Source organism: Lithobates pipiens, unplaced genomic scaffold, assembly GCF_037356315.1.
Source record: "Lithobates pipiens isolate NorthernLeopardFrog02 unplaced genomic scaffold, aLitPip1_a1.2 Scaffold_18, whole genome shotgun sequence".
Classification (NCBI taxonomy): domain Eukaryota; kingdom Metazoa; phylum Chordata; class Amphibia; order Anura; family Ranidae; genus Lithobates; species Lithobates pipiens.
Window position 1 is genome coordinate 622,852,310 of NW_027507758.1, and position 112,396 is coordinate 622,964,705.

The 112,396-nt window shown below is 45.5% G+C and overlaps 3 protein-coding genes across 4 annotated transcripts; 2 read left to right on the plus strand and 1 right to left on the minus strand.

Annotated features, from left to right (window-relative positions):
* Window positions 1–941: 941 nt before the first annotated feature.
* LOC143986859 (uncharacterized) lies at window positions 942–83,736 on the minus strand. Its single transcript, XM_077485266.1, has 16 exons — window positions 83,655–83,736; window positions 81,623–81,736; window positions 81,413–81,536; window positions 81,199–81,296; window positions 80,914–81,117; window positions 80,642–80,783; window positions 78,405–79,397; window positions 23,904–24,081; window positions 6,697–6,817; window positions 5,285–5,413; window positions 5,030–5,164; window positions 4,886–4,943; window positions 4,672–4,769; window positions 4,386–4,592; window positions 3,126–3,255; window positions 942–1,898 (listed from the first exon to the last, which is right to left on the minus strand). Exons 3-16 carry the CDS (start codon window positions 81,495–81,497, stop codon window positions 1,315–1,317), a joined length of 3,162 nt encoding a protein of 1,053 aa, XP_077341392.1. The 5' UTR covers window positions 81,498–81,536; window positions 81,623–81,736; window positions 83,655–83,736; the 3' UTR covers window positions 942–1,314.
* LOC143989473 (uncharacterized) lies at window positions 37,027–47,180 on the plus strand. 2 transcript variants are annotated; one of them, XM_077489612.1, is made up of 7 exons: window positions 37,027–37,105; window positions 39,384–39,507; window positions 39,624–39,721; window positions 39,803–39,979; window positions 40,060–40,266; window positions 44,986–45,127; window positions 45,947–47,180. In XM_077489612.1, exons 2-7 carry the CDS (start codon window positions 39,423–39,425, stop codon window positions 46,771–46,773), a joined length of 1,536 nt encoding a protein of 511 aa, XP_077345738.1. In that variant the 5' UTR covers window positions 37,027–37,105; window positions 39,384–39,422; the 3' UTR covers window positions 46,774–47,180. The 2 variants fall into 2 exon arrangements, with proteins under 2 accessions (XP_077345738.1, XP_077345737.1); XM_077489611.1 differs by lacking the exon at window positions 37,027–37,105 and adding an exon at window positions 37,124–38,589.
* An 11,426-nt stretch (window positions 83,737–95,162) lies between the features above and the next one.
* LOC143989452 (uncharacterized) lies at window positions 95,163–106,875 on the plus strand. The gene is made up of 10 exons (XM_077489579.1): window positions 95,163–95,211; window positions 101,851–101,979; window positions 102,107–102,241; window positions 102,328–102,451; window positions 102,568–102,665; window positions 102,742–102,948; window positions 103,028–103,225; window positions 104,073–104,108; window positions 104,878–104,995; window positions 105,750–106,875. The coding sequence occupies exons 2-10, from the start codon at window positions 101,884–101,886 to the stop codon at window positions 106,592–106,594; spliced, it is 1,857 nt and encodes a 618-aa protein (XP_077345705.1). The 5' UTR covers window positions 95,163–95,211; window positions 101,851–101,883; the 3' UTR covers window positions 106,595–106,875.
* Window positions 106,876–112,396: the final 5,521 nt, after the last annotated feature.

Genomic DNA, 112,396 nt, shown 5'->3' on the forward strand with positions numbered 1-112,396 from the left:
GGGTCCAGGGCCTCTCTCCATTGGGTATGACGTGGAGTCTTACTCTGAGCACACACGGGACAGGCAGCTGCGAAGCACGTAGACTAGGCCACCAGGATTGTTAGGAAATGGCCCAGAAGAGTTGATTCTGCCCAGGGTGGCCAGTAGTCTTGGGAGAATGGTAAGTCTGGAGCACAACAGTATGGAGACTCTCTGGGACAAAGCAGCAGACACAGGGTCTTCTATTCTACATCACACACACACACACACTTACCAGCCAGCCTGCAAAAACACAAAACAAATTGTCCTGTCTAACAATTCACACTATAAACAGAGGTTCTAGATGCACACATTTGTAAATATGTGTGTAAGCCGCAGTGCCCACGCTAAGCCTCCTCTGTATACTGCGCTCCTAACTCTATAGTCTCCAGGTTGGGTCACATATAGCAGTGGATAGATTAATGATGAATGTTTGCCTAGAGAGAGTCTGCTCCTCCATAAAAAGGTGCAGGGACACAATGGACCCCCAGCAAGAGTACAATGACAGCTGAAAGCATCCAGTGTGTCACTTCCCCCCACCACCAAATTCTGCCTACAAGCTGTGCAGATAAGTGACAAACACCCTAATCTATAACCAGCCTTTGCAGTAAGGTGCACATGGAAAGGATATACACATCACCTAAAAATTCTGTACAACATGGCTGCCCTGGTTCTTCTCAGAGATTCTGGGGTGCCCAGTTCACATTATCATAACAAGCATTTCTCCAAATGTTACAAAATTTGATTGCATATTAACACAGTGATGTCCTATGATCATCAGCTCCATCTAGTGGCCATAATGAAGTATTTTGTCCTGAAATATCTCCTCAGTAAAAATGAAAAATACTACATTATGGATTTTAGATGGAACTGATGATCATTGAAAATCACTATATGAAATAAATACCTCAGAGTTGGGCAAATGCTGGTAAACTTGTTGAAATAACTTTATTCAAAAATGGACCTCTAAGGTCTATGTGAAAACTTACACCACAAAATGTGCTCAACCAATGAAAAGGTAATGACTCCATTTTTATTTTTCTACTGCTACCAATGTACAACACTTGTACAAAGTACAACACTTCATCCATGTCTTTGGTGATCTCTGATCTCCTTATGAACAGTTTCCTACATGATGAAGATCAGCCATGGAGTATATCTGAGGTGTATATCAGGGTGTGCTTCTTCCCCACATGAGAGCTGTGATGTCCAGCAACATTCATATAGAAGACATTTCACCCACTCCATACACCTCGAGGGTTGTGTGGGAGCCCTGATGTACAAGAAGACAGGACTTCAGTGACTAACAATTCCCTCACTCGGGACAGGCATACGCTTCTTCCCCATGTGAGATTTCTGATGTTTGAAAAGATCAGATTTCCGTGAAAAACATTTTCCACACTCAGGACAGGAATACGGCTTCTCCCCCGTGTGAGATCTATGATGTTTGTAAAGATTGGACTTGTCTGAAAAACATTTCTCGCACTCAGGACAGGCATACGGCTTCTCCCCCGTGTGTAATCTCTTATGTATGGAAAGATGGGACTTCTGTGAAAAACATTTCCCACAGACTGGACAGGAATACGGCTTCTCACCTGTATGAGTTCTTTTATGCATATCAAGATTGCATTTAGAACGAAAATACTTCCCGCAATCAGTACAGGAAAGCCTCTTATCTGTTGGAAGGACGGTACTGTTCCTCAAAGTCTTAAGATAAGAGGCATACGATGGTCCCTTTACACTGAGTGGTGCTCGATGGACATTTGAGGTAGCCGGGTTTTCTCCTGGACTATACTGTGTGATGTCCTCATCTTCTACTTTACAGTCTGGAGACAAAGTGAGACAATCCTCTGAGGTTTTCCTCATCTCCCGTCCACCTACTAAAATAGAAATACAAAGATTATTACTAGACATGAGCTGATTGGTTCCCCTAAACCAGGACTCCGCCCACATCAGGCAGCTTTGTCTCTGAGGATCTTACAATTCCCCCCTCAAGGTAACTAGTAAATGGGTCCTCTGATCTCCTACCAGATCATTTCTTTATTCATGGACCTTAGTCAGAGAGTGAGGAAACAACGAGAACTGTCTTTTATAGGAGTGGGAGTGATGAGGGGATTATAGGACGAGTGTCCCCTCCCCCTCTATCATTCATTGCCAGCTTCCCAACACAAGAAGTCCTGCACTTCCTTATTTAGTCCATGATTTAGTCATGAATAACAGCGGGGCTGAGCCCCACCAGAGGTCAGAGAGTGAGGATGGGGGGGAGAACAACCAAGATGAAGACTGGGCTGATGCTAAAGACCCCCATCATTGGGTTATTGACTCCTCCCTCATTATCACTTTCTGTTTAAGCTTCCAAAATTTGAGGATGTTATCACATTACGATCAACATGTAAAAGTCTGTGCTCCAATCAAATCATCAGATATAAAAATGTCCAGCTACTAGAAAAAGGGAGCAAAATAAGTAAGGCCTATGTAATGCACAACATATGTGTATATATATATATATATATATATATACACACACACACAAAGTTAGGACTATACAGTATCAGCATGATGTAATGAACAACATAGAGTGCAGAGTGTAATGGTCAGGACTTATAATATTGGTATTCAGTAATCAGTGGAAGATTAAATGTTTACATGAGACAAGTTGCAGAGATCCCACACCGCTGCCTCCCATCTCCTGAGACTGCACTCAGTGACTTGGGTCTGAGACTATACAGACATATCCCTCCATCCGGCACAGCCAGCAAACGGCAGAGCAAGTAACCCTGAGAAAATTGTTCTGTCAGAGAACGTGCTAGACCCAGGCTTGGGGCAGAAGACCCAAAGCATATGCCTATGTAGAGCAACATCTATGGGAAAAAAAATCAACATTTTGCTGCCAGCTGAACCCAGAAATCTCCATACATCCAGTCCAGATACATAAATTGTGTCTGCAGCACAGAAAAGAAAGATTAACTGAGAGGAATACAGGACGGGGAACACAGCTCAAGAAATGACCAAGGTATTAAAGGCCGATATCACCCAGTCCTTGCCCTACTCTGGACCAATCAGTGAGCAGTATGGGTGGAGGAATGTATTTAGAGTTAATGACCCACCTGTGCTGATGTTTGTGGGAGTGTCCTCCTCTATAATTGTCCTCGTTATTCCATCCTCCTCCATAGACTGCTGATCATCCCTCACATACCTTTCTGCTTCTTCAACTTTAATATCTATCAGATCTTCACCCTAAACCATTAAATTGAGAGAAAATATAATCTTTAACCACTTTCAGACCGGACCATTTTGCTGGTCAAAGACCAGACCACTTTTTGCGATTCGGCACTGCGTCGCTTTAACTGACAATTGCGCGGTCGTGCGACGTGGCTCCCAAACAAAATTGAAGTCCTTTTTTTCCCCACAAATAGAGCTTTCTTTTGGTGGTATTTGATCACCTCTGCGGTTTTTATTTTTTGCGCTATAAACAAAAATAGAGCGACAATTTTGAAAAAAACGCATTATTTTTTACTTTTTGTTATAATAAATATCCCCCAAAAATATATAAAAAAACATTTTTTTCCCACAGTTTAGGCAGATACGTATTCTTCTACATATTTTTGGTAAAAAAAAAAAATCGCAATAAGCGATTATTGATTGGTTTGCGCAAAAGTTATAGCGTTTACAAAATAGGGATAGTTTTATAGCATTTTTATTAATAATTTTTTATTATTATTTTTTTTACTAGTAATGGCGGCGATCAGCGATTTTTTTATTGTGACTGTGACATTGTGTGGGGACCCATTGGACATTTTTGACACATTTTTGGGACCATTGTCATTTATACAGAAATCACTGCTATATAAATGCAGTGATTCCTGTGTAAATGACACTGGCAGTGAAAGGGTTAACCAGTGGGTGGCAGTGTAGGGGTTAAGTGTTCCTAGGGGTGTGTTACTAACTGTGGGGGGGGTTGGGCTTTCATTTAGTGAACACTGGTCTCTGCTCCAATCACATGAAGCTGAGATCAGCATCACTAGTTGCTAGGCAGAATGGAGAAATGCTGTTTACACGGCATTTCCTCCATTCAGCCGTCCCGGGAGACGATCGCGGGGATGCCCCCGGCGATCGAGTACGCGGGTCCCGTGACCGGACTCACGGGGGGTCCCGACCAGTGCGGGAGCGCGCCGCCGCCGGCGCGCTCCCGATGGCAGGGCGGCATTGAAGATTGGACGTACATGTATGCCAATATGCCTGCCCGTGCCATTCTGTCGACGTGCATCGTCGTGCGCTGGTCGGGAAGTGGTTAAAATATAATCTAATTTTAAAAATCCACACATCATGTCTACGAGTCCATGTTCTAGATGCTCTGTCCCACCAACCTTGTAATGGTGAGGGATGTTTTGATCTTCCTGTGTGGAATCCCGGGAATACAGAGGACGGGGACATCTCTCTGGTGGGTTCCTGGTATTAGGTGTCTCCATCATATACTTGTGTCCTTCTGAATATTCCTCCATCACTCCATACTCCTCATCCTCTTCTTTATACTCTTCTTTGACAACAATTGTATAATCCTCAAGGTTTCCACCCTGAATATTAAATAAAACATTAATTGTAACAAACATGCCATGTATAAATCAAAACTATAATTGATCGTTCCTTATCTACCTGATGATGGTGAGGGATGGTGTGATCTTCCTGTGTGGAATCCCGGGAATACAGAGGACGGGGACATCGCTCTGGTGGGTTCCCATTACTGGATCCATCTGTAGGAAACACACAAACTGACTGAATACATTGTTTCTATGTGTTTATCAGATGATGGGGGATCTAGGTGGAGCCTCCGTCCTGCTCTCTCCTTTTCAACAAAGTCTCCTCTTACCCGGTGATGTGAGGGGCGGCTGATTGTCCATCATGACATCCTTACACCTTATAGGAACCTGACACACACAATGATACAGTTACCATCCAGACACATCCCTTGTCTGTTACTGGATAATGTCCCAGAATTCCCAGCACCGCTCACCTCTCCTGTCAGCAGCTCCATCATCTTCTTGGTGACTTCTAGAATCTTCTCCATGTTGTGTCTCTCAGGTTTTAGGGAGTCACATGAAGGCACTGTGATGGTCATATGATCACCTGACTTCAGAAGAGGAAATCTCTGCATTGGAAAAATCAATAGGAATATCACGTTAGAATCCTCCTCACCTCTCTGGTCAGGTCTGTGTTTTATTAATAGAGATAAGAGTGATGTCATGTGACCTCCCAGAATCTTCCTCACCTCTCCGGTCAGCAGGTAGATGATCTCCAGGGTGAGGTTTAGTATCTTCTCAGTCATGTGACTCCGGTCCTCCTCCATCCTCATTCGTGCCGTCATTTGATCTATACAGGTCTCCTTGTAGACGGATAACTTTGGTAAAATGAAAGTAAGAATTATTTGGATGGTGTTGGTCACACAATAATAGGATGTGGATGTGAGGGGAGGGGGGGGGTAATAGGGGGGTTGATGTACATTTAAGGACTACTGCCCCCATGGGAACACATTTAGTCTTGACTGTTTAGTTTGTGTTACATTTTGGAGGACCCATGATCCTTTTGACCTGCCGGATCGGATATTCTGTTTTCCCTGTTGGGTTTTTTCCTTTCTGAACTGGTTTGCTGCTGAAATAGAATTCCTCTAAGAATAAGTGCTCACCAATGAGTGAAGGAATGCCCTTCTTCATCTTACTTAATATTCCAGAACAAATCACGTGATCACTGAGACAATAAGATGTTTAAGATTGCTGTAAGGTCTGAAAAAACTAAGTACAGGTGGGGTGGGAGGGTCATCATAGACCCAGAGACCCCCCACTCTCTGTCCCTCAGAGCCCTCCAGCCTGACTACTCCCTCAAGAGTCTTTCAGCTACATTGCCCTTTACATTGCCCTTTAGACGCCCCTAAAGTTTTCAGCTTTACTAAACCGTCACAGCCCCTCAGTTCTTCTACTTCCTTTGGGATCCTCAGTCTTTTCCTCCCTCTGACACCAATAATGGAACATATTCTTCATGGCAAGAATGTTTTCTTCCCCCTGACTAGGGTTGAGCTCCGGCGTGTTCGCACACTCCACGTGCAAAGCCCGCCAGGATGTCGGTGCAGCGCTAAACACAGGCAGTGAGACATTGCCTGATCTCTGCAGCCGCGCATCGGGGCAATGTCTCACTGCCTGTCTCGCAGCGCTGCGCCGACTTCCTGGCGGGCTCTGCACGTGCAGTGTGCGAACACGCCTGAGCTCATCCCCACTCCTGACCAGCAATGTAAGGGGCTCTATGCTCCATACTCCTGACCCCTGCACTCCAACATTGTGTTGGCTGCATATTTTAATGATTGCCCCATTTGCTGCCTGTGTAGTGTAATAATTTCCCTTTGTAGGCCATGTATGGTCAGGATGGCCATTGTCTTGTCTATTTATTGTCAGCGATGTTTGTTTAGAGGAAGATATTACTAGAATTTAACTAGAAATGAAGAGAATGTTCCAGCCCCATAAATGGGGAAATGTTCTGCCCCTGAAGTGGTTAATCTAGGTTTCCACACTATATATGTGTGTATCATCATCTGCTGGAGATGAAAGACATCACAGTGACTATGGAGGAAGAGGACGGACATGACGGGGGGGGGGGGGTACTGGGTGTAAATAGAAAATAAGATCTTATTACCTCCTCTGCTGCCACTTCCAGTAATGTCTTCTCTCTACTTCCTCCCAACTCACCTTTCACCCGGAACTTCCTGTCTGTACCTGACATCACTTCCTGTCTGTATTCCATGGAGAATGCCAGTCTGGATAGAAAAGTGAGATCACCACCTTGTGGAGCTCAGAGGAACTGCAGTCCCGAGAACCACTACTATTCCTTTATATTGGCTTTTCAGCAATTTTGGATTTTGATCAATGGTTTAGCGCTGGAAAACACTTTTTGATAGATAAAAAAGTGAATTGTATATAAAACTATATAGATCAGTCCAAAAATGGGGGACAAATGAGGAGGAAAGAGGGACTTTGTTTGAAATCAGGGACAGTTGGGAGCTGTGCGTGTAACGATCGTCAAGCATAACATTCTGACCACTGACAGGTGAAGTGAATAACATTAATTATCGCATTATAATGGCATCTGGAAGTGGGTGGGATAGATTAGGCTGCAAGTGAACATGTTGTCCCTGAAGTTGATGTGTTGAAAGCAAAAATAGCATGGGCATCACAGTTTGTTGTGTGCGGGGCATTGTAGCTACAGAGTGGTCAGGGTGTCCATGTTAACCCATTTCCACAGCCAAAAGCACTTACAATAGGGATCTCAGAGCTCAGACCTCAGAGCTGGAGCACGGAGCAATGGAAGAAGGTGGCCTGGTCTGATGAATCACATTTTCTTTTACGTCATGTAGATGGTGGTGTGTGTGTGCGTCACTTACCTGGGGAAGAGATGGCACCAGGATGCAGTATATGAAGAAGACAAGCCGGCGCAGGCAGTGTGATACTTTGTCTGGTGGATAGGGATGGGCGAACGTCCGGACAGCGAAAGTTCGGCCTAAACCGTTCAATGAACAGCTGAACAAACGGATCATTCGACCATTTGTTTGGCCCTCTGAACCGACCACAATGCATTGTGGTGCTGAACAGTGCATTGCAAGCCCTGATTGGCTGAAGCAGTGAAAGATTCAGCCAATCAGGGCACAGAGAACTGTCAGAGTCATGATTGGACATTGTCATCATGACTTTATCCAATCATGGCTCATTCCCACCCCACAGTATAAAAGTATTCTTTCAATGGCAGCTGTTTTCAGTGTGATTTCGGTGTGGCGAGAGATAGAATAGGGCTCTGTTCAGTGCTATTAGTTAGTTAGTGTGCTATACTGTGCTATTTTGCTTCAATTGTCAGTGTAGAACATTAGATTAGTGTCAGTCTAGGCATAGTGTGAGTGTAGTGAGGGGACTATCATTCAGCTATACATAGTGTGCAGCTAGAGTAGGGACAGCTCAGTTTCAGTGTAGACTGTGAGACCGTGCCAGTAATCTTGACATTAGTGTATAGCTAGCGTAGGGACAGTTTTGATAGTGTCAGTGTAGTGATGGTTGAACACCGTCTATTTTAGTGCGTTACTGCCAGTTTAGCACCATTAGCTTCTGTGTGTGTTTAACTCCATATAGTTCTGTGTGCATTACTGACAGTTTAAACACCATATAGTACTGTGTGCGTTACTGCCAGTTTAACGCCATTTTATTTTTATGGGGTACTGCCCGTTTAACTCCATATGTTTCTGTGTGCATTACTGCCAGTTTAACGCCATTTACTTATGTGTGCGCTACTGCCAGTTTAACGCCATATAGTTCTCTGCATCACTGTATGTTTGGCGCATTATATTACAGTATATTAAAGTGTATCCGTGGAGTGTGTCTGTGTAGTTTGAGTACTCAAATTAAAGTGCACCAAACACCTCTTTACATCGATTAAAGTGCTTCTATGTACAGATTTCAACTTCTTATTTACATTTGCTTATAAGCATCGTCCCCTCCCTCCCAATAATGTCTGGGAGGACAACAAGGAGAGGCAGACGTTCCCTTGGCACTGTAAGGGGACCAGTAACAAATGTGTCCACAGGCAAAGGCAAAGGTGGACGTGGTGAGAAGTTGTAAGGATTAAGGTATATGTGCTGATAACACCCGGAGAATTGTCTTTACTTTGAAAATGTTGTTTTTTTTACATTTGCTGATGTTTGCCCTTTTCTGTCTATAAAAGATGTAATAAAGAAGCCTCAGAGCCACAGTCAGTCAGAGACAGTCAGAGTTAACGACGGACTTCTGAGCAGAAATACTGAATACCTCCGTGTCTCTTTGCTCGGATAAGAACTCTAACTAACAATTGGGAAACGGTAACATAACCTGACAAATAGGTGACTTGTTGAGGTCACACCTAACATTTCTGGCGCCCGAACAGGGACTCGCTGAAGAAACTACAAGAGGCGAACGAACATAAGGACGGAACAAAGAGGCTGGGCACATCAAAGAACCACAGACAAATCCTGCGCAGGTAAGAAAAGCTTTATTTTCTTATAAACTCTGTGCTTCTTAGATTTGTGCCCACCTGATCTGTCTGAATTGTTCTTCAGGTAAACACCAACCTCTGTAGTACGCGGGTCTTGAACTTAATATTTTGGCTTATGTTACCGTTGTTTCTTGTCTGTCTACTTGTCATCTGTCTGTTGTGAATGAGATAAGCCCTGTTTGTATGGTGTGAATTGAAACATATATCATCCCAATGGGTAACGGAATGCGCCCTTAACTCGTAAGAGTACTTTGGGGGTCCGACACTTAAGTTTGATATACGCTTTTTGATTCATGAGCCTAAAAACGGGTTGAAAGTATAAGTCCTGACTGCCTCAATAAAGCAGGAATAAGAAACGAATGCTGAGAGATTCCATGGTAATGGGAAGGGAATAAAGGTCTCCACAAAGTCCCGGAGATCTAGTCATATGTGTTTGGCCACCAAAAGGGAATGCTTGTATATGTTGTAGCCGTCAGTCTGGTCATAATATTTGTCAGTTGGCTAGCATATAAGGTAATTCGATTTCAGAAATCTCATCTAGGAGAGGTTTTTAGTATTTTGGCACCCTAGGAGGAGAAGGCAACGAGACACTTAGTAAGTGATCCAAACGCCACCTAGGCAGGACTGTCAAAATGGGCCAGACACATGGTAAACCCCAGGAGGAATCTCAGAAATGTTATGCTGTTAAAGACATAATTACAATGTTGTATGGGAAGGATAAGGCACAGGGCACAAATAGGATTCTCAAGAAATTGGGGATGGATGGAGAAAATGGATTAAGTGTAGAAGGTTGGGAAGAAATAAAGAAAGACAGACAGGGAGAGATATTGCAGAACAGATGGGTATCACAAATACGATGTTTAATTAAGGTTTCCAACAGGGCTAAAGAGGAGGGATGGGAGTATTGTCAGGAAAAGGGTGGATGGGATATGAAGGTCCGACGCAAAAGTCTTCCTTCTGCTCCCGGCGATAGGGTAAATACGGGAGATACTCCACCTCCTTATAACACTACCACACCAGGTAATGAAAGACCAAAACTTTATCCTTCCTTAAGAGGAAGAGGATGGGTATGCCGAGTATGCGGTATCCAGAACCCAGACTGGGCACAGGAATGTGTACATTGCGGCGCTCAAAGACCAGAGCCCGTAGCTCCAGTCCATAGTCGGACTAGGGTAATACAAGTAAATAATCCAAATGCGGGTCAAGCAGGACAGCCACCTACAGTGACCCGACAAGTCGTTCTGAGGACATGGACACCTTGGTCGGCTGACACTCTTATGGCATTAATACAGAATGCTCCTGATCCCGTAGCAAAACCTGCCGCATTCTGTAGATTCGTGACACAATTACTAGACACACATGAAGCAACTTGGCAAGATGGGGAAGATATATGTAGACATAAAATGACACTAACGATGTTTAATCAATTTATGAATGAAATTGCTCCACATAGACCACAAGGGGATCCAGCGGCAGATCCGCCAGGAGTACACCCTCGTCATATAGACTCTAGACCCCTGTTTATAGCTCAGTTACGAGAATTTTGCCAAGGGAAACAGCAGGAAAGGGGTTCGACAGCGCCCATAAAACAGGCCCCAGGTCAGACTGTTACAGAATTTTACCTCAACATGGAAAGCATGATGGCTGACGAAGGTCTAGATTTAGCCTTACCCGTCACCATTAGGGCTTTCAATCGACAGTTTATGGAAGGACTAGTACCCCAAATAGGTGACAAACTGAAGGCATGTACTCCCGAATGGAGAGCCATACGGGACAGAGGAACATTGTTGCAGAAAGCACAAGGCATAGAGGCTGATTTAGCAGAAACTAAACCCAGAAGGACACCGGGAGTTAACACTGTTGCCCGGGTCAATGAAGGAGGGAATTCCTCCCGTAAACCTCTTACCTGTTATTACTGCAACAAGGTGGGACATATAAAAAGAGACTGTAGGAAAAGGATAAAAGACGAACAGGAAGGAAACACGGACAGAGACACGAGGGACTACAGACAGAGGCGTACCAATGATAGGGACGATCCGACCGCATGACTTGCCCCAGTCCTAGCTGAATCAGAGAACAAAATGCTCCACATGTTGATGAAGGTGGAAGGTAAACATATTCCTTGTTTGGTTGACACAGGAGCGTCACGCAGTCTGTTGTCTGATTCAGTAGTCCCTCCACACATGACGTCCCGTGACACCATACCCATAAGTGGTTATGACGGACTCCTGACTGATGCCCCGCTGACTAAACCTTAAAAAGGTAAAAATAGGGGGAATGGCTACCACCTGACACTTGTGTATTGTTGCAATATGTAGATAACCTATTGTTATGTTGTCCGGATAACGATACTTGTTTAAAAGCCACTCTATCATTGTTACAATTCCTGGCTGAAAAAGGGTGCAAGGTGAATAGAACTAAGTTACAGGTATGCCAGAAAAAGGTTGTCTTTTTGGGCCACTGTATATCCCAGGGTACTCGACATCTCACTGAAGACCGAGTCCAGGCCATAAGACAAATGAATATCCCACGCAATTTTAAGCAACTTCGTATGTTTCTGGGAATGGTGTCATATTGTAGACAATGGATACCACATGCCAGTTCTCTGATGCAGCCATTATATGATTGCTTGAAAATAGTACCCTATGTACTCACAGAAGCAGGTCATGAATCTTTTAGCACCTTAAAAAGGTTACTGATTTCGGCACCTGCGATCGGGATCCCTGATTATACCAAAACATTTCATTTGTACATTGCTGAAATCACGGGACACGCAACAGGGGTGTTGACACAACAACACATCAAACAAAGGCCGGTAGCATACTTCTCGGCGGCTCTCGATCCTGTCTCTAGAGGATCACCGTCCTGTGTACGAGCAGTTGCAGCAGTGTCAATTATCATTGACAAATCCTCAGAAATTGTCTTAGACAATCCTGTAGTGGTACATACCACACATGACATACACGCCATCTTATCACAGGTCCAACCAAAACACATATCAATGGCAAGGCAGCTGCGTCTACAATGCACTTTGCTCCTACCCCCCAATGTTACCTTTCAGCGATGCACTTCTTTTAACTTAGCACAGCTTTTACCATTACAGACAGATTTGACAGGGGGGAGTAATGATGATAATGGTGTAGATACAGCACAAGGTACTCAGGATTCTGACACACTTTCATTTCATGACATAACATCTGATGAACACGATTGTTTTCAACTTATGGAACAAGAAACCACGGGGTTCCCACATGTCACAGACATACCCATTGCAAATGCAGAACACACACTGTACATAGATGGTAGTAGATTTGCCGATGACAAAGGTAAATATCACACAGGTTATGCTGTGGTAACGGACACACAGGTAATTGAGGCAAAGTCACTACCAGCACACATGTCGGCACAAGAAGCGGAACTAACCTCTCTAGAGAAAGCCCTAGAACACTTGGAGGGACAAGAAGGGAACATTTACACTGATTCCGCATACGCCTACGGTGTGGCACATGATTATGGCCACATATGGAAAGCTAGAGGTTACCTTACAGCAGCAGGCACACCTGTTAAACATGGTGAAGGAATCAAAAGAGTCCTGAACAATCTTCAAAAGGTTATAAGAGTAGCCATCATGAAGATAGCGGCACACACGAGCGCAAAAACAACTGAGGCAAAAGGAAACGCATTTGCAGATTTAACTGCAAAGAAGGCAGCTCTAGGGGAAGTAAGCCCTGAGACCTTAGCCACGGTACAGGTGAGTATGCCCGAAACCACATGGCAGCAGCTAATGGAACTACAGGAACAAGCAGGGGCTATTGAGAAGGACCGTTGGGTTAAGGAGGGAGCTGCACCAGGCCTTGACAATACATGGAGGGAAGGAGGCAGAATATGCCTACCTGCTTCTCTATACCCAGCAATGGCAGCGGCTGTTCACTTACCCACTCATGTCAGCTCCAATTCTATGTATAGGATTGTAAGCCAAGGATGGCTAGCCCCTGGATTCAGTAGTACTGCAAGGAACTACTGTGCTGCATGCCAAATCTGTCTGATTAATAACCCAGGACAGAGAGTGAAAACCCCACGTAAACATCAGGTCCGGGCCCAATATCCTTTTCAGAGACTGCAAATTGACTACATACAAATGCCTAAGAGCGGCCCCTTTGAATTTGTTCTCGTGTGCATCTGCCTATTTTCAGGCTGGCCAGAAAGTTATCCTGTGAAATCAACTACGGCAAAAGCCACCGCCAAGAAACTGATTACTGAGCTGATACCTAGGTTTGGTCTCCCAGAAACAATAGAATCAGATAGGGGGACACATTTCACGGGAGAAATAATGCAAAATGTGATGGCAATGTTAGGGGTTCAACAAAGTTTTCATACCCCTTACCACCCACAGAGTTCAGGATCAGTAGAAAGAGTAAATGGTACAATCAAGCTGAAAATACAAAAAGCTATGCAGGAGTTGAACAAACCATGGCCTGAGTGCCTAGCTTTAGCTTTGTTCTCTATTAGGTACACCCCAACAGGAAAAACAGGGTTATCCCCATATGAAATACTGTTTGGAAGTGCACCTAGATTAGGTTTATATTTTCCTCAAAGTATGCAATTACAATGTGATAGTTTAACTACGTATGTAATACAGTTGCAACAGCGTCTGACTAAAATCCACAAGAGTGTGTATTCTTCTCTTCCAGACCCTAATTCTGTCACAGGTACACACGATCTACAACCAGGAGACTATGTGTATGTAAAGAAACATACCAGAAAGACACTGGAACCAAGGTTTGAAGGTCCTTTCCAGGTGCTATTGATTACAGCAACCTCAGTGAAATTGGAAGGGAAACCTACCTGGATCCACGCTTCTCATTGTAAAAAGGAGCCAGTTGGCAAATGACAACATGTATCTTTTTATTGTTTCAGTAATCCTGGCTAATAGTTTGGTTACCTCACAGAATAAAATACACAAGGATGAAGGATTTTCTAAAAAAATGTTATTACTGAAGTTTAAATATGCTTATGCCCAGAAGTCAGGATATGAGAAATGTTGGATTTGTAGCAAATTACACCCCAGCACAGCAAGTATACCACTGATGGCAGTTCCTATAAACTATACTGATCTTGCTAACAGTAGCATTAACAATTAGAATTACATGAATTAGCAATTGAAAGTATGAGTGCAGCATTGACAGGACTCTGTGAAACTACTGAGGACTATGAGTGCTGTACTTGGATACATAACACCAGCATTGAGGTACCTGATTATTATGACATCATTGCACAACACCGTACGGAAGTAAAGAATTTACAAGAGAAGGCCCGAAATATTGGTCGCGACTGGGATCCGTTTGGTGGAACTTTTAGTTTCTCAGGGTTATTCTCTTGGGTTAAGAAGGCAGCAATGACAATTATAGTGGTGCTCTTATTCGTATTTTTCTTTTATGCATGCTTTAAACTGCTCATATGCTTTTGCAAGAAAGCCAAGGTAAATGATGCGGAAAAGATGGAACTTTTGTGAAGATAGGTAGATTTAGTTTCTTGACATCACCCATCTGTCAGAAAAGCCACTCTTCCTGAATTTTAGATGTTGGTACTGTCCAGGGGGATGGGTGTATACCCCTCTGACAACTCGCGGTCAGGGAGAGTACTCTGGATATAGGCTGACTAGAACTTGTTCAGGTGGACCCAGGGCAAGAGGGAGGGGTGATGTCAAAGGGGGAAATGTAAGGATTAAGGTATATGTTGAAACAAAATGGCTGACCGTATGTCATACTAAATACATGTATTTTTCTATCCTTCTCTGTAAAATAAGGATTCGTCATCTTTAGTCACGTACTCATCAAGAAGAGGCCACATCAGCCCTAAAAAGCAGTCTACGCCCAGAAGATTGTCTTATCAGCTGATAACACCCGGAGAATTGTCTTTACTTTGAAAATGTTGTTTTTTTTACATTTGCTGATGTTTGCCCTTTTCTGTCTATAAAAGATGTAATAAAGAAGCCTCAGAGCCACAGTCAGTCAGAGACAGTCAGAGTTAACGACGGACTTCTGAGCAGAAATACTGAATACCTCCGTGTCTCTTTGCTCGGATAAGAACTCTAACTAACAATTGGGAAACGGTAACATAACCTGACAAATAGGTGACTTGTTGAGGTCACACCTAACAAAGTCCTCAGGCAGGGCATCGCTTTCTCTGTTTTGTGAGCTTGCCAGTGCTATCCAGCCACAGCATGCAGAGGAGGTGGTGGACTGGCTTACTAAAACTTCCTCATCCTCTGTCACACAAGCAGAGGCAAGTGAACAGTCCCCTGCAGTTGGCAGAGTGGATAAACCTGCCTCATTGTCCACATCTATTCCTGCCATAGCCCCAATATCAGCCATTGAGGAGTCAGCTGAGTTATTTGACCACAGCATCAGCCACTTGCCCCTTGATAATGCCCAGCCCTTACTGGATTCAGATGTTGGTTCTGAGTATGAGGATGACAGGAACATGAGCCTAGAGAGAGGGAGGAACACTGGTAGACAAATTTGCATTCATGTTCCCCAAGCTGCAGCATATTGCCAAGTTGTCTCCAGTGGTAATGATGAAGATGGAGATGATGATGATGATGAGGTCACTGATGTGAATTGGGTGCCAGATAGAGCAGAGGAGGAAACTGAAGGTGAGGCGGCACAACCCCAAGGAGGCCGACATCAAGAAAGAGTAAAGAGCAGCCACCCTATTTCATCACATTCTGCAGCTGTTATCTCCTGGCCCACTCCCCAAAGCTCAGCTGTCTGGGCCTTTCAGCACTTCTGCAGCAGATCGCACTGTTGCTATCTGCAAACTGTGTCTCATGCACATCAAACGTGGCAAAAACACCAACCATATGCATATCATTGCAATTTTGTTTGCCTTCATCAAGATTACCTCTATAGGGTTACGGTGGGAACACGCCCCCCCACACCCAAAGACCAATTTTTCTGCCCCTGTTTGACAGGTGCATATCATTGCAATTGTTTACAGCAAGGCCAATTCTTGCTTTCTTTTTTTTAAATTCTTTATTTCTTTGCAAGAACAAAACAATATATAGGTTATCAACAACCATTATACATAAGAAACACTTTCTCATAACCGTATCTTGCCATTTTTATAAACAAAAAAAACAGTATCCGTACGATCTCAATACCGCATCAATTCCCCTCAACAATTCCCAACCCTCTCCTTAGGAAAAAAGAAAAAAAAAAGGGGGGGGGGGGGAAGGAAGAAGAAATAAAGCAGAAAGAGGATTGGGAGGAGGGATTCTTGCTTTCATCAAGATTACCTCTATAGGGTTATGGTGGGAAGGCGCCACTGACACCCAAAGAACAACTTTTACGCACCCCTAGTGGCCACAGGGAGAAGCAATGTTACATAACGTTGTTTCGCACAGCCGTGCCATTCTGCCACAGTAAAACTGTGGTGGCTGGTCGGCAAGTGGCTAGACATGGTCGAGATTTGCCACTTTACTGGTAGACTAAGGGGACCTTTCAGTTTTAGGCTTTCACTTTAAAAATAAAATAATATATATATATATATATATATATATATATATCTCACTGCTCATTTAATTTTCTTTTTGTTAACTTTTTTTATTGATACATGTCCCCCAGGGCAGGACCCGGACCCCTATAACCATAGTATGCCCAATTACTTGCATATAAGCCTTCAAAATGGGCACTTTTGATTTTTGACATTCGGGTCCCGTTGACTTTAATGGGGTTCGTTATTTGGGGTCCGAACTTTTGCGGTGTTCGGAAGTTCTGGTGCCAACCGAACTAGGGTCCGCTTTGGCCCATCCCTACTGGTGGAGTCCATGCCTTGATAGCAGCAAAAAGGGGACCTACTCAATATTAGAGGCGTGATCATAATGTTATGTTGGGTGGTCCTAATGTTATAGTGGGTAGTTATAATGTTCTGGAGGGTCCTCATAATGTTCTGGTGGGTGGTTATAATGTTATGTTATGTTGGGTTTTCATAATGTTCTGGTGGGTCCTCACAATGTTCTGGTGGCCGGATATAATGTTATGTTGGGTTTTCCTAATGTTCTAGTGGGTCGTCATAATGTCCTGGTGACTGGTTATAATGTTATGTTGGGTTTTACAAATGTTCTGGTGAGTGGTTTTAATGTTCTGGTGAGTGGTTATAATTTTCTGTTTTTTGATAAATTAATACACAATTTAGTAAGAAAAATAAAATGAAATAAAAGAAAAAAATTATTCCACCACCATTTTATTCTCATCAGAGGAAATATATGCTAATAAGCTACAGGAGATCTGCGTAAAAAAAAAAGGAGGGTGGTGGGTGTTAATAAGCTGTAGGAGATATGCTTCTTTTCAACCCCCTCCCTTCTTATCAGATCTCCTGCAACCTATTATCACCCATTTATATATCTTTTTCTCAGCAAATCATCAGCAGCCTGTTAGTACCCATTTTCCTTTCTTTTTTTTTTAAAGCGGGAGTCCGCCAGGAGTCCGCCATTTTTTTTTTTTTTTAAGCCAGTGTAAGGATTAAGGTATATGTTGAAACAAAATGGTTGACCGTATGTCTTACTAAATACATGTATTTCTCTATACTTCTCTTTAAAATAAGGACTCGTCATCTATTGTCACGTACTCATCAAGAAGAGGCCGCATCAGCCCTAAAAAGCAGTCTACGCCCAGAAGATTGTCTTATCAGCTGATAACACCCGGAGAATTGTCTTTTCTTTGAAAATGTTGTTTTTTTACACTGCTGATGTTTGCTCTTTTCTGTCTATAAAAGATGTAATAAAGAAGCCTCAGAGCCAGAGTCAGTCAGAGACAGTCAGAGTTAACGACGGACTTCTGAGCAGAAATACTGAATACCTCTGTGTCTCTTTGCTTGGATAAGAACTCTAACTAACAATTGGGAAACGGTAACATAACCTGACAAATAGGTGACTTGTTGAGGTCACACCTAACACCAGCAGCTACAAATACTGCAGCTGCTGACTTTTAAAATAGTGACACTTACCCGCCCAGCGCGCCCGCGATGTCGGCACCCGAAGCCGATCTATCGATCGTCTCTCGGGTGCTGCCGCCGCCATCTTGGGTATGGGAATCAGGAAGTGGAGCCTTTCGGCTTCATTTCCCGGTTCCCTACTGCACATGCGCGAGTCGCGCTGCGCAATAAGGATGGTCCCTGCTGTCTCTGGGATCCGTGTGTTTCCCAGCAGGCAGCGGGGGACTTTCGGAAAGGGGCGTAGATTCTGCGGAAAGGGGCGTACCTGCTGCAGAATCTACACCGGAAGTGGGTGCAGATACCTGTACTGTACAGGTACCTGCACCCCCCTCCCCCCCTGAAAGGTGCCAATTGTGGCGCCGGAGGGGTGGAGGATTCCAATGAGCAGAAGGTCCACTTTAGGGTGGACCTCCGCTTTAAGATATTTTTATTAGTTTTAAGACAAACAGATAAACAAAAAAAAACAAAAAAACAATATGCTTTGCAAAAACAAAGACAAAACTTGGGCAATCATAGGTATACAGCATCAAATACTAGGCTTGTGCATTTGGGAGACTTATGATAATACATTATTTAAGCATCATACATTTGTATATGGAATACAATCAAGGTGTCGGTTACTTAGCACCAGTAAAGAGTGGCCCAACCTACAGGCAATCTGCAATCTATTTCTATTCTGAGGGGAGGGTCAGGGGGCTAGTCTAGGGTGACCAGATGTCCCCGGTTTCAGGGGACAGTCCCCAGATTGAGGACACTGTCCCCGGACCAAGTCTGTCCCCGGTTTTAGCCCCGGATTTGACTTCAACAGGAGCTGGGGAAATTTTCAAAGACAGGCAGTGCAGAATAAAGAAAAAACTAATTCTGAGTTACACACCCCCCTTCCTGTCAGTGGAGGCCACTGAGGGGTTCATGAGATATAGCGGTTAAACCTGACAGAGAGTGTTGTAATATGCTGGCCGATTTATGTAGGATATTGTATTAAAGTACCATAATGACCATTAATTCAGTTGAGTTGTCCAAGCCAACTGAATTTTAACATATCAAAGGGACAGCCCCTTTGATGTGTTATTAGATTGAAAGCTCTTCTGAGCAGGGCCCTCTTAATCCCCTTGTATTTTATTGTATTGTAACTGTATTGTTGTAAAGTGCTGCGTAAATTGCTGAATAATAATAATGTGTTAATCTTATGCAAGTCTACCTAGGTGTGTGAGGTATGGCTTGTTAACCAATTGAACATTTTAAAGGATACATTGTTTTAACTTAAGGATGATGTAGGACCATAGAAGAAGTATTTATTGATGGTAATTAGACTTGAGAGGGGTACCCATGGGAAACATTTGGTTGATCTAGCAGAACCCCTCCCGTGTCAGACTTGAGAGGACATTCAAGCTGGCATTCAGTCTAGGCTTGTCTCTCTGTGTAATTATGGAGGCACAGGTCTAGGAGACATAGGACTCTGAAGGCTGGTATTCGTTGTCATATATACTCTGTTGGATTTTGTCATCTGTTGCAAGACTTTGTTCTGTGTTGGAATTCAATAAAGTGCATCTCTCTGGAAGAATTGGGTTGCTGCAGAAGAGTACTTACATCATCATTCTAATAACTACTAATTAATTATCTAACTACCACCACATATTATATCACTACAGTGAGAAGTAGCAGAATTGGCTCAGACAGCTAAGCTGTGGGAAGTGGGCCGGGAAATAACAGCTCCACAATGTGATGGAATAGGGTGGCTGCTCGCTACTCTTCCATGATGGCTGCCTCATTGGGGTTGTGCCTCACTCTCACTTTCCTCCTCTGCTCTATCCAGCACCCAAGTAACGTCAGCGGCCTCAATATCATCATCATCATCCTCTCCATCATGGGTGCCTACATGTCAATACCCTGCGGCTAGGGGAACATGACTGCCAATTAGTTATTTACCAGTGTTCTCCCCTCTCTGTAGGCTCATGTTCCTACCTTCCTTAACTTCAGAACCAACATCAGAATCAAGTAATGACTGTGCATCAAGAGCAAGTGGCTGACACTGTGTTCAAATAACTCAGCTGATTCCTCCATGCCTAATGCTGGGGCTATGGCAGGAATAACTGTGGACAAGGAGGCAGAATAAGCCACTCTGGCAGCTGCAGTGGACTGCACACTAGTCTCTGCTTGGGTGATGGACGATGATGATAGTTTTGTAAGCCAGTCCACCACCTCCTCTGCATGCTGTGGCTGGTTAGCATGGGCAACATCACTAAACAGAAGAAATGGTGCCCTGCCTGAGGAAAGACCACGTCCACCTTTGTGGACACATACACTGCTGACCCCCTCACAGTGCCACAGGAACGTTTACATCTCTTTGTTGGCCTCCCAGGCATGATGGGAGGGCTTATTACTAAAATGTAATAGAGATGGAGGAAATGTATACTTGGATGCACTTTAATCAATGGAAAGTGGTGTTTGGTGCACTTTAACGTGAGTACTCACTACACAGACACATTCTACTGACACACTACAATATAAAGCAGTAAAACTGCACTCACACGCTACAATATACTGCAGGAAAACCGCACTGACACACATCAATATACTGCAGTAAAAGTGCACTGACGCAATTCAATATACTGCAGTAAAAGTGCACTGATGCAATTCAATATAATGCAGTAAATGTGAACCAGCGTAGTTCAATATACTGCATAAACGTGCACGCACATCAATATACTGCAGTAAACCGGAAAATTGTATACTTCCCTTTCCGTAATTTTCCTTTCCTGTCGCATCTTCATGGCAGCATACACTCTGGGTTGTGACTCCGCCTCCACAACCTGATAGGACCACATAGCTATAAGATAACGACACGGCCCCCCGCCCCAGCATTCTCCTTATATATAAATCACCTCCAATGGGTGGGAATTTGTATGCTGCCATGAAGATGCGACGGGAAAGGAAAATTACGAAAAGATAAGTATACAATTTTCCGGTTTCCTGTCAAATCATGGCAGCATACACTCTGGAGAGTAACTCGCAAACTGGGTGGGAATGCAATAAAAAAAATTTTATTAACAAGAAACAGAGGAGTTGGCCTGAATGACGGCCCTTCCAAAATCTACTGTTGAAAGCCATGCAGAATCCACCCTATAATGTGATATAAAGGTGTTTCTGGAAGACCAGGTGGCCCGCCTTACAGATAGTCTCCGCCGAGACCCTACAATAGGCTGCCCAAGAAGTTGCCACTACCCTGGTGGAATGGTGCCTTTAAGCTCTCCGGAATTTGTAATTTACTCAATAAGTAGGCCTTCTTGATCGCCTTTACCAGCCATGAAGCAATGGTACGAGCCGATGCCGCCTGACCTTTCCTACGGCCATATGGAATAATTAAGAGGTTCTCTGATCTCCTGATCGACACGGTTGCTGAGAGATACTTTAGGATGTTGCCCCTGACATCCAGAGGATGAGTATCACCCTGATCTGTGATAAGGGCTGGAAGATTAATCTCTTGATTAAAGTGGAATGATGAGGAAACCTTAGGTACAAAGCGATCTCACGGTTTTAGTACTATCCTGTCCGGGTAGACAACCAGGTTCCTTGGCCATCAAGGCTTGCATCTCCAAGACTCTCTTTGCTGAAGTAATAGCAATCAGGAATGAGACTTTGAGCGTCAGGTCCCAAAGGGAGATGTTGTCGAGTGGAGAGAATGGTTCTTTAGACAGGATTTCCAGGACAACTGAGAGGTCCCATGCCAGAAATGAAGGTTTCCTAGGTGGCCTTAGTTTAAGGCAGGCTCTCTAAAACTGGATGACCAGAGGATCATGTGCCCATTTGACCCCGGTCAGAGGGGATAAGGCCAATACCTGGACTTTCAGGGTACTGGATCGAAGCACTTTCTCTAGGCCTGACTGCAGGAAAACCAGGATTTGAGGGGCTGTCAGAGAAGATATGTCCCAACCTTGTTGTTGAGAAAAGGTGGTAAACTTCTCCCAGATCCTTCGGTAGGTGTTGTTGGTAGTCGGCTTCCTAGCCTGAAGTAATGTCTCCACTACCCTCTAAGAACAGCCATCAAGTATAACAAACAAATAGCATATAAATAACATGCCCGGTCGGATGATCTCTGATGGTGACCCATAACTTTACCAAACAATCAACTCACTGCGGTACTCGTTTTAACTTGAACAGGCCTCCAGCTGTGACCAGTCGGAGACAACTTCCGGCAGTGATAACCATAACAGTATTCCATCCAACCTTCTGGAATACACCGGAGGGACCCATACTAGCGATGAGCCCCCCACCCCTTTCAGGTGACCTCTGATTTACCGCCAACCGTCAAAGACCACCAGACAAACACTGACACAGCCCAAAAGGGTGAATTCCCTCAACCTTGAGGGCAACCCCACACCCGCAAGGCCTTCTGAATACCGTCCTGTAACCCCAGGGACCACAGGTCAATCCCAACATCCGAGAGGTGCACCCCATCCTTCCTCAAGTACAGCCCCACATTACATTCCAGCTCCCGATGCCGAATGACGATCCCGCCATTCTGAAACCACAAACCTCCCCACCACTTTGTTGACCCTAATAGTACCCGGGAACAGGAATCTTAGTCTCATGAAATCGGACTTTATGTCCGTGATCAGGTCCCTGATCTTCCGGATTTAGAGGTCGTTCCCACCCGCATGAACCACTAGAATATCCGGGGGCCTGTCCCTTCCTGCGTATATTTCCACCTCTCCAAAAACTCTCTCCCACTTCATCCCTGGGATCCCCAACCACCTTAAACAAGCTTCCCTCCTAGAAATAACAAGTTGCCTGCCATCTGGTCTTTGGTCTCCTCTCCTGGCCCCCCAACACATGTAGGAGTGCCCTACGATCCAGACAAAACGTGCCGCACCTCCATCTGAAAAGAAAAGACCAAAAGCATAACTCAAGCAGACAACGAACACCACACTACTTGTTCCCTACAGAAGGAACCCCCCCCCCTCTTCTTTTTTTTTGTTTTATTTTACAGAAACCGAACCCAATCCACTGCCAACTGTGGCCTCACATAAGTACGGAATCGACGAGATTCCCATCTACCGATCCAAGGGACGGCCGCCTCATCCAGCCCACACCTGGCAGCCTCCGTGGCCGCCCCGATGTGGAAGGAGTGCGACACCTAGTCCTTGCTATCCAAACCCACCTCCCGTAAACAATTCCTGAAAACCTACACAAACTGGTACGTGGACAGAAAGGACCCATCCTCATGCCGCAGGAAAGGCCCCTCCCCCGCCTCACCCTCTTGAAGTCCCGAACCGCCGCCACTGGGCACACCCTGGATCCAGGAAGCGCAAACAGGGATACCAACTTCCCCTTGCCCTGCTGGTCCGTTTTCAACCTGCGCAACCAGAGCCCCACCCGGTCTACCTCCAACCCCACATCCTTGTCCAACAACCCCCCGGCTGCACTTTTTGACAGGCTCACCAATTCCCCAATCCTGAAAGCACCAGAAAACGCCGCTGTGAGCAGCTGCGCCTCGTAGCCCGATGTACAGATTTCGCTCAACCGGCACACATCGCCTGGAGATTCGTGAATGTTACCAGCCGTCTTACATCCTTCTTCCTGTTCTGTTTCCAATACCCCTTCAAGGCCTGACGTACCCAAAAGTCCTTGGTCCAATCCTCCACTCTAAAAAACTTAAATAGGAATGTCAAACCCGCCAGTATCTGGTCAATGGTGGACACCGACACCCCCTTTTCAATATTCCTGGCCACGAAGTAGAGTACCAGCAGACGCCAATCGGATCCCCGTTTACTTACCCCTGCTTCACGAATCAGTCCCGACCACACCTTCGAGTAAGCCTACCACGTGGACGCACTTACCGACTGCTGGATCCATCCCACGGCGATTCCAATGGCAGCTTCCAAATCCAGTCTGGGCAAGGGACCCCCGTTGCCTCTGCGCCCGGTGCCAGCTCCCGGAACTTGTCCCACTGAAAACGAGACAGGGAGTCAGCCAATGCATTATCCACCCCCAGGATGTGAATGGCATAAATGAAAACTTAACAGTAAACACCGAAAAACACTAACTGCCGCAACAGCCGTATGACCGGAAACTCTCCCTACAGCCGGACAGATGACCTCCCTCGCTGGCACCTGTGGTTCTTCATCACCTTCCGACTTCTCCTCTTGGTCCCAGGTAGGCGGGGGTGTAAGCCCCCCATGGGAAGAGACCCCGGAGGCTGATACCACTGCCCGCAACGGTGCCACCACCCCTCTGGCTGAAAACTCCACGGCAGACTGGCGGTGCGCACCAGACCTACCAGCCCCTGTAGAAGCGGATGTCCGGGCGCCCTTGCCTGACTTCACTGCTGAACAGCCTGCAGGTGGTCCCTGTCCCCTCACAAGCTGCATGGCTCCCATCCTTCCTATGGTCACCTTCTCCACTGCAGCTCCATCCCTCTCAGCCATCCCTCCAGTGCTGCTGGGCCCTGCCAATGCCACCCCCCTCTCCCTTTTGTCTCTCCCCACTGGAGGGGAGCCAACGCCATGTGCGCCTGTGGCCCCGCCCCCCGACACAGGCTGGCAGCGTGTGGACCTCCCCAGGCTGGCAGCGTGTGGACCTCCCCAGGCTGGCAGCGTGTGGACCTCCCCAGGCCTGTAATGTCCCGCTGTGGCCTCTTCGTCAGGGGGAATCGAGCGGTCCTCCCCTGGGCTCCGCATTATACGAGGTGGCCGAGCAGCAGGCCCTGGAGAAAAACATGCCGGAGGCCAAGACCTTCGCGCGCGCTGTGTCCGCTCACCATTCCCGGGGTCTTCTCCCGCCACGTCCGCCAGCTCTCTCACATGCCGCCACAACCATTCCGGTCTTCTAACTTCCGCCTTCCCGCTGCAGCTCCTCCAATATCACCTCGATGGCTGCCATAGCTGAGGAGCAGTGGTAAAAACTGCCTCCTCTCTCAGGGGCAGACTGACAACTCATGGGGCCCCCGGGCAATAGGAGATTATGGGGCCCCCAGGCAATCAGAGATTACGGGGCCACATAGTATACACAAACACACACACAGTACACAATCACACACACAGTACACACAGACATGTTTCTATTGGCTGAGAAGGTACTGGAGAGGTGGGGCAGCTATAATCTCGGGATTTACATACTGTCCCTGGTTTTACTGAGGCTGGCAACCCTGATGGGGCCCCCTAGGGGCATGGGGCCCTCAGGCAGTGCCCGAGTAGCCCATGGTCAGTCCGCCCCTGTCCTCTCTCTGTCTTCTTCTTTTATATGGCTCTTCCTCCTTTTACAGCTCTCCTTTTCCTCCGCCCTCTTATCTCTTCTCACATTTAACCCCTTATCTCTCCACCTTATCCAGCACTGTCATGCCCGGCCCTTCTTTACTTCCCCTGCAGTCCAGCCATTCCGGGCCTCCCTGGATGGATCAAAGTTTTGTAAGGAAGGTCAGAATACTGGCAATCCAGGGTCTAGGTACAAGTACACAGACAAATTCAATGAAATCCTTTTAAATCTGCAGCCAGAGCCACGCCCAGGAAGACTATCAAAGGATACACACAAGGTAAACAGGGAAAGACAGAGATGGAGACCACTGCAATTTAGCCAAGGCTGTTTAAGGCTTATGTGCTGAGTATATCGCTAAGCCTGTTTAAGGCTTATGTGCCAAAGACATTGCCAAGCCTTTTTAAGGCTTATAACAGGAGCCGAACAATACTACTAGAGCCTGTTTAAAGCTCCAACCATAGGCAAATAAAAATGCGAGCCTGTTTAAGGCTTATTCAAGGTCACAGAGAGAGTGCAACATACCCCTGAGATCACCAGAGTGGAGTTCCTTCCATTTAGCTTCGTTTAGAGGCTGTACCGGGAAGGACTTCCATCCAGGAGAGGCTAGAACCTGGCTGGCGCAAAGTGGTAAGGGAGTGCTGATCCGTGCGGTCCCAACAGGTGAGGAAAAGCAGGAGAATGCTGGGGTGGGGGCCGTATCGTCATCTTATAGCTATGTGGTCCTATCAGGTTGTGGAGGCGGAGTCACAACCCAGAGTGTATGCTGCCATAATGCAACAGGAAACACACACTAATGCACCTCAATATACTTCACTAAATGTGCATTAACACAGTTCAACATACTGCAGTAAATGTGCACTTACACATGTCAATATTCTGCAGAAAAGGTTCACTAACACACATCAATATACTACAGTAAACATGCACTAACACACATCAATATTCTGCAGTAAAGGTGCACTAACGCACTTCCACATACTACAGTAAACGTGCACTAATGCAGTTCAATATACTGCAGTACACATGCACTAACGCAGTTCAAGATACTGCAGTAAACATGCACTAATGCACATCAATATACTGCAGTCAAGTTGCACTAGCACGTGTCAATATACTGCAGTAAATGTGCACTAATGTACATCAATATACTGCAGTAAATTTGCACTAACATGTGTCGATATACTGCAGTACACGTGCACTAACGCAGTTCAATATACTGCAGTAAACGTGCACTAATGTACATCAACATATTGCAGTAAACGTGCACTAATGTACATCAACATATTGCAGTAAACGTGCACTAACACGTGTCAATATACTGCAGTAAACACGCACTAATGCAGTTCAATATACTGCAGTAAATGTGCACTAACGCACGTCAATATATACTGCAGTAAATGTGCACTAACGTGTCAATATACTGCAGTAAATGTGTACTAACGTATGTCAAAATACTGCACTAAACTGGCACTAACACACCTCAATATACCGCAGTAAAGGTGCACTAACACAACTCAAAATACTGCAGTACACGCGCACTAACACAGTTCAATATACTGCAGTAAATGTGCCCTAACCTAACGCACATCAATATACTGCAGTAGTTGATTTTGAAGGTGTACAAATTGCTCTATTTCCAGATTTATCATATAGAACTCTTATGCAACGAAGAATGATTAAACCCTTGTTGGAAGTTTTACGAGCAGCCGAGGTTAAATATCGTTGGGAATATCCCTTGACTAGTGTAGCCTGAATGTTCCCCTTCTATTTTACCTTTCCCCAACACCTTACCCTTTAGAAACGACACCACACCATTAGTTGGAGTAAACTGGCCACAACAGCCTTTATTAAACACAAAATAAAACTCACTCCAATAAACTTGTATATATGAAAATATATAAATATATATATAAATAACTTTATTCACATCAACAACATTAAATGCCCATTCTGGTGATCTCTGACGGTGACCCCACTTAAACCAACACTAACTCACTGCGGTACACCTGACCAACTTTTCCAAAGGCCTCCACCTGTGACCGGTCGGAGACAACTTCCGCCAGTGAACATAGCCGTATTCCATCCACCGTTCAAGGAATACCCAGAGGGACCGATCTTTCGATGAGCCCCCCACACCCTCAGATCCCTTCTGAGTAACCGTCTACCATCAGAAACCACCAGAACACACCGCTCCCACTGTTAAAATCCTCCAGATGTCGTAACAGCCAACGAAACCTGCAAAAGAAGAAAAAAACAGCAACAACATCACACCAAAATAAACACCTAAACATTAGGGCGGGAGGGTGGGAAAAACTGCCTCCTCTGTGTCCCACTAGGCCACGAATGATCCCTTCGGCTCCTCCCCTCCCTTTTATTTGGCTCCTCCCCCTTTCCAAACAACTTCCTCGCTCTAACTTTTCCTCAGCTCCACCTCCAAATGTTAACCCTGTGAGTCCCTCAGTCACCCTGTCATGCCCAGCACTCCCTAGTACCTTTGGTCCTTGTTCCGTGCTTCTCTTTAAGATTATAGCAACACGGAATGGGAAGACAGCAACACTTAAAGAGGAGGGCCGGTTTAAAAAAAAAAAAAATATATTTAAAGTCAGCAGCTGCAAACACTGTAGCTGCTGACTTTTAATAAGCGCTTACCTGTCCAGGGCGCCCGCGATGTCGGCCGCCCGAGGCCGACACGTCCCTCGGTTCTCGGGTGCCGGCGCCGCCATTCTATCTAAGGGAAATAGGCAGTGGAACCTTGCGGCTTCACTGCCCGTTTCCTACTGCACATGCGCGAGTCGTGCAGCACTTTGTGAATGGGGCGCGCTGTGTTCTGGGACACACAGTTCCCAGAACACAGCGCGACCCATTACCCAGAAGACGCCGCACGGAGGAGAGAAGAAAGAAGATCTCCGCGGAGGAGGAAGAGGCAGATTAGGATGATGTGCCAAGCAACAGGCATTTCTGGTAAGTTAAAAAAAAAAATTTTCATTTTTTTTTTCAGATTTTTTTTCTAATTTTTAATGTCTTTTTTTTTTTCAGGGTGGCCCTCCACTTTAAAACTAAAGATGATTTGCATTGCAACACTTCACAGAGGTGCTGGAGCTCCCTCTGGTGGACATTCCAGATTGGAGACTGAATAACTGTAAACCAGGGGTGTCCAAACTTTTTACAAAGAGGGCCAGATTTGATGAAGTGAACATGCACGAGGGCCGACCATTTTGCCTGACATTCTTTGAACCATTAAAAATCGGTCCAAGTGTGTTTGTTCGAACACTAATACACGGCCCAACAAGAATTCTCTTGCCTTTGTGGCTGTGTGTGTTGAAGAGATGAGCTCAGGCGTGTTATTTGGATATACCGTATTGGCGAATAAGAGGGAAGTTTCAGGAAAAAAAAAAACTTAAAATTTTAAATAAAAAACTCTGAAGCAAAATAAGGGTCAGTGCCCATCTGCGCTCCCACCATTGCCAGGAATGCAGCCACTATTAGCCAGGAATGCAGCCACCATTAGCCAGGAATGCAGCCACCATTAGCCAGGAATGCAGCCACCATTGCCAGGAATGCAGCCACCATTAGCCAGGATTTCAGCCACCATTAGCCAGGAATGCAGCCACCATTAGCCAGGATTTCAGCCACCATTAGCCAGGATTTCAGCCACCATTAGCCAGGATTTCAGCCACCATTGCCAGGATTTCACTCACTATTAGCCAGGAATGCAGCCACCATTAGCCAGGAATGCAGCCACCATTAGCCAGGATTTCACTCACTATTGCCAGGAATGCAGCCACAATTGCCAGGGTTTCATCACTATTGCCAGGAATGCAGCCACCATTGCCAGGATTTCACTCACTATTAGCCAGGAATGCACCCACCATTGCCAGGATTTCACTCACTATTGCCAGGAATGCAGCCACCATTAGCCAGGATTTCACTTACTATTGCCAGGAATGCAGCCACCATTGCCAGGATTTCACTCATTATTAGCCAGGAATGTACTTACCATTGCCATCAGTGCAGCCTTGGGGGGGACATGGAGGGGGCTGGACGAGCGCCAAAGAACAGGAGAATCTCCTGTTTTCACAGCGGCCTCTTTAAGAGAAAGTCCCGCCTCCTTTGATGGACAGAACAGTCGTCCAATGGCGGAGATGGAACTTCCTATTACAGAGGCTGCAGTGTAAACAGGAAATACTCCTGTGTGCACAGCGCTCGTACAGCCTCCTATCTCCAATGCAGCCAGATTATATATCTTTTGTGGCCCCGGCGCTGGGAGATCGTCAGGGCCACAAAAGATATATATGTTTAGATTACCAGGCGGGCAGTTCAAAACTGGACCGTGGGCCGGACTTTGGACATGCCTGCTGTAAACCATCACTACAATGACCAGAACAAGTGTCGGTTAAAGGTCAACAGAAGATCAATGTGGAAAGACAAGACTATAATTTTGGTCTTAGAAGGACATACCTGAGTAGGGGGATAAAGTTAAAAAGGTTAAGAGGGCAGATTGCCTAGAATTGATTGGGGGGGGGGGTATACTTTAGGCGGTGGGTGCTGTTTTGCTTTCTCTCTCCTCCCCCCTTTTTTTTCTCTCCCTTCTCCCCCCCCCCCCCCCAAAAATGTCTTCTTTCTTTCTTTTCTTACCCCTTCGTTGGGGATATTGGAGGCAATGTGCTGAAATACCGCTAAACAAGGATATAAATGGAAGCCCGGGGTTCACTAGGTACTCTGTTCATGTTTTTATCCATCTTTCCCCATTAGGCCGGTCCCGAGATAAGGGACTATGTTTTCTGCCAAGTGGTGGAGTGTGGGGGGGACTCTGTTCACAGGTGGTGCACCTCTGCACGGACTCATCCTCTCTTTAAGGGGATGTGCCATAGACAGTGGCATAGTAGGTTATGGGTTTTAGACGGTTTTATGTGTGTGTTTTTTTTTTTCACCAGATGCATCCAAGCTGGGAACAGACACCGATCTGGCGCAGCAGCATAGTAGGAGATTCATGGAAGTAGCGAGAGAATGGCAGGTAGAATGAAGATTGTATTGCATAATGTGAGAGGGCTCTGCTCGATTGGTAAGCGGGGCCATCTCTGGCATGAACTGTGTCACATGAAGGCAGCGATAGTATTTCTGCAAGAGATGCATTTCATGGCAGGGTCAACCCCATGTATGCCTCTTTTTCTATATAATCAATGGTTCCATGCACCCTCACCCATCTCTAGGGCCAGAGGAGTCACAATAGCTATTCATAAACAATGCCCCTTAGTACCAATATAAATACGAGCAGGCCTGGAAGGCCGCTTTCTTTTTGTTAAGGGCAAGATCCAGGATCAATGTTATACCCTCGCTACTATATAATCCCCCAATAATCGCACCATCTTCACACCTCTTCGGGGAAAACTTTTGTGCCTCATAAGGCTTTAAAGGCATGTTAAGCAGTGCCTTTGCTCTCTGCACTTGGTGGACAGTTGGAGAGTGCGGCACAAGCGGGACAGGGATTTCAGCTATTATTCCAAAAACACATAATGTATATTCAAGGATCGATATGGTCGTTAGTCGATTAATATTATTTGAATTATGTATATTCCTGAACTATTGAGTCATTTACCATATCAGACCATGCCCCAATAAGCTTAACGATGCATCCAGCAGTGATTGGGTGCGTGGAAAGAACATGGCGACTGAATTATTCTATTTTGGAGGATAGGAGATGGAATCCCTGTCCTGCACATTAGCATTATATTTTGAGACCAATATATCAGAGGAGGTGTCTGACCAAGTGGTATGGGAAGCCCAAAAGGCGGTCATCAGAATTAATTTCAATGGGGTTGCGTATTAGAAAAGAGAGACAGAAAGAAATGGTTGAGCTCCTAGAGGAAATACATAAACTTAGACACAAGGCCCATTTAAAACCTGGGGATGCGCACAGACTAGAGAAACTGCAGGTAGATTTAAAACAACTTCTTGATCAAAAAGTTCAACATAAACAGATATTTTGCCCACCGTTTCTATGAACAAGGGAACAAAGGTGAGAGACTATTGGCTAGACAATTAAAGAAACAACAGGATTTACGCCATGTTCACACTATAAAGGTAAGCAATAAACAGATAGTGGACACCCAAGCAGCTGAGTTTCATCTTTTCTATGGTATTCTATATAATATAGACTCAGTCTCTGTGGGGGTGATGGATGGTGGACGTGCGGACAGAATTCGGGAGTATCTCGAGGCCTCAGAGCTGCAAGCTATTCTATCTGCGTCCCTGGAGGAAATGGAAAAATCTATTTCTATTGAAGAATTAGGAGGAACGATTGCGGCTTTGCCATTGGGTAAAAGCCCGGGACCAGATGGTTTCACAAATATGTATTATAAAAAGTTTTCCTCAATCCTGTTGGCTCCTCTGTGCAAATACTTTAATTCTATTTCGATCTCTAACCCATTGCTTCCAGAGGCACTGCTGGCTTATGTGACAGTTCTTCCGAAATCAGGGAAGGATCCTCAGTGCTGTGCCAGCTATAGGCCCATCTCCGTCCTCAATTCTGACATTAAGCTCCTGGCTAAAATGCTGGCCCTTAGGTTACAAGTACATATAGTTAAATTGATTCACCCAGATCAAACAGGGTTTATGAAGGGCTGTAAGGCCAGAGATAATACTATTCGGGTCCTGCATGTATTGAATTGGATGCATAATGGACCGAACCAGACCCCGGAGCATATTATTGTCAATGGATACTGAAAAAGCATTTGATGGGGTGGGGTGTGGGCCTGGTATGGAATTTGTGGGGACCCCCACGTCATTTTTTTTAAATTTTGGTTTGGGGTTCACCTTAATATTCATACCAGACCTGAAGGTAAGGGTAATGGACTGTGCGGGGATCCCATGCTGTTTTTTTCAATGACTTTTATGTGTATTGCCGGGACCGACAATTCATTATAGCCACAGGTAGTTTTAAATTACTTTTTTTCCCTTTAGAAATGTCATTTTGCTCTCGGACTGTTCTAAACACGGGAAACATGCGCCCCTTTACAGGCATACTATAGACACCCCCCAGGTACAAAATTTAAAAGGAATATTTCACTTTTATTGTTTCACTTTAAGCATTATTAAAATCACTGCTCCCGAAAAAACTGACGTTTTTAAAACTTTTTTTGCATTGATAAATGTCCCCTGGGGCAGGACCCGGGTCCCCAAACACTTTTTATAACAATAACTTGCATATAAGCCTTTAAAATTAGCACTTTTGATTTTTCATGTTCATGTCCCATAGACTTTAACGGTGTTTGAACACATTTTTTGCCTGTTCGCTGCGAACCCAAAGGGGGGTTGTTCGGCTCATCCCTACTCACTAGTAGCACTGAACAGAGCCCTGTTTTATCTATCTCCACTTCAATATCACTGATCATCACTCTTCAAATGGATGCAGTGGGAAGGATCCTTTTTTTTTCTAGAGGAGGTGGGTCTATGAGCAATGAGCCATAATTGGGCACAGTCATCATTACTTACTCCAGTCATGGCCCTGACAGTGTTCTTTGCTTCAGTCAATCGGGGCTTCCAATGTACAGTGCATTGTGGGGCAGCAGGGTTGCCACCTCTTCCTCCCGCGCCTACCCCACTGTGTCTGCCCACACTCCAAACCACAGCACTGTGCCTCAGAAAAGGAAAGTGCAGGCCGGAAATTTGAAGTCCAGCAGCCTCAGATACATCTAGATGAGAGGTCCTGACTGCTTAGGGGTGAATGAGCTCACCATCCATCCCTGTCTGTGACTGAAGTCTCCCCCCTTCTCTCTCCTGCCGCTGAGTGAGTACACTAAGGTAAATCAGGGTTCTCAGAGCACCCCTTACATCAGAGCTCCCCTTTACACCAGAGGCTACAGTGTTCCCGCTTACATCAGAGTCCTCTCCATAGATCAGAGTTCTCAGTGTTCCCCCTTAAATTAGGGTTCCTAGAGCATCCCTTACATCAGAGTCCTCTTCATAGAGCAGAGTTCTCAGTGTTGCCCCTTAAATCAGGGTTCATAGAGTATCCCTTATGTTAGAGTCCCCATAATTCTCCCTTACATCAGAGTCTGCAGAGTCCCCCCTTACTGTGAAAGGGAAAGCTGTGGACTCTGACGTAAAGGGGGACTCTTGTTATTAATGACTTATGATTAGAAATGTTATTTAACAGCAAAATATATGTATAGTTTACTATAAAAAAAATTATGCTGTGCGCCGCTAAGGTGTTCGGGTTTGACTTGAAGAAAAGTTGGCAACCCTACTCGGTGGGCCGAAACATATAAATCATTGAATAATTTTGCCTCATCAGTATCCAGTGATAAATCATCAATTAACATCAAAGTCCATTCAATGTCTCCTTTATACTTCAATAAACGATATCACCACCAATAAATGTCCCAAAAACCTCCAGAGCTTCTTCCTCCAAATCTCAGTATATGCTCCGGCAAACTGTGCATAGTGGACTACAAAACACCTCATTCCCAAAACCCTATCCTGTACTCTCTTGGTGCTCACACCCAGATTGTGCGCTCACCAGACCTCCATTAACCTCTTAATAAAGTGGTTCCAGAATATCTTTAGAGGAACCCTGGCTGGAAAATGTTAGACTAGGCAGTAATATATTTCTATCCCCCTTGGTGGGAGTGGAGATGACCCATCTATAAGGATATACAGTACATTAGGGATGAGCCGAACACCCCCCTGTTCGGTTCGCACCAGAACTTTCGAACGGACCCCAAATTCGTACGAACGTTAGAACCCCATTGAAGTCTATGGGACTCGAACGTTCGAAATTAAAAGTGTTAATTTTAACGGCTAATATGCAAGATACTGTCCTAAAAAGGGTTTGGGGACCTGACTCCTGCCCAAGGGGACATGGGTCAATGCAAAAAAAACGTTTAAAAACGGCCGCTTTGGCGGGAGCACTGATTTTAATGACATTAAAATGAAAAAAAAAGTGAAATATTCCTTTAACCACTTCAATACCGGGCACTTAAACACCTTCCTGCCCAGACCAATTTTGAGCTTTCAGCGCTGTCGCACTTTGAATGACAATTGCGCGGTAATGCTACACTGTACCCAAATGAAATTTTTATCATTTTTTTCCCACAAATAGAGCTTTCTTTTGGTGGTATTTGATCACCTCTGCGGTTTTTATTTTTTGTGCTACAAATAAAAAAATACCGAAAATTTTGAAAAAAAAAATGTTTTTTTTTGTTTCAGTTTCAAAACTTTGTAAATAAGTACGTTTTCTCCTTCACGGATGGGCACTGATGGGGCTACACTGATGGGCACTGATAAGGCGGCACTGATGGGCACCAATGAAGTGGCACTGATGAGGTGGCATTGATGGACACTGATAGGCGGCACTGATAGGCGACACTGATAGGCGACACGGATGGGCGACATGGATGGGCGACACGGATGGACACTGATAGGTGGCACAAATTGGCACTGATAGCTGGCACGGATTGGCATGGATGGGCGGCACAGATGGGCATGGGTAGGCGGCACAGATGGGCATGGGTAGGCGGCACAGATGGGCATTGGTAGGCGGCACAGATGGGCATGGGTGGGCACTGATAGGCGGCACAGGTGGGCACTGATAGGCGGCACAGGTGGGCACTCATTAGCGGCACAGGTGGGCACTCATTAGCAGCACAGGTGGGCACTCATTAGCAACACAGGTGTTATACTGTACTAATGGATGCCAATCAGTGCCAAACAATAATGCATGCCAATCAGTGATGCCCATTGTGGGCACTGATTGCCATCCATTATGGGCACTGATTGGCATCCATTGTGCCTGACTGGCATCCCTGGTGGTCTAGGGAGGATTACCTCTGCTGGGCATCCCTGGTGGTCTGGTGGCATCCCTGGTGGTCCAGTGTGGGCATCCTTGGGGGGGGGGCTGTGCTGATAATAGATCAGCACAGACCCCCCCTGTCAGAGGAGCAGCCGATCGGCTCTCCTCTACTCGCGTCTGACAGACGCGAGTGAGGAAAAGCCGATCACCGGCTCTTCCCATTTACACTGTGATCAGCCGTGATTGGACACGGCTGATCACGTGGTAAAGAGTCTGACAGACTGACACCCCGCAACAACGATCGCCGCGATGCGCGCCCCCGGGGGCGCGCAGCGGCTCATAATCCTGATCACGTCATATGACGTCCGGTCAGGATTATGAAACCACTTTGCCGCCGTCTATTTGTAATAGAGCGGGCGGCAAGTGGTTAAATATGGTGCCTGGGGGGTGTCTGTAGTATGCCCGTGAAGTGCCACGTGTTTCCCGTGTTTAGAACAGTCCCTGCACAAAATGACATTTAACGGAAATAACGTCATTTAAAGCTGCTTGCGGTTTTAATGTTATATCTGGTTCCTGCAATATGGTTGAAAATCATTGAGAAAAATGGCATGGGTAGCCCTCCCTGCCCATTACCAGCCCCTTTGGGTCTTGTACGCATATTAAGGGGAACCCCATACCCAAAAAAAGGAAATACGTGTGGCCCCCAGGCCCTATATACTCAGAACAGCAGTATACAGGCAGTGCAAACAAGACAGGGACTGTGTAGGTTTGTTGTGTTAAGTTGAATCTGTTTGTAATTTTCAACTGGTACATTTTTAAAGTGTAGCTCCAGTCAAAAAAACTATTTTTAAGCTTTTTGGAAAACATAGGGAAGGGTTATCACCCCTGTATAATTTGTTTTGCCGTCCGTCTTTTTCAGAGCACGCAGACAGCACGCACAATCTCCTAACACTGACTGAAAGCTCTATTTAAAACGAGCAAGATATTTAGCTATATAGGTGGATATAGCGGTGTATACTGCGTTCAGAGCACGCAGACAGCACGCACAATCTCCTAACACTGACTGAGAGCTCTATTTAAAACGAGCAAGATATTTAGCTATATAGGTGGATATAGAGGTGTATACTGCGTTCAGAGCACGCAGACAGCATGCACAATCTCCTAACACTGACTGAGAGCTCTATTTAAAACGAGCAAGATATTTAGCTATATAGGTGGATATAGCGGTGTATACTGCGTTCAGAGCACGCAGACAGCACGCACAATCTCCTAACACTGACTGACAGCTCTATTATAAAAGATAGATATATCGCTAGATATATAGGTGAATATAGCGGTGTATACTGCGGTCAGGGCACGCAGACAACAACCACTACAGAAGAGCAAGAACGAAAAATCGGCCGATAACGATCGGTGTATACTGTGTTGAAGGTACACAGAACACCCATTAACTGCTACAGATGCCAACACACTACACAAGGCCGCCGCGCTGGCGGCCTTATATAGTGTGGGGCGTGTACTACGCATCCTGCCTGTGGCCAATCATGGCTCTCCTCGCTGCCGGCGCTGTGATTGGCCAAGCATGCGGGGTCACAGTGCATGCTTGGCCAATCATGAGCCAGCAATGCACTGCACCATCGCAGTGCATTGTGGGCCGTGAGCGCCACACAAATTTGGTGCGAACGGCCCATAACGTTCGGAATTCGCTGAACGGGCGAACAGCCGATGTTCGAGTCGAACGTATGTTCGATTCGAACACGAAGCTCATCCCTACAGTACATACACACAGCACAAGGCCGTGTTCACAATACGAGATGTTTTTCTGGTCTGCAGTTCCTCTGAGCTCCACAAGGTGGGATTTCACTTCTACCCAGACAGGAAGTCTCTATGGAAGGCAGGAAGTGATGTCAGGTGCAGATGGGAAGTTCTGGGTGAGAGGTGAGAGGTGAGTCGGGAGGAAGTAGAGGGGAGACGTTGCTGGAAGTGGCAGCAGAGGAGGTAATAAGATCTTATTTTCTATTTACACCCAGTAACCCCCGTCATGTCCGTCCTCTTCCTCCATAGTCACTGTGATGTCTTTTATCTCCAGCAGATGATGATACACACATATATAATGTGGAAACCTAGATTAACCCCTTTAGGGGCAGAACATTCCCCCACTTATGGGGTCGGTGATCGGCTGTGAACTGTCCCATCGGATAGTGTCCACCCCGTACGGCGCATCGCTTGCGCAGTACGGAGGACAAGGAGATGCCGAAAGTCTCCAAAGATGAACGGCGCCTGCGCACTCAATAGTACCTTCTGCCCTGAGTCCAGGTCCAAGCCCCACCATGCAAGTGGACATACGGTAGATGATGTTAAACAGCACTTAGTAAGGCGGCCCCTCGCGGGCTCGCTTCGACACGCCACGCTTCGGGCATGGCCTCGCTTCGCTCTGCAATTTTTTTATTCTAACTCTATGTGCACTTGGATGATGGAGTTTGAACCTGGCCGTTCATCTTCGGAGACCTTCGGCATCTCCTTGTCCTCCATACTGCGCGAGCGCAGTACAGGGCAGACACTATCCCACGGGGGACATTATTCGACAAGATACCAGAACATTCTCTTCATTTTGTAGTTCAGGAACTACAATTCCCATCATGCCCAGTCATGTCTGTGAATGTCAGAGTGTTACAATGCCTCATGGGACGTGTAGTTCCACAACAGCTGGAGGGCCCTAGTTTGGAGATCCCTGGTCTATGCTAATGGATTATACCATGTTTATTAGTGATGGGGGGTAAGGGGTCATTTAGGGGGGATTGGAATATGTATGTCTTTATTTTATAAGCTTTAAATAGGAAGACAGAGGGGAAAATATAATTTGTAGTAAATGTATTGAAAATAAATTTTCTCCATAATGATCCCAGTCTGAGATATTTATCTTAAATTGTGATCAGTAAATTCTCCGGAGTACGCAGAGATCACAGGAATATGATGTGTCCTGGCAAAGCCCAAAGACCAGGTTCATCTTTCCGTTTTGGAGAGGTGGGACGCACCCGGGAGAAATTATTCTGTGTGTACAGAAGCCTCACAGAGTGCCCCTCCTCCCAATTTCCCCCAACCAGAGTCAGAGAATCATATGACATCACTCTGACCTCACAGCTCCTCCTCCCAATGTACCTCCACCCAGAGTTAATGAATCGTAGGCCATCACTCTGACTTCACAGCCCCTCCTCTCAATGCCCTCAAACCAGAGTCGGAGAATCCTATTCACCTTGCACCCATGCACCTTTCCTGAAGCTGAAATGCTGAGAGGGCTCTCTTTGTGGCTGACTGCTCAGCGCCCTTGAAGGTGATAACAGGGAACACAAAGCCCAAAGAAGCAGGGATTGCCATCTGTGCCACAGATGAGAGATGGTGGTGTGGAGATCCATCTGCAGGCGGATACCAGATGAGGCGAACAGTACGACCCAGGAGAACTGACAGTGCTGCAGGTTGCAATGGTAAGTGTAGCAGGCTGGAGCCACAGGTAAAAGCTGTAGGTAGGTACTCCAGGCTGTGTACAGCAGGTAGGCACCAAGGCGGATGACAGCAGACAGGGCACAGCAGAAGGCATAGTCTGGAATGGTAGCAGGAGGTCAGTAAGCCAGTGGTCAGCAGATCGGGTATCAGAGTCGCGGTTAAGCAAGCCGGGGGTCATACACAGGACAGGAGACAAGAGGAGATCCGTGCATAATCCGAGGTCGGAGCTGGGAGCGAGACAAGAGGTATCCTAGGACAAGCCGGGACGATAACCGGTGATCAGAAGCAAACACAGGACCAGGGAGCTGAAGACCATGCGTTGTGTGCCGGCACCACACGTGTTCGCCATGGCAAACGTGCATTCGCATTATGCGTGCGCGCATTTGTGCGGACGTGGCAGAGTTGGCTAATGTACCAGGTCTGTGGGCAACCATCTTACAGCTGCTTCCCTGACACCCATGCTCTTAGGATGTGGACCATTTGCATCCTCACAACCAAAGCAGAAATGCTGATCCTGTATTTTATGTAATGATGTCAGAATTCCTTATGCCAAGCCTTTAACCTACAGAGTGTGGGGGTCCCTGAAGTGGGGCTTTAATAAAACGCAAACCTGACCGGTGAGGTGAGGAGGATTTTGGGAATGTCATTTCATTTTAATATTTGTGAAATCTGCAGGGGGGACAGGAGAGGTGAGCGGTGCCGGGAATTCTGGGACATTATCCAGTAACAGACCAGGGATGTGTCTGGATGGTGACTGTATCATTGTGTGTGTCAGGTTCCTATAAGGTGTCAGGACGTCACTGTCTATTTCTCCATGGAGGAGTGGGAGTATTTAGAAGGACACAAGGATCTCTACAAGGACGTCATGATGGACAATCAGCCGCCCCTCACATCACCGGGTAAGAGGAGACTTTATTGTAAAGGAGAGAGCAGTACGGAGGCTCCACCTAGATCCCCCATCATCTGATAAACATATAGAAACAATGTATTCAGTCAGTGTGTGTGTTTCCTGCAGATGGATCCAGTAATGGGAACCCACCAGAGAGATATCCCCGTCCTCTGTATTCCCGGGATTGCACACAGGAAGATCACACCGTCCCTCACCATCATCAGGTAGATGAGGAACAATCACTGATAGTTATGACTGATACACAAGTGCGTTTGTTACAATGAATGTTTTATTATATCTTTCAGAGTGGAAACCTCGGAGTTGATAATATCGTTGTTAAAGAAGAGTATAAAGAGGAGGATGAAGAGTACGGCGTGATGGAGACCTCTAATACCAGGAACCCACCAGAGAGATGTCCCCGTCCTCTGTATTCCCGGGATTCCACACAGGAAGATCACACCATCCCTCACCATCATCATCAGGTAGATGAGTGACAATTATTGGTAGTTCTGATTTATACAGAAGCATGTTTGTTACAATGAATGTTTTCTTATATATTTAGAGTGGAAACCTTGGGGATTATAATATTGTTGTTAAAGAAGAGTTTAAAGAGGAGGATGAGGAGTATGGAGTGATGGAGGAGTTTTCAGAAGGAGACAAGGATATGATGGAGCCGCCTAATACCAGGAACCCACCAGAGGGATGTCCCCGTTCTCTGTATTCCCGGGATTCCACACAGGAAGATCGCACCATCCCTCACTGTTACAAGGTTGGTGGGGCCGAGCTTTTTAACCACTACAGATCCGCGCTATTGCCAAATGACGGCATTAGCGCGGACCTACATTTCCGGGACTACGTCTATTGACGTAGTCCCGGTTACGAGCGGCCTGCGCGCCCCCTGAGGGGCGCGCTCTGTGATCGGCGAGTCCGTGAGACTCGCCTGATCACCGATCCGTGTAAGGGGTCGATCCCGACCCCTTATCACGTGATCAGCTGTCAGCCAATGACAGCTGATCATGTGATAGAACGGAGCCGGTAATCGGCTATTATTCCTCCTCGCGCTGACAGCGCGAGGAGAGAAAAAAAAAGCCGATCGCCGGCGGCCGTGATCGGGACATTAGTCCCGATCACGGCCATCAATACAAGGGACCACCTGCCACCTGCCTGTGCCCACCTGCCTCCCGCAGTGCCATCCTGAAATAAAATAAAAGCAAAAGTAAGTGCCCCCCGTCAGTGCCCATAGTGCCCACAGTGCCACCCACAGTGCCACCCAATCTGCCTCAAAGGTGCTGCACCCCAGTGCCGCCCATCAGTGCCCAGCAGTGCCGCCCATCTGTGCCCAGCAGTGCCGCCCATCAGTGCCCAGCAGTGCCACCTATCAGAGCCACCTATCAGTGCCACCTATCAGTGCCCATCAGTCCCATCTATCTGTGGTACCTATCAGTGCCCATCCGTGCCACCCATCCGTGCCACTTATCCGTGCCACCCATCCGTGCCATCTTATCTGTGCCCATCTTTGCCCATCAGTGCCGCCTTATCTGTGCCCATCGGTGCCGCCTTATCTGTGTCTATTAGTGCCGCCTTAACTATGCCTATCAGTGCCCACCGGTGCAGCCCATCAGTGCCCACCAATGCAGCCCATCAGTGCCCACCAATGCAGCCCATCAGTGCCCACCAATGCAGCCTATCAGTGCCGCCTAATCAGCGCACTTCAATGAAGGAGAAAAATGACCCGTTTGCAAAATTTTATAACAAACTATTAAAACATGATTTTTTTTTTTTTTTGCATCTTTTTTTGTTTGTTTAGCAAAAAATAAAACTCCGAGCTGTAACTAAATACCACCAAAAGAAAGCTCTATTTGTGGGAAAAAAATGATAAAAATTTCATTTGGGTACAGTGTTGTATGCCCGCGCAATTGTCATTCAAAGTGCATCAGCGCTGAAAGCTGAAAATTGGTCTGGGACTGAGGGGGGTTTAAGTGCCCAGTAAGCAAGTGGTTAAACACAGACACATGGAGACAATGTGTGGATTTTTTATAATTACACAGTCTGGTTAAAAAAAAAAAAAAAAAGACACAAGCCCATCTAGTTCAACCAATAGAGGGGAATATATACATTTTATATAAAAAAAAATATCCCTCTCCCTCTCCCCTGCTAGCAGCATCTTTGGAGCAGTGAAGGAGCAGTGTGTATACCGCTCCTGCCCATTGGCATCAATGGGCAGCATGGCTATACCGATGGCAAAGCGCTGCTGCCGCTAAAAATAGTGGCGCTTTACCGCCGACGCACCCACCGCCCCAGTGTGAACGGGCCTTGGAATTTGCAACAAAGGTTGTTATAATCCTTGCAATGTACATAGATCACCCAGAGAGGAATGTTTTTTTCTAAACAAAAGTGGAGTTAAGCTTTAAAATTAATAACTGATGAATGAATTAAATGGACCTCATATGTATTTATACATGGTGATCATACCCCCCCCCCTTATGTATTTATACATGGTGATCATATCCCCCCCTTATGTATTTATACATGGTGTTCATATCCCCTTTATGTATTTATACATGGTGATCATATCCCCCCTTATGTATTTATACATGGAGATCATATCGCCCCTTATGTATTTGTACATGGTGATCATATCCCTCTTATGTATTTATACATGGATATTATATCCCCCGTTATGTATTTATACATGGAGATCATATCCCCCGTTATGTATTTATACATGGAGATCATATCCCCCCCTTATGTATTTATACATGGAGATCATATCGCCCCTTATGTATTTGTACATGGTGATCATATCCCCCTTATGTATTTATACATGGAGATTATATCCCCTGTTATGTATTTATACATGGAGATCATATCCCCTGTTATGTATTTATACATGGAGATCATATCCCCCTTATGTATTTATACATGGAGATCATATCCCCCTTATGTATTTGTACATGGAGATCATATCTCCCCTTATGTATTTATACATGGAGATCATATCCCCCCTTATGTATTTATACATGGAGATCATATCCCCCCTTATGTATTTATACATGGAGATCATATCCCCGCTATACAAGTATTTCATTCATTCATTCATGGTGATCATATCCCCCTTATGTATTTATATGTGGTGATCATATCCTCCCTTATGTATTTATACATGGAGATCATATCCCCGCTATACAAGTATTTCATTCATTCATTCATGGTGATCATATCCCCCTTATGTATTTATATGTGGTGATCATATCCTCCCTTATGTATTTATACATGGAGACCATATCCCTCCTTATGTATTTATACATGGAGACCATATCCCTTCTTATTTACTTATACATGGAGATCATATCTCCCCTTATGTATTTATACATGGAGATCATATCTCCCCTTATGTATTTATACATGGAGATCATATCTCCCCTTATGTATTTATACACGGAGATCATATCCCCCCTTATGTATATATACATGGTGATCATATTTCTCTTTAGTCACCTCGTCTCATGAGAGAATAAATCCAGCTCCTGTAATCTTTCCTCATAGCTGAGTTCCTCCATGCCTCTTATCAGTTTGGTTGCCCTTCTCTGCACTTTCTCCAGTTCCCCCATATCCTTTTGTGAACTGGAGCCCAAAACCGAACTGCATATTCCAGATGAGGTCTTACTAATGATTTGTACAGCTGATGTCTCTCTCTGTGCAGTCCATACCTCTCTTATACAAAAAAAGGATTTTACTTGCATTGGCAACTGCAGCTTGGCATTACATGCTATTATTAAGCTTATGATCTACCAGACCACCCAGATCCTTCTCCACCATTGATTCCCCCAGTTGTACTCCCCCTTGTATGTATGATGCATGCATATACTTAGCCCCCAAGTGCAGAACTTTACATTGATCTACATTAAACAAACACACTTGTGTATCAGTCATAACTATCAGTGATTGTTCCTCATCTACCTGATGATGGTGAGGGACGGTGTGATCTTCCTGTGTGCAATCCCGGGAATACATATCCCCCTTATGTATTTATACATGGATATTATATCCCCCGTTATGTATTTATACATGGAGATCATATCCCCCGTTATGTATTTATACATGGAGATCATATCCCCCCCTTATGTATTTATACATGGAGATCATATCGCCCCTTATGTATTTGTACATGGTGATCATATCCCCCTTATGTATTTATACATGGAGATTATATCCCCTGTTATGTATTTATACATGGAGATCATATCCCCCTTATGTATTTATACATGGAGATCATATCCCCCTTATGTATTTATACATGGAGATCATATCCCCCTTATGTATTTATACATGGAGATCATATCCCCCTTATGTATTTGTACATGGAGATCATATCTCCCCTTATGTATTTATACATGGAGATCATATCCCCCCTTATGTATTTATACATGGAGATCATATACCCCCTTATGTATTTATACATGGAGATCATATCCCCGCTATACAAGTATTTCATTCATTAATTCATTCATTCATGGTGATCATATCCCCCTTATGTATTTATATGTGGTGATCATATCCTCCCTTATGTATTTATACATGGAGATCATATCCCCGCTATACAAGTATTTCATTCATTCATTCATGGTGATCATATCCCCCTTATGTATTTATATGTGGTGATCATATCCTCCCTTATGTATTTATACATGGAGACCATATCCCTCCTTATGTATTTATACATGGAGACCATATCCCTTCTTATTTACTTATACATGGAGATCATATCTCCCCTTATGTATTTATACATGGAGATCATATCTCCCCTTATGTATTTATACACGGAGATCATATCCCCCCTTATGTATTTATACATGGTGATCATATCCCCCCCTTATGTATCTATACATGGTGATCATATTTCTCTTTAGTCACCTCGTCTCATGAGAGAATAAATCCAGCTCCTCTAATCTTTCCTCATAGCTGAGTTCCTCCATGCCTCTTATCAGTTTGGTTGCCCTTCTCTGCACTTTCTCCAGTTCCCCGATATCCTTTTGTGAACTGGAGCCCAAAACCGAACTGCATATTCCAGATGAGGTCTTACTAATGATTTGTACAGCTGATGTCTCTCTCTGTGCAGTCCATACCTCTCTTATACAAAAAAAGGATTTTACTTGCATTGGCAACTGCAGCTTGGCATTACATGCTATTATTAAGCTTATGATCTACCAGACCACCCAGATCCTTCTCCACCATTGATTCCCCCAGTTGTACTCCCCCTTGTATGTATGATGCATGCATATACTTAGCCCCCAAGTGCAGAACTTTACATTGATCTACATTAAACCTCATCTGCCACATAGTTGCCCAATTAGACAGAGCTTCAAGGTCGGCTTGTAAGTTGGAGACATCCTGTAAGGGCGTTATTGCACTGCATAGCTTGGTGAGATGTCAGAATAATAAAGCTTATATTTTACAGATGATATTCTCTTTCATTTTCTGGATTTAGAGTGGAGATCCCATTAATAAAGAATTTGAGGGTAAAGTAAAAGAAGAAGAGATGTATGTGAGGGATGATCAGCAATCTATGGAGGAGGATGAAATAATGAGGACAATAATAGAGGAGGACACTCCTACAGAGATCAGCACAGGTGGGTCATTAACACCAAATACATTCCTGCACCCATACTGCTGATTGGTCCAGAGTAGGGCGGGGGCTGGGTGATATCAGCCTGTAATATCCTGGTCACTTTCCTGAGCTGTGTTCTCTGTCCTGTATTCCTGTATTTCTGTTGGATAATCTTCCTTCTCTTTGCTGCAGACACAATTTATGTATCTAGACTGGATTTATAGAGATTCTGGGGTTCAGCTGGCAGCAAAATGTTAATTTTCACTATATGTGTTGTGTGATATAGGCACCTAGTTTATGAGTCTTGGGTCTTCTGAAATATACCCAGGTCTAGCAAGATTTTTTGATTGAACAATTCTCCAAGGGTTTCTTGTTCTGTTGTCTGCTGGCTGTGCCGGGTGGAGGGATATGTCTGTATAGTCTCAGACCCAAGTCACTGAGCGCAGTCTCAGGAGATGGGAGGCAGCGGTGTGGGATCTCTGCAACTTATCTCATGTAAATATTTAAACCACCACTGATTATTGGACTAAATAAGGAAGTGCAGGACTTCTTGTGTTGGGAAGATGGCAATGAGTGATAGAGGGGGTGGGGACACTCGTCCTATAATCCCCTCATCACTGTCACTCCTATAAAAGACAGTTCTCGTTGTTTCCTCGCTCTCTGACTAAGGTCCATGAATAAAGAAATTATCTGGTAGGAGATCAGAGGATCCATTTACTAGTTACCTTGAGGGGGGAATTGTAAGACCCTCAGAGACAAAGCTGCCTGATGTGGGCGGAGTCCTGGTTTAGGGGAACCAATCAGCTCATGTCTAGTAATAATCTTTGTATTTCTATTTTAGTAGATGGACGGGAGATGAGGAAAACCTCAGAGGATTGTCTCACTTTGTCTCCAGACTGTAAAGTAGAAGATGAGGACATCACACAGTATAGTCCAGGAGAAAACCCGACTACCTCAAATGTCCATCCGGCACCACACAGTGTAGATGGACCATCGTATTCCTCTTATCCTGAGGAACCTCAGACTGTGAGGGACGGTGCCGTCCTTCCAACAGAGAAGAGGTTTTTCTGTACTGAGTGCGGGAAGAGATTCCGTTCTAAATTACATCTTAATGTGCATAAAAGAACTCACACAGAAGAGAAGTTAAATTCCTGTCCTGAGTGCGGGAAATGTTTCAGTCGTAAATCCGGTCTTAATGTTCACAAAAGATCTCACACGGGAGAAAGACCATACTCCTGTTCCGAGTGTGGGAAATATTTTTCAGTGAAGTCCAATCTTTACACACATCAGAAATCTCACAAGGGGGAGAAACCATATTCCTGTCCTGATTGTGGGAAATGTTTTTCAGAGAAGAATAGTCTTGGTAGACATCAGAGATTGCACACGGGGGAGAAGCCGTATTCTTGTCCTGAGTGCAGGAAATGTTTTTCACAGATATCTAGTCTTCACAGACATCAAAAATCTCACACAGGTGAGAAGCCGTATTCCTGTCTTGAGTGCGGGAAATGTTTCATACAAAAAACAGATCTTGTCAAACATCAGAGGTCTCACACGGGGGAGAAGCCATATTTCTGTTCTGAGTGCGGGAAATGTTTTTCGCAGAAGTCAGATCTTTCCAGACATCAGAAATCTCACACGGGGGAGAAGTCACTTTCCTGTCCTGAGTGAGGGAATTGCTCCTCACTGAAGTCCTGTCTTCCTGTACATCGGGGATCCCACACAACCCTCGAGGTGTATTAGTGCCTTGAGTGCGGGAAATTTCTTCTATATGAATGTTGCTGGACATCAGAGCTCTCATGTGGGGAAGAAGCACACCCTGATATACACCTCAGATATACTCCATGGCTGATCTTCATCATGTAAGAAACAGTTTATAAGGAGATCAGAGATCACCAAAGACATGGATGAAGTGTTGTACCGTGTTGGCCATTGATAGCAGGAGAAAAATAAAAATGGAGTCATTACCTTTTCATTGGCTGAGTACATTGTGTGGTGTAAGCTTTCACAAATGGAGGTAGAAGTTTTTTTTTTAATAATTAGTTGAATAAATATGACACACATTTACCAGTCCGTAATGAATATTGTCTGTATTTTATTTAATATAAGGATGTCCTATCATCATCTAGTGGCAATAGTGTGGCACTGCGGTACTAATACTGCATTGTGGACGCTAGACGGAGTTACACTCTTGCATTGCCAGGAGCTTCTCTTGGCTGCTGGAACACTAGATAGTGAATGTGGTTCTCAGGGAGCCCTAAGAGACTTTCTTGCATCAACTAGGAGGTGCCGGGATTCTTTCTCCACCCCTAAATCCCCCCCCCCCCCCCCACCCCTCCAAACACTGGGCTGCTTGTGTTCATGTGCAGAATGGCTGGGGAACGTCCACAGCGAGGCTGTGCCTACGTCCATGTCAGGTGGCACAGCCATGCATCCAGAGTATTCATGTAGAATCTCTGAATGATTTAAGCAGATGGCAGTGTTCTTCCCCACAGACACACACACACCATATATGCATGCTTGCAACCTGGAACACACCAACTGTTAGACACAATGACTGGTGGGAACATACGCATACTCCTTCCTAATGGGGGACGGCGGTGGGCACTGACAGGCTGGGTGGGTGATAACCTGGGGTAACCAGTGCATGGTGCTCTCTCAGCTGACCAGGATCACTGTATCGGCATCAATCTCACTATATGAGTTGGCAACCCTTATGTCAACAAGACGGCAGCGAGGTGAGGTCAATGTCTCCTTTTGGGGCTCCTGATACCTAGGGGCACCTTTCCTACAATTCCTGAGTGATTATAGAGGACTCTGCATTGGCTTGGCTGAGGGACAACATAGCTAATGGAATTGAGCTGGTTGGACCGTTTAGGTAGCAAATGTAGGCATTTCTCTTCTCCTCCTCCCTCTTTATTATTGGTGGCGACCTGATGGAGGAAGCAACAGAGGCAGATGTTTGGTTGGGTTCTCCATTTCCAATATACCCCTGGTTGGAATGTCAGGGCCTATCTCTGAAGACTGCTCAGGTGAGAGGACAATGCCTTGCTATGCATGAAGTATGGGAACCTCTGCAGTGCAATCTGCCTCGCTTTTAGAGGCCATGCCACCTATAATGGGTACACCTGTTACACTTCTGTTGCTCTAGGCAACTACTTGTGTCTTCACATTACTTCACACTGCGCTAAAGTCTTCACACCCCAATGTGTTAAAGAACCACTTGTTAATTGTGCTGGTTATTTACCATACACCTCTTTAGTAACTTCTAAACTGGCAAGAACAAGGTTACAAATGCTTTACTTCATAAAGGTGCAAAGGTAGACATTTTTTCAGTCTGTATTACAGGTGTATATTCTTTATTGATTTACAAAGAACTTGGTATTGTTTTTTTTAATGCTATTAACTATGGTAGTTTAAAGGTATTAACGTGTGTTAACACACACACACACACACACTATTACTGAAAGTATTGGGACACCTGCCTTTACACACATGTGAACTTTAATGGCATCCCAGTCTTCGTCCGCAGCGTTCAATATTGAGTTGGCCCACCCTTTGCAGCTATAACAGCTTTAACTCTTCTGGGAAGGCCGTCCACAAGTTTTAGGAGTGTGTCTATGGGAAATGTTTGACCATTCTTCCAGAGGCCCATTTATGAGGTCAGGCACTGATCTGGCTCGCAGTCTCTGCTCTAACTCATCCCAAAGGTGCTCTGTTGGGTTGAGGTCAGTCAAGTTCCTCCACCCCAAACTCGCTCATCCATGTCTTTATGGACCTTGAACCGAAGGCGTACTGTTACTGTTAAGTCTGGTGAGTGGCCATTTTATAGGGTGGTGGTGGAGGCACGAATAGTTTACGTTGGTGGAAAGTAAAACGTATGAACACAGGAGGATTTGAATTTTGATTTCACTCTAGTGCATCTTGGATATTGGACTGTATCTACAATACGGAGGGGGGAGGGGTGCAGTCCATTGCATTCTGGGACCATTGTGGAATTTGGGGTGGTTTTTTCATTTGTAAAATTTTGAGTGGTTATCGGTGGTAACACCACCATATTGATTTTTATTGTGAATGATTGGTATGAGGGATGGAATTTTTTATATATATATATATAATTTTTTTTTTCTTCACGTAAAAAATCACATCATAAGATATCAAGAAGGTTCGGGTGACACGTAAAATAAGAGGGTGCGCAATCCCCAAAACACGGCTTTATGGACCTTGGTCTGTGCACTGGTAAGCAGTCATGTTGGCAACGGAAAGGACCATCCCCAAACTGTTCCCACAATTTGGGAGCATTACATTTTCCAAAATGTCTGACGCCTTAAGCGTTCCCTTCACTGGCACTAAGGAGGCCAAGCCCAACCCCTGAAAAACAACCCCATACCATAATCCCCCCCCTTGGATTTGGACCAGTGCACAAAGCAGATTCATCCACCCTAAACTCGCTCATCCATGTCTTTATGGACCTTGTGGACATGCTGACTTATCAGCATATGTAAACACAGATAATTCTACAGAAAAAGGAAGATGTATAAAAGACAATATGATTTCAACATGGCTGAACTACTTTTCAAATCACATAAAAAAAAAGATATTTATATCCCTTACAATTAAAGCATGTGAACAAATAGTCCTCCAGACTGTGATAGCAAAAAGAAAACAAATCAAACACAGAGATACTTTTAATTTAGTGTATTTGCAGCGTCTGGTGTGGATCCCGGTGACTTTTCTATCAAGTTTTGTAAACTGTACATGAAATAGATGCTTTATTGTGTCTCCAAAAATTTCCTTATATATAAATATGTCTTAATAATCCACAAGTCACCTGGCTTTTAGTCTTATGAGATGCTTCCAAACTCTTATGCCACGTACACACAAGCGGAATGTCCGACAGAAAAAGTCAGACGGGAGCTTTTCATTGTATATTCCAATCGTGTGTATGCCCCATCGGACTTTTTACATTGAAAATTCTGACGGACCTAGAAAGAGAACATGTTCTAAATTTTTCCAACGGAACCAATTCCTATCGGGAAAACCGCTCGTCTGTATGCTGTTCTGAAGTACCAAAAATTACACATGCTCTGAAGCAAGTACGAGACAGAAGCTACTGGCTATTGAACTTCCTCTTTCTAGTCCCATCGTAGATGTACGTCACCGCGTTCTTGACGGTCGGAATGTACGCAAGACAGTTTCAGCGGAATTTTGTCGGAAAAACCTTCAGAGTTTATTCCAATGGGAAAACTGGTTGTGTGTACAGGGCATGAGGATGTGGCATTGGGGAGAAAACACAGACATGAGTTGTTGTTTTTTTAAAACCTTTAGAGATCAGCAACATTCTCAACATTCTTCTGTGAGATCCGAGTGGAGAAAATATAAGCAAGTGCGTGACACACTCCCAAACCAAATCTCATAGGGAGAGAGTCCAAAATCCACTTAGGGGCTTTAAAAAAATGTATGAAGACATTCAGGTCATAGATTTCTAGTTTCTGACAATTCTCTTAGTTACTCTACTTTTTACACAACGTTGTAGACAGTAGAGGGTGTCAAATAAAACCTCAAAACTTCTCGTAAGGACTCATGAAATATTTTAAGGACCCATAAAAATAGTTCATCTGTCTAGCTTCTGGGACTTTGCACTTGCAAACTACTTTTGATAACTCTTTTTACTGTGGCCTTTGCAGTAGCATTCGCCTCCGGCCAAACTTCTGGACATGCAGAAAACATGTCCATACAGACAAGTGCATACTCCTGGATATCTCTTTTTGTAATCTCTGGAAGGGATGTTCAGCTTTTGGTAACCGGTAAAACAAGAAGCCTTATATTATAAAAACAACTGTGGTGAACCCTGGCGCTATCTCACGCCCATTTACTAAGGCAGCCCTGTTTCTGACTGATGACAAGGTCCATGTGTCAAGCTGGAGGGAAAAGTGTGGCTGGCAGACATAAAAGATCACCTTTTTCTAAAGTCCTGTTTCATAAGAAGTGGACCACTTGTTCTTGTTCTGGAGTCCTCAAAATTTAAATATTAATCTCAGCTCTACTGGGCCAGAACTAGGATGGAATCTGTGAGTTGCACAGACCCAGCAAGTGTCCGAGGCTGTAATGCAGCATCCTTAGTCGCCTGGTCTGTTTCAATGTGTGGGTTTAAAAATTAATTAGCCAATAAATCAACTTAGTAGCAGTAGAGGCAGGTGGTCAAAATTTTTGGGGGAACAGCAAATAGACCTGGCCCCCTCACTTGCACCAGCACCCTACCCTCCTCCCGGTGGCTTGCAATCAATCACAGCGGTGATCCACTCACACTACACGCGACCCCCCCCCCCCCGAGGGCTTGATAGGTGGTGATCCTCACACTACCACCACCCCTTACCTTATACAGCGAGAGGTGCGGGGAAGAGGGCGAGGTGGCGGTGTACTGCTGATTCAATCCCGGGTAGAGCTCTAAGACCGACTGCTGCTGTTAATGTCACACAAGTGGGTGGGCTCACTGCGCCCCAAACCCAGCCTTTATTGAAGCCAATTAGAGCCTCCAGCTCTAATCACGTGCTTAAAAAAACAGAAACCCACATTGTAATCCACGCGTCTGATGCCCTGCATAGAGATTAGGGGCCAGGCGTATGGATTAGGGAGAGCTGGGGCCCTAATGGATGGGCTGCCACTGTAGCTTAGCATGCTTGATTGGTATCCCTGCCAAAGTAAAAACAATCTAGCCCTTCAAATAGAACCATAATCGTGCTCCACCCCACAAGATCTCTAATTCTCTACTATCTATATAAATATATACTCTTTTGATAGCTCACGGGCTTTGCTAACCTCTGCGGTTTTTATTTTTTGCGCTATAAACAAAAAAAGAACGACAATTTTGAAAAAAAAAGCAATATTTTTGACTTTTTGCTCTAATAAATATCCCCAAAAAATATATTTAAAAAAATGTCTCTCAGTTTAGGCCGTTATGCATTCTTCTCCTATTTTTTTGGTAAAAAAATCCCAACAAGCATATATTGATTGGTTTGCACAAAAGTTATAGCGTCTACAAAATAGGGGATAGATTTAAGGCATTTTTATTATGATTTTTTTCTTATTCATAATGGTGGCGATCTGCGATTTAAAAAAAAATAAAAATTTGTGACTGCGACATTATGGCGGACACTTTTGACACTATTTTGGGACCATTGTCATTTATACAGCAATCGGTGCTATAAAAATGCACTGATTACTGTGTAAATGACACTAACGGAAGGGGTTAATCACAAGGGGGCGATCAAGGGGTTAAGTGTGATTCTAACTGTGGGGGGATGAGCTCCCTACAACATGACAAGATCACTGCTCCCGATGACAGGGAGCAGTAGATCTCCGTCATGATGTGTTGTAGAATCTCATATTAGCCAATGTATTTCATATTATTCATATTGATTTGCGTATATTTTACTGATAATATAATTATTATTATTGTTATTATATAGTAGTGGTCTTATCAATATTATTATTTGATAGTAAAGCAATAGTTATTAAATTTTCATTAATGTACACTATGTTATTCTGAAATATAGAGAACGTCTTCATTTTTAAATGTTGAACTTTAGATGACCTCTTTGCTTCTTTCTGATATTTTTTATAAGATAGTTTACTGGGTGAAAGTTCATTAGGATACTTCATTGTTTTTTAAATTCACTAATTGGAACTTTTGACAGTAGTTGAAATATAGCTGATAAGATAAGCACTGTCAAAGATAAGAAAAAATAAATATATATATATTATAAACAATAGTATAAAAATAGATCAGTCCAGTTCCTGTAAATTTAAATACTAAAACAGCGCTCAATTAAAAAATTATCCTATAAACAAAACCATAAAAGAAGTCCTTTGTGCAGTATTGGTGATGATAACAGTTCAACCAGCGTTAAAAGGTGATTTTGGTGATTATTCTAAGTGTTATTGCAGCACCATCCACCAGAATTCCAAAGATTTCACCACGTGCGGCATACACCCTTCAAGGGGGTTAAACTCACCAGACAAAGCTGATAAATAAGCCCTTAAGGAAGTATTCCCTCAATAGGTTACCATTGTGCCATCATCATCCACTGGGGTCCAACTGACATATGTGCCATATGTGCTCCATAAAACGTCATAAAATACAGAGAAGAATTGTACATACCGTAATCCTATTTTATTGAACTTTTCTGACATAAGCCAAACAAGCCCCCCTATAATAATCTACGTAGACAAATAAAGTAATAATCCAGCATTAAGAGTATTATAATATTGCTCTGTCACCGTTTCCGCCGTTCAGCGCGTCAGCGCGTGTCTCCCTGCAGACGCTGACAAACACTTCCTGGACCTGGTTGTCGGTAGAGCGCAATCGTCACTTCCAGGAACGTTTTGTAGGTCAAGCCCTTGCGTGTTTCGTCACTTCCGACTTCAACAGAGGGCGTTCTCTGTGTATGCCGCATGTGATGAAATCTTTGGAATTCTGGTGGATGGTGCTGCAATAACACTTAGAATAATCACCAAAATCACCTTTTAACGCTGGTTGAATTGTTATCATCACCAATACTGCACAAAGGACTTCTTTTATGGTTTTGTTTACAGGATAATTTTTTAATTGAGCGCTGTTTTAGTATTTAAATTTACAGGAACTGGACCGATCTATTTTTATACTATTGTTTATATTTTTTAATTTATTTAAACGGCTTCTAAATCTGTCCCTCATATTAATTTTACTTCACGGTAAATTAGGAGGGGTACTCTATACTGCAAAGCTACTGGTTGGCTGAATTTGGCGCTGAGTCGTGTAATATAGACCATTAAAAACACACCTTTTTGTTTTTTATATATATATATATATAGATATATATATATCTATCTATATTGTAAGTAATACAGTACCTTATGTATACATACACACAGGATTGTATAGTGAAAAACAACATAACACATCTGGTGGGGTTATTGAAAGTTCATTCTTCCAGAGTCATAAATCTGTTATTCTTGAATATAGTTAACCACTTGAGACCCGCGCTATAGCCGAATGATGGCTACAGCGCGGATCTCCTTTTCCGGGACTACGTCTATTGACGTAGTCCCGTGCACGAGCAGCCTGCGCGCCCCCTGAGGGGCGCGCGCGGCGCGCTCTGTGATCGGCGAGTCTATGAGACTCGCCTGATCACCGATCAGAGCAAGGGGTCGATCCCGACCCCTTATCACGTGATCAGTTGTCAGCCAATGACAGCTGATCATGTGATATAACGGAGCCAGTAATCGGCTATTATTCCTCCTTGCGCTGACAGCGCGAGGAGAAAAAAAAGAGCCGATCACCGGCGGCCGTGATCGGGACATAAGTCCCGATCACGGCCAGCCCTGCCAGTGCCCACCTGCCCCCTGCCAGTGCCCACCTGCCCCCTCATCAATAAAGATGATTAAAAAATAAGTGCCCCCCGTCAGTGCCACCCAGCAGTGCCCACAGTGCCACCCAGCAGTGCCACCCAGCAGTGCCCACAGTGCCACCCAGCAGTGCTCACAATCTGCCTCAACAAAGGTGCTGCACCCCAGTGCCACATATCCGTGCCCATCAGTGTCATCTACCAGTGCCCATCAGTGCCCAGCAGTGCCGCCCAGCAGTGCCACCTATCAGAGCCACCTATCAGTGCCCATCAGTCCCATCTATCAGTGGTACCTATCAGTGCCCCTTAGTGCCACCCATCCGTGCCACCCATCTGTGCCACCCATCCGTGCCTTCTTATCTGTGCCCATCTTTGCCCATCAGTGCCACCTTATCTGTGCCCATCGGTGCCGCCTTATCTGTGTCTATTAGTGCCGCCTTAACTATGCCTATCAGTGCCCACCAGTGCAGCCTATCAGTGCCCACCAATGCAGCCTATCAGTGCCCACCAATGCAGCCTATCAGTGCCCACCAGTGCAGCCTATCAGTGCCGCCTCATCAGCGCACTTCAATGAAGGAGAAAAATGACCTGTTTGAAAAATTTTATAACAAACTATTAAACATGATTTTTTTTTTTTTTTTGCATCTTTTTTTGTTTGTTTAGCAAAAAAATAAAACTCCCAGCTGTGATTAAATACCACCAAAAGAAAGCTCTATTTGTGGGAAAAAAATGATAAAAATTTCATTTGGGTACAGTGTTGTATGCCCGCGCAATTGTCATTCAAAGTGCATCAGCGCTGAAAGCTGAAAATTGGTCTGGGACTGAGGGGGGTTTAAGTGTCCAGTAAGCAAGTGGTTAAACCTTATCAAGATGAGGAGGGTTGGCTTTAACACAGCTGGATGCCAGACGGTCTGTACACAGGTGTCTTTAATTGGACAAAAGCAGTTATAGATCATTTTTAATGAACATATAGGAATTCTGGGAGTAATTAAGTTTATCTGGTTGTAGAACAGGTGTCAGATTTATGATTGGTTACATTGACGTAGATCTTAGCGACCAATCATATCTAGGACAGATGGCTGAGATAGGCTTGTTAAAGGGTATATAAATGCAAGCTCTACAATTGTTAGTCAGACAAGTCAGATAGGAGCTCATAATGCTGAACTGTGTATGCTGCCCTATTGCAAGGGTCATAGAGGTCAGAACCATTGGGCAAATATCTGTCCAAAACTTGTCTCCTCGTATGAGTCAGCAAAGACTTCTTAACTTGTTCCCGAGTGTGGTCTCAGGTGAATTTCCCTCACGAACTTGGTCGAGCTGGAATTAAGAACTCTGTGAGTGGACCGGACCAATGGTTGACCGGCTGGTCCCTATCAGGTGATGGGTTCCCAAGAATTGGCAGAAAAGACCCATTCTGGTTCAAGGTGAGAACAATTCACAATTGTTTCAATTTGATTAGGGAATAAGAATACCTATATCAAATATGCTTGCATTGTATTAAACTGTATAAATTAGACCTGTATGTTGTAATACTTTGAACATAAACCTGTATGTTATCAGCTGTTAATAAACCTGCATTGTTTAAGTTCTGCCTGGTTCGATACTTTACAATTCTACTTTAGATGCTAGGCAGAACAGGGAATGCCTTGTTTACATAGGCATCTCCCTGTTCTGCCGCTCCTTGACACGATTGTGGGCCACCGGTGGACATCGAGTCTGCGGGATCCACGGGCACAGTCACAGCACGCTCACGCGCCCACAATGCCATGATTTAAAGGGGACGTACCTGTACGCCCATTTGCCCAGGCGCGCCATTGTGCCGACATACATGGTCGTGCGCTGGTCGGCATGTGGTTAACACATGTGATTTTTCTTTGTCTCCAGCCTCCTCCAATACAGGCAATAAGGTGACTGGATTCAAGGGTACAACTTTTTCATTGTTAAAATTGCACATAAACAACAATACAAATTCATATTTTGTGAACCTTTCATTAAAATATATATTTAGTTTGAATGTTTGAAATAAGTTCTACACATGTGGGGCCATTAAAGTTAAATAATTGACTAAAATAATGTCTGTAAATTTGTCTAGTAGTACCTTGCATACAGCTACTGCTCTGATTTCACTGGGTGAACCCTTCATTACTGGGTCCAGCTTGCATGAAATATATTACAATGGCTTGGGTTTCCTATCATGTTCTTTGTGTAAGAACTTAATGTTTCAAAAACACAAACTTTCCCTGGCAATATTATAATTTCTATTTGCCTGCTCTGTTGGTCGTTTTAGCAAGATAACACAAGTCCTTAGTCTCCATCTTACATTATTTTCCTGATGTCATAACATAATGCATTATAACAATACCATGCAGTCATGCAGAGATGTCAATAAGTCCAATGTTTTCTTCAGCTTACCACTGCACTTACAAGGAAAAGGGGCACATCATTTCACAATCCACATGTTCTGCTTTGGATTCAAAAATAGAAATATACAAAAAAGCAAAAAGTACCAACAATCTATATATGAAACAAAAGAAAATTGTCAGCCAGATCAACTATAATGTAGACTCAAATGAGATTAGAAACTCTACTCCATCCAGATCACAGTCATCTCTACCTCTTCTCAGTGGACTGACCCTGCAGGCTCTGACCTGCCCTCTGATGTAGGACATTCTGTGATGTTGTTCACCTCACTGGAGAATAAAAGGCCTGCTGTCAGTTGACAAAAGGCAAATGGAGAATAAAAGAGCTGGCCAGAAAAGCAGAATGTTCAAAACAACTTCCCAACCGGGGAGTTCTACTGGCAAAACCACTTCCCAACCGGGGAGTTCTACTGGCAAAACCACTTCCCAACTGGGGTGTTCTACTGGCAAAACAACTTCCCAACTGGGGAGTTCTACTGGCAAAACAATTTCCCAACTGGGGCGTTCTACTGGCAAAACAATTTCCCAACCGGGGAGTTCTACTAGTAAAACAACTTCCCAACTGGGGAGTTCTACTAGTAAAATAACTTCCCAACTGGGGAGTTCTACTAGCAAAACAACTTCCCGACCGGGGAGTTCTACTGGCAAAACAACTTCCCGACCAGAGAGTTCTACTGGCAAAACAACTTCCCGACCGGGGAGTTCTACTGGCAAAACAACTTCCCGACCGGGTAGTTCTACTGGCAAAACAACTTCCCGACCAGGGAGTTCTACTGGCAAAACAACTTCTCAACTGGCGAGTTCTACTGGCAAAACAACTTCTCAACTGGCGAGTTCTACTGGCAAAACAACTTCCCAACCGGGGAGTTCTACTGGCAAAACAACTTTCCGACCGGGGAGTTCTACTGGCAAAACAACTTCACAACCGGGGAGTTCTACTGGCAAAACAACTTCCCGACAGGAAGGTTCCACTGGCAATAACTCCTCAGCACAGAAGATTTATTACTGTGCCAGCACTCAAGGTTTCATCTGCCTGTTTGCGAGACATGAATCGCTGGGTGCATGATCAAAATTGGAGAAAAAAAAACCCTTTCAGGACAGGAGGCCATTTCCATTGAGCACACCTCTAGGGATGGGAGAGACCATTGTCCTGATTATCAGGTATTGTGACGCTGACTGGTGAAGAGAGGAAAGCCAGGATTACCAATTGTCCTACCACCAGTATGCTCAAGTGGCAAAAACAATGTAATCTGAACCGTGATGAATTAAGCACTCAGATACTGTACACAAGAATTTGCATAAGAGTCACATGACCCTTTTTGAAAGACTAACCAGCCAATCTCTTGTAGGGTTCTGAGAACTCCCTCTGTATTCTTGACAGGAATCCCTGTCTAGAGGAGGAGTGGATTGAGGACCCAACCAGCAGACATATACGCTACGCTACATAATGTCTTGACCCATGTACTATGTACATTTAAAGGATTTTTTCATTTTTATTATTTCACTTTAACCACTTAAGGACCGCCGCATGTAATAATATGTCGGCAGAATGGCATCCCTCCCCACAAAAAACATAACAAGGTATTGGAGTAAATGGCCTTGCCGGCCTTTTATTAACAAATTAACATAAACATAAATAAATAACATTTTAAAATTAACTTTTATAATAACCTTCTCTGTACTTTTTATGGGTCTTGGAGGGGAACACACACCACTGGTCACTGCGACAAACTTCGTATCAACTTTAGGTCTCCAGTCGCAAACCCCTGACTGTAAGACGGTACCCAACCTTGGCAGTGACCTACCTTTTCCACCCCTTCCTGGTTAACCCCTTGTAACCGGAAGGTACCTGATAGGGATGAGCTTCGTGTTCGAGTCGAACGTACGTTCGACTCGAACATTGGCTGTTCGTCCGTTCGGCGAAATCCGAACACTTGGTCCGTTCGCGTCAAAATTCGCGTGGCGCTCACGGCCCACAATGCACTGCGATGGCGCAGTGCATTGCTGGCTCATGATTGGCCAAGAATGCACTGTGACCCCGCATGCTTGGCCAATTGCAGCGCCAGCAGCGAGGAGAGCCATGATTGGCCACAGGCAGGATGCCTGTGGCCAATCATAGCTCAGGCTGTGTAGTGCACGCCCCACACTATATAAGGCCGCCATTGCGGCGGCCTCGTGTAGTGTGTTGGCGTCTGAAGCAGTGGGTGTTCTGTGTACCTTTAACACAGTACACACCGATCGTTTTCGGCTGATTTTCTATCTTGCTGATGTGTAGTGGTTATTGTCTGCGTGCCCTGACCGCAGTATACACCACTATATTCACCTCACCTATATAGCTAGTGATCTATCTTTAATAATAGAGCTTGCAGTCAGTAGTGTTAGGAGATAGTGCGTGCTGTCTGCGTGCTCTGTATCCAGTACATACCGCTATATCCACCTACATAGCTCTTCTCTATTTGAGCCCAATTGCCATCTGCAGGAGTTATTGGAAGTTGTGTGTGCCTCCAGCACAGCACAGTATACATCTGTATATACCCCTTTATCTCTGCTGTTCTCTGGTTATTGTCTGCGTGCCCTGACCACAGTATACACCGCTATATTCACCTCACCTATATAGCTAGTGATCTATCTTTAATAATAGAGCTTGCAGTCAGTAGTGTTAGGAGATAGTGCGTGCTGTCTGCGTGCTCTGTACCCAGTACATACCGCTATATCCACCTACATAGCTCTTCTCTATTTGAGCCCAATTGCCATCTGCAGGAGTTATTGGAAGTTGTGTGTGCCTCCAGCACAGCACAGTATACATCTGTATATACCCCTTTATCTCTGCTGTTCTCTGGTTATTGTCTGCGTGCCCTGACCACAGTATACACCGCTATGTTCACCTCACCTATATAGCTAGTGATCTATCTTTAATAATAGAGCTTGCAGTCAGTAGTGTTAGGAGATAGTGCGTGCTGTCTGCGCGCTCTGTACCCAGTACATACCGCTATATCCACCTACATAGCTGTTCTCTATTTGAGCCCACTTGCCATCTGCAGGAGTTATTGGAAGTTGTGTGTGCCTCCAGCACAGCACAGTATACATCTGTATATACCCCTTTATCTCTGGTGTTCTATAAAAAAGGCATCTGCAGGATTTAGTGGGTGTTGTGTGCCTCCAGCACAATATAAACTACCCAACTGCTGTTTTACCCAACTCCCTTCAGGCCATTACCATGTCTGGAAGGCCAGCAAGGAGAGGCAGACATGCGCGAGCCGATAAAAGAGGGCAAGCAGGCTCTGTGTCTAGAGACAACAGTGCTGGTCGTGGACGCGGTGCATTGTCATCAGCACGTGGCCATGGGACATGCTTGTCCTTCTTTTCGGCAGCTGGACATGTTGAACCGCAACATGCCAACGACTTGGTAGAGTGGATGACCAAGCCCTCTTCATCCTCCTCATCCTCTCTCACCCAGTCTCAGGGTAGTAGCAAAGCAGCTGCCAACGCATCGTCTTCCCTCCTCTCAATGTCATCATCAGTGACTCCTTCCCTAGACCCACCACGTCCTCCTGAGGAGTCTCCTGAACTCTTTGAGCACAGTGTTGGGTACATGCTCCAGGAGGATGCCCAGTGTTTTGTGGGCTCTGATGATGACACTCAGCTAGAGGAAGGCAGTAGCGTGAGCGCAGAGAGATGGGATGCTCAAGAAGGACAGCAATCTGGCAGTCATGTTCCACAAGCTGCAGCATACTGCCAGGTTTGCTACAGCGATGAAGAGGGAGGGGATGATGAGGGCACTGACTCCACGTGGGTGGCTGGAAGGAGGGAGGAGGAGGAGGAGGAGAAGAAGGCACATGTCCAACGAGGCAGGATGCCCTCCGGGGGCCAGCTTAGGGGCAGCACACCGACTGAATCACACCGCAGAGCGCCGCCTGTGCAGAGCGCTGCCTCTGCGCGTTATTCTAAAAGTTCTTTGGTGTGGGCCTTTTTTGAGACGAGTGCATCAGATCGCACCGCTGCTATTTGCAACATATGTCTCAAGCGTATCTCACGTGGCCAAAACATCAGCCGCTTGGGCACCACATGCTTGACCAGACATATGTTGACCTGCCATGCAGCTCGTTGGCAAGCGTACCTCAAAGACCCACACCAAAGAACAAAGCGGACCTCTCCTTGCTCCTCATCAGCTGGCATCTCCAACCCCACTAGACCTTCAGTCCTCTCTGAAACCTGCTCTGAGAGGAATGAAGGTGTAGAATTAGGTGTGTCACAGCCAAGTGCTTCCGGGAACTCTGCTAGCGGTACACCCACGTCCGATTATAGCAGGCAAATGTCCCTGCCCCAGCTGCTGGACCGGCGGAAGAAGTTTACTCCCAGCCATCCACATGCCCAGCGGTTGAATGCTAGCTTGGCTAAATTGCTAGCACTTCAACTGCTGCCTTTTCAGTTGGTAGACTCGGCCCCCTTCCGTGAGTTTGTACAATGTGCGGTTCCTCAGTGGCAGGTCCCCAAACGCCACTTTTTCTCACGGAAGGCGATTCCGGCTCTCTACCGGCATGTGGAAGGCAATGTCCTTGCCTCGCTGGACAGGGCAGTCAGCGGTAAGGTGCATATTACCACTGACTCATGGTCCAGCAGGCATGGACAGGGACGTTACCTGTCTTTCACGGCCCATTGGGTCACTCTTCTGGCTGCTGGGAAGGATGCAGGACAAGGTGCAGTAGTGTTGGAGGTTGTTCCGCCACCACGCCTCCAAAATGCTACTATTGGTTGTGACACACCTCTCTCCTCCACCCCCTCCTCTTCTTCTTCCTCCATGGCCTCTTCCAGTGCTCTGTCCTCAGAACCAGCGGTGCTTCGTAGGCGTTCCAGGGGCTACGCAAGTACGCAGGCAAAACGATGCCATGCCGTGCTTGCGCTGGTTTGTTTGGGGGACAGGAGCCACACTGGGGCGGATGTTTTGTCAGTTCTGCAGGGGCAGGCCGAGAGGTGGTTGACGCCACGCCAGCTTAAGCCAGGAATGGTGGTTTGCAACAATGGCACCAACCTCCTCTCCGCCCTCCGACAGGGACAACTGACCCATGTGCCCTGTGTAGCTCATGTCCTTAACCTGGTGGTGCAGCGGTTCTTGGGCAGGTACCCCGGCTTACAGGATGTCCTGAAGCAGGCCAGGAAAGTCTGTGTGCATTTTCGTCGATCATTTAATGCCTGTGCTCGGCTGGCTGAGCTCCAAAAGGAGTTGAACCTGCCCAAGAACCGCCTTATATGTGACATGCCCACCAGATGGAACTCAACATTGGCCATGCTGCAGCGGCTGCACATGCAGCAGAGGGCCATCAATGAGTACCTGTGCGACTACGGCACCAGGACAGGGTCAGGGGAGCTCGGTTTTTTTCTCACCACGCCAGTGGGGCATGATCAGGGATGCATGCACTGTCCTGTCACCGTTTGAGGAGGCCACAAGGATGGTGAGCAGTGACAGTGCATGCATCAGTGACACTGTACCTCTTGTCCACCTCTTGGAGCATACGCTGCGTGGAATAATGGACAGGGCACTTGAGGCAGAACAGAGGCAGGAAGAGGAGGACTTCCTTGCCTCTCAAGGCCCCCTTTATCCAGACAGTGTTCCTGCTGTGCCACCCATCACACAGGAAGAGGATGAGGAGGAGGAGGATGATTGTGTCAGCATGGAGGTGGAGGCTGGCACTCAGCATCAGCATCAGCAGCAGCAGCAGTCTTGTAGGGATGATTTACAGTCCCAAGAAACACGTGGACTTGTACGTGGCTGGGAGGAGGTAGCTGTGGATCATGTTGCCCTTAGTGACCTAGAGGACTCCGGACCGAATGCCTCAGCTAACCTACGCTGCATGGCTTCCCTGATCCTGCAAAGCCTGCGGAAGGATCCTCGTATTCTTCGGATCAAGGAGAGGGACCATTACTGGCTGGCCACTCTCCTTGATCCATGGTACAAGGGTAAGGTTGCCGACCTTATCTTGCCATCGCAGAGGGAGCAGAGGATGAGACATCTCCGGGAGGCCTTGCAGAAAGGTCTGTGCAACGCGTTCCCAGAGACTGGGAGGTTACAAACTCCTGTTCCTGGACAACGTGTTGCTGAGGCATCGGTCAGAAGGAGCGGTGGAGAAGGTGGCCGTCTGACTGATGCTTTCAGACAATTTTTTAGTCCGCAGCCCCAAGATATGATCGGTTCCAGCACCCATCGCCAGCGTCTGATTTACATGGTGCAGGAATACCTAGGGGCAAGGTCAGACTTGGACACCTTTCCCACCGAAAATCCTCTGGCTTACTGGGTCTTGAGGATGGATCACTGGCCAGAGCTTGCACAGTATGCAATTGAGCTACTGGCCTGTCCTGCATCCAGCGTTCTTTCGGAACGCACCTTCAGTGCTGCTGGTGGCTTTGTTACCGATCACAGGGTGCGCCTGTCCACCGAATCAGTTGATCGACTGACCTTCATCAAGATGAATCAGTCTTGGATCACCCACAGCTACCAAGCACCTGAAGCTGATGTAACAGAATCATTTTTTTTCAAATACCACATCCCTTCAAGACTGCCTATGCTGATGCTGAGTGACTGTCCTGTTATGTTGATTGTCTATCCTCTTCCTCCTCCGCTGATATGTTGGAAGAACATTTCTGGTTCTGGTTGATGCCATCAGCCCAATTTTTCTGCCCCTGTTTAACAGGGGCGTTTAAGTACAATTTTTGATGCAATGCTTTGCAGCAGGGCTAATTCCTGCAATAAAACTAGAGTATATGGTAGAGGTTGCAGTGTGGTGGCACCAGCACCAGTGCCTAAGGCCCAATTTTTCTGCCCCTGTTTAACAGGGGCGATTAAGTACAATTTTTGATGCAATGCTTTGCAGCAGGGCTAATTCCTGCAATAAAACTAGAGTATATGGAAGAGGTTGCAGTGTGGTGGCACCAGCAGCAGTGCCTAAGGCCAAATTTTTCTGCCCCTGTTTAACAGGGACATGTAATTACAATTCTTGATATAATATTTCACAGGAGGGCCCCTTCCTGTGCCCACCCAGAGTAACGGTGAGGACTTATAGTGTTGTGGCACCAGCACCACAACCACCAAAGGTAAATTTTTCTACCACTGTTCAACGGCATGTAATTACAATTCTTGATATAATCGTTCACAGCAGGGCGCTCCAGCGCCCACCAAGAGTCACTTTGAGGGCTTACAATGTTGTGGCAAAACCAACACCTTGTTCTGCCATTTCTGCAGAGCATATAGGGCAGGCCCCTACTTTCAAACATCCAACTTACAAACATCTCCTACTTGCAAACGGAAGGAGACAACAGCAAGTGAGATGAAAAAAGATGGACGACAAAACAAATTATACAGGGGTGATAACCCTTCCCTATGTTTTCCAAAAAGCTTAAAAATAGTTTTTTTGACTGGAGCTACACTTTCAAAATGTACCAGTTGAAAATTACAAACAGATTCAACTTAACACAACAAACCTACACAGTCCCTGTCTTGTTTGCACCGCCTGTATACTGCTGTTCTGAGTATATAGGGCCTGGGGGCCACACGCATTTCCTTTTTTTAATATGGGTACGGGGTTCCCCTTAATATGCATACAAGACCCAAATAGGCTGGTAATGGGCAGGGAGGGCTACCCATGCCATTTTTCTGAATGATTTTCAACCATATTGCAGGAACCAGATATAACATTAAAACCGCAAGCAGTTTTAAATGGTGTTATTTCCATTAAATGTCATTTTGTGCAGGGACTGTTCTAAACACGGGAAACACGTGGCACTTCACAGGCATACTACAGACACCCCCCAGGCACCATATTTACAGGAATATTTCACTTTTTTTTTTCACTTTAATCGTCCTTAAGATCAGTGCTCCCGCCAAAACGGCCATTTTTAAAAACATTTTAGGCATTGACCCATGTCCCCTGGGGCAAAAGCCAGGTCCCCAAACCCTTTTTAGGACAGTATCTTGCATATTAGCCGTTAAAATTAGCACTTTTCATTTCGAACGTTCGAGTCCCATAGACTTCAATGGGGTTCTAACGTTCGTAACGAACGTGGGGTCCGTTCGAAAGTTCTGGTACGAACCGAACCGGGGGGTGTTCGGCTCATCCCTAGTACCTGATACCCCAGCTGGGTAACAACCATGTTATATCTCCATATAACATACATCTCCTCCTCCTCCTCACAGACCCAAACCACTGCCCAGCCCTCTACTACTGCCCCTATTAAATACACTCTACATAAGGGAGGGTGGGTGGGAATCTCTCTCCCTGCCACGCACGACTGACGTCACTTTCTCCTCCTTGCCTCCTTCCTCTCCCAGCGATCACGTCTCTTGCTGAGGCACCTCCCTTTTCTTAAAGAGAACATGCCTCAGCCCCCCCCCCCCGACAGCGTGACTGTGCAGTTCGCACATGTCATGCTGTCCCTTCACTGATTCTCTGCTCCGGGACTCCCTTGACATGTGAAGGACTTATCCCCCCAGTCTCTTCCATCCCCCTAATAAAATCTCCAATCCCTCCCCACAAAAAACAAGGTATTGGAGTAAATGGCCTTGCCGGCCTTTTATTAACAAATTAACATAAACATAAATAAATAACATTTTAAAATTAACTTTTATAATAACCTTCTCTGTACTTTTTATGGTCTTGGAGGGGAACACACACCACTGGTCACTGCGACAAACTTCGTATCAACTTTAGGTCTCCAGTCGCAACCCCCTGACTGTAAGACGGTACCCAACCTTGGCAGTGACCTACCTTTTCCACCCCTTACTGGTTAACCCCTTGTAACCCGAAGGTACCTGATACCCCAGCTGGGTAACAACCATGTTATATCTCCATATAACATACATCTCCTCCTCCTCCTCACAGACCCAAACCACTGCCACAGCACGCAAGGAGTAAGCCCTTACTATTGCGAGCACCTCCACACCCTCAAAGCACGTTGTATACCCTCCTGCAAGCCAAGAGCCCAAAGATCGGTTCCAACTTCATTAAGGTGTACCCCGTCGCTTCTAAGGTACCTCCATGTGTCCACCTCCAACTCTCTATGCCGTATGGTCACCCCCCCATTCCGAACAACGAACCTGCTAACCTCTTTGTTAACTTTAACTCTGGCCCTATCGACCTTTTTAGCAGACCAAGCCCACCGCCAGGACGTCCTGCCCACCATATCTGACCATACGATGACCATCCCCGGGAATGCTGCCTGTAGCCTCAAATAATCACATTTTATGTCTCTTATCAACTGTCTCATAGACCTGGCTCCTATGTCATTCCCCCCCACGTGTAGCACCAAAATATCCGGTGCCCTATCTAAGCAGGCGAACCTGTTGACCTCTGACTTCACCCTGCTCCAAAGCATGCCCGGAACCCTGATCCATCTGACCTGAGCCTCGTGTCTGGGGATACCCAACTGCCTACCATTCGGCCGAACATCAGCTCGCCTGGCACCCCAGTAAACGAAGGAGTGGCCCAAGATCCAAACCAGGCCCACTTCTATACCTGTGAATAAAAGATGAAAAACACAAAATAATGAGTTCCCCCCCAAACAACCATACGAATACCAACAACTACCGCTTAACAAGCCTGTAACAAATGTGGCTGAATGTAAAGCTTGAATCTGTCTGAATCCCACCTCCCGATACGCTTCACCACCTCTTGGCTAAGCCCGGCCCTAGCCGCCTCCGTCGCTGCGCCTATGCGGAAAGAATGAGATGCATAGGTCGTAGGATCGTAACCAGCAGCGGCTAAACATTTTTTGAACACTGCTATGAATTGAAACTTCGACAAGGCCGACCCATCTGCATGCATCAAAAATGAGCCAGTGAACCCCGGCCGCAAGTCCCTGTAAGATTGCACCACGCTCACCGGGCAAATGTGTGACCCAGGAAGACGAAAAATTTCTATCTGCATGCCCTTACCCGCCTGATCCGTCTTTGACCGTTTTATCCGTATCCTGATCGAATCATGTAAGTACTCCAAATCCTCTGCTTGCAGCCCCCCTGTGCTTGTTTCGAACGGCTGACTAACTCCCCCACCCGTAACGCCCCAAAAAACACCAATGCTAAGGCCGCCTGGAATAAGGCACTCTCAAACTCCGAACTGCAAAGGGTGGGGAGCTGCCAAAATAGGCCATGTAGTACTCCAAATGACACAGGACGCCGCCCGTCCCTTTTCTTATGGGCTCTCTTGTAACCCTTAAATGTCTGCCTCACCCAAAATTCTTTAGTATAGTCCCGTTGCCCCTGCAACTTGAAAAGAAAGGCCAAACCTGCCAATTTCTTGTCGATGGCAGCTGCCGAGATGTCCCGCTCAAAACCCATGTTGAGAAAATAGAGAACCGCGTGGACTAACTCCTGGCCCTTAGGCGAGATCTCCAGACTGCGCAAGCATGCATACCATTCCTGCCATACCTTGTAATAGGCGTCCCACGTGGCCTTACTCACTGAGCGCTGAATCCACCTAGCTGCGTTCCCAAGGCAATGTTCCACATCCAGACGGGGCAGGCTACCCCCTGCTGCTCCGCGTCCGGTGCCAACTCCCGAAACCTGGTCCACTGGAAATGAGACAAAGCGTCAGCTACGGTGTTCTCCACCCCCGGTAAATGTACAGTGTAAATGAAAACATTCAATTTCAAACACCGCAGTACCAGGTGTCTCAGCAACCTGACCACCGGCACCGACTTGGCTGACAACCGATTAATCACTTGTACAAAGTAGTATACTCTTTAGTAATAGTATTTACATATAGTTGATTTTGTATTTCACAGGAATGGAGCCCAAACACTTTACCAATTGGGTTTTCTCCAACACCCTGAACCTCCCCCCTTGTACATCAATTAGTGTGGGACGATGTATGTGTGCTTGACTCCCCGATGGGTCCAGTTAGGGCCTCCCGGGCAGTTCAAGCACATATAATATCTCCATTTGGTGTCAGTCTGTCCGTACGGCGGCACCTCTCTCACACACCTTGTATCTGCTATTGTATTTTGGTTATCCCTGATGTGGCAATAGGTCCTTTTCCTTATGCTCAGTATTTTTGGGGTTGGTCTCCATTCCTTTTCTTCCTCCTGCTTTGTTTTAGAAAGTAGTACGCTCTTTATTATTAGCATTTATTTATAGTTGATTTTTGAACTCCACAAAAATGGTGCCCAAACAACTTACTAATTGGGTCTTTTCCAACACCATATCCCCCTTTACATATCAAACAGTGTGGAACCGTGTGTGTGTGCGTGTGCTTGACTCCCTGGTGGGTTCAATCTACACACAGTTTCCCGGTATAGACACTATAGGCAGCCTCCAGGTTGGGGTCTCACAGGTTCCAGGCTTCGTTCGTATGTGAGTATATGCAGCGATAATAGCTTATTACTATCTCTTACATAATTTATTAATTTTCCCTGTCTACACTTTATTATACTGGCTTACTTCTATTTCTCTATTTATTTAGATGCACCCGCCCCTGAGGAAGTGTTTTTTAGCCACAAAACATGTCGGGCATATCTGGATGCATCTTGTGTCTTATATAGATAGTCTATTTGATTTTAGCTCAGTTGGAGTTATTATTGTTATACCACTCTGTTTGAAAGTCACAAACAGAGTGCACCCACCTTTTTTTGAAGCCTATTAGATCCTCTGGCTCTAATCACGTGCTTCAAAAAACAAACAAACGCCCCACTGGAATCCATGTGTCTGGAGCCCCGCATGTAGATTAGGGGGCCGGATGCATGGATAGGGGGGCAGATGTGCGCCCCTGATGGATGGGCCACCACTGGTTCGCCGTTCAGGTCCCAACTTTTTACATGTTTGGGAGTTCTGGTGCAAACCGAACCAGGGGTATTCGACCCAACCCAACTCTATATACTATCTACTGTATATGGAGCCTACACAATATACAAACGTCTGATCTATTTGGAAGTAGAGTGCTATGAGCAGTGAGCAGGGTTCCCCTTTCCTGCCGGCTCTCAGAATATGGAACTCTGCTTTGTTTAGAGCAGTCAGAAGAATAGTTGGTGGAGTCTCGCCTTGTTAGATCTGCCCATACGTCCTCCAATCAGATCTATTGTACTTCTTGACAATGAAAAGACCTGAAAATGTTTCTAGAAATGTGAGGAGTCCAATCACAGAAGATTGTGGAAGACAAAACCTGTAAACACGGCATGACGATTAAAACGTCTTCTTACTGCATAGTTCACGGCAGGAGGCCTATTATGGTAAGACCGGAACTGAACAAAGAGGTTTTTCTATTCGTCTGGATTATAGGAAAAGGAGGAGGAGGAAAAGGGAGTAGTGGGAGGAAGAGGGGGGGTTGCGAGGAGTAGAGGGGGAGGTCAGATTTTCTGAAATGTAATGCGTCTCCACCCACAGAGAGTTCTTCGTCATTAGTCATGTCTCTGGCACAACGTTGGGTGTGTCCATCTGCTTCTTTCTGTATAACGATGTCTCGCCCTCAGGTTGTGTGTATGTTCAGAAGGGTGATGAATAATGTCCTCCCAGGAACAGAGAGCATTCCCAACCATCCTTCTAGACTCAGTCAGCCATGAAGAGATTCCAATCTGCTCTGAACTCTTTTTTTCCGGGCTTCCCAGACTCTTAAAGTTTTCTTCTATAATAGGAAATCCAAAGAAATCAATTGCACACAGATATGTTTATGTATTTTAGAGGACATTTGGAGGGGGTATGTGTGCTCTTTCTTTAAACCACTTCAACCCCACGCTATAGCCGAAAGACAGCTGCAGTACGGACTTACTTTGCCTGTGTACATTGATGCCGTCCCGTGATCATGCTGGTGGCACGCTCTGTGATCGTCCAGTCCTTCGGACTCAGCTCAGCACAGATCAGGGTAAAGGGCCAATCACAGCGGCCCTTTACCATATGATCACTGATAATCAGGGCACCGATGATTGGTGCAGTCCCAACAGTGCTGCCAATCAGTGCCCACAAGTGCCGCCAATCAGTGCTGCCAATCAGTGCCTCATCATCAGGGTCACCTATCAGTGCCACCTACTAGTGCCCATCAGCGCTACCTATTAGTGCTGCCTATCAGTGCCAACCTCTCAGTCCCATCAACCAGTGCTGCCAATCAGTGCCCATCAGTGCTGCCAATCAGTGCACATTTGTGCCTCATCATCAGGGTCACCTATCAGTGCCCATCAGCGCTGCCTATCAGTGCCCATCAGTGCAGCCTTATAAGAACACATAAGTGAAGTAGAAAAATTACCTGTTTGCAAAATGTTGTTACAACAAATAATAGTAATGTTGTTTTGTTTTCAAAATGTTCGTTTTTTTTTTGTTTGTTTAGCAAAAAATAAAAATAAAAACCCCAGTAAGGATATAATACCACCAAAAGAAATGATACAAATTTCATTTGGGTACTGTGTTGCATTTTTACTGTGTTGCATGACCGCGCAATTGACGTTCAAAGGGTGACAGCGTGTGACAACGCTGAAAGATGACCTGGGCTGGAAGGGGGTAAAAGTGCCCGGTAGGCAAGTGGTTAGAAGTTGGCAAAGAAATGTCCATTGCTGGCAATTTCAAACCTTTTTCCTTTCTTTAATGTCAGCGCTGCTTCAGCACAGACCACTCCAAATGAGTGCTATGTGAAAGTGAATGTAAACCCAGTACTTCCAGGCTATAATTTCATTGGGAGTGTGATGATGTCACGAGTGATGTCACTCACTAAGGAGGGTCAACCACAGTTGTCATAGGCCTGTCCAGCCTTCCATAGAGCAGCTAATCACTGCTACAATGCATCCAAGGAATAGATGACTAGATAGCAGTGATCTACTGCTGCAAAACCACAATGGGGGCTGGATCACATCTCAAATGACTAGACCCCCCCCCCCCCCCAAGAACAAAAGAAAAGTCAAATAAAATAAATAAATAAAAAAGTGTAAATCAATATAACAATAAAAATATAAAGCATAAAAATGTTTTTATATATACAGGTATATATATATATATGTATGTATGTATATATATATATATATATATATATATATGCCCTCAGTTGCAGTTGGATATGACAAAACGCATCAGCGCTTGACCTCCACGGCAACAGGAAGTGATATTTATGCTTCACCATCAGCTGGATATTATCAGGAAGTACACAGCGCGGCTGCAGAATTCCCATAGACGCCATTCTGAGCAGCAGACTGGTCAATACGCTACATTTTGTCTTTTACAGCTTTTACTTTTTTTGTATAAGGGAAGGGTTCTGGATTTTAATAAACGTGTGAAACAGGATTACACTATTTTGGAATCTCTGTTTTTATGGTGACATCTAACCGGAGCGGTTCAAGCTGTCCAGAACCTCCCTGAAAACTGATGACTCTTTAGAGTATTAAGAGGATTCATTTTAATGCTTGAGATATTCTGAGATCTGGTGAGTGTGGATCACATGGTGAAGATCTTGGTGTTTGGTGCACGCTTTAACCAACCGTCCAGGATCACCTACTATCTCCTCAGTAGAACTCACTAATTATCATCATATCAAGTTTTATATGTGTAGGAACACATTTGTGTTGTTCTGGAAACTCAGTGGTCTAACATAAGCGCTGTTATAACATAGGACTGATGCAGCAAATTAACTGAATTCTCTTATGTTACTGTTTTGTAATATATATCTATATATACACAAAGTACACACAGGTAATGTAATATTTGGGCGTTTGTCCACACCCAGGAAGCACAGATCTTGATGGCTGTGCTCAAATGTATACGGGTATACACCAGCACTTGTGTAAACAGGCATATACATGGGGGTGTATTCCCATATACAGTATTAAATGCATGTTTATGCTGGTACCACCATAAACCCATGAACAGCCACCTATAGCCATTCATCTCTCATACACCCATACACTATACGGTGCACTAAAAAATGTGCAGAACTCACGTGTGTGTATCCAGTGAATGGGCTGTGTATGTTCACATAGTGAAATGGTAAGGCAATCAAGCTCACCTGCTTATGTAACCAACGCCATGCACAATGTCGAATGAGAATAGGAGTTTGACAGCGAGATCCACCACCAAGCGCCAAAGTGGAGCCACGCCAACCCCATCTCTGGCGTGAGATGGACAGAGGACGTCCCTGCATCACGGCATCAAAAGATGCCACGAACAGGTCGTAGCATGACGCCGATGCGTAGGAGGGCCCCCCTTCCAATATCTCAAGAGAGACACAGAAGGGAAGCAATGCTACGCATCACAGCTCCGGAATCAAGACAAGGAATGGGCTCCACCCATCCCCAACCCAGACCAGCTTCAATGTGGATAGAGTCATACAGAACAACAGTGGCCAGATTGTACTAGGCCTCTGGCATGCACACCTCTTACCCAGGAGTGCGGATCATGTACTGTTTTTTGATCTATACTCATATCTACCCCTGGCCATTGCAGCAGAGAACACGGGCATATGATGAATCAGGTCTGTGGACCAATATTACTGGGACTCATTCTTCTTTGTAATGCCCGTTTTGGAGGTTACGTCCAAAAAAACTCGGAAACTGTGACAGGTTTCCATGCAAATAGTGTAGCAATTTGGGTTGGCGGCGATAAACTGCTAGGCATATAAATTGCTTTGGTCCACAATCGATCAATACAGATCTTCTGTGAGAAACATCTAATGAAAAAAAAAAATCAAGAGCGGTTGTTAAATTTGCTGTTTCGACCTGAATTCTGGGTTGGGCAGCGAATGAGGGAAGTACGGGAGCTGCAGAAAAATTGGGGAGCTGACAATCAGGACTTGCAAACACATCCAGATGGACACTATGGGCCTGTCTTCTCATTCATGGTGGCTGCGGGACACTACTTGTGCTAGCCACCACCCCAGCTTGAACTGCGCTTATGTTAAATTTTCTGTGTCCACCTGAATTCTGGGTTGGGCAGCGAATGAGGGAAGTAGGGTAGCTGCAGAAAAATTGGGGAGCTGCCAATCAGGACTTGCAAGCACATCCAGATGGACACTATGGACCTGTCTTCTAATTCATGGTGGCTGCGGGACACTACTTGTGCTAGCCACCACCCCAATTTCAACTGCGCTTATGTTAAATTTGCTGTTTCCACCTGAATTCTGGGTTGGGCAGCGAATGAGGGAAGTACGGGAGCTGCAGAAAAATTGGGGAGCTGCCAATCAGGACTTGCAAGTACATCCAGATGGATACTATGGACGTTATGGGACTGTCTTCTCATTCATGGTGGCTGCGGGACACTACTTGTGCTAGCCACCACCCCAGCTTGAACTGCGCTTATGTTAAATTTGCTATTTCCACCTTTATTCTGGGTTGGGCAGCGAATGAGGGAAGTAGGGCAGCTGCCAATCAGGACTTGCAAGCACATCCAGATGGACACTATAGACGTTATGGGGCTGTCTTCTAATTCATGGTGGCTGCGGGACACTACTTGTGCTAGCCACCAACCCAACTTGAACTGCGCTTATGTTAAATTTGTTGTTTCCACCTGAATTCTGGGTTGGGCAGGGAATGAGGGAAGTACGGGAGCTTCAGAAAAATTGGGGAGCTGCCAATCAGGACTTGCAAGCACAAACAGATGGACACTATGGGCCTGTCTTCTAATTCATGGTGGCTGCGGGACACTACTTGTGCTAGCCACCACCCCAGCTTGAATTGGGCTTATGGGACTCGCTTTCACCTGGTGAAAGTGCATGCACATTCATTCTCTGTGAATGGGATGGTGGAATGAATGTTGTTAGTCTCATTGCTGAGCTGTTTGGATGGTTTCCTTTAAATTAAAATGGAAAACACTATCTTTGGATATTAGATGGTGCTAATTTCTTTGATACTTAGCGCCATCTCAAGCTAAAATGCAGTGTTGGTTTATTTAACTGCTTCTGTATCTGACCACCTGCAAACTACTGCAGACAGGTGGCCCCAACAGGCATACCTGTATATCGCAGGCCCATTCTGGGTACAGGCTTGTGCATGCGCTCCCCCCCCACCAACACCCGCTTTGATTAGACACAGTCGGGATTTTGTCAGCAGGTTCCTGCCAATGATTCATGGACAGGATCTGCTGATCGGCTGTGTCCAATCCCAGTTCAGAGCCCTATGTTGACAAACAACACAGTTCTGTACAGAGGGAACGATCTCTCTGTTTCTTATCCCTGCAAAAGCAGGGAGAAGGAACAAAGAGACATTTTTAGTAAAAAGCAGCACATAATACACACATTAACACATGTTATGCTGGCCATACGCGGGTCGAATTTTCGAAATAACTTTCTCTTGAAAATCAGAAAATTTGTGCGTTTTGTGATTCGATGGTGCCACCATTGATTTTTGAAATTCGACCAACCAAACCTTCAATTTCACCTCATGTTCCTACAGAAGAGAATTTTTGTGTCTGGGAATCTTCTTTTCTTTCCGGGAATTTTCTTTTCTTGCACATGAGCATTTCTTTTTCGAATTACATTTCTGCAACGATTCTCCCATCATTGATTAGAAAATCATTTGTTTTTTCAAAAAATTTCCAACATGTCCGATTATTAAAATTCGATGGCCGCACGAAAATCGACCGTTGCTGCAGCCCACTTAATGATGCGAAATTCGTACAAAAATTCTTAGATAAGATTTTTGAAAGAAAGTTCTTTCGAAATTCGACCCGTGTTTGGCCAGCATAAGGCACACACTTAACCCCTTGATTACTCCAAATGCTAACTTCTTCCCAGCCAGTGTCATTAGTACAGGGACAGTGTATGGCATTAACACTGATCACTGTATTAGTGTCACTGGTGATGTCAGATTACCTCCGCATTATCACAGTCCCACTATAAGTGGCTGATCTATACCATTACTAGAATAAAAACAATAAATAAAAATTCCAGTCTATATCCAATAGTTTGTAGACACTATAACTTTCATGGAAACCAATCAATATAAGCTTATTGTTTAAATTCTTTTACCAAAGACATGTAGCATTTTTTTAACAGATATATTTTATTGCAGAAAGTAAAAAATAATTTTTTTTTCGTGTATATATAATAAAAATCCAGTGGTGATCACATACCACCAAAAGAAAGCTCTATTTATGTGAAAAAAAAAATGTAAATTTAATTTGGGTACAGTGTTGCATGACCAAGCAATTAAAGTAGTGCAGTGCTGAATAGCAAAAACTGGCCCGTGAAGGAGGTAAATTCTTCTGGAACGGAAGTGGTTAAAGTTTTACTAAACCCAAGAGTCTGCATTCACTATATCCAGTCTCCCCAGGACTCTGCATTCATTATATCTGGTCTCCCCAGGACCCTGCATTCACTATATTTGGTCTTCCCAGGACCCTGCATTCACTATATTTGGTCTCCCCAAGACTCTGCAGTCACTATATCTGGTCTTCCCAGCATTCACTATATTTGGTCTCCCCAGGATTCTGCAGTCACTATATCTGGTCTCCCCAGCATTCGCTATATTTGGTCTCCCCAGGACTCTGCAGTCACTATATCTGGTCTTCCCAGCATTCAATAGATTTGGTCTCCCCAGGACTCTGCAGTCACTATATCTGGTCTCCCCAACATTCACTATATTTGTTCTTCCCAGGACCCTGCATTCACTATATCTGGTCTCCCCAGCATTCGCTATATTTGGTCTCCCCAGGACTCTGCGGTCACTATATCTGGTCTCCCCAGCATTCACTATATTTGGTCTCCCCAAGACTCTGCAGTCACTATATCTGGTCTTCCCAGCATTCACTATATTTGGTCTCCCCAGGATTCTGCAGTCACTATATCTGGTCTCCCCAGCATTCGCTATATTTAGTCTCCCCAGGACTCTGCAGTCACTATATCTGGTCTCCCCAGGAATCTTCAGTCACTATATCTGGTCTCCCCAGCATTCACTATATTTGGTCTATATTTGGTCTCCCCAGGACTCTGCAGTCACTATATCTGGTCTCCCCAGCATTCGCTATATTTGGTCTCCCCAGGACTCTGCAGTCACTATATCTGGTCTTCCCAGCATTCGCTATATTTGGTATCCCCAGGACTCTGCAGTCACTATATCTGGTCTCCCCAGAACTCACTATATTTGGTCTTCCCAGGACCCTGCATTCACTATATCTGGTCTCCCCAGCATTCGCTATATTTGGTCTCCCCAGGACTCTGCGGTCACTATATCTGGTCTCCCCAGCATTCACTATATTTGGTCTCCCCAAGACTCTGCAGTCACTATATCTGGTCTTCCCAGCATTCACTATATTTGGTCTCCCCAGGATTCTGCAGTCACTATATCTGGTCTCCCCAGCATTCGCTATATTTAGTCTCCCCAGGACTCTGCAGTCACTATATCTGGTCTCCCCAGGAATCTTCAGTCACTATATCTGGTCTCCCCAGCATTCACTATATTTGGTCTATATTTGGTCTCCCCAGGACTCTGCAGTCACTATATCTGGTCTCCCCAGCATTCGCTATATTTGGTCTCCCCAGGACTCTGCAGTCACTATATCTGGTCTTCCCAGCATTCGCTATATTTGGTATCCCCAGGACTCTGCAGTCACTATATCTGGTCTCCCCAGAACTCACTATATTTGGTCTTCCCAGGACCCTGCATTCACTATATCTGGTCTCCCACAGTACATAAATTATTTTAGTAAATATAAATGGCTAAATACCTTTTATTCATCAGCAGTTAGAGTAGTTTTGTTACTTCTATAAGTGTCTGGTTAAAGCTTGTAGGAGGAGTTTTAATTCTATTCTGACTGTCCAAAGAGACTGGAGGACCCCTCACCCTCTGTCTGGACAGTGCTGATTGGCCTTGTGTTGATGACATGCTCCCGCACCCCCCCGATAAAAAATATCTCTAGCAACACACACCAAACTGAGCATGTACAGAGTGCCCTCAAGGCTCTGTTCTGTCAGGAGATGGATTGGGGACTGTGGAAGAAGGGGAGGATCAGAAAAGACAGGCTCAAACAGCATTTTTAAACAATGCAGAGGCTTAACCAATTAGGTTCCACAGTGGATATAACAAGCTGATTTCACTGTTGTGGGTTTAGTAACACTTTAAAGGATATGTAAACCCAACATTTCTTATTCCTCATATGTGCTTGCTGCACCATGTACTTGTATGAAAGTCTCCTGTACTCTTTATAATGCTTCCTTCATGTGCAGTCCCTCTGCCCTCCTATTGAAATCTGACCACACTAGGCATTGCAGCACAGCACTGTCAGTTCTCTAGCTGTGCTGAAAACTTAGCCTGCTCTCCTCCAATGATCAGACTTGTCCTGATATGCCCACCCCCCCTTCCCCGCACAGCCATTTACTAGGAAGACTAGTGTGCTGCCATTTATCCTCCCTCAGTTTATGCAACTGAGAACAGAGAGAATGTGATCACTTATAAAAAAAGGGATTAAAATGTATATATATGATGATGATGAATAGGTCACTGGTGCGCCTTGGGTGCCGGATAGAGCAAAGGAGAAAAGTGAGGGGAGGCACAACCCCAAGAAGGCAGGATGTCCTCCAGAGGCAGCCACCCTATTCCACCAGATTGTGGAGCTGTTATCTCCCGGCCCACTTCCCACAGCTCAGCTGTCTTGGCCTCTTTTAGCACATGTGCAGCCGATCGCACTGTTGCAATTTGCAATCTCTGCTGCAAGCAGATCAAGCATGGCAAAGACACCAGCTATTTGGGTGCCAAATGCTTGACAAGGCATTTAACGTCCCACCACTCAGCCCGTTGGCAAGAGCACCTGAAAGCCACACAAAAGGGACACAATTCTTCTCCTCACCTTTCATGTCTACCCCCGCGATATCTCATGATCTCTCAGCAGCCTCCACTGACAGGGATGATGGTATAGCAAAGGGTGTCCCAGGACCTTGCAACACGTCTGCCAGCAGCACACCACCAGCAGCACACCACCAGCTGTAGAACATAGCAGACAAATTTCTCTGCCCCAGCTGCTGCACTGAAAAATAAAATACACTCAGTGCCACCCACATGCCCAGCGTCTAAATTCCAGGGAAAAAATCAATAAAAAAAAAGTATTTTTTTTCTTTCTTTATAAATGTCAGTTTTGCTGCAGCAGGTTCTATACAGGATACAGATGCACCAGTTTACAGGCAGACTAAAGGGACTCCACAGGCATTGTATTTGAAGGATTTTTTAATCTTTATTGTTTATTGTTTCACCTAAACCATCATTAAAATCACTGCTGCTTTAAAAACATTTTTTTTTAAGTTTCTTTTTTTGCATTGGTACATATCCTCCAGGGCAGTACCTGGTCCCCCATACCCTTTATATGGCCAGTAACTTGCATATAAGCCTTCAAAATGGGCACTTTTGATTTTTCAAGATCCTACACGATGAAGATAAGCCATGGGGTATACGGAGGTGTATATCAGGGTGTGTTTATTTTCCGCACGAGAGCTGTGATGTCCAGCAATATTCATATAAAAGACATTTTTCACACTTAAGGCACTAATACACCTCTCGGGTGTTGTGTGGGATCCCTGATGTACAGGAAGACAGGGCTTCAGCAAGGAACAATTCCCTCACTCAGGACAGGAAAGTGGCTTCTCTCCTGTGTGACACTTCTGATGTTTGTAAAGAGTGGACTTGTGCGAAAAACATTTCCCACACTGAGGACAGGAAAGTGGCTTCTGCCCCGTGTGAGATTTCTTATGTGTGTTAAGATTGGACCTCTGCGAAAAACATTTACCGCACTCAGAACAGGAAAGTGGCTTCTCACCTGTGTGAGATCTCTGATGTGTGTAAAGATTGAACTTCTTTGAAAAACTTTTCCCGCACTCAGGACAGGAATACGGCTTCTCCCCTGTGTGAGTTCTTTGATGTGTGACAAGCTCTGATTTTTGTATAAAACATTTCCCGCACTCAGAACAGGAATATGGCCTCTCTCCCGTGTGAGATCTGTGATGTATGTAAAGATGGGACTTCCGTGAAAAACATTTCCCGCACTCAGGACATGAATAAGGTTTTTCCCCCGTATGAGATCTCTGATGGCTGTAAAGAGTGGACTTCTGTGAAAAATGTTTCCCGCACTCAGCACAGGAATATGGTTTCCCAGCTGTGTGGAGCCACTGATGTTTTTTAAGATTAGAATTTTGGGAAAAACATTTTCCACACTCAGGACAGGAATACGGCTTCTCACCTGTGTGGAACCTCTGATGTATTTGAAGATAAGACTTTTGAGAAAAACATTTTCCACACTCAGGACAGGAATATGGTTTTTCTCCCGTGTGAGTTCTTTTATGCACATCAAATTTGGATTTAGAATGGAAACTCTTCCCGCACTCAGTACAGGAAAACCTCTTCTCTGTTGGAAGGACGGCACCGTCCCTCACAGTCTGAGGTTCCTCAGGATAAGAGGAATACGATGGTCCATCTACACTGTGTGGTGCCGGATGGACATTTGAGGTAGTCGGGTTTTCTCCTGGACTATACTGTGTGATGTCCTCATCTTCTACTTTACAGTCTGGAGACAAAGTGAGACAATCCTCTGAGGTTTTCCTCATCTCCCGTCCATCTACTAAAATAGAAATAAAAAGATTATTACTAGACATGAGCTGATTGGTTCCCCTAAACCAGGACTCCGCCCACATCAAGCAGCTTTGTCTCTGAGGATCTTACAATTCCCCCCTCAAGGTAACTAGTAAATGGGTCCTCTGATCTCCTACCAGATCATTTCTTTATTCATGGACCTTAGTCAGAGAGTGAGGAAACAACGAGAACTGTCTTTTATAGGAGTGACAGTGATGAGGGGATTATAGGACGAGTGTCCCCTCCCCCTCTATCACTCATTGCCATCTTCCCAACACAAGAAGTCCTGCACTTCCTTATTTACTCCATGATTTAGTCATGAATAACAGCAGGGCTGAGCCCCACCAGAGGTCAGAGAGTGAGGATGGGGGGAGAACAACCAAGATGAAGACTGGACTGATCCTGAAGACCCCCATCATTGGGTTATTGACTCCTCCCTCATTATCACTTTCTGTTTAAGGTTCCAAAGTTTGAGGATGTTATCACATTATTATCAACATGTAAAAGTCTGTGCTCCAATCAGATCATCAGATATAAAATGTCCAGCTGGTAGAAAATGGGTGCAAAAGAAGCAAGGACTATATAGTGTACAACTTATTATATAGGATACAAAAGTTAGAACTATGCAGTATCATAGTGATTTTATGGACAACAAATGTATATAGTGCAGGGGTCAGGAGTATGTAATGTACAATATAAATTATATAGTGTAAGACTCATAATATTGGTATTCAGCAATCAGTGAAATCTTAAATGTTTACTTGAAGTTGCAGAGATCCCACACCGCTGCCTCCCATCTCCTGAGACTGCACTCAGTGACTTGGGTCTGAGACTATACAGACATATCCCTCCACCCGGCACAGCCAGCAGACAACAGAACAAGTAATCCTGGGAGAATTGCTCTGTCAGAGGTCTTGCTAGACTCTGGCATGGGGCAGAAGACCCAAAGCACATACCCTAGGTGCCTAGGTCCAGCAACACCTATGGTGAAAATTTAAATTTTATTCCCAGCTGAACCCCAGAATCTCCATAAATCCAGTCTAGATACATAAATTGTGTCTGCAGCACAGAGAAGGAAGATTATCCAAGAGAAATACAGGAATACAGGACGGGGATCACAGCTCAGAAAAGTGACCAGGGTATTACAGGCTGATATCACCCAGTCCCCGCCCTACTCTGGACCAATCAGTGAGCAGTATGGGTGGAGGAATGTATTTAGTGTTAATGACCCACCTGTGCTGATCTCTGTAGGAGTGTCCTCCTCTATAAATGTCCCCGTTATTCCATCCTCCTCCATAGACTGCTGATCATCCCTCACATACATTTCTCGTTCTTCTGCTTTAACCTCAACTTTTATATTTATCAGATCTTCACCCTAAACCAAGAAAATTAGAGAAAATGATATCTGTAAGAAACAAGCTTTAATCTTGTAACATCACATAAAAAAAAAAAAATCTACACATTGTCACCACAAGTCCATGTTCTAGATGCTTCTTCCTACCAACCTTGTGGTGAGGGATGGTGTGATCTTCCTGCGTGGAATCCCGGGAATACAGAGGACGGGAATATCTCTCTGGTGGGTTCCTGGTATTTGGTGGCTCCATCATATCCTTGTGTCCTTCTGAAAACTCCTCCTTCACACCATACTCCTCATCCTCCTCTTTATACTCTTCTTTAACAACAATATTATAATCCGCAAGGTTTCCACTCTGAAAGAGGTCATAAAACATTAATTGTAACAAATATGCTTGTATATAAATCAGAACTACCAATAATTGTCAATCATCTACCTGATGATGATGAGGGATGGTGGGACCTTCCTGTGTGGAATCCCAGGAATACAGAGGACGGGGACATCTCTCTGGTGGGTTCCCATTACTGGATCCATCTGTAGGAAACACACACACTGACTGAATACATTGTTTCTATGTGTTTATCAGATGATGGGGGATCTAGGTGGAGCCTCCGTACTGCTCTCTCCTTTACAATAAAGTCTCCTCTTACCCGGTGATGTGAGGGGCGGCTGATTGTCCATCATGACGTCCTTGTAGAGATCCTTGTGTCCTTCTAAATACTCCCACTCCTCCATGGAGAAATAGACAGTGACATCCTGACACCTTATAGGAACCTGACACACACAATGATACAGTCACCATCCAGACACATCCCTTGTCTGTTACTGGATAATGTCCCAGAATTCCCGGCACCGCTCACCTCTCCTCCATCATCTCTCTGGTGACTTCTAGAATCTTCTTTTAATTCTCTATGGAGGCGATGTGATGGTCATATGATCAACAGGCTTCCCAAATTTCACGAATCTTAGAAGATCTATATTTGAATAGCACAATCAAATAACATTCCCATAATCCTCCTCCTCTCCAGTCAGGTCTGTATCTTAAATTAATAGAGATAACAGTGATTTAATGTGACCTCTCAGATTCCTCCTCACCTCTCCATTTAGGTCTCTATTTATCAAAGCCCCATTTCAGGCTGAGGTAAGATTTACCCACACTGGACCCCCCCCCCACTCTGCAGGTTAAAAGTTTGTTGCAGGCATTCTGACATCAATACATACAACACATCTCCAACAGTCCTGCTTTGAACAAGAGGATGTCGAGGGTCTTCTAAACATCCTAAGATCATTGTAAAAATATAGAAAATAACCAGATGGAGGGACATTGGGAGGAGGAGCTGTGAGGTCAGTGTGATGTCATAGGATTCTCTGACTCTGGATGGAGGAACATTAGGAGGAGGAGCTGTGGGGTCAGTGTGATGTCATAGGATTCTCTGACTCTGGATGGAGGAACATTAGGAGGAGGAGCTGTGATGTCATAGGATTCTCTGACTCTGGATGGAGGGACATTGGGAGGAGGAGCTGTGAGGTCAGTGTGATGTCATAGGATTCTCTGACTCTGGATGGAGGAACATTAGGAGGAGGAGCTGTGGGGTCAGTGTAATGTCATAGGATTCTCTGACTCTGGATGGAGGAACATTAGGAGGAGGAGCTGTGATGTCATAGGATTCTCTGACTCTGGATGGAGGGACATTGGGAGGAGGAGCTGTGAGGTCAGTGTGATGTCATAGGATTCTCTGACTCTGGTTGGGGGGGGCATTGGGAGGAGGAGCTGTGGGGTCAGTGCGATGTCATAGGATTCTCTGACTCTGGATGGAGGGACATTGGGAGGAGGAGCTGTGAGGTCAGTGTGATGTCATAGGATTCTCTGACTCTGGTTGGGGGGGCATTGGGAGGAGGAGCTGTGGGGTCAGTGCGATGTCATAGGACTCTCTGACTCTGGATGGAGGGACATTGGGAGGAGGAGCTGTGAGGTCAGTGTGATGTCATAGGATTCTCTGACTCTGGTTGGGGGGGGCATTGGGAGGAGGAGCTGTGGGGTCAGTGTGATGTCATAGGATTCTCTGACTCTGGTTGGGGGAGGGCATTGGGAGGAGGAGCTGTGGGGTCAGTGCGATGTCATAGGATTCTCTGACTCTGGATGGAGGGACATTGGGAGGAGGAGCTGTGAGGTCAGTGTGATGTCACAAGATTCTCTGACTCTGGATGGAGGGACATCGGGAGGAGGAGCTGTGGGGTCAATGTGATGTCACAGGATTCTCTGACTCTGGATGGAGGGACATCGGGAGGAGGAGCTGTGGGGTCAATGTGATGTCACAGGATTCTCTGACTCTGGATGGAGGGACATCGGGAGGAGGAGCTGTGGGGTCAGTGTGATGTCATAGGATTCTCTGACTCTGTATGGAGGGACATTGGGAGGAGGAGCTGTGAGGTCAGTGTGATGTCATAGGATTCTCTGACTATGGATGGAGAGACATTTCTCTCGGGCCTTTACATTTTAGGATTAATATATGAGACTGAGATCATTATGGAAAAATACATTTCAGGACATTTACTACAAATGACATTTTTCCCTCTTTCTTCCTGTTGGAATCTTATAAAATAAGGGGAAACATAATCCAATCCTCACAAAATAACCCCCCACCCTCCACCATTTATAAAAGTCATATAATGCGTTCGAATAGACTGATGAGGTGAGAAAGTCATTGGTGGGAAAGGTGACGCATCTACAAAATGAATGTTGTGACCCTGAAGGGGTTAATCTCGGTTTCCACACTACATATATGTGTATCATCATCTGCTGGAGATAAAAGACATCACAGTGACTATGGAGGAAGAGGATGGACATGACGGGGGGTTACTGGGTGTAAATAGAAAATAAGATCTTATTACCTCCTCTGCTGCCACTTCCAGTAACGTCTCCACTCTACTTCGTACCTCATGGAATTTCCTGTCTGCAACTGACATCACTTCCTGTCTTCCATAGAGACGTCCTGTCTGGATAGAAATGAGATCACCACCTTGTGGAGCTCAGAGGATCTGCAGTCCAGAGAAATGTCTCGTAGTGTGAACACGGCCTTGTGCTATGTGGCTATGTGTATATGTACTGTATATCCTTATGGATGGGGTCATCTCCACTCTCACCAAGGGGGATAGAAATATATTACTGCCTAGTCCAGGCTTGCTCAGCCAGGGTTCCTCCAAAGGTTTCTAGGGGTTCCTCGAGCAATGAACAATTTCTGTTTCTCAGTACTTGAGGTGATTGTAGCCATATTAGTGCAACTGTGACAGAGAAAATTAAGTACTGTCCATGATACTTTTTTTATTTACACTAACATATCAGTTTTCATGAATGAGCTTTCGGGGTGTGTCCCCTTCTTCAAGGTCCAAGCAGTACTCAACTGCTTGGACCTTGAAGAAGGGGACACACCCCGAAAGCTCGTCCATGAAATATGATGTTAGTGCAAATAAAAACAAAGTATCACGGACAGTACTCAATTTTCTCTGTTCCTAAGTAAGAACTATGTCATAGACGTTGATGTAAGAATGTCCTTTTCCCACCGATTACTGATATCCTCAATTGGAAAAGGATCCTTCGGGGATCCTTCTCCTATTGATCACCAATGAAAGGGAGCAATTATCAGACCATGTGGAATGAGCTCCAGGTTTGGACTGAACTCATGTTTGGACTGAAGTTGAGTTATTTGGGGTGTCAGAGAATGGCTGAACTAAATGGGTATTCAGCTGAACCCCCAGCTGCAGTATTGCTACCATTGCTAAATGTAGCAGCTTCCCACTCAGGTTAGTTGATAGGCACCCTAACACTGGTGATGTATTCCTCAGGCCCGTTCAGTTGTCAACCAGGGATGGCGGGCTGATAAGTTAATGTAAACAAAATGTAAAACAAGAATCATGCTAGACCCTTCAAGTCCATTATGAATGCTGAGAGGAAACGTAAAAACAAGAATAAAATGGTGGGGTCCCAACCAACATCCATACCAGACCCTCATCCGAGCATGCAGCCTGGCTTCCCAGGAAAGAGTTGGGGGTTGGGGAGAGAGCATGCCACCTCCTGAACTATGCCAGGCCACATACTCTCAACATGGGCAGAGTATCTTGCCGAGTTCATTCCCTCCTGGTTGGGTAGATGAACAAGTACAATGTACAAGCTTGTATCGGGGGAACATGAGGAATCTGTACAACATAAGGCTTTGGGAAATGAATATCTGTTTGCAGAAAACAGGGGAGATATTGGAACTCTAATTCACGGTAATTAGTTATGAGCTGAACTGTCCTGGGTTACTTTGGTGTGATGCTGAACTGAATCCCATTGAAATCAACAGGAGCCAAATCTGTAAAATAACAAATGCCCATTACCTGGGCTAATGGGCAAGGTGGTGTCAAAATAGCATGGGGGGAGGGATGTTCACTGTTTTGGAAAACATATACCAATGTTAAAAATATTTTTTTAACTGCTTGCCGACCGGCTCACACCGATATATGTCGGCAGAAGGGCATGTACAGGCAGATTAACCTACCTGTATGTAGCGCTGGCTCCTGACGAGCATGCACTATATGTTTTCAAAGTTAATTCTCCTGAAACCACAGTTGGGTTTTGGGGCTAATTTTACTAAATGTATGGTTTGGGTAACAGTCTGGCTGGGTTGAACTGGGTTCTCCTTGACCGCAGGTTTCGCTGTCACCGCCGGCAAGTGTGAGAACACAGTCTAGCTGGGTGTATTGAATGCCATGTTTTCTTTTGGAACCAGCCCAGTGGGAGTGTTCTCCTGCTGTGCCTTCTGGGAGGTGGTATTTAAGGTACTGACATCACGTGGTCCGGGGTTGTGGTCCAGAAAGGGTTTTCTGTCTGTTGGGTCCTGGTCCTCCTGACCAGCTCCCTGGCCCTCCTGGCCTGGGGTGCGGAATCATCCAAGTCTCGGGGCTGGCTAGCCCGAGGCGAAGCAACTGCAGGGACATGCCTGAATGGATATCGGGGTATTATTGATTCAAAGGTGGTCCTGTGCCGTCTCGTCTAAGGGAGAGGCCCAGCAACTGGAGAAGCACCCAGGGGAGGACTCTTCAGGAGAAGGCCGTGCACAAGGCTAGCTTCTCTGAAGGAGCCTGGAGGCTCAGTTGAAGGACACTTCATGGATCTACACTCACATGGTATCGCCGGATTGGCTGAGAGATACTGGTACCTTATGATAGCTCTTTAAATTTGTCTACGTCCCTCAGTTATGCTCAAGTCTGTGGCAGAGACTTTTCTCTTAAGTATTCTACATTCAAGTCTGTGGCAGAGACTTTGCTTAACACCCCACCGGCTGCTAGGCCTAGTGAGAGGAGGTCTATCTGGGGGTTGTAGAATTCAGCCGTGAAACGGTTGTTCTCTGGATTTCTTCTATAAGAGACTTATCATTTCTGCAGTCCAAAGTACCTGAACTTAATCCTAACCCTCTACCCTAAACTGAGAGACTTTGTTTATACTTTAAATAAATAACCCAAAAAGAAGATTCAGTTTCCACATTTCTTGGGGCCATTTACCACGGGAAACCCTAGACGGAGAAACAATCAAGAAGGTAACAGTAAGCCCAATAAAACCAGCAGCTCCTTCGGGGGTCAGTGCTACATGTATTTTGCCCTTTAAGAAGTGGTTTGTGGGCGTGGGGGCATGCGCGCCGCTCACCGTGACCTCCGGTGGGCGGCGCGCAGCCTGTTAAGATTACTAGGAGGTTTATTCATTTTGCTACTAAATACTTCCCATCTTTAGCCCAGGTTCACACTGAGCTGTGGGAATGAAGCCGCGCGAGTTCAGCTGAATTTCACTCCCGCGTGTCAGTCCAGATTTCGGCCGCGATTTTACAGACATCTCTGTGGGTTTCTACACAGATATCAATCAAAATCGCACCCCTGAAATTGCAAGAAGTAGTACAGAAACTACTTTTTGAAAATGCAGCGTGGCACCAATTAGGATGGTGCCATTGCCGGCAATTGCCGCCAATTTGACATGTCAAATTGCACCAGTGTGAACCAGGGCTTAACCACTTCCCGACCAGCGCACGACGATGTACGTCGACAGAATGGCACGGGCAGGCATAGTGGCGTACAGGTACGTCCAATATTCAATGCCGCCCTGCCATCGGGAGGGCGCCGGCGGCGGCGCGCTCCCGCGCTGGTCGGGACCCCCGTGAGTCCGGTCGCGGGACCCGCGGACTCGATCGCCGCGGGCATCCCCGCGATCGTCTCACGGAGCGGCCGAATGGAGGAAATGCCGAGTAAACAGCATTTCTCCATTCTCCCTAGCAACTAGTGACCCTGATCTCTGCTCCATGTGATTGGAGCAGAGATCAGTGTTCACTAAATGAAAGCCCAACCCCCCCACAGTTAGTAACACACCCCTAGGAACACTTAACCCCTACACTGCCACCCACTGGTTAACCCCTTCACTGCCAGTGTCATTTACACAGGAATCACTGCATTTATATAGCAGTGATTACTGTATAAATGACAATGGTCCCAAAAATGTGTCAAAAATGTCCGATGGGTCCCCCACAATGTCACAGTCACAATAAAAATCGCTGATCGCCGCCATTACTAGTAAAAAAAAAAAAAAATTATTAATAAAAATGCTATAAAACTATCCCTATTTTGTAAACGCTATAACTTTTGCGCAAACCAATCAATAATCGCTTATTGCGATTTTTTTTACCAAAAATATGTAGAAGAATACGTATCGGCCTAAACTGTGGGAAAAAAATGTTTATATTTTTGGGGGATATTTATTATAACAAAAAGTAAAAAATAATGCGTTTTTTTCAAAATTGTCGCTCTATTTTTGTTTATAGCGCAAAAAAAAAAACCGCAGGGGTGATCAAATACCACCAAAAGAAAGCTCTATTTGTGCGAAAAAAAGGACGTCAATTTTGTTTGGGAGCCACGTCGCATGACCGCGCAATTGTCAGTTAAAGCGACGCAGTGCCGAATCACAAAAAGTGGTCTGGTCTTTGACCAGCAAATTGGTCCGGTCTGAAAGTGGTTAAAGGAGAAGTCCAGATGAAGCTTGTTTAGCTGGACTTCCTATGAATCACAGGAGTGCAATTCATTTTGCGCTTCTGTGACCCATTTTCAGCAGAGAGCGGGCTGAAATCCGTTCTCTGTTGATGTCACCGATATCAGTCTAGGCACCGCATCATCTGAGTCATGGAGTTGGGATCCACCAGGTTCCTGGACTGACACCCGGCTTAACCTCTCAGTGAGCCGCTGAGAGCCTGAGATGGCTGCTCCCTGCCCCTCCACAGCCCAGCGCTCCATTGTGCGAGGAGGGAGAAGAGCAGAGAGCTGTGACTGAGTGTCTGCAGCTCTCTGCTCATGGAGCTGTGAAAACCGAGTGATCGGCGGTGGTCCGGGGACCAGGGGACAGATGCAGCATCGGACCCATGCTTCATACACCTAGGTAAGTATGATTGGGGGTAAAAAATCCTTTACTTCTCTTTTAAGGCTGCATTCACACCGGGGCATTTTGATTCACTCTGCTAAAGTGACAAATCGCACAATGCGTATTTCAGATGCCATTTATTTTAACGTCATCAAAAATGCGGTTCAATTTGTGATTTTAGCAGAGCTGTTTGAAATCATGGGCAGAATCACCCGTAAACCACATCACGTGAATCTTGTCACTCAAAAAAAGGATCAGGAGCTTCTTTCGGTCAACAAGCTTCCCATAATGCAGTTTACCATGATTGCCAAGATTGCAAAATACTTAATTTGGTTGGTCAGCAGACTGGTTGGTGAGTTGAGCTATGGAATTGTCTTTATTTTATATGTATATGCCCTCCATGGACTCCTCACTGTGAAGGCCAGTTATGGGTGTGGGCAGTGGTCAGTTTCTTGTTACTGATTGTATATATGGTCCGGGGACACACTGGGCACGTTTGCTTCCACTGTGCTCTTTCTGGGTGTCCAGTGTGCTCCTGTTCCTTTAAGGGGGCTTGGGCAGTCTCCAGGCACCTGTCCCACATCTATCCATTCCATGCATGTGCTTCCACTGTGGAGACACTTATAAATTTGTAGTGTTAGGACTGCAAGCAACGCAGGGTGCCGTGACGAGGCCTTGCAGCTTTCAAATGCGTTTGCAAATGTGTGCTAACCAAACCCCTGCTTTTAACAGATGGTTAGATGGGTTAATTTAGTTGGTCAGCAGACTGGTTGGTGAGTTGAGCTATGGAATTGTCTTTGTTTTATATGTATTTGCCCTCCATGGGCTCCTCACTGTGAAGGCCAGTTATGGGTGTGGGCAGTGGCCAGTTTTTTGTTACTGTTGGTTTTAGCCATTAGTAGGTCATTCGTGAGTTTTAAGGAGAGCAGTTTCTGTGGAGTATTGAGGGAGAAATCTGGACTGTAGGGGATCAAAAAGTTTGTTCATGGTCAGATGGTCGCTCAGTCGGTTATAGACCAGTCTTTCAAGGAGTTTGGAATAGAAGGAAAGTAAGGAGATGGGGCGTTGGTTGTTAAGATTGGTGGGGTTCAGTGAGAGCTTTTTTATGGACAGGGGTGACTAGCGCCTGTTTTAGAGAGTTTGGGAAGATGCCACAAGAGAGAGAGAGGTTGAAAATGTGAGTTAGGATCCCTCTTAAAATGTTCCGGATCATTAACTTCATCTTTAGGGCCTTTATATGGCTAGACAAACCCCCAAAGGTAAAACTAGAACAATTACAGAAATCCAAGGATGCGGGGGGGGGGGGGGGGGGTCTTGCAGTCCCTAACCCTTGGATCTATTACTTAGCCACTTAGGCACAGCATATTGCCCGGGCTATGCCTGAGGTTTTGGGAGCAGAGGATGGGAACTTACATTCTGAACCCATTAGAGCCCTTATGTGCTATGCCATGGGATTTGGCAACGTACCCACGGGTATGGAAGCCTTGGCATATGCTAAATCTAATAAACGATTCCTGACATACGTCCTAATGCAAAAAATATGGAACAAGCTTAGACAGCTACAAGAAGTGAAGGGTTTCACCAGGTACAGTCCGATATGGGCCAATGGACACTATGAGGAGTTGCAATCATGGGATTGCGGGGCTTGGTGGAGAAGACACGGGGTCACGCACTTGCAACATATTTTTACCACAGGAAGACTGATTCCCTTCCCTGCGTTGAGGGAGCAATTTCGCCTCCCGCAATCAGCGCTTTTCTATTATATGCAGCTGCAACACGTGGTGATGGCGCAGTCCGGGGGGGGGGGGGGGGCACGTGGGTTCTCTCCCCAACCCTGATATTCCATTATATGGCTGAGGTGTCCCAGTTTAAGGGCTTTATTTCTGGATCCTAGTCCATGATTCTCCATTTTTACCTGGAAGGGTTTCCCCCAGGAGCCTCAAGCAAATGCAAAAGAGATATGGGAACATTTGAGGAGGAACAATGGGAGGTAGCACGCCAGGTGGTACAAATTTGCTCCCTGAATGTGGCCCAACATCTGTCCCAGCTATATATAATACTTAGAGTAAATTATACGCCCGATAGATTGTTCAGGATGGGAGTGAGACCGGACTCTAATTTCCCCAGGTGCTCGAGAGACCACGAGGCTCTAATATATCTGCTTTGGCGGTACCCCAAGCTTCATTTGTTCTGGACAGGAGTTTTGTCCACCATTAGCAGAGTCTTCCAGGCTACTATACCAATAGACCCGAAACCATGTATATTGGGGATATTGGACGACATCCCTATGGATGACAACTTCAAACAGGCCACAGCCAGGGCCCTGTTTCAAGCTCGCAAGCTGATCCTTAGACATTGGAAGGGTTGAACCTCCAACGTTGAAGGAATGGATTGCTCAGATAGTAGACACCATACAGTTAGAGAAATACATTTTCCAACATAGGGGATGCCCAGGAAATTCAGCAAAATGTGGGCACCCTGGCTGGATACCCCGGGCCTCTCTCTCATTGATCTTGTAATGGATAGACTGTTAAGGTAAACAGTATTGATGGGAAGACGTGGGGTATCTTTGGAGGGGGGAGAACACCTCTGCTTCGTAAAGACCAGGATACAGAGATGAAGGTAATATAATTAGTGCCTGGAGAGGAACTACCTGAATTACATAATGTGGGGTAGTATTTGTTGTTAACCACATACAGACCGGACCATTTTGCTGGTCAAAGACCAGACCACTTTTTGCAATTCGCCACTGCGTCGCTTTAACTGACAATTGCGTGGTCGTGCGACGTGGCTCCCAAACAAAATTGACGTCCTTTTTTTTCCCACAAATAGAGCTTTCTTTTGGTGGTATTTGATCACCCCTGCGGTTTTTATTTTTTGCGCTATAAACAAAAATAGAGCGACAATTTTGAAAAAAACGCATTATTTTTTACTTTTTGTTATAATAAATTTCCCCCAAAAATATATAAAAAAACATTTTTTTCCCTCAGTTATGGCCGATATGTATTCTACATATTTTTGGTAAAAAAAAACGCAATAAGCGATTATTGATTGGTTTGCGCAAAAGTTATAGCGTTTACAAAATAGGGATAGTTTTATGGAATTTTTATTAATAATTTTTTATAATTTTTTTTTTTACTAGTAATGGCGGCGATCAGCGATTTTTATTGTGACTGCGACATTGCGGCAGACACATCGGACATTTTTGACACATTTTTGGGACCATTGTCATTTATATAGTAATCACTGCTATATAAATGCAGTGATTCCTGTGTTAATGACACTGGCAGTGAAGGGGTTAACCAGTGGGTGGCAGTGTAGGGGTTAAGTGTTCCTAGGGGTGTGTTACTAACTGTGGGGGGGCTGGGCTTTCATTTAGTGAACACTGATCTCTGCTCCAATCACATGGAGCAGAGATCATCGTCACTAGTTGCTAGGCAGAATGGGGAAATGCTGTTTACACGGCATTTCCTCCATTCAGCCGCCCCGTGAGACGATCGCGGGTATGCCCGCGGCGATCGAGTCTGCGGGACCCGCAACCGGACTCACGGGGGTCCCGACCTGCACACGCAATGGCAGGGCGGTATTGAACATTGGACGTACCTGTACGCCAATATGCCTGCCCGTGCCATTCTGCCGACGTACATCGGCGTGCGCCGGTTGGGAACTGGTTAAGTTTACCATGCTAATATACTTCTGGCGATTGTAAATGGAATGTATGACAGACTCCGTGACTTAATTGTGAGCTGTAAAGTTTTTCTTTGATTTGTTTGCTAATAAACTTCTTTGAGATAAAAAAAAAATTAAAATGTGAGTTAAAGAGTGTAGAATCAAGTCAGAGGGTGAGCATAGCATTTTCGAAGGGAGCAGGATCCAGGGGGCAGGTGGTAAGATGGGTGTTAGATAAAAGTTTAGCAACCTTGTTAATACTAGCAGGGTTGAATGTACCGGTAGAAATGAGGTGTTGAGTGGGGGAGCTTTCTGCACATTGGAGATCTCCTCACGAATTGTATCAATCTTATTTTTTAAGTGATTGGTGATCTCCTGGACAGTGAGTGAATTAGAGGGTGGAGGCAGTGGAGGACAGAGTAAAGTGTTAAAGGTCGAGAACAGTTGACAGGGACTGGATGGTAATGTGTTAATGAGTGTGGTAAAATAGGTCTTTTTGGCAGTGTGGAGGTAGGAATAGTATTTTAGTAGGGCAGATTTACACTGGTTGAAGTCTTCCTGGGACTTAGTGTTATGCCACAGATGCTCAAGAGCGTGGCAATGTTTTCGGAGACTTCTGGTGTCGTCTGTTTGCCAAGGTTGTCGCGGTTGGGGCCTGATTCTGTGTGTATTGAGGGGGGCGAGCTTGTATAGGGAGGATGACAATAAGCTGTTGTAGATGAAAGTGGCTAAGCTGGGGCAGGACATGGGAGAGATTTTGTCATAGAGGTGATCAGTAGCAGAGTAGAGATGAGAATAGCTGAGGTGGTAATGGTTTCTATGGGTAACTGCTAGGCGGTTGGAGGGAGAGGAGGTGGAAGCCTGGGATAGAGCGAAACTAATAAGGTGGTGATCAGAGAGTGGGAGACGATTGTTGGAGAGGTTGCATGGAGTGCACAAATAAGAGAAGACAAGGCCAAGGGTGTTAATGTTGGAGTGAGTAGGAGCCTTTATCCATTGCTTTAGGTCAAGAGATGAGGTTAGACTGAAAATATTCAAAGTAATAGTAGTGTTAGCATTAACAAGGATAACAAAGTCACAGAGAATGATTGTGGAGACTTCAGAAGAGAGTAAGTAGGGTAGCCAGGCTGAGAAGTCATCAAGGAAGGTTGATACCGGTCCAGAGGACTGGTAGATGACAGCAATTCTTAGAGAAAATAGGTGCATTCAATGTGCCTCAAAAGAGGACAGTATCAGGGAGGGATGAGGGTGAAGTGCCTGATAGGTGCTTCATGGGGCTAGAAGGATTCCCACTCCACCTCCCTTGGTCTGGAGGAGTAAGTCCAAAGAAGGCCACCATGGGAGAGGGACGCAGGACAAGTATTGGCAGATTCATGAAGTAGGTCTCCCTTTTGCTGCCATCAAGGTATAAACTCCACCAGACAAAGCATAACACTGCCTCCGCCAGCTTGCCTTCTTCCCATACTGCATCCTGGTGCCATGTCTTCCCCAGGTAAGTGACACACACTCTTCCATTGCTCTGTGCTCCAGTTCTGATGTGCCCATTGTAGGTGCTTTTGGCTGTGCACACAGGTCAGCATGGACACCCTGACCGGTCTGCCGCTACACAGCCCCATACACATAACACAACAAACTGTGATGCCCATTTTTTTTTTTTTTTTTTGTTGCTTTCAACACATCAACTTTAGGAACAACGTTTTCACTTGCTGCCTAATATATTGCACTCACTTCTAGATGCCATTGTAATAAGATAATCAATGTTATTCACTTAACCTGTCAGTGGTTAGAATGTTATGGCTAATCGGTGTACAGTATACCAACACCGCCAAATGTACGAATAAAACATAGAATTTTATTTATGGAATACAACATGGTAAAAAGAGACACACAAGCAAATGTCTCCAATAAAATATACAGCCAAAAAATACAGAATAAACTATATATACAAAGGCCACTTATACTCTCACAGGTATCCCAAACCCGATGCGTTTCCAGTTTCTGTTGTTACAAAACTTTCATCAGGGATAGAGAGCAGGAAATAACAATATCGTGGTATTTCTTAACGGAAGCGCTCCTCCATGTAAGGTGGAAACGCATGTAAGTGCCAAGGCTACTTAGCTGCAATAATGAGTCTTTAACTGAAATAGTAGATCACAGCGCAGTCCTCCATAAATACTTTGAAATAAATGGTGTAAAGTATACATCCACTGTCCCCAGAAGATGGGGGGGGGGTAAAGATGACCCCCTAGCAACGTGGCCGTCAGCCCCAAATAAGGCTCCCCAAATCGCTCGGAGCTATACTATCAGCTTGAGGAAACAGCGTATCGCACACTCCGGCCTCTTTCGGAATCTACACCCATAGGCAATTTGGGGAGCCTTATTTGGGGCTGATGGCCACGTTGCTAGAGGGTCATCCTTATCCCCCCCCTCATCTTCTGGGGACAGTTGATGTATATTTTACACCATTTATTTTGAAGTATTTATGGAGGACTGCGCTGTGATCTACTATTTCAGTTAAAGACTCATTATTGTGGCTAAGTAGCCTTGGCACTTACATGCGTTTCCACCTTACATGGAGGAGCGCTTCCGTTAAGAAATACCACGATATTGTTATTTCTTGCTCTCTATCCCTGATGAAAGTTTTGTAACAACAGAAACTGGAAACGCATCGGGTTTGGGATACCTTTGAGAGTATAAGTGGTCTTTGTATATATAGTTTATTCTGTATTTTTTGGCTGTATATTTTATTGGAGACATTATTTGCTTGTGTGTCTCTTTTTAGTGTTGAAAATATTTTTATTGAACATTTCAAATGAAAACAATAAGACAGTAACCGTCATGAGGCAAAAACAAGCAGGAACAGTAACAGGATTACATTCACGGGTGTCCGGCTAATGACTATCGTGTGTCTCTTTTTACCATTTTGTATTCCATAAATAAAATTCTATGTTTTATTCGTACATTTGGCTGTGTTGGTGGTCTGATTAAAGTCCCATCAATGGGGTCTCTTTTTTGAATTATTTACAGGGATGAGACTGCCACACTACATTTGTTGATACAGCGAAAGTCTTCCTTTTTTTGTATCGGTGTACAGTACATACACTCATAGCACAAAACTGTGTTTACACTAAGAGATTGTTCTCAGGGCTGCAGTTCCTCCCAGCTCCACAAGGTGGCGATACCTGATTACCCCAGACAGGAAGTCTCTATGGAATACAGACAGGAAGTCTCTATGGAAGACAGGAAGTGATGTTGGGTACAGACAGGAAGTGATGGCAAGTATAAATAGGAAGTTCCAGGGGAAAGGCGAGTCGAGAGAGGATATTGCTGGAAGTGGCAGCAGAGGAGGTAATAAGATTTTATTCTCTATTTACACCCAGTAAACCCCCGTCATGTCCGTCCTCTTCCTCCATAGTCATTGTGATGTCTTTTATCTCCAGCAAATGATGATACACACATATATAGTGTGGAAACCTAGATTAACCCCTTCAGGGGCAGAACATTTCCCCACTTACGGGGCAGAAACTTTCTGAGGGAAGTAGAGGAGCTGAGGGGCTGTGAGGGTTTAGTAAACCTGCAATACTTTAGGATAGGCTGACCAGACGTCCCCGTTTTTTCCGGGGACAGTCCCCAGATTGAGGACACTCTCCCCTCACCAAATATGTCCCCGGTTTTGTCCCCAGATTGGCAGCAGCCATGGCACTATTTTTGGCTGCTCATTCTCAGTCTCCGCTTCTGTATTTAAGCTCCGGCCGGTGCCTAGGAGTTGGGCTGTATCTCCGCTGTTGCCTGTCCCATCAGCACTTCCTAGCTCCTCCCTCACTCTGCTGCCTGTCCAAAAGGGCACTCCGCCCACACTCCACCCCGAGAGGTAGGGTTGCCACCTGTACAGGATTCACCCGGACAGTCCGGGTTTTGAATCTTGTGTACAGGTTTCAGGCAGACTAAATCCCGGACACACTATTCAGACCAGGCTGTGGCTCTCCAAGTAACCTAGATAGTAGCACACAAATCTGTTGCTTCCAGGCAGCTGTGGAAATGTCATGTACCTGGTAGGAGTCTGAAATGACGAGGTTGGCCTCTCTTGTATCTCCGGCCCCAGCCCCACTGGAGGTGGAACAGATGGTAGCTAGGGTCAGGAGGAACACGAGTGCCTGTAGATGTTGCGTGCAGAACTTGAAAGTAGAGTTGCAGCCTTGGAGGTGCAGGCAAGGCATCCGGTGAAGAGCTGGACCCAGGGAAGCTGAGAAGATGGTTAGCCAGCACAGGCACTCGGAGATGGCGTAGAGCCAAGCAGGAGACAGGAGCAAGGTCACAAGGATAGCCGGGTTCAGCAACAGGTGGGCAGCGAGGTACCAAGGTATAAGCAAAAGCAACGTCAGAAGGGAAGCCGGGATCCGGAACCAGTAATCGGAGTAATCAGAGTCCAAAGCAGAGTCGAGGGAAGCCAAGTTCAGCAACGGGAATCAAGTCAGGTTTAACAGGGTTCAGGATATCAGGACACAGCTGAAGACCAGTCAGCACCTTTCAGAAGTCGGAGCATCCTTTAAATAGGCCGTCTGGTGCCAATTACGGCTAGGGGTGCGCTCCTGCACGTGCACTCATTGATGCACGTGGAATTACTCTGTTGCCCGTGAGCGCGCATGTGCACGCGCATTGATGCACATAGAATTTCGCTGTTGCCCGTAAGGATGCGCATGCACACATGTGCGCACCGGACGCATTCTAACAGTTCTCTTACAGGAAAGCTGTCTGGGGGCAGGTCTGGCATCACTGGGGGGCAGGGCGATGATGTAAGCAAGAGCAATTTGGCCACACCCACTGTTCACTGTGGCACACTATGCGCACCGCATTACTACTCGTCTTGGGGCACCCATAGGTGTCCCAGGCCACTAAAGTGTTCAGGTTTGGCTTGAAGAAAAGGTGGCAACCCTACTGAGAGGGGAGGCATAATTGGTGAGTGAGCCATCTGCTCCGTGAACAACCCTCCTCTCTCACCAGACCTCCTTTGCTTTGCCTCTTTTCCTTCTCATTTTGTCCCCCCCTGTATAGACTGGGGGGGATTGTGCAGATTGGGGGGGGGACTGTGCAGACATGGGGGGGGGGGGGTTGTTCTGACTGGGGGAGGGGGGATTGTTCAAACTGTGGTGATTGTATAAACTAAGGGGGTGTTGTGCAGACTGGGAGGAGGGGAAGTTTTGCAGACTGGGGGGATTGTGCAGACTGTGGGCTACACATTGTTCTGGTTGGTGGTCTGAGGGGAGGCCAGTCTTGTACACAGTGCTCTGGATGGTGGTCTGAGGGAAGGCCTGTAATGTACACAGTGCTCTGGATGGTGGTCTGAGAAGAGGCCTGTAATGTACACAGTGCTCTGGATGGTGGTCTGAGGGGAGGCCTGCAAAGTACACAGTGCTCTGGACGGTGGTCTAAGGGGAGGCCTGTAATGTACACAGCGCTCTGGACGGTGGTCTAAGGGGAGGCCTGTAATGTACACAGTGCTCTGGATGGTGGTATGAGAGGCCTGTAATGTACACAGTGCTCTGGGTGGGGGTATGAGAGGCCTGTAATATACACAGTGCTCTGGACAGTGGTATGAGAGGTCTGTAATGTACACAGTGCTCTGGACGGTGGTCTGAGGGGAGGCCTGTAATGTACACAGTGTTCTGGACAGTGGTCTGAGGGGAGGCCTGTAATGTACACAGTGCTCTGGACAGTTGTCTGAGGGAGGCCTGTAATGTACACAGCGCTCTGGACGGTGGTCTGAGGGGAGGCCTGTAATGTACACAGCGCTCTGGACGGTGGTCTGAGGGGAGGCCTGTAATGTACACAGCGCTCTGGACGGTGGTCTGAGGGGAGGCCTGTAATGTACACAGTGCTCTGGATGGTGGTATGAGGAGAGGCCTGTAATGTACACAGTTCTCTGGACAGTTGTCTGAGGGAGGCCTGTAATGTACACAGTGCTCTGGACAGTTGTCTGAGGGAGGCCTGTAATGTACACAGCGCTCTGGACGGTGGTCTGAGGGGAGGCCTGTAATGTACACAGTGCTCTGGACGATGCTTTGAGGGGAGGCCAGTATTGTACACAGTGCTCTGGATGGTGGTATGAGGAGAGGCCTGTAATGTACACAGTTCTCTGGACAGTTGTCTGAGGGAGGCCTGCAATGTACACAGTGCTCTGGACAGTTGTCTGAGGGAGGCCTGTAATGTACACAGTGCTCTGGATGGTGGCATGAGAGGCCTGTAATGTACACAGTGCTCTGGACGGTGGTCTGAGGGGAGGCCTGTAATGTACACAGTGCTCTGGACGGTGGTCTGAGGGGAGGCCTGTAATGTACACAGTGCTCTGGGGAGGCCTGTAATGTACACAGTGCTCTGGACAGTGCTCTGAGGGGAGGCCAGTATTGTACACAGTGCTCTGGACGGTGGTATGAGGAGAGGCCTGTAATGTACACAGTGCTCTGGACAGTTGTCTGAGGGAGGCCTGTAATGTACACAGTGCTCTGGACGGTGGTCTGAGGGGAGGCCTGTAATGTACACAGTGGTCTGAGGGGAGGCCTGTAATGTACACAGTGCTCTGGACGGTGGTCTGAGGGGAGGCCTGTAATGTACACAGTGCTCTGGACAGTGCTCTGAGGGGAGGCCAGTATTGTACACAGTGCTCTGGACAGTTGTCTGAGGGAGGCCTGTAATATACACAGCGCTCTGGACGGTGGTCTGAGGGGAGGCCTGTAATGTACACAGCGCTCTGGACGGTGGTCTGAGGGGAGGCCTGTAATGTACACAGCGCTCTGGACGGTGGTCTGAGGGGAGGCCTGTAATGTACACAGCGCTCTGGACGGTGGTCTGAGGGGAGGCCTGTAATGTACACAGCGCTCTGGACGGTGGTCTGAGGGGAGGCCTGTAATGTACACAGCGCTCTGGACGGTGGTCTGAGGGGAGGCCTGTAATGTACACAGCGCTCTGGACGGTGGTCTGAGGGGAGGCCTGTAATGTACACAGCGCTCTGGACGGTGGTCTGAGGGGAGGCCTGTAATGTACACAGTGCTCTGGACAGTGCTCTGAGGGGAGGCCAGTATTGTACACAGTGCTCTGGATGGTGGTATGAGGAGAGGCCTGTAATGTACACAGTGCTCTGGACGGTGGTCTGAGGGAGGCCTGTAATGTACACAGTGCTCTGGATGGTGGCAAGAGAGGCCTGTAATGTACACAGTGCTCTGGATGGTGGCAAGAGAGGCCTGTAATGTACACAGTGCTCTGGACGGTGATCCGAGGGGAGGCCAGTATTGTACACAGTGCTCTGGACGGTGGTCTGAGGGGAGGCCAGTATTGTACACAGTGCTCTGGACGGTGGTCTGAGGGGAGGCCAGTATTGTACACAGTGATCTGGACGGAGGTCTGAGGGGAGGCCAGTATTGTACACAGTGATCTGGACGGAGGTCTGAGGGGAGGCCAGTATTGTACACAGTGCTCTGGATGGTGGTCTGAGGGGAGGCCAGTATTGTACACAGTGATCTGGACGGAGGTCTGAGGGGAGGCCAGTATTGTACACAGTGCTCTGGATGGTGGTCTGAGGGGAGGCCAGTATTGTACACAGTGATCTGGACGGAGGTCTGAGGGCAGGCCAGTATTGTACACGGTGGTCTGAGGGGAGGCCAGTATTGTACACGGTGCTCTGAACGGGAGGGAGGCCTGCCCATAGGCGCAAAATGTTGTAAAACTCCACCAGTATTTTATGTTGCTTTTGTTCCTTTAACATTTATAGTCTTTTATAACAGTTAGCTTTTAATATTTGATTATTTATGTTCGAAGGTATCCTACGTATTGTTAACATACAATCTTTTACTGTTCTGAATTGTTAATTTCTTGTTTGTTGTTGAACCAAAATTCTTTGGTAAGAAATAAAATACTAACAACTGGTAGTCCTATCCCCAAAAAAATTCTAATGGCGTGCACACACAGTCGGACTTTCCGGAAGAAAAAGTCAGACGGAATCATTTCATCGGATATTGCGATCGTGTGTGGGCTTCAGCTGACTATTTTTTTTTTTTTAGAAATTGATTCCGTCGGAAAGATTTAAATTGGGAAAGGGGAGGGGAGGCCTGTAATGTACACAGGGCTCTGGACAGTGCTTTGAGGGGAGGCCAGTATTGTACACAGTGCTCTGGATGGTGGTATGAGGAGAGGCCTGTAATGTACACAGTGCTCTGGACAGTTGTCTGAGGGAGGCCTGTAATGTACACAGTGCTCTGGATGGTGGCATGAGAGGCCTGTAATGTACACAGTGCTCTGGACGGTGGTCTGAGGGGAGGCCTGTAATGTACACAGTGCTCTGGACGGTGATCCGAGGGGAGGCCAGTATTGTACACAGTGCTCTGGACGGTGGTCTGAGGGGAGGCCAGTATTGTACACAGTGCTCTGGACGGTGGTCTGAGGGGAGGCCAGTATATAGCTATACAAAGCTATTCCAGTTATAGCGTTTACAAAATAGGGGATAGTTTTATGGCATTTATATTGAAAAAAAATTTTATTACTAGTAATGGCGATCAGCGATTTTTATTGTGACTGTAACATTATGGCGGACACATCGGACATTTTTGACAAATTTTTGGGACCATTGTCATTTATACCGCAATCACTGCTATATAAATGCACTGATTCCTGTGTAAATGACACTGGCAGTGAAGGGGTTAACCAGTGGTTGGCAGTGTAGGGGGTTAAGTGTTCCTAGGGGTGTGTTACTAACTGTTGGGGGCTGGGCTTTAATTTAGTGAACACTGATCTCTGCTCCAATCATATGGAGCAGAGATTAGCGTCACTAGTTGCTAGGCAGAACGGGGAGATTCTGTTTACAACGGCATTTCCTCGTTCAGCCGCCCCGTGAGATAATCGCGGGTATGCCTGTGGTGATGAAGTCCACGGGACCCGCGACCGGACTCACGGGGGTCCCGACCAGCACGCGAGCACGCTCGTGATGGCAGGGTGGAAAATTTAAAGGGACGTACAGGTACGCCCATTTGCCTGCCCGTGCCATTCTGCCAACGTACATTGGCGTGCACTGGTCGGGAACCGGTTAACAAGAGTGTTGTAGAGGAGAAAATTGTTTTAAGGTACGTTCAATCTTGGACAACTCCTCGCACCCACTCCACAATACGCTGGTCAGTCTGTGGAGTATCATCAGTGACCGATTGTTGCAACCACGATGCACCACAGGAAATAATTTTTGCTGATGGCCATGAAGTTATATAATTGTTCTCTGTGAGGGTTGGAGGTGAAGATTTAAATCTGGTGTATGATCACAATTTTATGTTTTTTATAGAATGTTTGTTTGTATTTATGTTAATATTATTTGGGGTAATATTCGGGAAAGTGGTGAATTATTTGCGTGTCATTTACTCTGTTTTTTATTTTAAATTGTTTGGATGGTTTTATTTGTAATTTAGTTTTTAACTTGATTTTGTTGTGTTTTTGTATCCTGTTCTGTTCATTGTTGCGATCTTGTGATGTCTTGGTGAGGCCCCATTCGCACCTGAGCATAGTGTTTTCATGCAGAAAATTGTGCGATTTTGCGTCTGTTTTTGAAGCGCTTTTTTTACCGCATTTTGCCGCGGTTTTGTGCAGGGCTAAAGGTCACCAATGTAAAAAGAAGAAAAACGTCCAAATCTGAACGATTCGAGCGACAAAAAAGGGTCCAGAACTTGTTTGAGCTTCAGGCGTTCGGCTTCAGGCGACTTGAAGTGGAGATGTGAACCATCTCCATTGAGAATAATAGATTGACTTTTTTTTTTCCCCTCCAGCGTTTTGTAGCTTCAGGCTTCAAGCTACAAAACGCTCAGGTGTAAATGGAGCCTGTGTCTGTGTCACAACAATTTCCCTTTGGGATTAATAAAGTATTCTATATGTACAGCAACTCTCCTATTCCCCCCCTCACATCCACATCTTATTGTGTGACAACACCATCCAAATAATTCTTACTTTCATTTTTCAAAGTTATCCGTCTACAAGGAGACCTGTATAGATCAAATGACGGCACCAATGAGGATGGAGGAGGACCGGAGTCACATGACTGAGAAGATACTAAACCTCACCCTAGAGATCATCTACCTGCTGACCGGAGAGGTGAGGAGGATTCTGGGAGGTCACATGACATCACTCTTACCTCTATTAATAAAACACAGACCTGACTGGAGAGGTGAGGAGGATTCTGGGATTCTAACATGATATTCCTATTGGTTCCTCAATATAGAGATTTCCTTTTCTGAAGTCAGGTGATGATATGACCATCACAGTGCCTCCATGTGACTCCCAAAAACCCGAGAGACACAACATGGAGAAGATTCTAGAAGTCACCAAGAAGATGATGGAGCTGCTGACAGGAGAGGTGAGCGGTGCCGGGAATTCTGGGACATTATCCAGTAACAGACAAGGGATGTGTCTGGATGGTGACTGTATCATTGTGTGTGTCAGGTTCCTATAAGGTGTCAGGATGTCACTGTCTATTTCTCCATGGAGGAGTGGGAGTATTTAGAAGGACACAAGGATCTCTACAAGGACGTCATGATGGACAATCAGCCGCCCCTCACATCACCGGGTAAGAGGAGACTTTATTGTAAAGGAGAGAGCAGTACGGAGGCTCCACCTAGATCCCCCATCATCTGATAAACACATAGAAACAATGTATTCAGTCAGTGTGTGTGTTTCCTACAGATGGATCCAGTAATGGGAACCCACCAGAGAGATGTCCCCGTCCTCTGTATTCCTGGGATTCCACACAGGAAGATCACACCATCCCCCACCATCATCAGGTAGATGAGGAACAATCCCTTGTGATTATTTTTAAACAATTATGTTTTTACAGTTTGTGTTTTATTATATATTCAGAGTGGAATCCTCAGGGATGATAATATTGATGCTAAAGAAGAGTATAAAGAGGAGGATGAGGAGTATGGAGTGATGGAGGAGTTTTCAAAAGAACACAAGGATGTGATGGAGCCACCTAATAACAGGAACCCACCAGAGAGATGTCCCCGTCCTCTGTATTCCTGGGATTCCACACAGGAAGATCGCACCATCCCTCACCATCATCAGGTAGATGAGAAACAATCACTGATAGTTCTGATTTATACACAGCATGATTGTTACAATGAATGTTTTATTATATATTCAGAGTGAAAACCTCAGGGATGAAAATATTGTTATTAAAGAAGAGTATAAAGAGGAGGATGAGGAGTATGGAGTGATGAAGGAGTTTTCTGAAGGACACAAAGATACAATGGAGCCACCTAATACCAGGAACCCACCAGAGAGATGTCCCCTTCCTTTGGATTCCACACAGGAAGATCACCCCATCCCTCACTGTCACAAGGTTGGTGGGAAGGAGTATCTAGAACACGGACTTGTGGAGACAATGTGTGGATTCTTTTTGGGGATGTCGCATTATTAAAGTTTGTCCTACAGACAGTGGTGGCCGTTCTATATGGGGAGCAGGAGCGCTGCCCCCCTAATCCATGTGCCCAGATCCTAATCTACGTGCAGGGTGTCGGACGCATGGATTTCAATGTTTTTTTTTTTTAAGCACATGATTAGAGCCCAAGGCTCTAATTAGCATAAAAAAAGGGTGGACTCGGGGTGCAGAGCACTGCACCCCGAGCCCACCCAGTTGTGTGACAATAGCAAATTAATATTCGCTATCGTCTTCCTGCTTCTCCTCCCAGCCATACAGGAAGTGTGAAGAGCATGCCTGGCCGACAGGAGAAGCAATCGTATTGACTGGGCAGGGGGGAGGATGTACAGGAAGATCTGGGACTTGGGAGATGGCCACTGAGAGCAATCTCTGTGCTCTGAATCAGCGTCAATTGCGAGCCCGACCTCGTAAGTACCAGGAATGTCTGTTTACGTCAATGGCTGGTGAGGCACTGGCTAGTGTCAAAGCCAGATACTTACAGGTTACATGCGTCATTTGACTGAGAGCAATAATTCTAGAACTAGACCTCTGTAACTCTAAACATGTAACCTGTCAAAAAAAAGAAAGCGCCCCCTATGGCGAGTCTTAAGTACCGAAGTTTGGCGACATTCCACGAGTGTGCGCAATTGTAAAGTGTGACATGTTGGGTATCTTTTTTTTATTTGGCGTAACATCATCTTTCATGTTCTAGAAAAAAAAATCAGGTTAACTTTGGTGTTTTGTTTTTTTTTTTCTCTCTCTCTCTCAGAGCCGCCAAGATGTGTTTTATACACCGATAAATACGGTAATAAATTATTTTGTTATAACACATAGCATAATATATGATTTGGCTTGATTAAAACAGTACCTTTTCAGCAGGCAGCAGATTCTCATTCTCCCTCTTAACTGTGTGAGAAAAACACAGGATTATGGGTAAATCTTATACCCATAAACACATGCTTTTTCCTTCTAGAAAAGAGGGCTGGGCTGGAATGCAGCATTTGTATTTTAGACACTGTGTCTATGACACTGCAGTGAGAGGCGTGCATCCACTGCACCATTTTTATTTGACAGCTTGTTCCAATGGTGCTTTACCATTGGTCCAAGGCTCCAAGCTGTCCATTAGGCTTGGTGCTTGTGACAAGAAGTGAGGAGAGGCACTGTGAGCTCATCCTCTCAGTCTGCTGTGTCAGCTTGTAATTAAACTGGCAGCTCTGTATGTAGCTTCTGACAGGTTGCACAAGGAGCTCCGTATAGGTGGCAGGAGCCCACCAATTTTGACCAGTGGTGGGGTAGGACTTCAGCTACCTACTCCCCAACTTTGGGGTCTCTCTAACCCCAGGTCATCGAACTATGACCCTTGAAGCTTGATCGTTTTTATAAATAATAATAAAAAAAATATATATATATTATAAATTTTATGTTCATGGAAGGTGAGGCTCCGCCTCCCCTGATTGCATGTCCCTGGTAAGTATGGGGGGGGTCTGGGTAGTTTGTTTGCCACCCCTCCCTGGCTGGAGCACCAGCCGCCACTGCTTACAAATGTTATTGTTGATCTCTCGCTCTCGGTTTAGGGTGAAGATCTGATAGATATAAATGTTAAAGCAGAAGAAGAAGAAGAGACATATGTGAGGAATTATCAGCAGTCTGCAGAGGTAGATGGAATAACGGGGACATCAAAGATCAGAACAGGTGAGTCATTAACGCTACATAGTTCTGATCCCTTCACTATATACTCTGTTGTGAATTCCATACTCCTGACCCCTGCACTATATTTGTTTGTCGTACATTAAATCATTCTGATACTGTATAGTCCTAACTTTTGTATCCTATATAATAAGTTGTACATAACATAGGCCTTACTTCTTTTGCTCCAGTTTCCTACCAGCTGGACATTTTATATCTGATGATTTGATTGGAGCACAGACTTTTACATGGTGATAATAATGTGATAACATCCTCAGACTTTGGAACCTTAAATAGAAAGTGATAATGAGGGAGGAGTCAATATCCCAATGATGGGGGTCTTCAGGATCAGTCCAGTGTTCATCTTGGTTGTTCTCCCCCCATCCTCACTCTCTGATCTCTGGTGGGGCTCAGCCCCGCTGTTATTCATGACTAAATTATGGACTAAATAAGGAAGTGCAGGACTTCTTGTGTTGGGAAGATGGCAATGAGTGATAGAGGGGGAGGGGACACTCGTCCTATAATCCCCCTCATCACTGTCACTCCTATAAAAGACAGTTCTCGTTGTTTCCTCACTCTCTGACTAAGGTCCATGAATAAAGAAATGATCTGGTAGGAGATCAGAGGACCCATTTACTAGTTACCTTGAGGGGGGAATTGTAAGATCCTCAGAGACAAAGCTGCCTGATGTGGGCGGAGTCCTGGTTTAGGGGAACCAATCAGCTCATGTCTAGTAATAATCTTTTTATTTCTATTTTAGTAGATGGACGGGAGATGAGGAAAACCTCAGAGGATTGTCTCACTTTGTCTCCAGACTGTAAAGTAGAAGATGAGGACATCACACAGTATAGTCCAGGAGAAAACCCGACTACCTCAAATGTCCATCCGGCACCACACAGTGTAGATGGACCATCGTATTCCTCTTATCCTGAGGAACCTCAGACTGTGAGGGACGGGGCCGTCCTTCCAACAGAGAAGAGCTTTTCCTGTACTGAGTGCGGGAAGTGTTTCCGTTATAAATGCAGATTTATTGCTCATAAAAAAACTCACACGGGTGAGAAGCCGCATTCCTGTCCTGAGTGCGGGAAATGTTTTTCAGAGAAGTCAATTCTTTCCCTACATCAGAGATCTCACACAGGAGAGAAGCCGTATTCCTGTCCTGAGTGCGGGAAATGTTTCCATTTTAAATCCCGCCTTAATGTGCATAAAAGATCTCACACAGGTGAGAAGCCATATTGCTGTCCTGAGTGTGGGAAATGTTTTTCAGAGAAGTCCAGTCTTTCCATACATCAGAGATGTCACACGGGGGAGAAGCTGTATTCCTGTCCTGAGTGCGGGAAATGTTTTTCACGAAAGTCCCATCTTTACAGACATCAGAGATCTCACACAGGTGAAAAACCGTATTCCTGTCCTGAGTGCTGGAAACGTTTTTCAGACAAGTCTGATCTTTACAGACATCAAAGATCTCACACAGGTGAAAAACCATATTCCTGTTCTGAGTGCGGGAAATTTTTTTCACATAAATCCAGTCTTTCCACACATCAGAGATCTCATATGGGGAGAAGACACTTTCCCGTCCTGAGTGAGGGAATCATTCCTCACTGAAGTCCTGTCTTCCTGTACTTTAGGGATCCCACACAACCCTCGAGGTGTATTAGTGCCTTGAGTGCGGGAAATGTCTTCTATATGAATGTTGCTGGACATCACAGCTCTCATGTGGGGAAGAAGCACACCCTGATATACACCTCAGATATACTCCATGGCTGATCTTCATCATGTAAGAAACAGTTGATAAGGAGATCAGAGATCACCAAAGACATGGATGAAGTGTTGTACTGTGTTGGCCATTGATAGCAGTTGAAAAATAAGAATGGAGTCATTACCTTTCATTGGCTGAGTACATTTTGTCCTTTAAACACTTAGAGGTCTATTTAAAAAAATAGTTGAATGAATGTGACCAGCATTCACCCAGCTATGAGTTTTGGTCATCTTTTATTTTATACACTGATTTCCTTGTCTCCATCTTGTGCCCATACTGTGGCATTGCGCTATTTTTACTGATTTGAGGTATTACAGGAAAAATACCCAATTCTGTCCACTAGATGGAGCCGATGATCATAGGAAATCACTGTTAAATTTTGGCCAGAATTTGTAATGGCTGGATGAATGATTGTCACATTCGTCCAAAAATTATTTTTTAAATAGTTTCCTTCATCGGGTATGGCTTCATACTAATAACTGGAATCATACTAATGCACTTATGAGTACAGTAGACATTGAAGAAAAGTTAAGTTAATATAAGTGGTTGTAAAACTCAGATATGAAATATCCCTCTATAGCAGTGATGGGGAACCTTGGCACCCCAGATGTTTTGGAACTACATTTCCCATGATGCTCATGCACTATGCAGTATAGTTGAGCATCATGGGAAATGTAGTTTCAAAACATCTGGAGTGCCAAGGTTCACCATCACTGCTCTATAGTGTGTACTTGCCTCGATCCAGTGCATTAAATGTCATTTCTGTCTGCTGCCTCCTTCCTCTGCTATCATCATGCATCACATCTGACAAGTTTGCCCCACACTAAGAGAAAAAAAATGACAGGGGAGGGACCTCTAGCTGATTGACAGCCTCAGGTCGGTTCCTTTGTGCTGTGTGAAGGGGGGTGTGACCCTTAGCTCCAATCTGCTCTCAGAGCTCTCCTCACTGAGCTCTGCAGAGTGTAAGTTCAGCTCCCCGCCCCTTTTTTTTCTGAACGTTCAGACAAGCTTTATAAGTTTTGGACTTTGAATGGACGAAGAGTAGACTTTAGATAAACAGGTACAACTTATGTAGGAGAATGTGTTTCATCTCTGTGTGTCACCTGAGGCCAGTCACTTCACTGGAAGTATGGAGGGGTTTACAACCACTTTAACCACTTGCCTACTGCACACTTTTACCCCCTTCCGACCCAGGCCAATTTTCAACTTTCAGCGCTGTCAAACTTTGAATGACAATTGCACGGTCCTGCAACACTGTACCCATATGACATTTTTTAGCATTTTTACAATTTTTTTCCAAATAGAGGTTTCTTTTGGTGGTATTTAATCACCACTGGGTTTTTTATTTTATGCTAAATAAACGAATAAAGACCGAACGTTTTGAAAAAAACAAAAACCTTTTTCATTGTTTGTTATATAATTTTGCAAACAGGTAATTTTTTTCCTGCACTGATGAAGTGGCACTGATGTGTGCTGAAGACGCTGTCACTGCTGAGCAGGCACTGATAGGTGACACTGATGGGCACTGATTGGCAGCACTGTTGGAACTGATAAAATAGACACTGATCATCAGTATAGCTCTCCTTTTAACACAAGCCGGTTATAGGCTCTCCTCTCCTCACGCTGTCAGCATGAGGAAAGGAATGCCGATAACCATCTTGTGTTTACAACCCGATCAGCTGTTACTGGACTCAGCTGATCAAGTGGTAAAGGGCCACTGTGATTGGTTCTTTACCCCGATCTGTGATCAGCTGAGTCCTAAGGATGCAGCAATCACAGAGCACTCCGATGAACAGAAGGTAAGCCTGCACTGTAGCCATCTTTCAGCTGTAGCGTGGGCGGGAACAGGTTAAACCAACCATTGATTTAACATGAAAAATGCTGCATTTGGCCTTTAGATGGCACAAAGTATCATAGGAATTATCACGATCTAATCTCAAATATGGTATTTTACATTTAAAGTCAATGGAATCCATTCAAATGGCTTAGCAAAAAGCCTACTAATGCCGCGTACACACGAGCGAATTGTCCGGCGTACTTAGTCCGGCAAACAATCCGGCGGATAGTCCCGCCGACTTTCTACCGAACGGACTTGGCCACACACGGACACACAGAAAGTCCGGCGATTGCTAGCGCGATGACGTACAGCACGTACGATGGGACTAGAAAAAGGAAGTTCAATAGCCAGTAGCCAATAGCTTCCTTTTTCGTACTTGCTTCTGAGCATGCGTCATTCTTAGTGCGCCGGACTAGCATACTCACAAACGTATTGTCCGCTGAAACCCAAGTCCGGCGGAAAGATTGGAGTGCAAAACTACTTTCTAAGTCCGCCGGACTTTACGCTGGAAAAGTCCGCTGAAGCCCACACACGATCAAATTGTCCGCTGAAATGCGTTTTGGTGGACTAAGTACGCCGGACAATTCGCTCGTGTGTACGCGGCATAACATTCATTCCCCCATCCCATTCACACAGAAGGAATGTACATACACTTTCACCAGGTGAATTGCTATATCATTTTTTTTTATAAATAACCCCTTTAATATCTGAAGACATTTATATAAAGATGGGAAGTACCCTGTTTCTGCGAAAATAAGCCCTACCTTGAAAATAAGACCTAGTGTGAGTTTCTGGGATGGCTGCAATATAAGTCCTACCTCAAAAATAAGCTTACGTCCGGTTCCTGCACCTCATGCAGTAGCTGCTCCTCTCCTTGGATCCCTCAGCATGACCCGAATCAGCATAAAAAAACAGCCTGAGCCGCCCCAACTACCCTCGGCCCCCTCTGGGTGACCTCCGCCTATCCATGGACCGGTTTGTGGAGAAAACCGACTCCCACGCACAAATGGCCCAGAAGGTGCTGCCGACACAGCCGCAAATGGAGGCCACAGTCTCGACCTACACGGAGCCTCCTGCTGACACACAGACTGCAGAAATGGAGGTAAGCGGCTGCTCGGCCTCTCACTCCTCACATGCTTCCTCTGCACATCCCCAATCTCCACGTCTCCTCTCTACAGGCCTTCTCCCCACATGCCTCCTTCCCAAAGCACACTGGGGACAATAGAACAGGCTGTGGCAGCTCTCCTATCCCCTATGATAGCTGCTTCTGTGGAGAAAGCAGTAAACTCAAGGATGGAGCAAATCAAGTTTTGGGGAACACACCACCAGGCTGAACGATTTCGAGCATGCTTGTCTAGGCACAGGCCACGGAAAGAGCTCAGGACAAGACCAATCAATATATCATCCGAAAACTGGACGATTTAGAAAATAGGTCCAGAAGGAGCAACCTGTGATTTGTGGGTATCCCAGAATCCCTACAAACACCAGCTCTTTCTGAATTCTGCGCCAGGCGCATTCAGGAAGCACTAGGCCTTCCAGGCCCCCGGCACAGTGGAACGGGCCCACCATATGGGGTCTTTTAACACTGAACGCAAAACACCTTGGCCAATAATCGCCAAATATCGGAACTACTCCAATAAGGCCCTTATCCTACAAAAATTCAGACAAACCCGCTCCCTCCAAATTGACGGAATAAGGGTCCTGATATTTGCTGACTACTCCATTGAGGTCTCAAAGTACGGAAAGTGTTTCAGCAGGTCTGCACAGAACTCTATAAACAGCAAATTAAATTCAGGTTGGCATTCCCGGTCACTCTCCGCCTCAAGACCCCAAGTGGCGATCAGTTATCCTTCCAAGACCCCTCTGAAGCGGAAGCGTTCTTACGGTCTCTGCATGCAGATCCACATCCCCACACTCCATCCAAAGCTGCTCCAATCAATCGCTCCCTGGACCAAAGAAGCCCTTAAACGCTTCAGGCCCTTGGCCCCCGGATCAGCATTGTGTCACCCCTCGCTAAAAGGGGAGTCACAGCCTATGTTTTGCACACTCCCTCCCTCAAGGCTGCTCACAATGCAGCACCTCAGGTCTGAATCTGACTTTTGCTTATGCACTGCAACGTGACTCCATTTTTCTTCTAATTTTTTTTTTGCTTCCACCAGCTCTACCTGTATGCAACCACTATTTTTTTTAGGTGGCCATATATTCATTACTACGCTCTATGTTATAATATGTTAAGCTAACAATAGCCTTTCTTTTATAAAATGTTTCTAGCATACTCTATCTCCCCTCCTGGCCTCACTGTGTACAGCCTTCTCATCCTCCCCCTATGCATGATCCGAGGCAGCCGTACAGAATCTTCTCTCCAGAATTGGGCTCTCATATGCCCTACTAACAGGGTCCTGTATTTGGAGATGTCTTACTCAGTGACTCCATGCGGAAAAAAGAGAAGTTCTCACGTTTTGAATGTTTTGTTTTCTTTTCAGGTCCCCCCTCCCTCCTCCTCTTACTCTGGGGCTCATGCAAACCACCAGACTCCCCATCACCACACTTTTACCACAAGAACAATATTGCTCCTCCTGATATAGCAATAACCCCACAATACCATATACACAGTGACAAATCTGTAACATCGGCCCAAATCCTTCTCTTAACCCCCCAATATGAAAATTGTTTCCTGGAATGTAAAAGGACTCAGATCCCCTAACAAGAGAATGAAAATCCTCCAACATCTCAAAAGTGAGAAAAACTGACATCGCCCTTCTCCAGGAATCTCACTTATTGACCCCTGATTTTCATCGTATGAAAAAGCTTTGGGTAGGCACAGTCATAGGCTCAGATGCTGTTGGACGTAAAGAAGGAGTTCTCCTGCTGATACACAAAAACCTCCCCTGCACAGTCCTATCCGTAAAATCAGACAGCCAGGGACATTTTCTCTCAGCACATACCCAAATAGGATCCAAGGACCTAGTGATATCCAATACCTACATTCCCAATAACCCCGGTAAACAGTTATATAGCGTACTATCTACTTGGTTACTTAGTAATAACACTTAATTGGAGGAGACATCCTTCATCTGACTGATGACAGATCATTCCCCAAATGCCTCAGGCCGAGACCCGATCCCACCATCCCCACACACTTTGCATCCGCTATGGAATCCATCCACCTCCACACCCAGTCGACGGGGAATTCACTTTCTACTCCAACTCACATAATGTTCTCACCAGGATAGACTATTTCTTTGGCTCTGACAACCTAATCCCCATGTTATCCGGTGCAGACATCCATGACATTGCCATATCCGACCATGCCCCTATAGAGGTGACTCTCGACAATCTTGACTTGTCTCCCCTCCCCAAAATTTGGCGCTTTACCTCCTACAGTCAACAACAACACTGACTTCCAGCAGTTCATGGAAAAATCATGGACCGAATACTCCATGGCCAACGCACCTCACACAAATGACCCGAATCTCTTCGGGGATGCCGGAAAAGCATACCTCAGGGGACGGATCATCTCCTATGCCACCTCCTTTAAAAGGAGCACCTTAACTAAATACAAATTGGCCAGTGCACGACTACATCAGGCACAATGTTCCTTATACATCATGGACTCCCCTGACAGCAGAAATGAATGGCAGGCAGCAAAGAGGGCTTTCCATACCTGGGCAGACACCCTTGAATTAACCAAACAGGCACACTTAGACGCCACCTTCCACAAGTTCGGAAATAAAGCAGGCAAACGATTAGCCAGGCCTTTGTAAGGGATCTTTCCGCCCGACCCATATTACCTCCTTATGAGACACCAACG

Coding starts and splice junctions, on each gene's coding strand:
- LOC143989473 (XM_077489611.1), top strand. Junction 39,980..40,059: donor TCCCTCACCATCATCATCAG/GTAGATGAGTGA, acceptor TTATATATTTAG/AGTGGAAACCTTGGGGATTA. Junction 40,267..44,985: donor CCATCCCTCACTGTTACAAG/GTTGGTGGGGCC, acceptor TTCTGGATTTAG/AGTGGAGATCCCATTAATAA.
- LOC143986859 (XM_077485266.1), bottom strand. CDS start 81,497: ATGGAGGAGTGGGAGTATTTAGAAGGACACAAGGATCTCTACAAGGAC. Junction 81,118..81,198: donor CCATCCCTCATCATCATCAG/GTAGATGATTGA, acceptor GACCTCTTTCAG/AGTGGAAACCTTGCGGATTA. Junction 6,818..23,903: donor TGGGATGGATCCAGCAGTCG/GTAAGTGCGTCC, acceptor TTTTCTATCCAG/ACTGGCATTCTCCATGGAAT.
- LOC143989452 (XM_077489579.1), top strand. CDS start 101,884: ATGACGGCACCAATGAGGATGGAGGAGGACCGGAGTCACATGACTGAG. Junction 102,242..102,327: donor TGGAGCTGCTGACAGGAGAG/GTGAGCGGTGCC, acceptor TGTGTGTGTCAG/GTTCCTATAAGGTGTCAGGA. Junction 104,996..105,749: donor GACATCAAAGATCAGAACAG/GTGAGTCATTAA, acceptor TTTCTATTTTAG/TAGATGGACGGGAGATGAGG.